Source organism: Neovison vison, chromosome 11, assembly GCF_020171115.1.
Source record: "Neovison vison isolate M4711 chromosome 11, ASM_NN_V1, whole genome shotgun sequence".
Classification (NCBI taxonomy): domain Eukaryota; kingdom Metazoa; phylum Chordata; class Mammalia; order Carnivora; family Mustelidae; genus Neogale; species Neogale vison.
The window spans coordinates 7,986,641-8,130,819 of NC_058101.1; the positions used below are offsets into that span (position 1 = coordinate 7,986,641).

The following is a 144,179-nucleotide window of genomic DNA, read 5'->3' on the forward strand; positions in this document are numbered from 1 at the left end:
CTGATTTGACTGCCTTTTAATTTTTTTTTTTTTTGTTGTCTGATTGCTGATGCTAAGACTTCTAGTATTACGTTGAATAACAGTGATGATAGTGGACATCCCTGCCATGTTCCTGACCTTAGGGGAAAATTATCAGTTTTTCTCCAGTAAGAATGATATTTGCAGTGATATTTTTCATCTATGATATTTTTCATAGATGGCTTTGGTGATATTGAGGTACATACCCCTAAAGTTTGAAGAGTTTTGATCAAGAAAGGCTGCTATACTTTGTCAAATGTTTTTTTCTGCATCTTTTGAGAGTATCATATGGTTCTTGTTCTTTCTTTTATTAATGTATCATATCACATTGATTGACTTATGGATGTTGAACCAAGCTTGTAGCCCAGGAATAAATCCCACTTGGTCATGGTGAATAATCCTTTTAATGTACTGTTGAATCCCATTGGCTGGTATTTTGGTGAGAATTTTCACATGTGTTCATCAAGGATATTGGTCTGTAATTCTCCTTTTTGGTGGGGTCTTTGTCTGGTTTTGGGATCAAGGTAATGTTGGCCTCAGAAAATAAGTTTGGAAGTCTTCCTTCCATTTCTGTTTTTTGGAACAGTTTGAGGAAAATAAGTATTAGTTCTTCTTTAACTGGTTGAATTCCCCTGAGAAGCGATCTGGCCCTGCGCTCTTGTTTGTTGAGAGATTTTTGATGTGTGCTTCAATCTCCTTACTTACTCTCCTTACTGGTCTGTTCATGTTTTCTATTTCTTCCTGGTTCAGTTTTGGTAGTTTATGTGTCTTTAGGAATGCATCGATTTCTTCCAGATTGTCAAATTTGCTGGTGTATATTTGCTCATAATATGTTCTTATAATTGTTTGTATTTCTTCGGTGTTTTTTGTGCATAGTGGCATTCTTATTCCTCATCACACCAAGCCATTCCCACTCCAGGGCCTTTGCATTTGCTGTTCCCTCTGTCTGAAATATCCTCTTATTTTGTCTTCTAGTTTGTATTTCATATTTTACCTCCTTAGAGATGTCTACCCTGAGCACCTTATCTAAAAAAGCCCAAACACACACCCGCACATATATGCATGCACACACTACATGTACACACTACAACCTAATTTAAATCTCTACTTCCTAGTGCTGCTTTAATTTCTTCACAGCACACAACATCATTCATGAGTGTATTAATTGCTTCAGGATCATTGTGAATCTCCCTTACTCCCCTATGAGGCAAATACTTCATCTCACTTAATGCTGTATCTACACTGACTAGAATTATGTTTCTGCACATAGAGAATGTTCAGACATATATGGGAAAATAATGAACACAAGTATTAAATATATTCTGAGATGGAGACTTTCTATGAATGCAGAAGACCTCTTTTCCAGATATATGTTCTGGGGAAATTCCACTGCAACAAGAGCATCCTCTAATTCTTCCCTCTTAAATTAGAGGCATCAAGAGGTTAATGTAGATAGAGAATGGAAGTTAGGGTTCCATCCACAAAGATTCAAAAATGAGTGAATCTCAGCCTCCCCCACCTTTTTTAAACAGAGGTTATATTCTAAATGGGTATAGATTCTTCTTCCAAAAAGTCCAAGTCCTCTGGAGCCTTCTCAGGCCCATGACAGAGACCAGACCTACCAGTCTGCTAGAATTTGTCTGGTGCCTCTGGCCAGAGTATAGCTTATTTTTCCTCCAGATCTAAAGGATGCCCTAAATCGAAGTCTGCTTTGCCTACATCTTCCTGAACCTGCCTTATGACAACTGGTCATGCACAACGTTGCTGGAAAGATCATGTGACCACGGAAGGATGAGCCTCCTTCCTGTTGCTGTTAGGGGCTGAGACATCCTAGTGCAGTCAGCAAGGGAGCCACATTTATTGAGTGACTTCTGGGTGGAGCAAAAGGGAAGAATGTTGAATTCTGTGATTTTTCCCTGTGAAGATTCACCATGTTCACAAGGAGACACTCCCATATCACAGCATCTACACTCTTGATGAGCTAGCCAAAGACCTGTGCATGCCAAGGAAATACATAAAAAAGGGGACCAGAATAAGATTGTACTAGTCTGGGTTCTTCAGAGAAACAGAACCAGTGGTATTTATTTTAAGGACTTGGCTGGCACATGAAATTGTGGAAGCCAAGAAATCTCATCGTCTGATGTCTGCAAGCTGGACAACCAGGAGATCCAGTGGTGTGGTTCCCGTCTGAGTGCAGGAGAAGACTGATGTCCCGGCTCAAAAACAGTCAAGCAGAGAGCAAATTTCTCCCCTAGCCCTTCTTTTATTCCATTTAGGCCTCCAGTGGGTTAGATGAGGTCCGCCCACAGTAGGGAGGGCAATCTGCTTTACTCAGTCTACCAATTCCAAGTAATCCCATCCAGAAATACCCACACAGACACACCCAGAAAAACATTTGACCCAGTTTCTGAGCACCCTGTGGCCCAGTGAAGTTGACCCACGAAATTCACCATGACAAAAATTGAGGTGGAGACTTATTGAGGAAGATTTTAAGGGGTTTGGAAAGAGGAGAGACTTTCCCAAAGACAAGTGATGGGAGGATTTTCTCTGTTTTTAATGTTTTTCAATTGTTTCCTACTCCTGGTTGTGTGAATTTCTTCCATGGGAAACCTTCCCTAATCCTTACTATGGCTAATAGGCCCACTCCCTGCCCAGCACTTCTTTTGTAACTTATTTATAGCTCTTCTGTATACTGCTAAGTGCACCATTTTGCTATTGCAACACTATATGGCTCCATGCACCATTTAAACTGTGAGGGTTTTGCAGTGTTTCTAGATATCACACAGTGTATGGCCCATAGCAAGTACTCAGTGGATGCCACAGAAGTGCTGGTCAACAAGTCAGTACCAGAGGTTACAGGTGTAGATATGTAGCGAGGGTAGAAAAAAGGAATGATGTCCTAGTTACTCTATCTGTTTTATGTGCCTCAGGATATGTGTCTGGGTTTGAATCAGGGCTTGGGCCTTTATCAGTGGGTTAGACGTATTACTTAACTCTCTGTGCTTCACTTTCCTCAGCTGCAGAATAGAAAGGAATCATGGTATCTGCCATTATAAGGCTGTGTGACTTCATACATGAATGAGTTAATAATATGTGAGAAGTAGTGTGTGGCTGGAAGATAGCACAAATTTAATTGATTTCAGCCACCATGGTTATTCTTGTTATTGTCACTTTTATTCTATTCATCGAACTTGACAAAAAAAACAAACAAACTATTGACTTATTTTTCTGTTCTTTAATCACAGTCTACATTCGGAGAGCAGAGTCTTACTTAATATACTATTCCCAAAGCCTTGCAATGTACCAGGCACATAGCAGGTACTTTCCTCTTGACTGTTGAATGAATTAATTAAGTCGATGTGAACATGAAGGAAGTACCGGGGAAGAGGGCAGAGGATTCTCCTGGTCTGTTTATGCTGCGAATGTGTGTTTTGCTGGAAAGCATGGGCTGGAGGAAGCAGAGCCATGCCTAGAGTGGGTTATAATATGCTCTGCAAGATAAATTGAGAGCATGGACCACATTTTGGAGAGAACTTTTGGTGGCAGCCCTGTGGGCTTTCCTTATTCCCTGTCTCTTGGCCTGCAATTTGAAGTTTAACCGACCTTCACGCACAAAATCCTAGTAATGAATTCAACTCATCTTTGAACAGAAGGTGATAAAAGTAATACTGCGCATCGGGAAAGTAGGGGAATTAATGAAGTAATTAACCTTAGTCAGCATGTTATGTGACCCTGGCCCAGGGAACAGATAACAAAACAGGGAAAAATGCCTGAGCCAAAAGACGGTTTATGATCAGTGGGAAAAGGGAAGGATATTTGAAAGCCATAGTGAAAGGGCAGCAGCAGAAAAATTTTATGGGGTTAGGGCTCAGGGATTGCCCCCACTGAAAGGTTTTGGGTGGAAATTTAGGCCAATGGTGTATGGGGCATTGCAAGGTGATTTTGATGGAGGAAAAGTAGCACTTTTTTTTCTTTTCTTCTTTCTTTCTCCTTTTTTCTCTCTCTCTGGTTTCTCATCTGTTCCTGCCTCAGCATTTTCTTTAGTTTCCACTATTGGATGCTTCTTGGAATCATCCCCTCCTCTGTGATTGCCCATCTCTGGCCCCCACACTTTAAGAGAAATAGCCTGGAGTTGATGCAATTCAGGAAAGCTCTAAAGATCCAGGGTCCTATAGAACGCTTCCTTACCCTCATGCCTCCATCAGCAGCTATGAAGGCTGTAGCCTAGGTCTCTGTTTGCTCCTGGTTGGACCCCCGCCTTCCATCCATGCTCAATACTCTTTGCCTCACCTCCCTTATCTTCCTTGGAAGCATCAGCTCTCGCCTGGAGTTCGAAGCACAGAGGCAGAACAAGCTGACTTGGAGGTGCTTTACTTTCTAACCCACCCTCCACTGTTAGATGGATTAGAACAAGCAGAATCCAATGGACATTTTCCCCTCCTTCCTATGAATATATAACCATCTATGCTGAGTATCTGTGACCCATATGACTTGGTTTGCATTGTGCAAAACATTGGGTAAATGAGTAGGTTCCTTGCCCTCATGTGGCCTGTAATGTGGTCAAGGTGGAGAGCTATGGAAACAAATGAAGCCAATACAGTGACTGTTGCTGAGATAAAACTCTCAGGATAGACTAGAGGCACAAAGGGGAGGCAGGGATACGTTTGGCCAGGGATTAGAAAGTCAAGAGAAGCTTCACAGTCGAGGTGTCATCATGAAAGATGGGAGATGTTTTCTGGGAGATAAGGGAGCACAGGCATTCGGGGCAGCCACAGGTGTTCAGCCGGGCAGCCACAGGTGTTCAGCCGGGCAGCTGCAGGTGTTCAGCCATGTGATGGGGACACTATAGATAGTGCAAGTGCTGCAATCTGTCGGAGAGCGGGGCTGGAGGAATGGGGATGGCCTGGATGGTCAGAGCCTTTCATGTTGGCTAAGAAGTCTGGACTGACCTCTGGCAACAGGGAAATCCTGAAGGGTATTCAGCAGTGTCGTAACGTGCCTACTCATTCTTTAGCCACAGTTTCATAAGATGCATGTGTTTTGAGTGTGTCACATGCCAGACACTTTTCCAGGCTTTTGCGGCACATCAATAAACCGAGTGGTCCAAGGTTTGCAGGAACTGGAGGAAATGATGCAGATTGGAGAGGGAGGTTTGGGGGAGATGGGGAGAAGGTGTCAAGGGCAGAAGGAACTCTAGTTCACTGGCCCCACTCAAGTTGGGAACAGGCCAGGCATGTGTGAAGAATCTGGGAGGCCCGAGGGGCTGGAGTTAAGTAAACTGGGAGTAGAATAGGTGGAGAGAAGGTCATGGGCTCTGCAGGACCTTTCGACCACTCTAAGGACTTAGGTTTATGTTGTCGTGAGATGAGCATCCATTAGGGAGAGAATGAGAGAGAGGGTTGGAGGAGAGAAAGAACAGGAAGGAGCGTGGGCTCACACAAGCATGAGCAAGAGCGAGCAGAAGGTGACAACTTAACATTCAAAGGGATCATTCAACTCCTGAGCTAAGCACAGACTGTGGTGTAGGGTCCATAGAGAAGCAGGAAGAACAGTAAAGAGGTTGTTGGAACAATCTAGACAAGCAATGGCAGTGGGTTGGACCAGATGGGTAACAGTGAAAGAGATGACAAGTGCTGGATTCTGGATCGATCCAGATTTTTATCATAGAATTATCAGTTTTATAGTGTAGAGGATAAAATTTTACATGGGCTTAACATGTTTTGAATGCTTATTATGTGCCAGATACCAGTCTGAACACTTCCCATGTATTGACTCATTTATTTTCCACAGCCACCCAATGAAAGAGGAGTCATTATTATTCTCCACTTTCCATATGAGGGAACCAAAGTCGAGAAATAATAGTGGGGTTGAGAAAATCAGATTATTCCAGGCACAAGAAGATAAGGGTCAGAGTTAATGCTATAGAATTGGAAATGAAGCAGGAAATCAGGCTGTGAAGTGGTGGGGGAGAGAAGATACTATTTTCCATCTTTTTATTTTATTTCTTTCTTCCTGAGCAGAACATCACATAAGTGACCATTAAGATGGTACAGACAGCTTGAATCTCTTCTCTGGACAAAAGACTTTTGGAAACATTTGCTCTTAAAGCGGTGAGAGACGCTTATTGTTTGCAGAACTATCACACTGATTCATGGGAAAAGTATTTTCGATGATAATAAAGCAGACAGTGGAAAGTAACTGCAGTGTAAATATATCTTTACACCAGGAGAGATGATAGAAATGTAAAAATTGAGAAGGTTGAGGGAAGGTTTTTGTCGTGTTTTAATTTCTTTCCCATGATGTTTTCTGCTAAGCGAATTTCTAAAGAAGGGGTCTAATTTCTTTCTTGTGCCTGGGATGATAGGCAATGACAATTTGCAAGTCTGGATTGACTCAAAATGGGTCTTATTAATGAAGCTGTCAGCATGAAGTTGGCAGAAGGAGATAGCGTGCCAGATTATGTTTTGGATTCAGTAGAAAAAGACCTTGATTCTAGCTCTAATGCTGAGATTTGCTTTATAAAACTTCCTTATGCCTTATTTATAAAACAAAGACCACAGGGACAGCAGTAGGGATGGATGCTTCCAAGGCTTTTTTAGGGTGAAAAAGATGCTAAATACATGAAAGGTACATAATGAAAAACAAAAATCTTCTACTAGGACCTTTTGAAGGGAGTGAGTTAAAGTTATTTACTCACTCAAGAGGATTTTTCTGCTGCATTTACCATCTTGACAGTTTGCCCAAAGAAAGGGATATGGTAGTTAGAAGTTATTAAGATTTACAAACGTCATTTGTCATCACAGCTGGAGACTCAGTAACAGCTCTTCAGTCTCGACTGCATTTCAAGCCTTGCCCTTCGTCTTCTCCGGGCATTGGCTATAGTAACAAAGCCTCCTTCCTTTAGATTTCTTTGCTCATGGGAATGTGGACTGTGTTTTAGTGCAATCCACGTTCCTACTGCTGCATTAAATCTCCATACTTAAAAATATACTCCAGACAGCTTAAAGATGGTGATTTGGGCTCTGTCGAAATGTAAGCTATGTAACTCACATTGAAAGGCTTGGGTAATTGGCATTACCTTGCACTTGTTGATAGGCTAAGAAAGCAGAAATTGTTTGGTTGTTATCACTGCTGAGACCAAATAGACCATGATTTGTAAGAAATACATCTCAGTATTTATTTTGGTATTTCTATGGGAGCAAGTGAGCATATAAATATTACGGGTCATAAACCAAAAGTACTGGTTTTAAATTAAATCACAATTTGAAGATAGTCTAGAATACGGGGAAGTCTTAGCCATTTATATGCTAATTAGCTTTTAAAATTATTTTTTTAAATGTCTAGTTTCATGGAGGATATAAGCAGAAATGGTTTCTTAGTGACCATCTGGTCATTTTAAGCCGTGTTTAAAATGACATGTTGTATTTGTGTTTTATGGCTAAAAAAGACTGTTTAAGGTCATCTCGTCTTGGAATCTCAGCACCTCCAGGTTAGAAGTGAGATGAGATTATTTGAATTTCCTTTTCAATGCACAGCATGAGCATTTCCAGTGCCAAGAAACTCATTATTTCCCAGAGGAATCTATTCTCTCATTAGGACTTTCGACAGATCTTCTTTCCACTGAATCCAAATTCATCTGACTGTAACCCTTGGGTCCTTGTTGCAGCCACTGGGACTGAGCAGTATGAATATAATTTATTTTCTATGTGACAACTCTTCAAATATCTATCATGCAAGCTACCTTCCCCATCTCCCTCCTTGCCTCTGTCCTCTCTGCTTAAGGCTAAACAACCGGAAAAATCTATTATTTATGAAACAGGGGCAAGAACCCTCATGAGTCTGGTTATGTTTAGCAACTTATCATCAAGGTGATATACATTTTTCCCTTTTGGGATCACTAAAATATGTTTCCTTATCTTTGGCCTTATGGAACTGATTTCACATAGATGGCTAATAGCTTGTCCTCTCCTCTCCCCGACTCCTGTGTCTTGGGATATAATTCTTATGAATCAAAACTCTTGAATTCATCAAAGGATTGGGGAATTCCTTAAAAATCTCTATATTGGCTATGGTGTTTGTTTCTTTTTGCATTTTATTTTCTTGTGGTAAGAACACACCATGAGATTTACCGTCTTAACAAAATTTCAAGCGTACAGTTTGTTATCATTGGCTGTAGGTACAATGTAGTACAACCGGTGTCTAGAACTTATTTATCATGATAACTGGAGCTTTATGCCGGTTGATTAGTAACTCCTCATTTTCCCCTCAGCATGGCCCCTGGAAATCACCATTCCCCCCAACTCAGTTCTATGAACTTGGCTATTTTAGAAACTTCCCATAAATGGAATCATGCAGTATTTGTCTTTCTATGACTGGCTTAGTTCCCTTAGCATTATGTCCTCAAGGTGTATACATGTTGTTACCTAGTACAGAAACTCACACCTGTCAGGATGGGTAGTACCTGAAAAACAAAAGACAATTATTGTTACTGAGGATGTGGAAACATTGAAACCCTTGCACACAGTCGATGGAATGGAAAATGTAGCAAGTATGGAAAATGATATGGGAGTTCCTCAGAAAACTAAAAATAAAACTACTATATGATCCTGCTTCCGAGTATTGGTCCAAAAAAATTGAAATCAGGACCTCAAAGAGATGGAGCGCTCATATCTATTTTCACTGAGTTTCTATTCACAGTAGCGGATGTGGAAAGAACCTAGATGTCCATCAACTGAAGAATGGGCAAAGAAAATGTGGTGTATTCACATATTTTTAAAAAGAAGGAAATTCTGCACTCATCTCAGATTTTGATACTTCAAATACCCTCTCTGCCTCTTATGTTCTCCAGAAAAATTCAATCACAAAGAAAATACAAACTTTTAAAAGTGCGCATGTGTTCATGGTGAGCATAGCATAACATGTAGATGTGCCGAATCACTACTTTGTACACCTGAACTAATGTAGCGTTGATACACAATTTTTAAAAAGCTTTAAAAAATGTGTGTGTGTGTGCCCGTGCACGTGTGTATGTGTGTGTGTGTGTGTGTATGTTTGGTGCACCGTTGGCACAGAGCATCTGGTCATGTTCCCATTTGTTATTTCATTATTAACATAATTAGGGGAAGTTTTCTGTGGTTGGTCCCAAGTCTTTTGTCTTTTTTTTTTTTTTAAGATTTTTAAAATTTATTTGACAGAGAGCGAGAGAGCACAAGCAGGCAGACAGAGGGAGAGGGAGCAGCAGACACCCTGCTGAGCAGGGATCCCGATGTGGGACTCGATCCCAGGACCCTGGGATGCTTAACCAACTGAGCAACCCAGGTGCCCCCCAAGTCATTTTCATATATTTCAGCCTTTCAGATTCTGTTGTCACAGGTCTTAACTGGACTTGACTATGTGACTTCCCTTCCAGTTTTTACAGACTTCTTAACTGAAATTGTTAATAATTACATAATTGGTGTCATGTTTTTTGAGAGCTTTTAACTCTTTTAAAGCATTCACTTCTCAAGCCTTATAAATGTGGCTATTTGTCCGTGATATGCCTTTGAAAGCCTGTCTTCTTTCTTTTTTTTTTTTTTTTTTGCCTGTCTTCTTTCAATTGGGGCTACATAGATGATTCTAGTCTTTCTCCATGTGGCCATAGCTAATGTTAGGGTTGCATAGTTGTTTTTCTCCTATGTTTTATTTTGTTTTAACTTTACAACCAATTTCGCCTTGTGAGTTAGAATTACATACAAAGCAACAATCCCCCCTGTCTCTTCCTCTATATTTTGAAAAGATAGAATTTTTTCGGGAAGTCAAGTGAAGAACTCATTAGATACGCTCTTGTTTCCACATGAGACCACCAGCAGGTGGCTGGAGGACCGACTTCACCCACCACTACTATCTGAGCTGTTAAGGTCATAGTCCATGATTTACTAATCTGGGTCATTGGAGCTGAAGAGTGTGCTCAGGGTTGAAAATCTGAACATATTATAGCATTGCTCCGCCACACATCAGCTAGGTGACTTGAGGCAACTTACTTCTGTGTTCAAACTAGGTGACTTGAGGCAACTTACTTCTGTGTTTTCATTTCCTTATCAGAAATGAGAATGAAAATCATGCATAACACACAGTATATTTGGTGAACACGTAGAAAGTGAGTTCCCCTAAAATGTTTAGAATAGTGCCTGGGGCACAGTCCGCATTGCTGAGTGTTCACTGTTACTATTCTTCCAGCCGAGGGATAAGGCACTTCTGCACCTTTAACTGAAAAAAAAATTTTTTTCTCCCCCACCTGTGAAGGGGACCTATGGAATAACCAGGGAAGACAGGAACATTTGTCTTGTCCAGAATGAGTGTGCCCATAGCTGGACAAAATAGACGCTCCGTGCGGCAGAACACCCTCATGTCAGATGTGTCTATCTGGGTAACCCCAGCACTTCTCACAGCATACCTGGTACCAGGTAAGCTTTCAGTATCTATTTGACAAACTGGAATATAGGGATGAGAGGAGTGAAAAGTTATTTGGGGACAATTTTGCCATTATATGGATCAGGAAAATTTTCTCTATCTATCCAATTGTTTGCAAGATATTCTCACAGTAACGTTAACTTGTATTCCTCTATCTCCCCTTTCCTTACTGTTAATGCTTTTTACCATGTTTCAGAAGCTCAGCTTTTAGGACCTGAGATTCCCACAGAGGCATAAATCTTGATCTCTTCTTCTAAAAAAACTACTTTCTTTTAATATCCCATATGAGTGATTGCTGTAATTGTACCAAATCTTGGGATAACGTAGAAGCAATCTGGAGTATCATCATCTTAGTTAATAGTAAGTATTTAACTATGTGACAGCCACCATGCTGAATGCCTTATATGAAATCTCCCATCTAAGCCTCATAGGAACCTTATAAATAGGTTCTGCTATAATTTTCAACTTAAAGATGGAAAACTTTGGGTTTGGAAAATTTAAATTATTAGCCCAAAGTCACATGGTTGATAAGGCATTGTGCTAAGATCTGAACTAAAGTTGTATCCTTTCTTAAGATTTAAATGTCAAGACTGCAGTATTCCTCACTTTAACTTTTTAATCAATTTTTTTTTGCTAATAACATTAACACATATAACACACTGTGGTCTAAAAACTCTTCTAAATTATTTTCCTCATGGAATTTATAGTGGTGGATTAAGTGTTGGTCACTTACAGTCATCTCTAGGGGCTGCTCTGTACTCCATTTGTACTATATTCTAAAGAAGGAATGTTGAGGTGAGTCAAAGATATGGGGTCCCCCCAACCTTCACAAGTGAGCCGTCATGCTAAGAGATGAAGATTTGAGACCGAGGAGCAAGGGGTCAGTGGTGTTATTTCCATCGTGGTACTATGTATTAGTTTGGAGAAGACTTGGACTTATCATAAGACCAAGATACGGTACAGAGTAAAGGAGGTGGACAGGTAAGGCCAACTTTGCCCTATATCTGGGGGAAATGGCTTTTTTCTAGGGGGAAATGGCTTAGTCTCCTTACTTCCTCTTAAAAACTCTCTGATAAAATTCAAAGGACAGTATCAGATGTGACCTAGAAAAAAGGAATGAAAGAGACAATTACGTCTATCATTCTTTAGTTTCACTATGCTCGGTTCTCAGTAAGTTCCCCAGGACAATCTGCTAACAGAGTAACGAAATGATGTATCAATTATGGCACCATTTCAGTTGACCAGGAATTTGCTAACATTTGATATATTTTCTTTTGTTTCCACACTTAAATTTTTATAGTACCTGTCTTTTTCTTGAGCACTAATCTAGAAGTTGGAAGGCATAATACATTTTCTAGACCTTTTTTTTTACAGGTTTTTCAGAAACTTTGCTTCCCCACAAAGGAAGAATTAGTCATTGAGATTATTCCTGGAAGGTCCTCTGAATTTTAGTTATCTGGATTTGGAAGATCTCAAACACAGATTCATCAAGCTTTATAGAGTCCTACGTTTTTTGCTATAGTCTATAAAGTTGGTCTAAGATTACTAAGAAGGTTAAATACTTTTCTACTGGGGCTGTCGTGGTAGGATGTCCTACCTTCGTTGCAGACCTCCCACACCCAGGCTCAGGAAGGAAAGTTGATCAAGGGCCCACAACATTCCATTGTTGGGATGTAGGGCACTATCCATAGAATGCAAGTATGTAGTTACCCGTATTATGTCCCTTATGACTTTATTTTACCTCCACAGCTTGCAAACGAAAAGGGAGGCCTGATCTTATGTTAAAAAAAAAGTCTGGAGTTCTAAACCATAGCCTCTGAGAGGCCTATTTATGTCACAAGCCATCTCCGTGTCCATAAGCAAGTCATTTAACTTACTTTAGACTTAGTGGTTGTTTTTGTTTGTTTGTTTGTTTGTTTGTTGTTGTTTTTTGTGGGGGGGGTGTAGATTTTTTTTTTTTTAATCTTTAAGGTGGGAGAAGAAACACCTTGTAGGGTCATGATGAAAATTAAATGAGAAAATACAGCAATAGATTCTTTGCATATTATCCACACAGAGGAGGCTTTATAACATCAGTCGCAGATACTCATACCATTACAAGGCTCATCTTAATCAGGTTTTACCTGAGTGAATAGCGGGCAGAGGAGAAAGGCCTGTTCTCCCCAGGTTCATCTCTACCCCAGCTAGAATGTGGGTTTGCATTTTCAGTGAAATCCTGTAGATCTTTCTGCTAATGGAGGACTGGAAGAAACTGTACCCTGCAGGCCAAAGAGAACCATAAGCAAAATGAAGAAGGGTAAGTAAAGATTGTCTCGGCCCTCCCTCCCTTGAGCTTTTACTGGGATCTTTCTCCCTTCTCGCATTCCTTTGTCACAGCAAGCTGACCTAATTTTTGAGACTAACATCCCAACCAGTACTCTTTCATGATGCTTTATGTAGCAATCAGGAATTACTTGTCCCATCTCACCTTTTGTACGAAATTAGTTCATTGAAACTAAGTGGTGATAAATGGTATTAATGCCTCAAGGTGTTAGCTTTCTCAGGGAACAACTTTGAACCTTTTATCAGCCTCTCCAGCAATTTTATTCACTGGAGAACATAATTTTAGTGAAGGAGAATTTTAGAAAACCATCTGAGTGCTCAGTTGGGGAGCCCTGAAATCACAAATCTGAGTCACTAGAGTATCTCTTGGATGAGTGCTGCCCAGACGAGAGGGTACTGAGGAGTCCATGATTTTGAGTCGGGGTGCCTGGGTGGCACCCTCCATCCAACTCTTGGTTTCCTGTGATCTCAGGGTACAGAGATCAAGCCCCGCATCAGGCTCTATGCTCAGCGGGGAGTCTGCTTCAGATTCTCTCTCTCCCTCTGCTCTCTCTCTCTCTCTCAAGTACATAAATAAATCTTTAAGTAAAATAAAATAAAATAAAATAAAATAAAATCTTCCTTAAAAATAATTTTGAGTCCAAAATGCCATGTTTTATCTAAAATATATTGTCATTGATAAGATGCACCATTATTTTAGGACAATTAAGGAGAATTCCTTTAACTAAAAAAATTTAAACTATGACCAATGCTTTCTTATTATGTGGAATTTTAATTTTACCCTAGTTTAAAGAGATATATTAGTTTTATTTAGACATGGATTCTTAGTATACGTGTTATATATATATACATAATTGTTACTATATATATATTAGATTATGTATACATAAAAAGGAACAAGTAATAAGTGAAATAAATTGATTAATATATTTCTGAGACTTTTTTTGAAGATTATATTTATTTATTTGACAGAGATCACAAGTAGGCAGAGAGGCAGGCAGAGAGAGGGGGAAGTAGGCTCCCCACTGAGTAGAGAGCCTGATGCGGGGCTCCATCCCAGAATCCTGAGATCATGACCCGAGCTGAAGGCAGAGGCTTTAACCCACTGAGCCACCCAAGTGCCCCCTGAGACTTTCTCAGTTCCAAGTCCTACTGTTCCTAATCACTCTCAACTTTGAAATCATTGGTATTTTTGTCTTTCCACACATTATTTTCCTTTCTGCCTTTAAAAGTGTTGGTGATGTCGTATTACTTAAAAGGATGTTTCCTTTGGTCTACAGGATTTTCTTCCAAGACTTCGAGACTATGCACAAGCCATAGCAACTTCCCAATAGCTGTGGCCTGACAATAGCACAGATCCAGGCGGAGGTCAATGATGGGAAGACATTAAAAAACTATGCAGTTTAGGACTGATAAATTCTAAATTCATTATGATTTTTAAGGGTAAATGTTTCCATTTTAAATATGCATTTTTTCAGTGCATGAAGTTAAATGAGAAATAATCACAGTATTTCATGCTTGTGTCTAACTTTATATTGTCAAAGCAGGGAAGCCTGGGTGGCTCAGTGGCTTAAAGCCTCTGCCTTTGGCTCAGGTCCTGATTCCAGGGTCCTGGGATCAAACCCCACATCAGGCTCTCTGCTCAGCAGGGAGCCTACTTCCCCCTCTCTCTGCCTGCCTCTCTGCCAACTTATGATCTCTCTCTACCAAATAAATAAATAAAATCTTAAGAAAAAACAAAAAATATATTGTCAAAGCATTTTCATACATGTCATCTGATTAAGATTTCAGCCTAGAACCAAGGTTAGCAAGAGTATCATTTTCTCTGATGGTAAATAACGTCTTACAAAACAACAAATCAATGTGATATGGATTCACACATGTATTCTTTCATTAAAAGAGACAATAAAAACTTTCAATATACCAGGAGCAGAAGACAAAAATGGCAGAATATTCTGCAGGCATGAAATATTTCCTGCTAAGTCACTTGTGAATATTTTATATGAGTTTTAACAGTTTATTCTTTTAAAGACTTTTTTATTTATTTGGGAAAGAGAATGAGGGAGACAATGGGTAGGGGAGAGGGTAGAGAGAGAGAGAAGCTGGCTCCCCACTGAGCACGGAGCTAGACATTACATGGGTCTCCATCCTGGGACTATGAGAAATATAAAAGCAATTCAAAGCCATCATTAAAAGAACACACACGGTTATCTCTGAAAAAACTTAAACTCCAAGGATTAGGAGGTTAGGACATAACTGAATTGTTTGTAGGAATCAGAAGAGCCACTAAATTATATTGAGATTAATAACAAATATCCTGATGTTTTACCTTAAAATGAAGGAAAAGTGAGAAATGTTCATGGTATAAGGATAGATATCACCTTCTGTACTAATCCACCCCTTGAAAACACCATTCTGCTTCCATGAAAGATCTTTTTAAAGAATTATTTCAGACGTAATCTCCTTGCCTTCCCAGTTTTGCTGCTTCTGACTTCTTACTCTCTCCTGTTACTTTCCTAAGGGGTTGGAGAAGGAGAGGGAATGAGCATCTAAAGCCTGGAAAATTCATATTCTACTTACTTTTTTATAAGCTCATTGAAGATTAATTTGTTCGACTTAAAAGATTAATTTATTTTTCTGGACTTTGGAAAACTAGAGAGTTCATTTATGTAAACCTTCAAAACAGTACTTTCTGTTTACTGGTTAATAAATATCACACCCTGGGTTATATGTCATCTTGGGCTCTACATAGAGTTGAAATAGAGAGGAGGGATGAAAAGGAGGGAGAAGCAGGTCAGAAGAGTCTAAGGGAGTATGGAGAGGCAGATAGTGCCCGAATCCCCTCAACTTTAGGCTCAGCGTTTCTCTCCCAGCAGGGCTTTTCTGGGTGCTGTTTCCTTCCATCCACTACAACTCTTAGTGTAGTGAACTCTTAGAGTGATAGTGAAGGAAACCAGTTCCTACTTTCTATGTACCTATAAATAGGTTTTAATAGTAATATGACAGCTATTTGCACTGAATAATTTCTAATATGTGAGATTTTTGCCTTAGAGAGATATATCTTTGCGAACCATAAACACTGCAAATCAGTAGCATCACATTTTATCGATGAGGACACTGGGCTCAGACAGATGAGTCATTTGTGACATGCGTCTGGTGACGCAGCCCCAATCTGAACAGAATGAACAGACTCCCAAGCCAGTTGTACATAATATTCCACCTCTGTTGTCTTACCCGGAGGAGTGGCTGGGACCAAGGAGGAAGGGGTGAAGCCATGATGGCAGGTTTATGGGGTTGGGATATCCAGGCCCTTGCCATATTAGAGCATTAAAATTATGCCACTTAGGTGTTTGCCTACATAGCTTTACACGAAGCCAACAGAAAAGCCCAGATTTTTTAAAAAAATCAGAAGTTATCTTTTTGGCGTAGATGTGAATATGGGTAAAAGAAACAATCACTATGATGAACTAAAACTCTAGGTATAATATCGTAGAGAAGATTATAGCTCAGATCATTGGATTTGTATTCAGCTGCCACTGAAAAAATATGGCAAGTCAAACAGATTGAGGCATATATATTAAACATAAAAAGGTTCCTTTGGAAAGGTGGGTGGGGGGTGGATGAAATAAGTGATAGGGTTTAAGGGTACGCTCGTCACCATGGGCCCAGGGTGGTGTATGGAAGTGTCGCATCACTCTGCCGTACGCCTGAGACTAATAGAAGCCTGTATGTTCTCGACACTGCAATAAAAATAACAAACTTAATTTAAAAAAGGATCCCTGAGAGACTGAAGAAGAAGGTATAATAAAACAGAGAAGGGGGGAAAAACCAAACCCAAAAATAATAATCCCCTCCTCCCAGAAAAACTAGTGTAAAATGAAATCACCCAAATACAGCTTTCAGAAAGTGATTCTTCACTGGTTTTCCTTACAGACGAGCTCAGGGACTTCAAGTGGAATATTTCAAAGCTCTCTACATACATCGTGCTTTTAATTTTTAATAATCTACAATGCAAAATATTATCATTATTCCAAAATATTATTTTTAAAACTTTAAAAAAAGATTTTATTTATTTATTTGACAGAGAGATCACAAGTAGGCAGAGAGGCAGGCAGAGAGAGGAGGAAGCAGGCTTTCCATGGAGCAGAGAGCCTGATGCGGGGCTTGATCCCAGGACCCTGAGACCGTGACCTGAGCTGAAGGGAGAGGCTTTAACCCACTGAGCCACTCCAGTGCCCCAAAATATTATGTTTTAAAGAGCTTTCACCCTTCCTGTCTCTTTTCATTCATTCACTCTTAGGGAATTAGAGAATGTTAATGACCACTAGGAAGTCTTCCTGTGCTACTGAGTGCCTTAAAGCAACAGGTTGGAGAATGCAAGCTGACCTAGAATGAATACATTCTGAAATTTTCTTTTCTGCCACATGCGTGTCTGCTTATGTGTTGTGTCCCAGAAATAACCACAAGCTTGTATTGTCCTGTCCAGAGGCGGGGAGGTGTGTTCCAGCTGGAGGCCGCTTTCTGTGGGAGGAGATGCATGTTGCAAAGACCTTCCAAAGGAATCCACTCAAGCTTCATACCAGATTAGGGAGGGCTGGTTTTACCTGCCTAAAGCTGGCACACGGAACACGCCCTCAAGAGATCCCTTGTCTGGGGACAGTGGAGATGCCAGTCCTCCCTTGTGACTTTGATGCAGTTTTGACCCACTCTTTCCTTAGTAACAGCTCGGCTTAAAATCTAAAGCCTTGAGACACACCCCAGTTCCCTGAATGAGGCCACAGAAAGGTCAGATTCTCCCAAAGTTTGTAGTTGGATCAAAGATTTACCTTCCTCCATGAGTGAATGAATTGAGAGAGAGTGAGGGAGATGAGGAAGAGGAGGAGGAAGAAGAAAGGAAAAAAGGGAGAAGGGGTAGGTAGAAAGGAAGGAAGGGTAAAGGAAGTGGCTTGACCTTGAGATTCCAGTGCCAGGAAATTGGGAAGCCATATTCTCCAGAATACATATTTTATTTCTGGCATTAAATAAAGCCCTTAGGAAAGGCTATTAATTTAATCTCTATATTAAATTACACTCGTTCCTACTCTAGTGGCCTGAAAAAGTTAATTTACCATTTGAATGGCATGAACGATGAACACTTACATCACGTCCGGGCACTTTACGATACCCAACAAACATTTAGACTTATTTATTTATTTATTTATTGTCTAAGTGTGCTTCATTTTTTATTAGTATCTATGGAAATAGAAGACAGTGATGTTCTGCTGCGGAGAGCAGGACAGCTCCTTGATAGGGTACCATCTCAGAGAGAAAGATGCTTTAGCATGGGGCACTGGAGGGAGGAGAGAATATGGGAAAAGAAAAGGGAGAGGAAGGGAGATGGTGTCCAATCCCTGGCCTTCTCTGCACCTGCCCTTTTTATTTGGAATGTAGTAACCTTCTATCCCACAACCTTCGATTTCTCTAACCCCCCTGCCTACCATATCAATGTTTTATGAGCTGTCACGTGAGGGCTAGAACAGGATTCGGGAAATTAACAGCTGATTTTTATTCTCCTGGATGTATCAGTTGCCTGGGGCACTAAAATAATATGAATTGGTTTTGAAATGAAATGTCACTTGTGGAAGAAAAGTGCATCATAATTTGCTTAATTTAAACAATGGGGAGGAAGGGACAGACATTTGAACTGCATTTCATATGTTAATGAATGTTTATTGGACTTTGGGATACTATATAAACAGAAGTGTGGACTGCGGGGCGGGGCGTGATCACATAGTGATCTTGCAAGAGGAATATGGACCAGCATGAAAACAGGTGGTCCATATTCTAAATAACTAAATAACCTTTAGTTATTTTAGAGGCAGATCTATTAATTACATAAGGTAACATTGGGTGTTGCTTCTCATCTTTGAAAGCTGTGAGGGTGCCCTTGTGTTCCAGAAAATGCTTGGTGCAGAGCCCTTGGATCCCCCCTCTCCATGAAGAGGGGGTGAGATGAAGGAGGGAGAGTGCTTGGCAAGCCACAGGCAAAACGCATTCTCCTTATTTTTATAGAAACAATGAAGTACATGAATTTTTGAAATAAAGGAGAATGCAATGAATCAAGGAGTAAATGGATACATAAGAAAACAAATGAAATTGCTAACGTAGCTCTTGGGGAGCTAAACTCCCAGATATGCAACAAATGATGTAGGTAAAGGAAAGGCTTGTAAATTGTCAAAGCCCTAAGGTTAATCACACTGAATGCTGGCTCCGGTCCCTCGGAGACACCAACAGTTGGTTGAAATAAGGGAAGCTAGAATTCAGGGCACGCGTGGGGCTTGAGGCTCCCCCAGAGCCTTGCAGGAGCTTAGAGGAGCTTAGAGCCCGAAGCACCGCCCGCAGGCCCGGCCCCTAACCGCCCTCGCGGGTCTTCCCTCCGCTACCGAAGTACCTGGCTCGGTCCCCAAAGGGGAGGGAGGCGGAGAGTCAGGTGCGACCCAGCAGGGGGAGCGGGTGAGCGGGCCCGAGGGCAGCTCGAGCACGGCCTTGAGAGTGGGTGTGGGTGTGGGGCAGCTTGGGTGGGAGCAGCGTGGAGGCTACCCCGACCGAGTCCCGCGCCCCGAGGCTGGGGTGTGTGCAGGAAGAGCGAGCATAAATAGAGGCTCCCTCCGCCCGGGCTGCACTCCCGAGCCGCCCGCGCCCCGGGTGTTGCCTGCCCAGGCCCGGGTGCCCGGCCGAGAAGTAGTTTCGTTTCCGGCTGGCCGGAGAGAGTAGTTTCCAGGCCCGCCCTCGGGCGCCCGCGGCCGGGGACGGGGCGCAGGACGAGGGGGACTCGTCCAGGGGCTGCCCGGCCCCGCAGCGTGGGGTTGATGGACCGGGCCGCCCCGGGCAGCGGCGCCGGCTCCCTGCCACTGCTCCTGGCCCTCGCCCTGGGTAAGTGGCGCGCCGGACGCCGGAGCCCCCGCAGGGAAGTGGGCGGCGGAGTGGCAGGGAGCGCGAGCCTGCTCCGCGCGCACGTCTGGGCCCCCAGGGCGCGCTGGGCGCTGTCGCGGCCCAGGCGGAGCTCTCTGACCCCTGGGCGGGCGCGACGTGCAGGTTTCGGCTCTTGGCACCTAGGGCTGCACCTGCTGGGGCTGCCCGAGGGCGGGCGGGATGCCGCGGCCCGGCTGCGGGCGCAGGTGCCCGCGAGTGAGGGGGTGGCAGGGGAGCCTGGACGGAGAAGGATCGCTGGGGGAGGCAGAAGGGAGGGAACCGGTGGCTGAAGATGGGGCCCGGGACGGCGGAGAGCAATTGGCGGGCGTGTGGGGGCCTTGGGTGTGCGAGAGAAGGGGGGCGACTCTTAGAGGGGCAGGAAGGCCCCTTGTCAGGACAGTGGGGAGGAGCCGGAGGGGAGTGGAAGACAGCTCCTGCGACCTCAGTCCCGGGCTGCTGAGAGGGAAAGGGAAATGGCCTGTTTTACGGAGCGCGCTATCTAAGCAATGCGGAGATGTTTTACTTGGAACTTCTTCTTTCCTATTTTAGGATGACATGAGGGAGAGAAAAGTTTCCTTCACTGAGAAAAAGTACACTTGGGCTGTTCGGTTCGGGAGCTCTGGGTGCGGCCCGGCCCGAGGGCGGGGTGGGGGGCTGGAGGAGCAGGACCCCTGGACCCGCTAGAGGCTCGCCGCGCTTCCTCGGAGGCGGTGTTGAGCGCGCGGGACCGCAGGTGCCGGGACAGTTCTTGCCGCTGGATGTGGGAAGGGACCAAGGAAGGCATGCAGGTGGGCACATCCTACCACATCAAGACATCCCTTCTACATCATGATCATTTTGAGGCAGGGAGGGGGAGGGGGAAGCAATATTTTGTAGAATTAGCTGGGCTGAGGGTAGGGGCACCTGGGCTTGAGGGATTGATGTGGGAGCAGGGGGATCTCCACAGCTTTAAGTGTCTCCATGATATCACCTCTACCTTCAAGCCTGGGAACGACTGGATTTCTCCCGTGGTGGGGAAAGAGGTGAAAACTCTGTGGACACTTTCATCTGGCTTTGGGCCTTGCAGTAGGAGAGGTGGCTAAAATGTGTCATGACCGTGGTTGGAAGTGGATCTGACTTCCAGTTGGAAGTAGGCCATGGTTATAGAGAAGGGACTGATTGAAGGAACCCAGCAGAGAAAGAAGGGAGTGACAACTAATAGGGGCATCACGTGGAGTCTGAAAAAGAGCCATGAGTAGAGAGCGTTAGGTCCAGAGACAGTGCTGATGCTCTGGGCTGCATTACTGGGAGGAAGCAGCCGTTTTCTTCCTCCACCTTGTCTGGACTTTCCAACGAAGTATTGATTGAAAATCTGCTCTAGTCAGCAAGATGTTAGAGCATATGGGGATAGGGCTGGGAAGAGGGCTCAAGAGATTCCTAGACATGAGGCCTGCCTGAAGGATGTTATGCTGAGGTCCCCCCTGGGTGGCTCAGTTGGTTAAGCCTCTGCCTTTGGCTCAGGTCATGATCTCGGGGGTCCTGAGGTCAGGATCCCTGTGTCAGGATCCCTGCTCAGCGGGGAGTCTGCTTCTGCCTCTCCCCTCCACTCCTGCTCTATCTCTCTCGCCCAAAGGAATAACATCTTTCAAAAAAAAAAAAAAAAAGAAAGAAAGAAAAGAAAAAGATGTTATTCTGAATTTGGGAATGCAAGACTAACCAATATGAAACAGTAAGAGCAACATTCATAAAAGCAGACAGAGAAGAACTAGCTCACCAGGGAGAATGGAGCAGCGGGAGAAGTTGCATGAAGAACATAGTGGGTGCCTTGATGCTTGGGTAGGATTTGAAATAGGCAGGAGAGGCCAGAGATACAGGGTGCAGTGTGGGGTGAGGGACGGAGCTGGGGGCCAGAGGACCTGGTTGTCTCAGATATAATCCATGGACTAAGAATAATTAAGGCCTAGATAAGGGCACTGTGGCAGCAGAAATGTCGTGGTAGAAGTGATGATTCCAGGTTAATAGATATCCTTTCCCATTTACTATCACGTAATGCTTTATGTTTTTCTCAAACCTTGTCACGAGGCAGAAAGGAAAAGACAAGACAAAACTCCATCCCAGTTCCGTGGCACACTCAGGGTAACCTGATTGGGCAACTGCCATGTTGAATGTTTGGCTTAGGGAACTGAATTCAGTCTCCCGATCCCCTAAGAGCCCCACTGCCAGCAAAGTCCCAAAGGATGTAATCTGTTGGCATCAGTGGTCCCATAAAGTGGTTCTATTTCTCTCACACAAGCTTGACTTTTCAGTCTCATTCCTAAGTTAAATCACATCTTAAATGTTAGTTACTTTTTGAAGAAAATGTAAGCAATGTACTGTGTGATGCACTAATGTGTGCGTGTGTGTGTGTTTGTGTGTGTGGCAGGGGAGGGGTTCAGTGGGAGAAGGGAGTGCCTTGGGATGAGGCATGGAGCAGACATGAGACCTGGTTCCAGCTCTGCCGTTCTGTGACTGAGATGTCCAATTTCTGAACACTGTTTCTCTCATTTGTAAAACGAGGGAGCTGCTTTAGTGAGCCCAAGGCTCTCAGCAACTTGACATTGTACTCATCTTTAACTAACATTTCCACTGGGAAGTTCAACAGAAATTTTTGAGCGCTTTGTAACTTTCATTTACTTTGTAATGGGATCTTTGTTTCATGCAGAATTTATCATAATAGAGAGAATCATGGATGCTTATTTCTTTGAGAAATATGGTAACGACGCAATAACTTTGGGGCCCCTGGGTGGCTCAGGTGGTTAGGCATCCAACTCTGGATTTCAGCTCAGGTCATGATCTCATTGTTGTGAGATCTAGCCCAGCTTCCTGTTCTGGGCTCTGCAGGGAATCTGCTTGAGATTTTCTCTCCCTTGCCCTCTGCCCCTCTCCCAGGTCCTGCACACTTGCCTGTTCTCTCTCTCTCTCTCTCTCTTTAGGGGCGCCTGGGTGGCTCAGTCAGCTAAGCATCTGCCGTCGGCTCAGGTCATGATCCTGGGGTCTTGGATCCAGCCCAGCATCAGGTTCTCTGCTCAGCAGGGAGTCTGCTTCTCCCTCTGCCTCTGCCTCTACACTCTGCTCCTGCTCTCTCTAATGAATAAATAAAGTCTTAAACAAATAAAATAAGCAAATAAATCTCTAAAAAAGGCAATAATTTTGCTTAAAGTATCTTTTTTTTCCTGTCTCAAAGAAATCAGATTATCTTTTTAGATTCTGTATTAAATTTCTCCCTCTCACCCAGTGGCAATAAAAAACTAAAATGGAAATCATAACCAGTGAAAAAGGTAAAAAAGTGCTACCTTTTAAGAAATGAGTGAGTTTTAAGACTAAAAATATATTCCCCTCCTCATTAAAATTGAAAACATTAATATTTGTAGGTCGGTTTAAGTTCTGCCTGAGAATATGAGTGTGATCATACTATGGATCCAGCTTCCAAGTCACCAAGCAGGTGGGTGACAGCAAGTAAAATTCCCATTGTACAAATGAAGTCACTGAAACCCCAAAAGCTGAACAATTTTAGGCTTTGCCTCTCCAGTTATACTTCTGGCTTAGAAGAGCATTAGGAGTGTTTTTTCCTTCTTCAAAAACCCAGATTTTCTACTTAAGCAGCTGTTACAAATTGATTTTTGCTTTTTCTCCATTCTCAGTCATTGTGTGGAAATTCCCAAATAATCCTGGAAGATCCTACCACTTGCAAGCATGCCTTGTTACACCCAGCTGAAGGTGCCCCTGCGGATGCTTTGGGCTGCCCATGTCTGTGCTGAAGTCAAAGGCCCTGAGGACAGACAGTCCCCATGTCTGTCTCAGGGTCTCTGCAGACACTGCTCACCCCAGTGTCTGGGTGCCCATGAGTCCTCAGAGAGCCCAGTGCAAGAAACTCATTTTGGTTTTTCCCACCCTTTTATTGTAGTCGGCTCATGCTGGGACAAAGACATGAATGTCATGAGGAGGACAGTCGGGGGGACAGTCAGTGGGACAGGCAACACGCTCTACTTTTAATCAGCTCTATGAACAATGGACCATACTTGTAAACTCTCCATTAGGATTAGCAACTTCCAGGAGGGTCCAGACAAGCCAGGGTCCAGGCTGCATGCAGTTAAGCCTACGCCATGATCTTGAAACCCTTCCAAAATGACCATGACGGATCCCTGGATCCACAAAGAATCTGTGGGTGGGTGGGGGGAGCAGTCGGGGTCAGGAGGGCACCAAAGTAAAATCTAAGAAGAAAGCGATCTGATTAAAATGGGTATGCTTTGTAATGCTATTATTAGCTAGTCTTCCCAGACATATTTTTATCTTAAGGAAGGAAATTTTGTAGCTTAAATGAATCTCTAATTGTTAAATTTAAAGAAATGAGAGGTTTTTTTTTTTAATGTTTGGAGAGGGTGTATTTAATCTTAATTCAGTTCACTTAGGCAATAACCTACTTTAATTATCAGTGAGGTAAATTCCAATAGCCACGGAGTACTTTTCTTCATTCTTTACTTTTTTTTGAGGATATGTAGTGTGTTATTTACTTGACTGCGAGAGAAAAGGCATGGATTCCAAAATGGTGATGAAAAGTGTAACCTAACTATAACAATGTTTGTGTTCAGCCTTTTTTTCGTTTAAAAGTGCCTGAGTTGATAGTATAACAGGATGAGTTATTAATTTAATATTTCCCTCACTGCAAAGGCTTGGATTTATTCATTCATTTAACCTTATTTAGTTTTTTGGCTGGGGGATGCACAAAGAGTGCCTGGCACATAGTAGGACCTCAAAAGCTATTAGTTAATTGACTGACTGAATGTAAATTTTTGACAGTATCCAGTCATTAAAAAAACAGCAGATTGGATAAAGAAAACAGTTCTGTTTCTTGCTGGCAAAACATGCACACAATTCAGAGATGTAGAGAGATCTGCTTCTTCATCTTTTTTCACTTGGGACTTGCTTCCAGTAATGCTAGAGATCCTTTCATCAAAGGACTCGTTTTGCAAGTAGTAAGTTTACTTCTGTTTCTTATGTTCTGTATGGGGGATTTGGAGTGCTCCTTGTCTCTCAGTGTTTGCTTCAAGGGCACATCTCCTCAGTCAGAATAGGGGCTTTAAAATAAATGTTTAATTTATTTAAAAGGTGCAGGAAGGGCATTCTCCAACAGGTTGTTAAAAAATGACCTTTGAATTCTGTAAAGTGTGAGGTAATTTGCTGACTTGTTTGGTTATAAGTTTTTCTTTCTCTTTGTTTTTTTTTAGCCATTCTTCTTTCTTTTTTTTTTAAATTTAAATGCAATTAACTAAATATAAATGTATTATTAGTTTCAGAGATAGAGGCCAGTGATTCATCAGTCTTATATAATACTCAGTGCTCATTACATCACATGCCCTCCTTAATGATGATTATAACTTTTTCTATTACACATGTTTCATTAGCTGGGAGTAACCAAGTTGCTTTGTTCATGGTTTCTATTCAGTATTAAATGGAACCAAACCTATGGTGGATGCTATAGAAGTTGAGACAGGTTGGCTATCGAGGCTGACTACAGTCTGACATGTTAATGTTGAGGAATCCCTAACTAATCTAACATTATATGTAAATATTTCATAGTCATCGATGGTCTGGATTTCTTGACGGTTAAACTGAAGCACGTGATGCACAGACCCATGTCCCCCTGCCCTGTGGTGAGTCACATGGTCCAGGTCTTTCCAGAGCAGGAGAAGACAGCTTCCTTCTGCCTCTTACTCCAGGAAGCCTAGTACAACTACCAAAAAATTGTCATCATTATTCAGGGCTGAATGAGGCAGTTGTAGGAGATGGAAACTTGACTTTTTCATGACCACCTCCCCATCAGGATGTCATTCTGAGTTTCTGAAACTTGATTGGTCCCATCTCCTAGGGTGACAAGATATTGCTGATGACACAAGCAGATGCCTGCTTGACATTTCCTATGGAATCTCAACATAACCTTTACATTTGGGGGACCTTTACAGTTGAAAAAAGCATTTTAATATCATCTTCTCATTAATCTTTACACCCCAAATCATAAGAGAGCAGTTCTGTCATATGCATGCCAGGCACTGTTCTAAGAACCGGATAACTCATTGTATCCATATAACACTATCCATAGAACACTCAGGTTACACATTATTATCATTCCCACTTATTAGGAGGATATGAAACACAAAGGCATTAAATAACTTGTCTAAGGTTCTGGCTTTGTGAGCATGAGCTCTGAAGATGAGGCCATAAAGCCTTGAACATAGTAGATAAATACTTCTTGAATGAGGTAGACAAGAGGAGATGGGTCACTAATGTGCAGTGCAATGACATATCATGGCACTGAAGAGTGACCCACTTCTTCTGACTTATTGAAAAAGCACTGAAGTTCATCCTAGCTATTCCTACCAGCTTTGCTTTCCCCGATGCTGACCTATATATCTGTGGCATCCTCAGCTCTGGATATGCTGTAGGTTCTTGGATTCCTGGTTCTTCATCCCAGCCAGGAAACCTGCTTTCTTATATCCTAGGCACAGGCTATCCCAACCAATAGTGAACAGTTGGTGAGATGATGTTCTTGACTGATGATGGCTAAGCAGCATATCCTGAAGCGGTATGATGCTGTGGTCAAGAGTGTAGACTCTGAGCTAGGCTATGTCTATTCATGACCTCTTGGTGCTGTGACTTACTAACTCCTTGATGGTGGGCAAATCTCTTAACCCCCTTTGGCCTCAGTCTCTTCATCTACAAAAGCCCATAGAGGGGCACCTGGGTGGCTCAGTGGGTTGGGCTGCTGCCTTCGGCTCGGGTCATGCTCTCAGGGTCCTGGGATCGAGTCCCGCATCGGGCTCTCTGCTCAGCAGGGAGCTGCTTCCCTCTCTCTCTCTCTGCCTGCCTCTCAGTCTACTTGTGATTTCTCTCTGTCAAATAAATAAATAAAATCTTAAAAAAAATAAAAGCCCATAGAAATAGAACCAAGGCTATTGTATGGACTAGCTTAGTTACAGCACAAAGCACTTAAAATGTTCCTGGAACATGGTAAGTTCTGGATAAACATGAGCTATTATAATAGATAACAGGAAAGTACAGAAGAAATCACTAATTATAATCAGCATATTTTTAAAACTGTGGATATTTTGTTTCTGGGTACTTTCTTCTTATAACCAGGGTCTATCAATTGAGAGAAAAACTTTCTCTTGCCTTTATTTCTCAAATTCCTGCTCCCATTAGTTGTGAAAGAGGAAATAGATACAAATTCTCAAAAGAGTTCTATTTGACTGGTTTTGTTAGAAAGGAACAAATGTAAAAAATAACTCTGCAAAAGCAAAATGCATATCTGCTTTCTAAAAACGTCTCTATAGATTTTTCCTCATCTGCCAATTTTGATCCTACTTTTATGCAGTGAAAAGCTCTATAGCATTTGCCTGGCATTGACACCCAAGACCAACATCTTAAAGTTGGACCAGACACAAAAGTCAGCTTTCACTAGCAGAGAAAAATAAAATATTTAGGTTATAATTTTAATGTTCTAGGTAATCTCATCATAATGGGGTTATCTCATTTATTTGAGTTAAATAAATAATTATCTTAATTAAAAAGAAATAAATCTGTCACTGTGGAAAAATGAATGATAACATACTGTCAAAATTTGTTTCTAAAAATCAGAAAAATGGAAAAATAAACAAATTGTTTCTTATGACAAAATAATTTTTTTTCAGATTATAAAGAGTAGACAGCCATGCATAAAGGTTGTTGTTTCACAATATTGTAGCATATCGAGAAAGTTATTTAATCATCGAATACTGTAGCATCAAGAAAGTTATTTAATCTCCTCGTGCTGAGTCATTTCATCTAGAGAATGGTATCAATGATAATAATGCCTATCTTTTGTGACACGGGATTGTTTTGAGGATAAAATGAGATAATTCAGGAAGAGATTTTAGCAGAATAATTGGCTAATAAATGTTCAATGTGTTATTAATATTCTCACCTTCATAACTATGTAGATAATTAAAACTATTTCATAGGTATTGACTAAAAAGGTGAAACAGAATGTTTGCATTCCTTACCCCAGTTGGAGTGTTGGTGTTTTTGTGCTTTGAGCAAAGGAAATTGCTGTAATATTCACCACTGGAAGCAAACGGAAAAAAGCAGGAATTTGCTCCCTCATAACCATGCTTTCAATAAACCTTTAACTGCTTCATTAGAATATAAGTTCCATGATGGCAGAAATTTTTGCCTGATTTATTTACAGCTGTATTCCCAGGGCCTAGAACAGTGCTCTACATGATAAGTGCTCACTAAATATTTGTCCAATAAATGAATCTCAGTGCATGTAGCATAGGCATCCTCCTAGACCAGTAGCTTCTCATGGTCAGTCACAAAGATCATGATGTAAACTTTGCATACAGGCACACACACACACACACACACACATACACACACAGCTTCCATAGTCAAATCAAAGAACCCTCATGTTTCCCAATAACTCTTTATATTCCATCTTTAATGTCTGAATTTGTAAAAAAAAAAAAATCACTTATTTTAGGCAGTTCTTCACTTAGATGGTAGCTATGCCTGGTTTTACTGAGTAGGTTGACTTGAGAGAATGAGATTTGTTCATGAAATTTTGGTATTGACTGCCACCACCAGCAAAACATGAACTTATCCAAACACAAGACTCCTTCTCCCATGGCATAGTGTTGGGGGTGGGCTGTTGGTAAGTAGTCTTTATTTCTAAAACAAATAACAATAAGGAAGACATATCTAAAATTGTTTGCTATTTTACAGTTCGTCTAATACTATTATGAAGTGTGTCTAATACTGTGTTTAGCATTAAGGAGAATTGTCTTAAGTATGTCATTGCCTTTCCAAAAAGAATTTGCATTATATTGGGCAAAATGTTTATCAGAAATGAAACATTGTATAGTAATTGAATACCTAACAGTTTAAATTACATAGTAAAAACTAAGTATGACCTCAGAAGGAGAAGTTATGGGCTGGAGTGATTGGGGAAAAAAAAATCAGGGAAATAAGGACTTGAGTTAGTTTTTCTAACTAACAATGGAGAAAACAATGGGAGAAAGATTAGAAGGTGGACAAGTTAATAATGACTTTTCCTTTGTGTGTGTGTCAGAGAGTGAGCAGACCCACATGCCTAGAACAAAGAGTTAATTTTGTGTGGTATCGAGGGGAATACTGACTGGGTCAGGACCTGGTTTCCAGAATGAGAACATTAGTCAGGATCCTGAATTCTTGATGCAATGCCATCTTCTCAGGATTTCCTAGGAATTAGAGCCAGGACATTTTCTAATTTAGATAAATCCATGCATTTAGTTATAGGTAAAGACTTTACTTTAAAATGTTATATGGTCTACCTGTGGAGTTGTTCGATTACTAGGGAAATATCCAGATTCCATTTTACTGTGTGCCCTGTAGCTTGGTGAAGAGCTGGCCTCACCTTTGCTTAGGGCTGACCTTGCTTAAAGCTGACCCCAGTGGTTTGCTTCATGGCTTCTAACCATGTGCTGTAGGCTTCCCAAGGCTGGGGGTGGCTCATAATCATGAGGTAGCTCCAGGCCGTTTAGAGCACCAATTGCATTTCGAGAAAGAGACTAATCCAAGAGGACTAATTCAAGAGAATTAACTCCTGACCACAGAGAAAAACAGAAGGGAACAAATTTAATGAGCTTTATTTTCAGTGACTCCCCCTTCTCCCCCACCAGCCCCTTCCAATGACAGTTCCATTCGTTAACCTCGAAGACGTCATTTTATTCCTAACTCATGTCAGAAGGCCTCCTTCTTGGGAGTGTAATAATAATGGATAATGGCAGCTATTGTAGCATTTTCAATAGGGGATGAATACAGGGGACGCAGTGGCTTGTTTTGTTTTGTTTTGTTTTCTTTAGAGAGAGCAAGGGGTGGGAGAGTGGAAGCATAGAGGAAGGAGAGAAAGTCTTAAGCAGGCTCCATACCCAGCACAGAACCTGACAGGGGCTCCATCTCACAACCCTGAGATCATGACCTGAGCCAAAATCAAGAGTCCAACACTTAACTGACTGAGACATCCTGGTGCCCCAAGGAGAGCAGTGGTTTTTAAGATAGGATTTCACGTGCAGATGAGGACAGACAAATGAAAGCAAGTAAAAAGAAAGCTGCTGTTCTAGGCTAGGAAGTAGCCTAGAAGGTTTGGACCAGGCCATAAAGAGAAAAGAATAAATCCAATAAATGCTTCTAAGTGAGATTTTTTGGGGATCTAAAACCAAGTCATGTGTAGGTAAGAAGGGGGAAAGAGGAATTAAAGCTGTCTCCAAGACTGTTAACCTGAGAGAGAAAAAGAATTTATGCTGGGGCGCCTGGGTGGCTCAGTGGGTTAAGCCGCTGCCTTCGGCTCAGGTCATGATCTCAGGGTCCTGGGATCGAGTCCCGCATTGGGCTCTCTGCTTAGCAGGGAGCCTGCTTCCCTCTTTCTCTCTCTGCCTGCCTCTCTGTCTACTTGTGATTTCTCTCTGTCAAATAAATAAATAAAATCTTTAAAAAAAAATAAATAAAATAAAAAAAAGAAAAAAAAAGAAAAAAAGAATTTATGCTGCCGTATGTAAAATAAAGCTGCTTTTTTTTTTTCTTTTGGCTGTAATATAAAATGCTTTTGAGATATCCAAATGTCTTTTGAGCATTTGGAAATATGGAGGTTGACTTCAACTTGGACAGTGGACCCCAAATCTGATTGCTATCCCAAGAAATGTAAAAAGTACAAATTATCAGGCCTCTCCCCAGACCTACTGAAGTCTGGTTGAGATGTCCCCATCAATCTAAATTTTTAAAGGCCTTCCAAGAGAAAAAGCCAATTTTCCTTTCAGAGCAATTGCAAATAATATATGTTGATATTCCCCCATATAAAGGTCCTTTTGGGTGTAGGCTGGTTCCAAAGGAAAAAGAAAATGGTAACTTTACAGTTTAAAAATCTGAAAAACAATCTGAGGGGTTTGAAGTGTCGGGGGGGTGGGAGGTTGGGGTACCAGGTGGTGGGTATTATGGAGGGCACGGCTTGCATGGAGCACTGGGTGTGGTGAAAAAAAAAATGAATACTGTTTTTCTGAAAATAAATAAATTGGAAAAAAAAATAAATTTGAGACGTTAAAAAAAAAAAAATCTGGCACACCCTACCTTAACGAAGTGGCCAAGGTCAAAGTCACCAATGATGTCATGTAGATGTCATGCATCCCCCCTGTAGTGTGATGAGGGGAACACTTCCCTTCTGTAGAGTTTGCTCCTAAAACCCATAAACCCAGTCCAAACATTATAAAAATAGCAGACAAACCCAAAATTGAAGGACATTCTATAAGACACCTGACCAGTACACTTCAAATTTGTCAATGATATCATTAAAAAAACAAACAACAACAACAACAAAAACAAAAAATGTCAACACAGAAAGACTGAGAACCCATCACAGACCAGAGGAGACTAGAAATCCTGACCCAGAGAAAGCACTTTAATGGGAATTTGTGGAGTTAGAATAAAATCTTGAGTTTAAGTCAACAGTAATGTGCCAATATTGATTCTTTGTTTTGATCATGCCACGGTAATGTACAATGGTGGCATTAGAGGAAAGAAAAGAGGGTGAGGAGGGTATAGGAATGCTCTGTATTTTGCAGCTGTTCTATAAATCTAAAATTATCACAAAATAAAAAGTTTAGCACAAAAAAAGCCCAACAGGAGGTCCTAATGGCTAGTCTGTTTGGACAATCACCTGGTTAGAAAATAGGGCTGAAAATAGAAAGTAGTCATTTAGCTGATTGTAATTTCAGAATCTACCACAGTGCCTAGTGATAAATTCTAAGTAAATATTTATTTAAATGCTCAGACCATGGGTGTTTTGTGACATAAAATGGCATTATGGAAAAGAATACAAAGGCAAAATCATAGGGATAGAAAGTAGGACGGTGGTTGCCAGGAGGTGGGAGAGGAGGGAATGAGGAGATACTGTTTAGTGGGTATAGTGTTTCAGTTTTTCAAAATGGAAAGTTCTAGAGCTGGATGGTGGTGATGATTGTACAATGGTATGAATATGCTTAATACCACTGAATGGGGCATTTAAAGATAGTGAAGATGGGAAATTTTGTGTCATGAGTGTTTTACCACAACAAAAACATTTGGAAAAAAAAAAAAGAAATCTGAGAGTAGACTATTGGTGGCACCCAAGTATGTGGTGTGGGGGTTGGAAAAAGAGCTGGAAGAGTTGAGTAAAGAGGGAAGGACGAGTCAGGAAGCTGAGAATGGGGGTGGATTTTAGGTGGAAGATTTGGGAAGGGCAACCATATCAAATACTGCTGAAGGAGGGGGCTGAGGCTCAGGAAGAGGCCACTGGTGGGTGAATTACAGGAAATCAATGGTGTTCTTAAAAAGCCAGTGATAAGACATTGGTGGTAACTGAAGAAGACACACACACACACACACACACACACGACTGAGAGGATAGAAGTTGGAGTGGTGGGTAGAAAAGAGAAGATTTTGGTTTATAAGAGTCAACTTCAAATCATTGAAAACCCATTTTGTCTCAAAATAGATTTCCTCTGTATAGTTCAGAGGGCACAACTTGGACTGATGAACTAAAATTCCAGGAAGGCCACTCTCACCTTAATTTTCTCCCAGGTGGAACGTTGAAAAATATGGGATCAGCGGCTTGGGATGTGGTGAGCTTTCCATGCCTAGACAAGTTTATGGTCTGGTGGCGCTTATGGAAGTTGTGTAAGGTGATTCTTGAGTTAGATAGGAGGTGTGCCAAATGACCATCAAGGGTTCTTGCGTCTCTACAAACACAGCATGATGTCACTGCCATTTGGGAATGCTTTGGAGTTTGGAAGAACAGGGTTTCAAAGTAAGCCACTGTCAACTGACTTCTCTGGAAAGAAAATAGGCAGGACCCTTGAGAACTTGTCAACCAATGGTAAAAAATTTTGAAAAGTAATTGAGGTTTTTTCTTCTTAAACTGTATTCAGTGACCTTGTCTTCTCATAAATGAGATATCAAGGTTAACATCACCAATGATGTCATGTGGATATTACATATTCCTCACATGATGTGATAAGAGGATATCTTGGGATTTAGTACTAATCCCATGCCCCGAGCTCAGGTTTGGCTTTTTATTTTACCATTTATTAGGATAATAACTTATCAGTGAGGATTCAATTATGAATTGGAAAAAAAACCTGGCATAACTATAATTGATAAATGATATTGACAAAGGCTTCAAATGTGATTTTTGGTTATTTCAGGAGACATATTTTCAACATTGCCATCCTTTGATAGAAAGATTCTATGAGAAAATTCTCTGATCACTTTTAGATACATGACAATTGTCCTGAAATTGAGGGCAAGAAGAGTGACTGAATATGTGATTTAGATGTGAGATGAAACTATACCCAAAAATAAGCTACACTTCCCGTTCGCCTTTGCAGGAGCCTGCCAAAGGAAATGCATCCTCTTCTCTCTTAGTGATTTCTACCCAACAGTATTCACAACTGTTAAATACTTCTTAAGTGGTTTTCTAGACTAGTCAGATTCTTTACTGGGAATCTGTCTTTTGGATGTGGCAAACAGACACTTCAAGCTTCAGCTGGAAATATGTGGTGTGACCATGTCTCCATGTGTCTTACTTTCATAGGTCACACAGGAAAATCAATTGAATCATTTTACAGTCACACCAGACACTTCAAGAAGGCCCTTGTTCTTAATACCCTGCATAATTCTTCACTGCAGCTGGGCAGCTTGACTCAGTATCTTCAAAACACATTAGGCTCATTTCTGTGTCAACGCCTTTGACCCAGCTTTGTTCCCAACCTCTGTGAAAGTTTTCCCTGTGGTTTTTCCAGCTCAACACATTGCTTCTTTTTGGGATTCCAATAGTCTCCATTTTCTATATACCTGACATTTAAAATATACTACCTTGTCTATCTATCTTTCTTTCTTTTTTTTTCTCTCTCTCTCCTTCCTTCTTCTGCCTGCCTTCCTTCATTCCCTTCTTCCTTCCTTCCTTTCTTTCTTTCTTTCTTTCTTTCTTTCTTTCTTTCCCCCCCTTTCTTTCTACTTCTGCTCTCTGCAAATCATTTTGTTGATAAAGATAATAATGGATTAATGTTAAGTTGGATTGGCTTTCCCTAGCTCATTTTAAGAGCCTAAATTCTGGGGCTTTTTCAGGTTGGGTAAGCATCTACTCTTAAATTCTATGTTCTTTCCCTTACCATTATTAAAGATTGATGACTGTTACCTCATGGGTCAGAGACTGTGTTATCACTAAATCCAGAGGCCAACTCCACACTCTCTCCTCATTTTGCAATCGGATAATCCTCCCTGATAACAAATTGTTCTTTTGGTTGGTTCCTTTCTCCTCCTGTCTATGAACTATTATGGAAATTCAGTGAGCCCAGAGCTTTTCATTTAAAGTATTGTAATGTCTGACTATCTGGAATGGTCTTATCATAAAGGAATGGGAATTAGAGAGTCAATTGACAACTGATGATTTCTAAGAAACTAGCTCTAGGTTATTATGGGATTCCCATTCAATTTAGTCATTGTTGTTACAGAATTAATAATGGTCATAGTGAGAAAAAAAAGAGGTTGATTTACTGGCAAAGACATTATTGCAGTGTTGACAATTTTCAGATATATGAAGTAGTTTATGTATCACAGGTGTCTAAAATACTTACCTCTTGGGCTTTAAAAATTTAAGATTGTGGAGTACTTTTTTTTTTCAAGATTTTTTTTTTTTTTATTTGTCAGAGAAAGAGAGAGACAGAGGGTACAGGCAGGCAGAGTGTTAGGCAGAGGCAGAGAGAGAAGCAGGCTCCCCTCTGAGCAAGGAGCCCCATGCAGGAGGATCCCAGGACCCTGGGATCATGACCAGAGCCAAAGGCAGAGGCTTAATCGACTAAGCTACCCAGGTGTCCCTGGAGTACTTTTTTTTTTTTTTAAGATTTTATTTATTCATTTGACAGACAGAGATCACAAGTAGGCAGAGAGGCAGGCAGAGAGAGAGAGGGAGGAGGAAGCAGGCTCCCCGAGGAGCAGAGAGCACGATGCGGGGCTCAATCCCAGGACCCTGGGATCATAACCTGAGCCGAAGGCAGAGGTTTTAACCCACTGAGCCACCCAGACGCCCCCCTGGAGTACTTTTATAAGTTAAAAAAGTGTTATCCATCATTCTTAGCTTTTCTTAAACACCAAGATACTGTTTCTACCTTTTGGGATAAAATTTTACATGTGGAGAGGAAAGAGTTCATATGTTACTTTCCTGATTTTGAATGAACATAAACTATGAAGACCCCCTTATTTTTTTCTGTCCTGACTCTACTTCCTTTCCTAGTCCTGAAAATCCAGAAGCCTATCTTAAGTTTGACAGTATGGGCAGTTTTTCAGATGATATGATTTGAGAGACCTTTGAAGAGTCCCTCCTTCTCTTAGAACATGGTTGTCCATGAGATGTCCTGATGCCTCAAATGTTCCTTGGGCCAGCGCACAAACAATATACCCCTCTGAAGAGCCCTTTGACTATTTCCTTTGTCTTTGCCCAGCTCCCTACCTATAGTGAGTTGCCCCTTGTTTTGGACATGGAAAACACCATGTCCAGGGCACGAGTTCTGGCCTCTCATTCAGCAAAGGGCCAGAGGTTGAGGCAATTATCACCCCTTACTTGGAATTTTGTCTAGGAAATGGGTGATGAAAGTGATTGCGGCAGATGTATTTCTCCTTCATTCTTTCTTCCACGAACTACTTTATATAGCTCCTGTATGAGTGGACATGTGGTCCAAGCAAAGTTTGGTGTCTCTTTGTGGCGTACTTTGGAGCTGCATCTGCGAGATGGGCACATACATTGCATTGCTTTGCCTTCTTCTTTGCTTCATTTCTTTTTCTTTTTCTTTTTTCTCCTCATTCTTGTGACTCCAGAACTTGGACCTCCTAAATAAAGTGATAATCCCTTCATATATATCTCAGGTTCTGCTTTCTAGAAGACCCAGGTTGAAGCACTTGGGTTTAGAGTGTTTGAGTTATTTAATTTCTCTCCTTGCACATCTGCTTTGAAAGCAAACGCATTTGGAAAGGAAATTATATTTAAAAGTTATCTTCTATTTGGGGGAATGTCAAAGAAGTACAAAGAGACTGGTTTATAGGAAGGCAAAACAGCCATGCAAAAAAGATGGAAAAGGAGTTAACAAGAATAGATGGAAGAGAATGCTAATGTCAAACTTCACCTCTTTTAGCTTTTGTCTCATTCAATCACAAGCCCACAATGATAAACATCATTCCAATCCCCAATATTTTTTTCAACTGCATGTTTTTTCTTCTTTTCTTTTTCTTTTTTCTTTCTTTCTTCTTTTTTTTTTTTTTTGAGAGAGAGTACGAGGGAGAGAGAGAGTGAACATGAGCAGTGGGGGAGGGTCAGAAGGCACCCGAGAGAATCTTAAGCACCCTCTCAGCTGACTGAAGGCTTGATCTCATTACCCTGAGATGACGACCTGAGCTGAAATCAAGAGCCAGATGTTTAACTGACCAAGCCACCCATGAGCCCCTCCAACTGCATGTTAGATGTAATCTCTTTTCAGACTTAGAAAATGCTCTCTGTATAGTATGTATACTCAGGGTTCTGTTTCTCTTCTTGACAATGGAGATACAATGAAAAAAATCCCTCAGATCCTTATAGTTTTAATATTCCAAATGTTGATTAGAATTTTTAGACCTTTTTTTAACTTAATTTTTCTAAAATTAGAGCTATGATTTACAATCCCCTTGGTTGTCAGACAGCACCATCCAAGATCTGACTTGGTCTACTGTGTTTGTATCACTGAATCATTTAACCAACCCACTGAATCAGTAGCCCTGGCAGACATACTCAGTATGCTGAGTCACTGGCAGAACTGTCCTGAGAATACAAAGAACCATACAAGATGCCATATTTCTGTTCATCAGCTGAGGCACATTCACTTCCAATGTCTTTTAAAAACTCTGGAGAGAAGCAGCCTATAGAAAGGCCAACATGTTGTTTTGCCTCACTAAGTACATACATATAAGCACACTGTAGGAATGTGGTGTGTATATGTATATGTATATGCATATGTATATGTATACATATTTAGCTTTCATATTTTGTTTCATAGCCATATTTTACATATGGATCAAATCACAGCATATATGTAGAAATTTTTCAGTATCCATTTAGGGGAATGATAATCTACTGTTTTACCAGAGGAATTAGAATCTTTTTTTGCTTCAGCTCTTTCATAGCTGCTATTGAGTTGAGGACCTACCCTGTGCCAGGCATTACCAAGGTTAATAATTCAGACCTTATTTTTTCTCTTTTTTAAAGCATATAGCTAGATCTACCATGTTTTTACTCAGTATGGGCCTCGGTTTACAGATGGGAACCCTTATGTTCAATGTTGAGTCACTTAATCATAATCGCAAAACTGATGATTAGAATGTACAACCAGGATTCAAATCTGGTGCCATCTGACTCCCAGTTTATCTTTTTCCCATTAGTCGACACTGCTTTCTTCTAGATAAACAGAATTTTAGGGATTTGACTATGAGATATTCTCCCAATTTCTGCTTATATTCATAGATTAATAAATTCTCCTTTGATTTAGAGTTGGATTTTCTAACGGGGCATGGGGTGTGGTTCAAATCCTAAAATGAGGTTGGTACAATATCATAAGAAATCCCTGGATTTGGTAGATACAAATAGAAGCTAAGATATCGAAGATTCCTAAGTCATCAGAATACAGATGAATGGCTATTTTTTTGATAATGTTATATTTATTTTTAAAATAAAAAATGCCCTTGGCTGTAAAAATGGAAAATTCAGCTCAGAGATGAGGCAAATACAACATACATAACTGTTTAAGTTGGTCACATTTGATCTTTTAAATAGTTGACCCAGCTGGTGTACAACTTACCTCAGCATTTAGCAGTTAACTATGAGACAGTGGGTCATGCTCCTTGTCAGACTGGGTCTCTTTCAATGCTCATATTGTTCCCAATGACTTCATTCTCCATGCTGACTGACAGGGATAATGCTTTTAATAAATTCTGTAATTTTTTAATTTGAACATCTCATAAATGGAACTTTGACTCATGAAAGTAGAATTGGATTTCTTTTCATTTTTGTCTTTAGTTTTATGAGTACGGTTGATATTTAAAAACTAGCACCAGAAATATAGACTCAATTTCTCATCACTTAGCAGACACAACTAATCTAACATTATTTTGTTTTTATTGCTTTAATCATCTCTCAGAAATTATGCAGGTCACATGAAATAGGTTGAATGAAAGAATAAGAAAACAAAAAGATTATGAAATATTTTACTGATCGGTGAAACCTAATACAATTTTTAAAGGGAACTCTAAAAAGTCTAAAATCATTTTTTTAAGTAAAAAACAAAAGTGAAGCAAAACAGAGCTACAATGAAAAATAATAATACAATACAATACAATACAATACAATGAAAAATAATCCCATCATTACACTGCTTTCCAGTAGCACTAGAGATGTAAGAGTTTCCTTTTATTAAAAACAGACCAAAACCTCAGTATTTAATCAGACAGCCAAAAATGGCTGATGTGCTCCGGGGCTGCATTACCAGAAATACAGCGCCTACAGTGTGGGGGCCGAGAGCCCCATTCTATTCCGTCTTTGCCAGAACCATGCGAAAAGGCATGTTGGTTTGACCTTACATTTAGGGGACCATGGCAAGGATTATGAGGGTCTTGATGATGACAGGTAAAATGTGGTTGAAGGAACCAGGATGCTCAGCCCAAAGAAGAGGAATCCTTTCAGAAAGCCTTGATATCTGGCTTCAAATAATGAAAATCTGTCATGGGAAAGAGAGATTAGACTTATTCCAGGTGATCCCAGTGAGTGGAGTAAAGTTATGGGAAGGCAAAAAACCAGCTTAATGTAAAGCATCACTTACAGAGCCTTAGAAATAAATGCTCAATAATCTTTTTGAATGAAATGGCTGCAATTGAAAGAATGGATGGAAGGTCTCACTGAAATGGAACGGCTTGGAGGAGAGAGAAGACTGTGCTGAAATTAGAAGGCAAGGTTGAGGAGCTTTTCCAGAAGATGATTTCAGGAAGTTGAGAATTGGTTGGTAGGATATTTTAATTCCTCGAAGGTTTTTCCTAATTCTGAAATTTCATAAAATTGTGACTCTTCTGAATGAAAATCTTATTGTTTTCCACACCTAGATACCATATTTTCTTTCATTTTCTCTCAACTATAATCCATACGTTCTCTGATGAAGATAATGATCATTTTAATAGCATGTTTTTGAATAAATTATTTTACTATATTATTTCATTTGATTTTCATGAACCAGATTATGGAATGGGCAGGAAACTTGTGATTCTAAGTTTTCTTAAGGAAAAAGTTCAGGATAGATTGTTAATTAACTCAAGGTCACACAGTGAATTAATGACTGAGTTCGGTGATCTTTCCACAAGATAACCTTTCCCAAAGAAATTTTTTAAGAAGTCAAAATTTAAGGCTTTGAGGCTGTTTAATTGATTTATAATAAAGCAGCACATTCAAAATGAAAGCTATATTTTGGACAAAAAATATTAAAACAGGTTGGAGAGAATTGCAGTGGTTCTCAACCAGATCAGTTTTCCTCTCAGGGATATTTGGCAATGGTGGGAGATATTTTCAACTGTGGCAACTCAGAACTAGGGGGAGAGGTGGGGGTAGGATGTTACCAGCATTTGGAGGGTAAAAGCCAGGGTTAATCATTATTCTATGATGCACAGCTTCCCTAAACATGAAATTATCCAGCCCAAATGTCAGTAGTATAAAAGTTGAGAAACCTTTGGGTGTTTTGCATTCAGTTTAAGCCAGATTCCTTTGAACAATGACATGAGATGTATAGAATGTAAAATACCTTTAAGCCCTTATTTTCTAATGACCTTTCATTTACTGAAAATGAAGTGATATTTGCAAAGTTACTAACTTTGACTACAAAGGATCAAAAACTGCAGAAGAAGCCCTGCCTTTCAGACTATGATTTGTAACCTTTTCTGCCTCTACTGGTAGCCCATCTTTGCCTCTTTCCTATACCTTTGGCTTCTTTTGATCAATTTTCTCTCATATTAAAAACAAAAACAAGGCCCTCCTTTTTTTTTTTTAAGATCTGTTCACTAGTCTTTCCCTTCCCTTTGCAGTTGGACATCTTTGAAAAGTAATCTGAGGTCATTTGCATACTTCCCATGCCACTAATATTTCTCCCTAATGTTTATCTTCTGGTGTCCCATATGTCTGTGATTGGAACCACAATCCACTCAGCCGTTCCAGCTCCAAACTCTGGAGTCATCCTAGACTTCTTTTTTCTCACTTCCCACTCTGTCCCACTAGCCACCAAGTCTTATAAATTTTACTTTGTGGATATCTCTCGTGTTCATTTCTTCTTCCCCATACCCAGTGCCACCCCCTTGGTTTACATGTGTTTGAATAAACTATACTGGTATTCAAGTAACCTTTTCAAACAAACAAACACACACACACACACAACAAACCAAATGAAAAGATTATGTTGTTTCTCACTTAAAGCATTTCAATGACCCTAAACTGGGTGCCTAAAAGAATCCAGAGTAATTAAGATGGTCATATTTATTTTTGCCCCAGCCTCCTCTCCATCACAATCCCTACTCACCCTCCAGACAAGCTAGACAAGTTGTATTACTTCCACTGTGTCCTTTTACAAGCTGCCCCTTTTGTTTAGAATGCCTTGGCTAATTACAACTTTATTTACCATTTTCTTAAAAAATAATTTTATTTTTTTGCAGAAACGTCTGTTCATGTCCTCTGCCCATTTCTTGATTGGATTATTTGTTCTTTGGGTATTGAGTTTGCTAAGTTCTTTATAGATTTTGGACACTAGTCCTTTATCTGATATGTCGTTTGCAAATATCTTCTCCCATTCTGTCAGTTGTCTTTTGATTTTGTTAACTGTTTCCTTTGCTGTGCAAAAGCTTTTGATCTTGATGAAATCCCAAAAGTTCATTTTTGCCTTTGCTTCCCTTGCCTTTGGCGATGTTCCTAGGAAGATGTTGCTGTGGCTGAGGTCGAAGAGGTTGCTGCCTGTGTTCTCCTCAAGGATTTTGATGGATTCCTTTCTCACATTGAGGTCCTTAATCCATTTTGAGTCTATTTTTGTGTGTGGTGTAAGGAAATGGTCCAATTTCATTTTTCTGCACGTGGCTGTCCAATTTTCCCAACACCATTTATTAAAGAGGCTGTCTTTTTTCCATAGGACATTCTTTCCTGCTTTGTCAAAGATTAGTTGACCATAGAGTTGAGGGTCTATTTCTGGGCTCTCTATTCTGTTCCATTGATCTATGTGTCTGTTTTTGTGCCAGTACCATGCTGTCTTGATGATGACAGCTTTGTAATAAAGCTTGAAGTCCGGAATTGTGATGCCACCAACTTTGGCTTTCTTTTTCAATATCCCTTTGGCTATTCGAGGTCTTTTCTGGTTCCATATAAATTTTAGAATTATTTGTTCCATTTCTTTGAAAAAGATGGATGGTACTTTGATAGGAATTGCATTAAATGTGTAGATTGCTTTAGGTAGCATAGACATTTTCACAATATTTATTCTTCCAATCCAGGAGCATGGAACATTTTTCCATTTCTTTGTGTCTTCCTCAATTTCTTTCATGAGTACTTTATAGTTTTCTGAGTATAGATTCTTAGCCTCTTTGGTTAGGTTTATTCCTAGGTATCTTATGGTTTGGGGTGCAATTGTAAATGGGATTGACTCCTTAATTTCTCTTTCTTCTATCTTGTTGTTGGTGTAGAGAAATGCAACTGATTTCTGTGCATTGATCTTATATCCTGACACTTTACTGAATTCCTGTACAAGTTCTAGCAGTTTTGGAGTGGAGTCTTTTGGGTTTTCCACATAGAGTATCATATCATCTGCGAAGAGTGATAATTTGACTTCTTCTTTGCCGATTTGGATGCAAAGAAGACATCCAGATGGCCAACAGACACATGAAAAAGTGCTCCATATCACTTGGCATCAGGGAAATACAAATCAAAACCACAATGAGATATCACCTCACACCAGTCAGAATGGCTAAAATCAACAAGTCAGGAAATGACAGATGCTGGCGAGGATGCGGAGAAAGGGGAACCCTCCTACACTGTTGGTGGGAATGCAAGCTGGTCCAACCACTCTGGAAAACAGCATGGAGGTTCCTCAAAATGTTGAAAATAGAACTGCCCTATGACCCAGCAATTGCATTACTGGGAATTTACCTAAAGATACAAACATAGTGATCCAAAGGGGCACGTGCACCCGAATGTTTATAGCAGCAATGTCCACAATAGCCAAACTATGGAAAGAACCTAGATATCCATCAACAGATGAATGGATCAAGAAGATGTGGTATATATACACAATGGAATACTATGCAGCCATCAAAAGAAATGAAATCTTGCCATTTGCGACAACATGGATGGAACTAGAGCGTATCATGCTTAGCGAAATAAGTCAAGCGGAGAAAGACAAATATCATATGATCTCCCTAATATGAGGAAGTGGTGATGCAACATGGGGGCTTAAGTGGGTAGGAGAAGAATCCATGAAACAAGATGGGATAGGGAGGGAGACAAACCATAAGTGACTCTTAATCTCACGAAACAAACTGTGGGTTGCTGGGGGGAGGGGGGTTGGGAGAAGGGAGGTAGGGTTATGGACATTGGGGAGGGTATGTGCTTTTGGGTAAATTGGAAGGGGAGGTGAACCATGAGAGACTATGGACTCTGAAAAACAATCTGAGGGGTTTGAAGTGGCAGGGGGGGGTGGAAGGTTGGGGTACCAGGTGGTGGGTATTATAGAGGGCACAGCTTGCATGGAGCACTGGGTGTGGTGAAAAAATAATGAATACTGTTTTTCTGAAAATAAATAAATTGGAAAAAAATTAATTTTATTTTTGATAAAGTAATAAATAGACATAGATTTTTAAAAATCCAATAGTGCTAAAAGGATTATAACAACAAATAGCAGATCTTGGCACCATGATTTCCCTCCTCTCCACCTCTTAGAAGCAACCACTTCTGAATATTTTAAGTGTTTCTTCCGTATTTATGTATTTATCTCCATCTTGCTAAATACCTTGCTTGTAATGCTATTTATTGACTTGTCAAGTTTAGATTTTACCTACTGAGTTCCTCTACCCTCATAATTTCAGTATATTGCTATAGGGGTGATAGTCTAAACATTTAAGAACTGGCACAGCATAGATACTGATTCATCACCGCAGTTTCCCCACATGGTGTATGTGGACTAATTACTGGCCCTGATTTTTTTTTATCATTTTTGATATAATAATTTCAATTATCAGTATTTGCATTATTATCATCATATAAATATTACCTACTGCAGAAACAAATTACATCAATGATTATGCTACCTTGTCTACACAATTTTTATCTTCTAGAAGTCACTAACTGATGTGTTAAAAAATCATTTCTTCCTCATTAAAAACTCCCCACAATCCTCATCTTCTCTTTCAAGTCTTTGCAGCTAAGTAGAGTTGACTCTCCATCCTGTGTCACCTCTGCTGTTGTCTTTACTACACTACACCTTAAAGATCTGTGTGTCTACCTTCCTTACCAGAATGTGAGCTCCTTAAGGTCAGTGATAGTATCTGTTATCTTTGAGCCTTCGGTGTCTTCTATCATGGTACTCAATAATATTTGTTGAATTATGGATGGAACAGGAATGCCTTTCCTCTGTGAAGCAGCCTTCAGTATTGAGTAAATGGTTTTTTAAGCATTTCTGCGATTCCCGAGTTGCTCCGTACATATCACAACTTGAAATTCCTGTCAGGGTCTAGGCAGGTCAAGTAAATGAGCGCAGCAAGCCTGATGGTCTGGGACATTAAAGGGGTCACATGCTGCTTAGTTGTGCCCAGTTGTTGCCAGGAAGCTGTTTCACACCGTGTTGCCAGAATTTCTGCTTTTCCAGTGGAAGCAGAAATATCCAGGTTTAATATGAGCTGTCATGATTCAATTGTTTAAAACCATGCAGATCAAGAAAATGGTTCTTCAGGCTGGATTTGGTTCACGGCCACCAGGTTTTGACTATAACCTGACATTTGTGGGTGGGGAGAAGAGCACGTGCTACCCTAGTGCCTTGGTTTGCCTGAGAGAGCCTCCTCCCTAAGGTTCCCATCCGGGACGCTCCCAGTGGCATCCCTTCACCAGCTAATGCCGGCATGTGGAGTGATTCATAGCGGAACAGAGTCTGGGCACAGGCACCAGCCAGCCAGCATGCTAGAAGGCCCTGCGCAGGGGTTCAGGGCAATCAGAGCTCCCTCTGTGACCTGGAAGTGGAAAATGATGGGTTAGATGATAAGTGATAGAAAGGAGTGTGAGTGGACTTAAAATTGTATACTAGATGTCAAGCCACATGCCTTTTTGTGTTACCTAATTTTATTTCCACAATATCCTCTTGAAGGATATATTGTCATCCCCAGTTTGTGGATATGGAATCTCTGTAAGATTTAGAGTGTTTTGTAAAATTCCCACTGTTAGAGTAACTCCAGAATTAAGTCCTCCTGATTCTGCCCATGGAGAAAGCTCATGTATGAAAATTTAAAAATGAGGGCGCCTGGGTGGCTCAGTGGGTTAAGCTGCTGCCTTTGGCTCAGGTCATGATCTCAGGATCCTGGGATCGAGTCCCACATCGGGCTCTCTGCTCAGCAGGGAGCCTGCTTCCTCCTCTCTCTCTCTGCCTGCCTCTCTGCCTACTTGTGATCTCTCTCTGTCAAATAAATAAATAAAATCTTTAAAAAAAAATTTAAAAATGAATTAAACCTATTTTATAATAATAAAGAAATTGATTGATATTTTCCACTAGAAAGAGATACTAAGATTTTTTTTAATCTGAAAGTTGTTTTGTTCTTTGATAGACTGATCTGTTCATTTTTTCAACATTTGTGTTCTGTGTTAGTTACCAGGATTACAAAGATGAGTAAATATATAATCAGCATGCTTGGAAAGCCCAAAATGATTATATGTTTCTGGTTTATTATAAGTGTGAAAGGAGAGTGGCAGGTGCTGGGATAAAAGGTACAAAAAATCTAGAAATTTGGTGGCCAAATTGTGTGTGTGTATTTTTTTTGAACCAAAATACTGATATATATATATTTTTAAGATTTTTATTTATTTATTTATTTGACAGAGATCACAAATAGGCAGAGAGGCAGGCAAAGAGAGAGGAGGAAGCAGGCTCTATGCTGAACAGAGATCCCGATGTGGGGCTCGATCCCAGGATCCTGAGATCGTGACCAAAGCCGAAGGCAGAGGCTTAACCCACTGAACCACCCAGGTGCCCCTGATACTTGTTTTTTTTTTTTTTTTTAATTCTTACTTATTCTTTAAATTTCTTTCCAGTGTTCCAGAATTCATTGTTTATGTACCACACCCAATGCTCCATGCAATACGTGCCCTCCTTAACACCCACCATCAGATTCACCACCCGCCCAAAACCCTCAGATTGTTTTTCAGAGTCCATATTCTCTCATGGTTCATCTCCCCCTCCAATTTCCCCCAACTCCCTTCTCCTCTCTGTCTCCCCATGTCCTCCGTGTTACTCCTTATGTTCCAGAAGTAGGTGAAACCATATGATAATTGACTCTCTCTGCTTGACTTATTTCACTCAGCATAATCTCTTCCAGTCCCGTCCATGTTGCTACAAAAGTTGGGGATTCGTCCTTTCTGATGGAGGCATAATACTCCATAGTATATATGGACTATATATTCTTTATTCATTCCTCTGTTGAAGAACCAAGAACCAAGCATCTTGGTTCTTTCCACAGTTTGGCAACTGTGGCCATTGCTGCTATGAACACTGGGGTACAGATGGCTCTTCATTTCACTACCTCTGTATCTTTGGGGTAAATTTCAATTGGGAAGACATTCCCTTTTTTATTGTTGCAACAAATAAAATATGCTACTAGAAAATTAGAAAGTGCAAATAAGGAAAATTAAGATAAGATTCTCCTAACCAATGTGAACAACTCTCTATCTGCTTACTTACCTAACTTTTTGATTATCTATCTATATGGGCCTATTTTATACTATTATCACACACTGATGCAGACAAACACACAAATCCCACTACATTATTATTCGATAGTCTCTCTCTCTCAGGAATATATCAAAATGTTCTATTACTGTTTGAATTATGCTTGAATAGCATTTTACTGCATGAAAATAGTTCCATGTATTTAGTCAACTCTATCTTTATAAATACTTAGGGAATTTCCAAGTTTTTAGAACCCGTGTCATGTAGAGAATTTTTCAGTTACATCTTTTTATGTATCTTGGATTATTTCCTTCTCAATAATTACTAGAAATGAAATAATTGCATATTTTTTTGGTATTTCTGCTTTTAGCACATACAGTACTAATTTGTCTTCCAGTAAAGAAGTGCTAGTTTACCCAATATCAGTGGATTTGAGTTTCTATTTCTATTTAGTGTTTCCAATGTTAATTACCACCTTTTAAAATTTTTTTGAACCTTTTCTAATTAGATAGCTAGCAAAGAGTCTCCATATTGAAAGATTCTTTTTGAAAACTCTTTGGCCTTTGAACTTGCCAGATACTATTGTCTTCAGACGCAACAGTCTCACTTCGTGTTACGGCTAATTGGTTAGCTGATTGCCTGTCTTACTAGCTTCGGAGCCCTTTGAGGGTAGAGTCTGTCCTGTCCACCTGTGTTTTTATGGATGCTCATGGATGTTTGCTGAACTGAGCTGAATTATAGAACATGCATAGTTTAGAAACCATTGGCTAGGTGGATAAATATCAATATACCCGGTGGGCAAGTTATCCGATTCCTGCCAGGTACATAATAATGAGTAATTTAAGTGAGTATTGATTACATGCCAACAATGTGTTGTTTTGTATACTTACCTGATTGAATCCTCACAGTAATGCTCTGAAGAGGAGATAATAATTATCTCCATTTTGCCAATGAGGAAATTGAGAGGTTATGAAATTGGCACAAGGTACATGACTGTAAAGTGGCAAAAACAGGTCATGAACTCAGGTCTAGCTAACTCCCAAGACATCTCATCTCTCCACATCTGCCCTCCCTTACCTTCTCCTGCCCTCTCCAACTTCTTATTATGTGGCCAGTCTTGTCACACCTTTAAGTGTCTCTCAGCATCTTGTACCCTTCGCCCCTTGTTGGATTATTTTAAACTAAATCTTGGATACATTAATTTCATTAATAAGTATTTAATTTTATATCTTTCAGACATATGGGCTCTGTTTTTTATCCTGAACCACAATATGATTATCACCCTTAAAATTATCTGTAGTAATTCCTTAATATTATCCAATGTCTAGTCAGGGTCAAATTTCTCAGATTAGCTCATTAGTGACTTTTTACAGTTGATTTTCTTGAATCAGGTCCACACAAGAACTACCCATGGTATTTTAAACTGTTCTAACCACCACACAGTATTCCTCTCTCCACCATCCTTTCCATGAGGTTTGTCCTTCTCAGCAACAGGAGTACCCAGCTGAGGGAAGGTGCAATTTTCAAATAGTTTCCACAAATTGAATATCTAGTTCACATATCTCAAGAAGGAAGTATGAACAATAGTTAATACCTGAGAAACATCGAATCTGTATGGAATGGTACATGTCCTCCATTCTCCCTGGAGATTTATCCGTGTATCTGTGCAGCAGCTGAGAACCCTTTCTATTCCTCTGCTTCTGTGATGTCTCCATCATAAACTATGGCCAAGTCTCTTCACTCAAGATGCATAGTTACATGTAAGTGATGTTGGCTTGAAAATTCTGTCCTTGTCCTTGAGGGTGAAAAAATTAGACTTGCTGGTCTGTGTACCCACTCCCATGCCAGGCCCCTTGCTGTGGGAGAATGCCTTGGAAATGAAAGTCACAGGCTTGTTATTTTCATAAATGGGTCATGACTTTGGTAGAGTACTTTGCATTAAGGAAATTTTCAACTTTTCATGTTTGTTTTGGTTCTGTTTTGAACTTGAAGGTCTAGTGATCCTCCACTGTGTTGTGGCAGATGGGAATTCAACCAGGAGTCCTGAAAAGGATGGCCTTCTCTGTCAAGATCCTGGGGAAAACTGCGCAGGTAATGCTTAACAAGTGATACATTTGTATTTTATCAGCCTCATGTGCTATCTTGGAAAGCTGATTTCCTTAATTTTAATTTTTAATACTCATGTAATCATAAAACTATGTAGTTTTTTGAACACATACGAATGTCCCAGGCTCTCTGCCAAGTGCTGTATGTATAGTAATGCCTTCGTTCCTCACAAGGGTCCACTGAGCTGGACATTATTTTTGACTTTATTTCAAAGTGAAGCCCAAAAAGATTAAGTAACTTGCCAAAAGTCACAGAGCTGTTAAATTGCAAATCTGGGATTCACACTCAGGTCTTTCTGATTCCAGGGTTTCCATTTTTAATAATTATACTATTTTAGGTGTCACATGTGTGTCCTCCAGACTCTAGCATGGAATATCTTGGAATAGATTCATAAAAAGTTGGCATATTCTGTTCAGATTATTTTTTTTCTATTTCACAACTTAAAAGAAGGGGAAAAGGCAATGACTTTTACATATTTTTTACCTTAGAGATGCTTGATTCAGTATTCTCAAAGCCATTAGTCCAAAGAAGAATGAGCCTTGATAAGAGATCAAATAATAAATATTTTAGGTTTTGTGGGCCATGCAGCCTTTTTACAGCTACTCAGCTTGGCCATTGTATTGTGAAATCAGCCATGGACACACTGCAAATGAGCAACTTTAGATCTATTTTAATAAAACTTTATTTAGAGAAATAAGCTGTGGGCCAGATTTGGCCATTGGACCACAGTTTCATGACCCCTAGTCTGTCCTTTTTATAGACTGAATGGTCTGGTCTTCTGGGGTTGTTTCTGTTTTAAAATAAAACAAAGGCCAATTCTAAAAGTAGGTTGGAGAGAGCCTCCTGTATTCCCTGAAAACTTTTTGGAGCTGGGAGGGTAGTGATTTGTTAAGTGCTCCTTTCCTAGCATCCTGGAGAAGTCGTAACTGAGCCAGGAACATACTGAGCAAGTTGTCCTGTTGTGAGTCATCAGTTCCAACCCAATCTTCCTCTTTCTTTCTCCATACTAGTAGGTGGTCTGGAAAGTGCCCACCTGTGGAATCCATTGGTGTCTTAGGTCATGCTTGTGTGGGTCTTGTCACTCATGTAGAGAGAAGACCAAGGCCAATTTCATCTTCAGTTGAGTTTTAAATAGCTTCAGTGATGGCATTTTCACATTTCTTTTGGGAGATTATTCTGTCATCCAGTGACTGAGAGTATTAAAAAACCTGCCTCATCATTATCTTAAATGTGTTGCCTATTTTCTTTTTAATTTTAGTAAGAATATTTGAATATGAGATCTACACTTTCAACAAAATTTGAAGTATAGAGTATAAGATTGTTAACTATAGGCAGGATGTTGTACAGTATATCTCTTGAAATTATTCATCTTGCATAACCCAAACTTTGTACCCATTAAACAGTGACTCCTCATTCCCCCACCCCCACAACCCCCAGCCCCTGGAAACCACCATTCTGCTCTCAGCTTCTGTGGATTTGGCTATTTAAATACCTTTTATAAGTAGAATTATGTGTTTGTTTTCTATAACTGGCTTACTTACCTTAGCATAATGCTCCCAATGTCCATCTGTGTTGTTGCAGATGGCAAGAATTTCTGCTTTTTTAAGGCGGAATAATATTCCACTGTTTGCATAAACCACATTCATTCATATTTTGATGGATATTTAGGTTATTTCCACATCTTGGCTTTTGTGTATAGTGCTGCAATAAACATGGGAGTATGAGTATGTCTTTGAGATTCTTATTTCAATATTTTTGGTTAAATACCCAGAGGTTGGAATGCTGGATCATATGGTAGTTCTGTTTATCAGTATTTTTTTTTTCTCTCAGAAAACTCTGTAGTATTTCCCATAGCAGCTATAGGTTGCCTTTTCGGTCTATTAATTGTTTCTTTGCCGTGCAGAAGATTGTTGGCTTGTTTAAAGTCACACAGTAAGTGGGGTAGTCTACCACAAATGTGGAGAGATCGGGTCTAGAATGTATAATTGTTATTCACCTTGCTAAACTGCTGGAATCACGTGGGAAGATCACAATGCTGAATATGTGAAGAAGATTCTGGAAAATAATCCTTGAAAGTAAAGCCCGAAAGGGAAAAACTGTTCTTGAAAAGGAATTAATGTGGAGCAGGAGCATAGTGTCTTTATTGTCTGTGTGACCTTGGGCAAGTCACTTAAGCTTTGAGACACTCGTTTGCAACCTGGAAAATTAAGAAATGAATCAGATGATCTTTAGGAGTTGTTCTCGTTTCTAAATGATTTTATAATTTTATTTTCAAATAGCCCCAATCTCTAAACATTTCATTTTTATTTTGTCCTTTTCTGTCTTAAGGAAGGAAAATATTCATTCCTACCAATGCTTCTGTGTACCAGCAATGCAGCAGACCCTTTTCTAGGTATCCTAGATGCAATTAGGAACAACATGGTCAAGGATGAGGTTGTAGAGGTAATGGGGAAAGAGAAGTAAAGGGTAATGTCATGAAGAGCCTTGCTGGGGATTATAAAACCTTCAGCTCTGAGTTTTAATAACATCATTCAGTGTCTGTGTGCAGATGAGCGGGGACAGACAGAAGCAGGGAGACTAGTTAGAAATTGTTGCCATGGAGACTACTTCTGGTCTAGAGATAAATGTCACGCTTAGACCAACGGAGTAGAGATGGAAGGAAAAGTGAATATATTTTAAGTACAACCAATGGAATTTTCTGACGAATTGAATGTAGAGTAAAAGAGAAAGACATCGAAGTGACTCTAAGATATGTGGCCTGAATCATAGAAAGAAAGTAGGTTTCATTTACTAAGATGAGGAAAGACCAGATATGAGGGGGGAAATCAGGTGTTCCATTTGGGTAGTGTCAATTTCAAATGTCAGTTAGACAACCAAGTGGAGATGTTCGTTGTGCTGTTGGACACTGCAAGAAGACATCTGGGATGGAAACATAAATTTGGGATTGTTACCATAAAGGCATTCAAAGCCAGGAAATGCTCAGAAAGGGAGTGTAAAGAGAAGAGATGAGAAAGCACTGAGTCCCAAAGCATTGTAAAATTTAGATTCTGGGGGATACGGGAAAGAACCAGCAAAGGAGACCAAGCAAAGGAGGCTCTATATACACTGGAATCCCATAACACGCACTCTCAAAAAACAAAAGAAATACAAGTTTTCTTCCTGTCCAGTTTTCTTTATGTGTCCCCCTGCTGAATAATTTTAAATGTACAAATACACTCACACACCAACACTAAGTTATTTTTTTCTTCCTTTAAAGGGATAGAATGAGAAAGGGCAGCTCTAAGTAAAGGCCCTCTCCTGTAAGCTAAGAAATCCTTGGCCTAACCCTCCGGGTTAAAAGACATGCCGATCTGTTCTGATTAACCCGCTTCAAAAGCATATTCTAGTAACACTGGAAGGTTAACAAATACATCTGTGAGACCTTTTTTTCTTTACCTGGAGTCACCAACTCTTGCATTTCTGTGGAAAACAGCATTGGATGTAACACAAATAGGAGTTCTCAGATAAGAGAGAATTTCAAATTTTGCATTTCTTCAAGGGCAGTATGAATTTATATTCCCCTGTCTCCAGGAGATAGTTGGCAAGATAAGAAGGAAAATTAACTTAGAAAATATAAAACTTTCTTCCTCACCTCCCTGCTTAAGAAGGTTGTAAAGGGAGGAAACCCCTATTGGGAAGTGGCCAGAAAGTCAAGGACTAGAAGATTAAAGTCTTAGCCTCTACTTCATAGACTAGGAAGATATGCCTCTGCAAACTTAAACTTCTCTGTCCACTAGCTGCTCCTTTTTTAAGGTCGAATATCTATTGGGGTGGGGGAAGAAAAATTTATAGGTTTTTTTTTTACTCCCTCTCTCATTGTTAACACTGATGGGAATTTCATCTCAAAATTTAGGCCTGCCTTTTAAATCTCTCGCACAGAGATTTAACTGCGTATTTACCTAGGGCATTAGAGATACTATGCGGTTATCACACTGTAATGAGAATTACATAAAATATATTACCCTTGAAGCTGATTTTAGAAAAGCTGATGATATTGATATAATTTATGAAATCATTAAATAGATTTATAATGAACACACCTGGAAGAACTAAGTGAACGTTTTATGAAAAGTAAAGCTAATATATCAGTTCTGAGGAGTTTTAAACATAAAGCATCCCAAGGCCTGATTGGGTTTGAGAATAAGAATCATCTCTAAGAAGGATCAGGGAACTGTGTTGTTTAATCAAAGCATCCATCAAAATGAGAAAAATTCCATCCCTAAACTACATCACTTGATTGTGTGCGCTCTTCCTCCACTGAAGTCTGACCCAAGACGAATCTATCACATCTCATCTAAATGTTCATATGACCCAAGGAAGGCAACCACTTCTTGTCTGTCTGCCCATATGATGGAAACAAAGACGTTCTTACGTAGAATTAGATATCGTCATACACCTACCTGCAAGAACCCTCATAGTTTACCTAATTGGCTTTAGAGTCTTTGGAACTTGGCATCCCAAGAAGAGACCGAGGTATGTTACCTGCGGCGCCCAGCCACTTTAGAGTTTGTGCTGACATTTTTCAGTGTGTGGGACTGACCGACTTACTCCCATAGAATGTTTTGATGTTGGAAATGTGGGTTGGAAAAGAGTAAGGTGGGAGGGAAAAAAGATCAATTAGTTTCCACCACCTCCAGTGTGAGGGGAGTTTTCACATTAGGTTTTCAAGACCAGGTCATTTGCTTCTCAACAAAGAAACACAATATATGGGACGAATTATTCTTTTGTCATAGGATTAACTTCTTGATAAACATCTCTGCAGTGGAAGGGTAGGCCTTGCCATCCCTTGCTCAATGTCATCAAGTCTCAAGATAGGCAGAAAATGTTAGATTTCACAGTTGTTCAATTTTCAGATAACGTGACCTTGATGAGTAACAGATGAAGGCACCTGGATTTGAGGGGGGCATATAACCCTTTAGAAAGGGTTATGTTGATAAGCCTTCTCATTTCCATCAGAAAGAAACGATGATCCCATCTGTTTGAGGAGGTGGGCAGAGGGCCGCGCCGTATGTGCGATGTAGTTTTCTCCAGTTTTTAAAGTTCCATAGAGAAATCACTGGACGTTTTCTGCTTGGTGGCATGGAAGGTCTTTTAAATCCGAATAATGCTGGGATATTTAAGATCGTGTTTATTTGGCAAAGGAGAGAGCTCTGTGAATAATTCAGACAGGGCCTGGCAACCATTTCCCTGGCCTGGGTCTGTGCTGCTTGGATGGGCCAAGGCCGGTCAGGTCACTGCACCCAGCAGCTGCTGGTCAAGGCACTTTTTGGTATCTTGCTGTGTAGGGGGTTTATTAAAAGGCTGGCTATATTTAAAGGAGCATAACAACTAGAGGAAGTAGGAAAGCTCAGGAAACAGAGCCACATAGCTTAGCTTATTTTTTTTTTCATTATTTTTTTTCCAATTTATTTATTTTCAGAAAAACAGTATTCATTATTTTTTCACCAGACCCAGTGCTCCATGCAAGCCGTGCCCTCTATAATACCCACCACCGGGTACCCCACCCTCCCACCCCCCCCCCCGCCACTTCAAACCCCTCAGACTGTTTTTCAGAGTCCATAGTCTCTCATGGTTCACCTCCCCTTCCAATTTACCCAAATTCCCTACTCCTCTCTAACGCCCCTTGTCCTCCATGCTATTTGTTATGCTCCACAAATAAGTGAAACCATATGATAATTGACTCTCTCTGCTTGACTTATTTCACTCAGCATAATCTCTTCCAGTCCCGTCCATGTTGCTACAAAAGTTGGGGATTCATCCTTTCTGATGGAGGCATAATACTCCATAGTGTATATGGACCACTGGTTGAAAACATAGCTTAGCTTAATGTCAGGTTTGCGTTGCAAAGAAGGAAGGATCTTTCTGGACCATAGCAGATCTATCACTAAGCCTTACAGCTTCTTAAATCCATCTCCTAGACCTCCATGCCCCTGCTGCAGGCCCACGTCATGTGTTTGCATGGCTCAGGCAGTGGTTTTCTCCTTGATCTCAGCCTCTTCCTACTTGAATCCAATCTTCAGCTTCCTACTAATACACTGATACAATGCTAAACTCAAAGAGCATAGTTCTTACATATACCATTTTTTTTTAATTTAATCCATAAGAACCTTCTTCAGCTCTCCCCTGTCTTGTATTTGAAGTGTAAACACCTCAGCCTACTGACGTTTGAGGTCTCTAACTTCCATTCACAGCTGTCCTCAGCTGTTCCCCACAGGGTCCCCTACATCTCCATTAAATCTGCCTCCTTCCTGCTGCCGGATCAGGCTTGCGTATTCCTGACTCTGAGCTTTTGTTTCCAACATTCTCCACAAGTACACAGCTTGCTTACCTCCTCCTAAAAAAGCAATCCATATTTTCCAGAACTTTCTCTTTTATTAGATAAACGCTCTTTGTAATGATACAAGTTCTCTTAGTATTGCCAAGATTTTCAAGATTCTAGATTCAATTCAGTTACAGAGGACTTGATGGTCTGGGGTCCTCTGCTAGGAAGTTCTGCATGAGTTCTTATTCGAGATCCACAACAGCCCTTCACGGTAGATGGTATCATCTTCAGTGTCCAGGTGGGGAAACTGAGGCTCAAACAGCTTCGTAAGCTTACCCAGAGACGAGATAGGCTTTACTCTTTTGATGTTTTCTAGGGCTTACTACAGGGCTCTGGAAATAGAAATTACGAATGGAAGTTGCCTGATAAGTTTATTTGCCAAAACATACAGATCTTTGTTTTTGAGACACTTTGCAGTTATTTCTGGAAGAAATTTCAGTAAGAATCCCATTGACTGGCATGCGTGGGAGCAAATGTCTGGCATGCACAAGCTGTCAGCATAGCTGGTAACCAAGTCACCAACCAAAACCAGGTCAGCCGGTTCCTCAGCAACGTTCTGCCACCCCCTGAAACTTTGTGACCTGGCATCACAGGAATTCGCTGGTTATAGATCATTCAAAGTTCTTGGCTATTCCTCTTCCTGGTTTCCCTGGGCAATTATATGTACTCATTTTTATCATATTAATTAAGAAGTTTTAGGAGTCGTTACTATGAATGTCATCGGGATGCCAGGTGCCACACCAAACCTTGTGTGAAATGACCTTCTGAAGTGAACATCGGGGTCTTTCTGGCTCCGCAGGTGTCCGAGTCCTGTGTGCTGCTGGTCACACCATGACTGTGGAAACGTCCAACCCTGGGTCAGAGCTGGCTTGTTGGCTGTAGTCTCTGGGTGTGGGCACGCGTCTGGTGTGGATCAGCTCATGGGCCACAAGTCACTATCTCTGTACTGTTTCTCTTGTAATCCTTATCTATTAAAATCTTCTACATGCAAGCAAGGGAGTAACTGTTACATATTACTGTCCCAGTTTAAAAAATTAGGCAAGGAAAACTCTAAAAGGTAAGACAAGGAATATGGAGCAGGATCAAATCCTGCAAATGAAGCTTCCAGTATTTTCCTTTTTCTTCAGAGCAAGAGAAATCATTCAGGGGTTAAATGAGGGAGAATCTCTCATTCAGGCAAGTGTGACTTCTGGGTGCATCAGGCTGAGAGCACATGACAGCTACCTACTGAACAGCTGGCTTGGCTGAGTGCCAGAGTCGGGTGGTCAAGGACTTTGGGGCAAGACCCACTGCATCTGGGTCTCGCTTCTGCCACTTAACTTGCGTGTGATCTTGGAAGGTGACTTAGCCTTCATGTGTTGTTCTTTGTTCATTTGTTAATGTGAGATTAGGATGATGCTTACCTCACAAGGCTGTTATAAGCATTAAATTAACATATATATTATATAATTTATATTGTTATATGCATTGTTAACATATATATATTATTATATTATACTTACCAAGCTGGATACTGGTTATATATATATATATATTAATTAAAATTTATATGTAAATATATAATTAATTAATATATATAATATATAATATATTAATATACATAGCTGGTTATATATATATATATATATAACCAGTATCCAGCTTGGTAAGTGTTATGTGCATGTTTAAGAAAAAAAAAAAAAAAGGAAAGGAAAGTGAAGGAAAGGAAAGGGAAGGGAAGGGAAGGGAAGGGTGGAGAGGGGAGAGGAGAGGAGAGAGGAGATTAAAAAAAACAAAAAGGTCATTTTTTTTTTAATGGAAAAAAAAATGTCTCTGATAGCCTTAACAGAAAGAGTAGCCTTCTCTCATTGCGACTATGCTTTACCCTTTAAGCAACGCCAAGGTTTCTGAGAGCTAGGCTGGACCTAAATCTTAATTTTTTTTTCCAATTTATTTATTTTCAGAAAAACAGTATTCATTATTTTTTCACCACACCCAGTGCTCCATGCAAGCCGTGCCCTCTCTAATACCCACCACCGGGTACCCCAACCTCCCCCCACCCCCGCCACTTCAAACCCCTCAGATTGTTTTTCAGAGTCCATAGTCTCTCATGGTTCACCTCCCCTTCCAATTTACCCAAATTCCCTACTCCTCTCTAACACCCCTTGTCCTCCATGCTATTTGTTATGCTGCACAAATAAGTGAAACCATAGGATCATTGACTCTCTCTGCTTGACTGATTTCACTCAGCATAATCTCTTCCAGTCCCGTCCATGTTGCTACAAAAGTTGGGTATTCGTCCTTTCTAAATCTTAATTAAAATATGCAACATTCCCACCAAGATCCCCAAGACCCTATCTCTAGAGCTATCTGGGGACCACAAAAGTGTGGCTTGTATCCCAGTGTGGAGAGAAGGAGAACCCAGAAGTCGGAGTCCGTTCAACAGGAAACCTCCGCACAGAGGGGACGGGGTTCTCGACACAGAGGTGTCCGGGGAGCCAGTGGACTGACGGCGCCTTTTCTCACTTGGCAGCTACCACGGCGCAGGCGAAGCGGAGGGGCCACTTCGCGCGCTGCCCCAAGCAGTACAAGCACTACTGCATCAAAGGGCGATGTCGCTTCGTGGTGGCCGAGCAGACGCCGTCGTGCGTGTAAGTGGGGCGCACCTGCCGCAGGGGCGGGCGGAGGCTGCGCCACGGCGCGGGCCGGGGCGTGCGGGGACAGGGAGGCCGAGCCCCCAAGCCTAGGTCGGGTCCCCTTTCCCCGTCCTGGCCGCCCCCCCCCAACCCCTGCCACGTGCTTTGGGCCCCTTTGGGCGGCTCCTCAGGGAGAGACTGGGGACACTTTCCTCCTGAGCCGAGCCCGGATGGGCTCCCGTCCGCGTCCAAGCAGAGCCTCTGTCCAGCCTGAGCGCTGTAGCCTCCGTCCCTCTCCCAGGCGGTCGGCTGGAAGCGAATTCTTCTGGCCTGGGCGAGGCAGTTGGTAGTCAACGTCAATACGGAGGATTTTCTGCCGGACGAAGAGCTGCTCTCGTAGGCGTCCATTCGGTGCCGGGCCAGGAGCCTGTTGGGAAGCGGAGATTGGCAAAGCTGATCCTTAGGAAGCGGCTGGGAGGACACTGCTCCCCCCACCTCGTAGGAGACTGAGGCCAAGTTTGATTTTATTCAGGCACAAACCACTTTTTTGGAAAAAAAAAATATTTTCTTCTAAAGAGATGTCCCTCTCAGTGTCTTTTGAGACCTCTCCTGATGGATGAGCAACGTGATTATTTAAGCATAATATTGATGTGTATGTTTTTTTTTTTAAAGATTTTATTTATTTATTTGAGAGAGAGAGACAGTGAGAGAGAGCATGAGCGAGGAGAAGGTCAGAGAGCGAAGCAGACTCCCCATGGAGCTGGGAGCCTGATGTGGGACTCGATCCCGGGACTCCAGGATCACGCCCTGAGCCAAAGGCAGTGGTCCAACCAACTGCGCCACCCAGGCGTCCCTGATGTGTATGTTTTTATGTGGATTTCCTACAGTGTACTTTTTTTTCCCCCATAACTGTCTCAGAACAGAGATTCCAAACCCTAACTTAGTGAAACATGTAAGGGTCATGGACGCCATCAAAATTTAATTAAAATTAAATTTAATTAAAAAATAAATACACTGGTTGATACTGACAGGGGAATAAGAATTACTAATGTAAGGAAATTTTAAAAAATGTGTGTGTTTGTGTGTGTGTTGGGAAAGAAGAGAGCTGCTTTCTTTCTTTCTTTTTTTTTTAATTTTCTCTAATTGCTCACTGGCTTAAGAGACTATATTGAGTTTTAAAAAATATTTATTTTTATTTTTTATTTTATTTCTTTTAGAGAGAGAGGGTATGCATGCTCACACAAGCATGGCTCTTGATGGGGGGGAGGGCAGAGTTGAGAATCTTAAGCAGGCTCCACACCTAGTGCAGAACCCTACCCGGGGCTCAATCTCAAAACCCTGAGATCGCGACCTAAGCCATAATCAAGAGTTGGACACTTAAACGACTGAGCCATCTAGGTGTCCCAAGTTTTAAAAATATTAATGCTCTTTAACCCACTACATTTTTCCAACTTATTCCTAGGTCTGCAAATTTATTGTTCTTGAAAACCACAATGTGTAATCTTCCTGCCCAAGATCAAAACACAGATCATATCCTTCAGTGTGAGGTTAAAACTCATTTCCATGGCCTCTGCAAGCTCTTCTGATCCTGGCTCACCTTCCTGGCCATATCTCTCACTGTATGCCCAAATGTTCCTCTGAAATCCTACATTCCTTTTCATGCTTTATCACACAAGCTCCCACAGTCCAGAGAGCTTATCATTACTGATGTTTCAGGTGTAACTCTGACATCAGCTCCTCCCGGACCCCAGCTTTGGCATTGAGTTTCCTTTCTCAGACACATAGGTCTGTTAGATGTCCTTTCCCTGAGATCCAGTCACCCTCCTATGAAAACTCTTTTCCTCTGGAGCATGGCTGTTGGTTTCTTTGAGAGTCCCTTCTGAGTCTGTGAGCACCTAAAGGTGGGTCTTGTGGCTTATTCATTTTTTGTGTTCCAGGGACAAGCACAGCGCCAGAATTTAATAGGTGTTCAAGAAATGACCAGTGAATAAGTAAATAAGTCCCTCTAGCATGGTCCATCCAAAGTTATGCTGTCAAAACTAAGAACAACTTCCTCTGGGCCAAGAACAGCTTCTTAGTGGTAAAAAGCTATAGAATCAATGGGAAGCTGAAGAACATAGGAGTCAGAACATGGATTTTTGGAGTCAGACCTAAGTTAAGATTTTTGTCTGCACCAATTATAAGCACTGTTAATAGTGGGTCTGTTACCTTTCCTGGGCTCAGTTTATCTACTACAAAAGGAGGTAGTAATATTGCCCTCTCAGGTGTTGAAAATAAAGCAATCTGTTAAAAAAAAATCCTTATTATAGTACCCAGCACAGAGTAGACGTTCCATAAATTGTACCATTGAGATGAGTGGGACATATTTGATGTGACTTGACCTTTTGAGTGACTTGACATAGCATAGATTTAGACAAAACCCTCTTGCCATGGGGGACTCTGCTATCCTGAAAAACCAGAGGTACCTCCTTTTGCTTGGAATTACAGGAATTGTGGACTCTTGTTTTTACATTAAAAAAAAAATGGTCTGTTTCCAATAACTCAAATCCCTTGATTCTTCTCAGTATTTTCTTAGAATGGGGATGATTTGTTTCCAGACACATACTTTTTATTTATTTATGCAGCACAGTTCATTTAAGCAGGGTTGCATGTGCTTGGGGCAGAAACTCAAGAGTCAAACTTCTTGAGTTTGATTCCCAGCCCCACTCACATAATTTCTCTATATCTCTGTTATTAATAAATGGCAGCTATCTCAAAAGATGTTATAAGGATCAACTGATGTAATAGTTAACAAGTCTTACAATAGTGTCTGCTGATCATTTCAGAACAGTGATCTTCAGTGTGGTTTGCCAGAATCCTGAAGGGTTATGGGCATCTTTAAAAATTATTTTACATTTTATAAGATGCTTATTAAATAAAAACTCATGTATTCAGTTATTCAGCATTTAATAAACATCTACTAGGATCTGGCCCTCCTGATTCTCTTCCACTAAAATGTCCATTAGCTGATATGTTACTGGTTTGCCAAGAAGGGAACTAGCATAAGAGCCACTATATAACTTGGCTATGGACATGTTTGACCTTCTTGCATGACCTTATCAGGTTATAGCTTGCAGGTAGTACTGCTTACTGAGAAATTCAATTAAAGCTTGGTTAAGCCACTGAACCCAGAACTTATCATTAGAAAAACATTCTGAAAGAGCAGCAAGTAATTTCTGTGTATTTTATGGGCAAGTTATTGTTTAAAAATGCCATATTCAGTAAATTTGTTAGAGAAACAAGCTAATTGGAAGAGACTATATTTGTAAGATCTTAATTATGACCTTAAAAAAAAAAACTCTTTAAAAAATATCCTTCTCACCATGCAATTAAATGTGATTTTCCCCTCCAGTTCCTTTCCTATTGTAAGAGACTTTTGATATTTCAGATATTTCTCAGCTCTCTTCCTGTGATTTTGACCTTGTGACAAATATGCCTGGCTATCTTGCAGGAAGCAATTTTCCCTCATACATCCTTGGGGTCCTTTTGCAATAGATGCCATTAGATATCTTTTCTCTTTTGCTTACATTGAGCCTCACCTTTCAATTGATGGCCGTGGCTGAGCTAGTTTTTGCTGTAGTTGTTTCAAGCATTATATCAGTTATAATGTTGGCGTTAAAGGATCTCCTTACTTGTGCAAGATAGGCTTTGTGGGAATTAACTACCTTGCTCCTATCAAACATAACCTATAGAATGGCCTGGCAAATAGATCCTTTGTTTAAAAGATAAAAACAGAACAAAATAAACAAAGCCAAGAAAACCAACCTAGGTTACAGAGAAATCTGTTTAAGAAGCAGAATTTCATCTTTTTGAGGTTTATATGATTGTATATGCCACCACCATCCCTTTTGTTTTGAATGAGTCTGAAAGGTTGAATTTGCATTGTTAATGCTAAGGGACTAAATTTCACAACATATATTTTCAGTTGGGAATTGTCCTCCAACAAACTTCTTATGCACATTTGAAGCATCTAACATGATTCAGAGAATACTTTAGACAGTCCCCAAATCACTGAGCCTTTAGCTTCTTGAGCGTTGCTCAGACAAGTCTTGGGTTGGTCAAAGGGAAACTGCTCTATTGGGGTATATCCTAAGTCTATGTTGATAAAGAGTTGACAGACTGAGGAAAGTGAACATCCCCCTAGGAGATTTGTTGCTGTCTGGTCACTGCACTTTATGACAACCACAGAGAAAGGGGCCACTTACAGGACAGTGGAGGACATGGCATCCCTCGAGCATCAGATAAAGGAGCTGGAGAGGATAAGACTCACTGTGTTTTGGAAGGATGTGGTTGGAGAGGTGATGAATAAAGGAGCCTCACCTCATCTGTGGCCACGTTGAGTAGCAGCATCAGAACTGATGGGTGGAAGTTAGAGAGAGAGAGAAAGGAATCCTGTTGAATCACATTTATTGAGCCTTCTACGTGTTAGGCATTGGTCTATGAAATTTCACATCCATTACCATGTTGGATCATATTAAATAGTGTAATTTTTAAATAATTTACAAGAGAACTGGGACATGTTGAGGGCCCTACAATGGAATGGGAAGTCCTGGGGATTTTGAATTCCTTGTCATAGTATTATTTAACTGCTTGGGAAGGCTACGAAGGGAATTTTACCATCCCCTCTCTTTCAAGCTCGGAATCTAAATCTTTAAACTAAGTTTTGGTAATTGCTGTCATCTCTGTTTATTTATATTAGCCATATTGTTAATGTTCAAGTGATGACAGGTTTTCAGCCAAGCAAAGAAAGTGAAATTACTTGTGAACACAGCAGGATACAGCTTAATTTGAAAAAAAAAAAATTAAAGGAACTGCACCTTTTATTAATTCCAGTTAATGACAACAATATTAGTTTCTTCAAATAAAAAATGGTAGAGATTCTTCAAAGTCTTGCACTGTTTACCTTGTTGTGTTGTTTTTCCAGCTGCGATGAAGGCTACACTGGGGCGAGATGTGAGAGAGTTGACTTGTTTTACCTCAAAGGAGATAGAGGGCAGATTTTGGTGATTTGTTTGATAGCAGTTATGGTCATTTTTATCATTTTGGTGGTCGGTGTCTGCGCATGCTGTCAGTAAGTATTTTTTAAATTTACTTTTAAGTAAATCTGAGAAATTGTATGTTGCTGTGTCTTCTTCTTTCCTTCCTTCTTTCTTCTTTCCATTTTGCTATGATTTAAATAAATCACATTTTGAGGTTTGCCATTATTTTTGTTGAAGTATCTACTTATGATAAAACACACAATGCATAGTTTTTATCATTTTACTGAGCATAAGTATTTTAATTATAAATAAAGTGTGTTTAAATTTCTTGATTGAAAAAAAAAAAAGGTGGACCAAAAGTGTGAAGGTGATCAAAGGTATATACTTCTGGTTGTAAGATAAATGAGTCCCTGGGATGTCAGTATGGTATAGCAACTGTAGTTAACAAACATACATTTGTGTATGTAAGGCAGACATTCAACAGACTGAGCTACCCAGGAACTCCTTCTTAACATATTTAATCTGGCATTTTATTTTCTGTAAAACAGGATGATTAAACCAGATAATCTGTATGATTCCTTTTAGCTATAAAATGGAAAGTTATTTAAAAAATTTCTTTTACTTGCCTGATGGAAAAAGGAATTTTTATAACACCAGTTTTGGGGCAGAGCTGAGAAATGGCCTCTTTTAGCACATCGATTTGGAATTATGCTTTAAGAAACTGGATTGCAGTCCAGAGTATCTAACACTTTTTTTTCTTAATGTATCGGTAAGTGTAATTGACATATCCAGAGGCCACTCTCACTCTCTTGGTTTTCTTATGTCTCTTTCCAATTTGTACTATTTCTTACTCATGCACTAAATAGTGCTTATTAGTAAAATAACTGGTCCCAGAAATTTTGCTTGTGCTAACCAAGCTTCATCAACAACTAGGTACCATAGTGTTTCTATTTAGGTAACTCTACTCTATTCACATGTTGGCCAACTGTGACTATCATTTGGGCCTGGAGAGAGATAGGTTGAGAGAGAACCTAACATATTTAAGAAAAAAAGGAACCTACAAATTTTTAGCCATCTTAGAAATAAGATCATAGGCCCTCTTGATGGTTGATTATATGTTCCCATGAACTAACAGGCTTGTGCTAATGTCTGACGCTTTGTTTTCCAAGTCCTCTTCGGAAGCGTCGTAAAAGAAGGAAGAAGGAAGAAGAAATGGAAACTCTGGGTAAAGATATAACTCCAATAAATGAAGATACTCAAGAGACTAGTATTGCTTAATGGTAAGTGTGGTGAGTTTTGTAGATGGGGTGCTCTTCAGGTAACTGTTACCTGGTGAAATGGGGCTTAATTTGTCTAATAAATCAATGATTGGAATTTGATTGTGCTTAGAAACAGCTAAAAGTAAATTGATTTTTTTTCATAGAATCTGAAGCTGAATAAAAGACCTTCTCATGTCTCTCTTTTGCATGTTACCATATTGAGAGGCATGTGGAATGAGGACTTTCCTACACTTTTTCTGGTGTTCTGAGATCATCCTCTTTTCTAATTCTGCATGGTTGTGGCACTTAGTTTATACTTTTTCTTCCTCATTTTTGGGTGTGAGGAAGAGGCATTTTAGTTTAATAATCTCACATTAAAAGCTAATAACCATGTTTTTTTAAAATTAAATTAATTTATTTTCAGCACAACAGTATTCGTTATAATAATAACCACATTTACTGAGCATTTATGCTATGCCAGACACTGTTCTAAGCTCTTTAAATGTTACATCAATTAGGATCCCACCTGGATCCAAGAAGGAGATTTTGTTGAGGGACTGGAAGGGCAGGGTTGGGGAAACCACAGGAACTTCAAGACTCCTGGAATTTTAACACTGGCAGGAGGCTGCTCCCTCCCATGCCTGGAAGGGCTGGGGAAGGTTACTTTGGCACTCAGAGGCTGGCCACCAGAGGGCCTATACTCAGATGTAGGAGCTACATCTGAGGATGGAAGTAGCCACTGCTGGAACCAAAACAAGGAAGAGGAGGAAAGGCAGAAAAAACACCCCCAACTTTCTCACCTCCTGCCTTTAGGTCTCCATAAAGTACCTCCCATTAGCCAAACCCAAGCAGCACCCAGGTGGAGGCATGGGAGCCCTTGGGATGTGTCAGGCCCCTCCCCTTGGAGTGCAGAGTTGGGGAGGGAGGTGGGCAGAGAAAGGCTCCTAGGGTACAAAAGGCAGAGGGTTAATACCATTGGTGAGCTGGGATAGTTTGGCTGTGATAGAGGCAAATCCAATCTGACTGATTTAAAATGAAGGACACGTTTTGGCTCACATGAACTGGCAGTCCAGAGGGAAGATAGTCTGCACACTTGGATGTGTGCAAGAGGCTCTCACACCAGGAAATATTATTTCTCTTTTTCTGCTCACATATCAAAGAGTTGGCTTCATCCTTGGCTAGTTCCTCTTAAGTCATAGTGGTAGCACTGAGCCACGTGCTTCCTTGATCACCTCCAGCAAGAGAGAGCAGTGACTCTCCATAGCTCAGGTAGCAGTAGAAAGAATCTCTTTTCCCAGAAACACCCAGCAGATGCATGGGGTACAGCAACTGCTTGTCGAGAAATCATAATGTTCTCTTAGCTTATTACAGGATGACAGTAACCATTAATGAACTGAAGACAAAAATGCTGGCTCTAGATTTTTCTTTTTTAATTTCTATAGTACATTTCTCTTAACCAGCTTGCTGTCTTTTCCCTTATTCCTGCAGGCTATGAAGTTACCTCCAGGCTGGTGACAAGCTTCAAGATGCCTTGCTCATTAGAAAATGGACAGAATGTGTCTCAGGAAAAGAGCCAGGAGAAATGAATTTTAAATGATGTATTTACTTTTTGTCTGTAATGTTAATCTGTGTTTTTTACTATTTTTATAATAATAAGTAATTTTATTATTGTTCATAATTGGGGAAAAGCACTCAGTTAAGAAATTTTAATAAACGTCCACTTAAAGATTTGTTACCAGTATTACCAGTCAAACAAAAAAGGAGAGTGAGAAGGAGTTTAGATTTTAGGAACTGCATTAAAAATAAAGCTGCCATTTATCCAGCACATCCTGTGGACCAAGAGTTTAAAGTATATCATTTCCTTTAATCCTTTTAAGAACCTATGAATATCTCCTATGAACCTCATTTCCCATATATGGGAAAAGACACAAAGAAGTTAAATAATGCAACCCAGATTTACAGAGGTAGGAATTGGTGGAGCTGAAATTGGAACCAAGAGTTACCCAGCTTCAGTTTGGGCTCTTAACTATGATTTTTGTTGATCAGAGTGGGTACAACCCAACTGACTGATATAACCCAAGACTTTATACTACATTATGTTTTGCCATGATACTGAGATGCTGGGGATATTTCCTGGAGAAACTCAGGTTGGCGAGTCCTGGCTGTATATGTTAATATTACCATCATGTTTTCTGCAGCACTGACTTCTTTTATATTCCTTTGCTCCTTTATAAATTCTCTGCGGCATGAATAAATTCTTACATTAGTAAAGCAAACAGATTTGCCCCCAAAGCTAGGATAATGAATAAAGATGGAAAGTAAATGCTTGAGCATCTTTAAGCCCAGGTAAGTGTTCACGCTAACTAAGGGATAAATTATAGCACTGGAAGAAGAGGTTGTTTATTCCTGGGCAATGGTCAGTGACACCACAGCAGAGCCCAGGCACACACTGTCTGTGACCATAGCCTCATTTTTGTTCTTCCAAAAGACAGTACCTTTGATTGCTCTCAAGTGACTGTTGATGCAATGAAATCATGACCGTGAGCATCTGTTACTTGGGACCATCTTGCCAAATGTTCCTTCAACTCCATAATATATTTAATAAAGACTCTTAAAACTGAAAAAGCTAAATCTATATTTAGCCAGTATTCCACAGAATATGAAAATGTCTACACTGACTGGGTGGGTGATTTATGAAAACCGATGGAAGGTGTCCCCCACTTGCTGTACTTACGCTGTTGTGAAGCTAGCTAAGCAGGTTTTATTCCAGAATACTAACAGATTTTACTCTGCAGTATAGACTTCATATACAAAGTGAAGAGGAGAATTCAGACTGAAGATGAAGTTGGATGTCACTTTCTAGCACATATCCTGTTTTGAGTGAGAATGAGGTTATCTTCACAGAAATAGCTCAAATACATAAAGCGCTAAGCCAAACAACTAGTTATCTTCTAAATCTGTTTTTCCTTCTGACTTAATAACCATCCTTGAAACAGGACTATATCCATCGGATTCCTGCTGCATATGCTTTGTTTCCAAAAGTCGTCTTCTGGGTTAATCCATGCCCTTGCTTTTTCTCAGTGTACTTTGATACCAAAGTGCTTGAAACAAACAGTTGTTACAGCATTTAAAAACAAAACAAAATGCTGAAAACGTTTCTCCTTCCCTGAACTTATGTTGGTTGACCAGTGGAATCTCTCAAACCAAGTCAGGCTTGGGAATTTTGTTTTGATCCTAAAATGTAAATGGCGTCTCTTAAAATTTGGTAGGTCTGATATCAAGAAAAAACTTCAAAGATTTTCATATCTTTTAAAAATGTATTTTATAATTGTTTTGTATATTCTAAATGATGTTGTTTATGTAAACTGTCAACATTATCATATAATAAAGTAAATTTATTTTTAAAACAAAGTGAGCATATTTATTTGGAAGTTTTTTTATCACTACCATGAATTATTAAGAGAAAGAAATTTTCAGATTATTGTTTTAAAAATTTTTATATTTTATAGAGATTATAATTCATGCATTTGAAATAATCTATTTTGGTTATAGGTTTTTCTTAGAAACTAATGAATTTGGAAGTGTGGTGGACACCTGTAGGATTGTCTGCACAGCTGGGGAGGGTATGTGCTATGGTGAGTGCTATGAAGTGTGTAAGCCTGACAACTCACAGACCTGTACCCCTGCAGCAAATAATATATTTTATGTTAATAAAAAAATTAAAAATTAAAAATAAAATTTTAATTTTAATTTTAATAAATTAAAAATAAAAAAATTTAAAAAAAAAGACTGTCCAACAGCATGGCCGTATTTTTGAACCCCCACCTATAGCTGCATTTGGTTGGTCTAAGGGGCGTACTTCATGAAGTCGGGTGAATTGGAATCATTCCCAAGGGGACTGTGAACCTGAACAGAAGTTAATCTTTCTGGGTTCTTAGGACATAAAAATGTGGATTTTGAAGCTATTGTGGCCATGTTTTGCTTCACGTGTCCCAGAAAAGCAAAAGAAGCTTGTCAGAGGAGAACAGAGACAAGACTCAAGTTTTCTGACAGTCTGAGTTCCCGTTATGTGTAATTCTAGAATTAGCTTCATTCTATTCCTGTCTGTGGGCTCTATGAGACATATTATCATTACATTAAATACTTCATCTGGCTTAAGCTAGTTCTATTCAGATTTTCTGGAACCTGGAACAAAGGTCCTGACCAACTCTGGTGCATCACGAGATTGTGGAGAAGTTTCTTCTCTCTCTCTCTTTTAAGATTTTATTTATTTGAGAAAGAGAGAGAGAGAGAGAGCATAAGCAGGGAACAGGAAGGCGGAGGGGCAGAGGGATAGGCGGAGGCAGGCTCCCCACTAAGGAGGGAGCCTGATGTGGGGCTCGATCCCAGGACCCTGGCCGATGCTCAACAGACTGAGCCATCCAGGTATCCTTGGAGTTTTTAAAGTCAGATATGACATCCTCTATGAAACAGAATGTCAAGTTATGTTTTTCAAATAGTGTCTACCATTGTAGGAGAGGAACACTTCTATCAACTGTATTCTATCTTCACCATATGGCCATTCTAAAGGATGGTTGCAGGGAACATGGAATTCAGCAAGCATTGTCTGCATACCTACTGTTCTAGGCACCGTGCCACCCACCATGACAAATGCTAGGCAGGAATGAGACATGGCCCCAAGGAAGCTTGCAGTTTGGTGGGAAAAGCAACTACTCACTGATCATTTCAGTTCAATTTCTTGCTCTGGGAGAGGTTGCAGGTAAATAAGATACGAGAAGAGGATGACTAAATCAGCTTAGAAGGCATTGCAGAAGGCTCCTGAAGGATATTACATCTGAACTGATGACTGTTCCTGAGAAATAAAGGTCTATACCCCTGGGGCAGGCTGGATAGTTCTTGGATCCTTGTTAAATTCTATAGAATTTCTTGGGAAGCTCTAGCAGTGGAGGAACAGGGACTGAGAGAAAATAACAAATCAATGCTCTCTGCTTCATTCCAGAATGCTCTGGGCATGATACGATCAAGTACGTGAACATATGAGCTGACAGGTGAGATGTTCCTGGTTCCAATGATATTATATTATTAAGTGAATGGGATCTCCTTCCTGAAGTGGATTATGTGGGTCTCTCACATTTCCCACTTCATATCATTGCCTATGGAGTAGGCAAGCTACACAGAGAATGGGGTAAAATGGGTAAAATGCTCTGGGTCACATTATCTTGCTATTTGGACAAGGCTCTGGTTAGTGCAAAATTTTGTGAAGGAAGTCCAGGACACATTTCAGTGTCATGGATTTAAAACCAAGCTGATGCCTGAGGAGGAGTCAAGATGGCGGAGAAGTAGCAGGCTGAGGCTACCTCAGCTAGCAGGAGATCAGCTAGAGAGCTTATCTAAAGATTGCAAACACCTGCAAATCCATCGGCAGATCGAAGAGAAGAAGAACAGCAATTCTAGAAACAGAAAAACAACCACTTTCTGAAAGGTAGGACTGGCGGAGAAGTGAATCCAAAGCGACGGGAAGATAGACCGCAGGGGGAGGGGCCGGCTCCCGGCAAGCGGCGGAGCAGCGGAGCACAAAATCAGGACTTTTAAAAGTCTGTTCCGCTGAGGGACATCGCTCCGGAGGCTAAACCGGGGCGAAGCCCACACGGGGTCGGCGTGACCTCAGGTCCCGTGGGGTCACAGAAGGATCGGGGGTGTCTGAGTGTCGCAGAGCTTGCGGATATTGGAACGGGAAAGCCGGCTGCAGAGACAGAGCCAACAGTAACTCGCAGCTCGGAGTTGCCTTGAACTGGTCGCAAGCTCGGTGAGCTCGGAGCGTGGCGGGAGGTTAGGCAGACGCGAGTTACTAGGAGCTATTCGCTGAGGGCGCACAGGGGAGCGGGGCCCCGGAGTCTCGGCTCCTCCGGGCCGGAGACCAGGAGGCCGCCATTTGTGTTCCCGTCCTCCGGAACTCTACGGAAAGCGCTCAGGGAACAAAAGCTCCTGAAAGCAAAGCCGAGCAGATCACTCAGCCCGGCCCCTGGTAAGGGCGGTGTAATTCCGCCTGGGGCAAAGACACTTGAGAATCACTACAACAGGCCCCTCCCCCAGAAGATCAACAAGAAATCCAGGCAAGACCAAGTTCACCTACCAAGGAGTGCAGTTTCAATACCAAGAAGAGAGCAGCAGAATTCCAGAGGAGGAGAAAACAAACCACAGAACTCATGGCTTTCTGCCTGTGATTTTTTAGTCTTGCAGTCAATTTAATTTTTTTCTTTTTCATTTTTTTTTTCACTTCTTCTGCTAAAAATTTTTATAACTTTTACCCTTTTCTTTTTTAACGTTTTTTACTAGATTATCTAATATATATATATATTTTTCTTTTTTATACTTTTCTTCATTCATTTTCTTTTTTTTAATTCTTTTTTTTCTTTCTTTCTTTTTGAACCTCTTTTTATCCCCAAATCAGAAGAGATCCTAATCTCTTCAATCATTTTTTTTCTTAATTCTTTTTTAAATTCTTGATTGAATTTTTAATTCAATCTCTTTTTTTTAATTCTTTTTTTATTTTTTTTCTTTCTTTCTTTCTTTTTGAACCTCTTTTTATCCCCAAATCAGAAGAGATCCCAATCAGAAGAGATTGGGAGATCCCAATCAAAGGAGATCCCAATCAGAGGAGATCCCTCACCCAATCGTGAGGGAGGAGAAATCCCCCCTCACGATTTGGGATCTCTTCTGATTTGGTTAAAGCATATTTTCCTGGGATTGTTGCCACCCTTTTAGTATTTTACTTGCTCCTTCATATACTCTTAGCTGGACAAAATGACAAGGCGGAAAAATTCACAACAAAAAAAAGAACAAGAGGCAGTACCAAAGGCTAGGGACCTAATCAATACAGACATTGGTAATATGTCAGATCTAGAGTTCAAAATGACAGTTCTCAAGGTTATAGCCGGGCTTGAAAAAGGCATGGAAGATATTAGAGAAACCCTCTCCAGAGATATAAAAGCCCTTTCTGGAGAAATAAAAGAACTAAAATCCAACCAAGTTGAAATCAAAAAAGCTATTAATGAAGTTCAATCAAAAATGGAGGCTCTCACTGCTAGGATAAATGAGGCAGAAGAAAGAATTAGCGATATAGAAGACCAAATGACAGAGAATAAAGAAGCTGAGCAAAAGAGGGACAAACAGCTACTGGACCATGAGGAGAGAATTCGAGAGATAAGTGACACCATAAGACGAAACAACATTAGAATAATTGGGATTCCAGAAGAAGAAGAAAGAGAGAGGGGAGCAGAAGGTATACTGGAGAGAATTATTGGGGAGAATTTCCCCAATATGGCAAAGGGAACGAGCATCAAAATTCAGGAGGTTCAGAGAACGCCCCTCAAAATCAATAAGAATAGGCCCACACCCCGTCACCTAATAGTAAAATTTACAAGCCTTAGTGACAAAGAGAAAATCCTGAAAGCAGCCCGGGAAAAGAAGTCTGTAACATACAATGGTAAAAGTATTCGATTGGCAGCTGACTTATCCACAGAGACCTGGCAGGCCAGAAAGAGCTGGCATGACATTTTCAGAGCACTAAACGAGAAAAGCATGCACCCAAGAATACTATATCCAGCTAGGCTATCATTGAAAATAGAAGGAGAGATTAAAAGCTTCCAGGACAAACAAAAACTGAAAGAATTTGCAAACACCAAACCAGCTCTACAGGAAATACTGAAAGGGGTCCTCTAAGCAAAGAGAGAGCCTACAAGTGGTAGATCAGAAAGGAACAGAGACAATATACAGTAACAGTCACCTTACAGGCAATACAATGGCACTAAAATCATATCTCTCAATAGTTACCCTGAATGTTAATGGGCTAAATGCCCCAATCAAAAGACACAGGGTATCAGAATGGATAAAAAAACAAAACCCATCTATATGTTGCCTCCAAGAAACCCATTTTAAACCCGAAGACACCTCCAGACTTAAAGTGAGGGGGTGGAAAAGAATTTACCATGCTAATGGACATCAGAAAAAAGCAGGAGTGGCAATCCTTATATCAGATCACTTAGATTTTAAGCCAAAGACTATAATAAGAGATGAGGAAGGACACTATATCATACTCAAAGGGTCTGTCCAACAAGAAGATCTAACAATTTTAAATATCTATGCCCCCAATGTGGGAGCAGCCAACTATATAAACCAATTAATAACAAAATCAAAGAAACACATCAACAATAATACAATAATAGTAGGGGACTTTAACACTCCCCTCACTGAAATGGACAGATCATCCAAGCAAAAGATCAACAGGGAAATAAAGGCCTTAAATGATACACTAGATGAGATGGACATCACAGATATATTCAGAACATTTCATCCCAAAGCAACAGAATACACATTCTTCTCTAGTGCACATGGAACATTCTCCAGAATAGATCACATCCTCGGTCCTAAATCAGGACTCAACCAGTATCAAAAGATTGGAATCATTCCCTGCATATTTTCAGACCACAATGCTCTGAAGCTAGAACTCAACCACAAGAGGAAGTTTGGAAAGAACCCAAATACATGGAGACTAAACAGCATCCTTCTAAAGAATGAATGGGTCAACCGGGAAATTAAAGAAGAATTGAAAAAAATCATGGAAACAAATGATAATGAAAATACAACGGTTCAAAATCTGTGGGACACAACAAAGGCAGTCCTGAGAGGAAAATATATAGCGGTACAAGCTTTTCTCAAGAAACAAGAAAGGTCTCAGGTACACAACCTAACCCTACACCTAAAGGAGCTGGAGAAAGAACAAGAAAGAAACCCTAAGCCCAGCAGGAGAAGAGAAATCATAAAGATCAGAGCAGAAATCAATGAAATAGAAACCAAAAAAACAATAGAACAAATCAACCAAACTAGGAGCTGGTTCTTTGAAAGAATTAATAAAATTGATAAACCCTTGGCCAGACTTATCAAAAAGAAAAGAGAAAGGACCCAAATAAATAAAATCATGAATGAAAGAGGAGAGATCACAACTAACACCAAAGAAATACAAACTATTATAAGAACATACTATGAGCAACTCTACGCCAACAAATTTGACAATCTGGAAGAAATGGATGCATTCCTAGAAACATATAAACTACCAAAATTGAACCAGGAAGAAATAGAAAGCCTGAACAGACCCATAACCAGTAAGGAGATTGAAACAGTCATTAAAAATCTCCAAACAAACAAAAGCCCAGGGCCAGATGGCTTCCCAGGGGAATTCTACCAAACATTTAAAGAAGAACTAATTCCTATTCTCCTGAAACTGTTCCAAAAAATAGAAATGGAAGGAAAACTCCCAAACTCATTTTATGAGGCCAGCATCACCTTGATCCCAAAACCAGACAAGGATCCCATCAAAAAAGAGAGCTATAGACCAATATCCTTGATGAACACAGATGCAAAAATTCTCACCAAAGTACTAGCCAATAGGATTCAACAGTACATTAAAAGGATTATTCACCACGACCAAGTGGGATTTATCCCAGGGCTGCAAGGTTGGTTCAACATCCGAAAATCAGTCAATGTGATACAACACATCAATAAAAGAAAGAACAAGAACCATATGATACTCTCAATAGATGCTGAAAAAGCATTTGACAAAGTACAGCATCCCTTCCTGATCAAAACCCTTCAAAGTGTAGGGATAGAGGGCACATACCTCAATATCATCAAAGCCATCTATGAAAAACCAACTGCAAATATCATTCTCAATGGAGAAAAACTGAAAGCCTTTCCACTAAGATCAGGAACACGGCAGGGATGTCCATTATCACCACTACTATTCAACATAGTACTAGAAGTCCTAGCCTCAGCAATCAGACAACAAAAGGAAATTAAAGGCATCCAAATTGGCAAAGAAGAAGTCAAATTATCACTCTTCGCAGATGATATGATACTCTATGTTGAAAACCCAAAAGACTCCACTCCAAAACTGCTAGAACTTATACAGGAATTCAGTAAAGTGTCAGGATATAAGATCAATGCACAGAAATCAGTTGCATTACTCTACACCAACAACAAGACAGAAGAAAGAGAAATTAAGGAGTCCATCCCATTTACAATTGCACCCCAAACCATAAGATACCTAGGAATAAACCTAACCAAAGAGGCACAGAATCTATACTCAGAAAACTATAAAGTACTCATGAAAGAAATTGAGGAAGACACAAAGAAATGGAAAAATGTTCCATGCTCCTGGATTGGAAGAATAAATATTGTGAAAATGTCTATGCTACCTAAAGCAATCTACACATTTAATGCAATTCCTATCAAAGTACCATCCATCTTTTTCAAAGAAATGGAACAAATAATTCTAAAATTTATATGGAACCAGAAAAGACCTCGAATAGCCAAAGGGATATTGACAAAGAAAGCCAAAGTTGGTGGCATCACAATTCCAGACTTCAAGCTTTATTACAAAGCTGTCATCATCAAGACAGCATGGTACTGGCACAAAAACAGACACATAGACCAATGGAACAGAATAGAGAGCCCAGAAATAGACCCTCAACTCTATGGTCAACTAATCTTCGACAAAGCAGGAAAGAATGTCCAATGGAAAAAAGACAGCCTCTTCAATAAATGGTGTTGGGAAAATTGGACAGCCACGTGCAGAAAAATGAAATTGGACCATTTCCTTACACCACACACAAAAATAGATTCAAAATGGATTAAGGACCTCAATGTGAGAAAGGAATCCATCAAAATCCTTGAGGAGAACACAGGCAGCAACCTCTTCGACCTCAGCCGCAGCAACATCTTCCTAGGAACATCGCCAAAGGCAAGGGAAGCAAGGGCAAAAATGAACTTTTGGGATTTCATCAAAATCAAAAGCTTTTGCACAGCAAAGGAAACAGTTAACAAAACCAAAAGACAACTGACAGAATGGGAGAAGATATTTGCAAATGACATATCAGATAAAGGACTAGTGTCCAAAATCTATAAAGAACTTAACAAACTCAACACCCAAAGAACAAATAATCCAATCAAGAAATGGGCAGAGGACATGAACAGACATTTCTGCAAAGAAGACATCCAGATGGCCAACAGACACATGAAAAAGTGCTCCATATCACTCGGCATCAGGGAAATACAAATCAAAACCACAATGAGATATCACCTCACACCAGTCAGAATGGCTAAAATCAACAAGTCAGGAAATGACAGATGCTGGCGAGGATGCGGAGAAAGGGGAACCCTCCTACACTGTTGGTGGGAATGCAAGCTGGTGCAACCCCTCTGGAAAACAGCATGGAGGTTCCTCAAAATGTTGAAAATAGAACTGCCCTATGACCCAGCAATTGCACTACTGGGAATTTACCCTAAAGATACAAACATACTGATCCAAAGGGGCACGTGCACCCGAATGTTTATAGCAGCAATATCCACAATAGCCAAACTATGGAAAGAACCTAGATGTCCATCAACAGATGAATGGATCAAGAAGATGTGGTATATATACACAATGGAATACTATGCAGCCATCAAAAGAAACGAAATCTTGCCATTTGCGACAACATGGATGGAACTAGAGCGTATCATGCTTAGCGAAATAAGTCAAGCGGAGAAAGACAACTATCATATGATCTCCCTGATATGAGGAAATGGTGATGCAACATGGGGGCTTAAGTGGGTAGGAGAAGAATCCATGAAACAAGATGGGATAGGGAGGGAGACAAACCATAAGTGACTCTTAATCTCACGAAACAAACTGTGGGTTGCTGGGGGGAGGGGGGTTGGGAGAAGGGGGGTAGGGTTATGGACATTGGGGAGGGTATGTGCTTTGGGGTAAATTGGAAGAGGAGATGAACCATGAGAGACTATGGACTCTGAAAAACAATCTGAGGGGTTTGAAGTGGTGGGGGGGTGGGAGGTTGGGGTACCAGGTGGTGGGTATTATAGAGGGCACATCTTGCATGGAGCACTGGGTGTGGTGAAAAAATAATGAATACTGTTTTTCTGAAAATAAATAAATTGGAAAAAAAAAAAAAAAAAAAAAAAACCAAGCTGATGCCTCAATGAGACCTTCATTTGAGTATATTCTGCATATATTTTGCTATGAGAGCCTAAACACATTGGGGCAGTGCTGTCATTTATTCAATCATATAAAAAATGGGCAGAAGATATGAACAGACACTTCTCCAATGAAGACATACAAATGGCTATCAGGCACACGAAAAAATGTTCATCATCACTAGCCATCAGGGATATTCAAATTAAAACCACACTGAGATACCACCTTACACCAGTTAGAATGGCCAAAATTAACAAGACAGGAAACAACATGTGTTGGAGAGGATGGGGAGAAAGGGGAACCCTCCTACACTGTTGGTGGGAATGCAAGTTGGTGCAGTCACTTTGGAAAACAGTGTGGAGATTCCTCAAGAAATTAAAAATAGAGCTTCCCTATGACCCTTCAATTGCACTACTGGGTATTTACCCCCAAAATACAGATGTAGTGAAAAGAAGGGCCATATGTACCCCAATGTTTATAGCAGCAATGGCCACGGTCGCCAAACTGTGGAAAGAACCAAGATGCCCTTCAACGGACGAATGGATAAAGAAGATGTGGTCCATATACACTATGGAGTATTATGCCTTCATCAGAAAGGATGAATACCCAACTTTTGTAGCAACATGGACAGGACTGGAAGAGATTATGCTGAGTGAAATAAATCAAGCAGAGAGAGTCAATTATCATATGGTTTCACTTATTTGTCATTCATTCAAAAATATTTAGTAAGTGCCTACTAAGTACCAAGTGTCTTAGTGTTGGGCTTACATCAGTGAAGAATATGGTTAAAAACGATCTGTGATCTCATGAAGCTTATATTCCAGTGAGTATAATCTTTCACAGCATGGAGTTTAAAGCAAGGCATACCCAAGAAGTTATGATATCCAGAGGATGTTACCATTAATTAGAATTGTAATCTATGCCACAGGCTTGGAGCATAAAACGCAAGAGGAGGACTCACAGAAGAACTCATTCTTTGGAAGGATTAGCAGATTTCCCTTGATCTCCAAATAATTTACCTATTTTAGTAGTGACTATTAAGAGCAAAAAAGTATAACCATGTTTCTTTGGTATAAAAATCTTGGTTTATGCTTTTTTTTTTTTTGTCGTGGTTAATGAATAAGGTGCTACATCTGGGCATCTGTTCTTCTTCAAAGAATCATCTATGCTTCAGATAATCTTTCTGAAAAAGAACCTGTTCCCATGTGATCATCTTTGGCAAGCTGAGCGTTAATGCCGAACATAACGTGCAAGTACTTTATTCTTGCCTGTTTGCTAACGTTACTAAGTCCTGAGAATGTGTATCTTATAATAACATCTAGTTGGCACTTCTGTAAACCAATTCTCCCCCAGGGCCTTTTAGCTATTGGTGTTTGAAGTCGTCTGAAATTCTGTATTAGGAAACTAAATAAACTGTATAACTTCAAAAACTATGTCAGCAATTATTTTGGGGAGCTAAATTAGGAGGAATGTTTCTGCTATTGGAAATTTCAGCGTGGATCTCCAGGTATGTTTAGTCAACAGTTCCTGTCAGAAATTGTATTATAAAAACAATGGTAACCAGACATTTTTTAAAGACTTCCTCCGTGTTTTACTTCGTTTTCTCAAGCTTAAGTTACACAAAAGTAAATGTGCAACAGAGGTACATCAAGAGCAGTCTTTTTTTTTCTTCTCCTTTGGTCTATTTAAAAGAAGTCAAACAAACAAAATTCTTCACAAACACAGATCTCCTTAATATCACTCACTGCAGCAAGTGTAATTATTTTTGTAAGATGTGTGCAGAATAATAAAATATTCCAAAACTCTATGAGCTAAGCTGGGGCTGACGATTTTTCATGTGCTGGGTTTTAGTAATAAGTGAGAAAGAACCTTTCTTTGACTTACCCTGTAAAATGATTTTTGAAATACTGAAATGTGTAAACTAATTTTGATAAACTTGTTTCTAGCATTATTCTTTTTTAACACCTAAAAACATTTGTTTACTTAATGAACCAGAACTATCAATTCTTAAAAAAAAATCATGTACACAGTGTTTTTTTGTTTGTTGGTTGGTTTTGTTATTTTACTCTTTTTTTTTTTAAAGATTTTATTTATTTGACAGACAGAGATTACATGTTGGCAGAGAGGCATGCAGGGGTGTAGGGGGAAAGCAGGCTCCCTGCTGAGCAGAGAGCCTGATGCAGGGCTCCATCCCAGGACCCTGAGATCATGACCTGAGCGGAAGGCAGAGGCTTTAAGCCACTGAGCCACCCAGGTGCCCATGTTTTGTTTATTTTATTCTTAAAGAGAATCTAGTCTTGGGTATTGGATCTCTACCCCTCTGCTTCCTAACTCTGAACTTCAAAATATCTGAACTCTTAACCAAACCAATGCTCCTGATCATTCTCTCAACAGCACAGAGATGGGGGAAACTTGCTTCCGAACTGTTAAAATGCACAGGTTTCAAACACAAGGTCTTCGTTCAGACAAACCTGGGCCTCACTCTTCGGTATTTCACATATAGTGAGGCCTTTGCCAGTTGCTTCACCCTATGAACGTTCTTATCAGTACAAAGAAAATAAAGAATAAATAGAGTGGGCTGTAAGGATCCGATGAGGCAACACATGCAAAATACTTAGCTCAGCACCTAGAATATTTTAAACATTCTCTGGGTCCAGGTCCACTTAATGTTAGTTATTATTACTATGAACAATAATAGTAGTGACTATGGTGATGATGTTCTCAAAATACTGTTACAGAAGACAAGGAAGACTTTTTCTGAAGTTAAGTCACTGCCTTGATACACTGAAGTCTTCTATATTTTTCAGGATTCACAATCCCTCTGGAAAGGTGTATCTTTCTACTCTTGTCTGAATGAGCCATGAGTCCTTAGGGTGAAGAATTCCAACTCAGGGACTGGCCCTATGAAACTGCCTTCTCTCCCTAGATTCTTTCTCTCTCCCTCCTTGAAAGTACCCAATGAGAAAAATTAAAGAAGAATTATTACAATGCTGGTGAAAATACTTCAAGGTCTAATACTTTTAAATGGTGCTGAGATAAGTCCGTTATTTTTGGAGATGGAGTTGGACTTCATTCCTCACATACTGCCATCACTGGAAGTTGTAAAAGTAACTTGGGTCGGGGACTGGGTGTAGCCTCTCAAGACTGCTGTTCACAGTGTGTTTGCACAGTAATAATTATTATACCCATTTCCTTGATGATAAACCTAAGGCTCAGGAAGCTAGAGTTTCCTGCCAAATCATACTACTGGTAAATCCTTGTTACCTACCTCTTAACCTTGGTATCTCAGATCTTGAAAGAAAAGTACAATGAGGGGTTTGAAGTGGCGGGGGGGGGAGGTTGGGGTACCAGGTGGTGGGTATTATAGAGGGCACAGCTTGCATGGAGCACTGGGTGTGGTGAAAAAATAATGAATACTGTTTTTCTGAAAATAAATAAATTGGATAAATTTGAAAAAAAAAAAAAGAAAAGTACAATGAAATTACCTATTTCAAATGGAAAGAGACAGAAACGTGTTGTTCTAGACTCTACCCACTGGCTAAATAAATGATTACTAAGACTATGGTTGACAAATCTTTGAAACATTTTAAAAAGTAAACAACCGAACCGGAAGACAAATGAGAAGATTCTGTAGCAACTAGCTGATTTGTTTTTTATTTGTTTGTTTTTAAAATTCAGACTTTCAGCCAAGTTTACCAGCCTTAGTTATTTTTCCTTAAGTTAAAATATCTGAAACTGGAGAAAAGGACTTTGAGTAAACACATGTAGATTGAGCGATATAGCATGCACACAAACTTAACATAGGCATATCATGATCTTAGTGGAGAGTATTTAATTTGGTGGGGCCAAAATAATCTTTCAAACCACAAAAGATATGAAGAGATAAACAGCCTGGGAAGTATATGGCTGTTTCTAAAGCTTTTATAATTAGTAAAGTTTATACAAACTGATGTAAATTTAAGATTTCTTTTTGATAACTAAAATTAATTCCACATTGCCTAAGTCTCTTGAATTCAATGGAACTTCATCAGTTTAAACCTCACCAACCCAAAATTTGGGACAATTCAGGCATGGGCTAGGCAGATGTTTACCTTCATGAGAACTAAGAAATAGCATTTTGTAGAAACCATAGAGGAGGTTTCAGTGTTATAAGCTTTTCCAGTACATTGAACATTATACTTATACAACAGCATCTTGTATTTTTTTTAAAGATTTTTTTCTTTAATTTATTTGACAGATCACAAGTAGGCAGAGAGGCAAGTAGAGAGAGAGAGAGAGGAGGAGGAGACAGGCTCCCCGCTGAGCAGAGAGCCTGATGCAGGACTCAATCCCAAGACCCTGAGATCATGACCTGAGCTGAAGGCAGAGGCTTTAACCACTGAGCCACCCAGGCACCCCAGCATCTTGTATTTTTTTTCTGGTAATATCATCACCTCCTGTGACATCAGTTATGTGTTTAAGATCAAACTCATCATTTTTGTAAACTAACCTTCAGATCCTAATTCAATTAATTAAATATTACCAAAAGCTGATGATGGGCACACACACAGAACAAAAGACAGCATATTTTTCAAGTAGGAGAAAAGACTTACACACAAGTAGCTATAAGAAAAATCAGAATAAATTCGTTTATTCGGAATAGTCAACATTGACTATATGCATAGCATAGTGACAAGTGCTCAGGGTAAAGGGTGAATGGACTAGACTTAGTCCATGTCCCCATGAATTTTGTTCTCTAGTAAAGAGGATGAGAATTTTACATGTACAAAGAATATCTTTGTAGTTTGTACTAGGGATTATAGTGGTTAGGGAAGACTCCGGAAAGATGACCTATATCTCAGCCTGCAAGGTTGAGTGGGATATGGTAGCAAGTATAGGCAAGAAGACATTTCTAAAGGAAAGTTCAAACTGAGACCAAGCTAACCCTTTTCTGGTGGGTCACTGTCTGTATGGAGATGCTCCGAGTAAGCTCAGCAGCCCACCTTGAAGAGGTGGCTGGCCAGCCTGTGACCAGGAGAGTGGGACACTTGCCTACTTTGCCTGAAAGCAAATGTGTACTATATTGCAGACCCATTCCATCACTGAAGAGATTTTGGCAATTGTCCTCAGACTGTTCAAGCTAAGAACTGGTAGGGAGGAAGTTGGCCTCATTCAGGGCCATCCCAGGACTTCAGAGGTTTTCCAGTACTTAAGGGCTTCTTTTCTACTTCCCCTGGATTCTGTTCCTCCTTGATCAGATCTCAGTCTCCTCAGGTCCTTCTGGAGTCTCACAAGCTTAGACATAAAATGTCTGTGTTTTTTCATAAGAAAGGATGGGCTTTGTCTCAGGGTTGGCTGGCTTCTTTCCTACCCTCTCCTTAGGGAAGGTGGAGAAAGAGGGAGGATTTCCCATATTTCCTTACTAAGTATCTAAATAAACAAACCTTGCCACTAAAAGAATTTGTTCTCTATCATGCCCCTCCCAAAGAAATGAGTTCCTTTTAATATGAAATTTTTACGCTATTTTTGAAAATGAACAACTTGGCATTGTTATGCTAGACAAGCCCTTCTGTCTTCCACAGGTATTACTCAAGTTACATCACAAAGCTTTCTTTCTTTAATAAAGAGAGCACTTTTTGGTGATCTCAGGGTGGTGAGATTGAGCCCAGAATCAGGATCTGTACTCAGCAAGGGGTCTGCTTAAGATTCTCTCTCCCTCTGCCCATCCCCCTCTACTTTGCATGCATATGCATACACACTCTCTCTTTCTCTCAAATAAATAAATAAATCTTTTTTTAAAAAAAAAGCACCTTAGGGGAAATGAGAGGGAGGTCTTGTGTTTAACTCACTGCAGATGAGGTCTATGCCCCAGGAAGGAGAAGAGCTGGATGTCCTTTATGGGTCAGAGAGCTATAGATTGGATGGAAATTCAGTAAGTGAGAGAGTTGAGCAAAGAATTCCACTTGAGGAGAACAACCGTTATGACAAGATCCCATAGGTTTGTGAGTGGGGGCGCATTTGGAGAAGGCTGTATGGGACAATGTTGAGGTATAAGTGAAAGACAAACTTGAATTTCAGGTAACCAAAAAAATAACATTTTTGTTTAAGGATTTCCAAACATGCTATCAATGTGGGCATTTTGTATTTACTTGCTAAGTCTGACAACCCTAGTGTGGGAGAGTGGAGCATGGGGTGTTGAGGGGAGTACACCTAAAGAGGAGGCTGTCGGGTAGGGACAGTACAAGATAATACTGCACCTTCCATGACATGCTAAGAATTCGTGAACTTTACTGGACAGGAAGGATAACACATTCTGGGCAAGCAAGTGACAAGGTAAGATATGTCATTTAGGAAGATGATTCTGCAGGCATTGTCAAGGGTACACTGGAAAGTTGAGAACTGAAGGACAGGAGAAATGACAGGAGCTGGATTGGGGAGGTGTAAATATTAAGGTTGTGATATACTGAGGGCTTTTTGGTAAGAGAATCAACATGATCTCATGATCTTTGAATTGGGGGATGTGCGAGTAGGAAGAGGCAGAGGACTGAGAGCTCCACAACAATGATGGGGTGGCTCTTGATGTGACTAGTTGAAATCTGGATCGAGGAGAAGGAGCGGGCAGGGGTGGAGGCTTGGGGGAAAGCAGTTGAGATGGCAGCTTCAGTTTAAAAAAAAAAAAATAGATTGAGGACTCTGGGAACATCTTTGTAGAGGAGCTAGCAAATAAAGTAGACCCGAAGTTCAAAGCAAGTCCAGGTCAAGACAAAGACGAGCCTGAAGCAGGAGAAAACCATCAAGAAATAATAGGTTCAGGAAGTATCATCCAAGAGTGCTGGAGACGAACTGAAGAGGACAGATGCTGGGGTCATGAAGAGAATCCTGCTTGTTGATGTACAGTAGCTTGGGGTGCAGTAATAACATAAACAAGGGAATGGAGAGATCTACTTGGCATTAGATCTGGCCTTAGAAGCAGTTGGGGAACAATGAGAGAGAGAGAGGAGACAGGGGTGCCTTTGATTCTGTGAGCAAGGGAGATTGGGCTGTGGAAATGCCCCGCTCACGATTGCAAGGGCAAAGTGAGACCAGTGCTGAGGTTAGGGAGAGAAGACAGGCTCTGCCGTGCATTCACTGAGTTTCAGATTGTTTACCGGACATCTCAGCTAAGGTGTCTTGCTAGTGGGTGCAATATATAAATTATACACAAGGGTTGAACTTACAGATTTTGCCAAGATGTAAAATCACAAGTGATTGGTATTTCTGAAGCTATGAATGTGGAGTGGAAGTCTTAGCTCTCCAATGTGTTGTGAAATCCTTGAAAAGAAATGCAAATTTGAGTGTTTTAGTAGAAAAAAATGCTACTCACGCTCCAGATTGGCTGTGTAGGAAAAAAAAATCCAATAAATTAATTTGGTTCATTACTAGTTTTTCTCTCCTGAATGCTTATATGCTAGTAAGTGAGAAAACAAACTAATTAAATGTCCAATCTGGTTTAAATTTAGCCCAGATGAGTAAGGTAAGGAGCTCCATCCAGAAATTTCCTGGGCCCCTCAGAATACAAAGCTCAGGCTCTCAGAGACCCTCTATCTCCTCCTGTTTCTCTCACTTAGGTGGTGGGCAAGTGGTGAGGAACAGGACTTCAGCCTCATGTGGGTCCTTGGATTGTTTTGGAAGGTTGCCCATGTTGTCTGGGGGGCATCCTCCTGTCCTGTGTGTTCTGCTGGTCTCAGAGGCTGAACTCTGAGGCAGGTGACCAGAGATTGGGGGAGAACAAAGAAAGTGCATAGTAAAGAAACCCAAGGGGAAAGAGAGAGGGAATAATCAGGAGTGGGTGACCAGTGGCAGCGTTTGCCACTGGGATAAAGCTAAGAAAAAGTCATGTTTCAAGCAGTCAGAGCAACGATCTCTACTCTACACGATATAGGAAGTTGCCTTTCCAACCCACATGCAGGGAACCCATTCAGAGTAACGTTTGTAAGAGTCAGCTCTTAGTAGATGACTGAGGGTCTTCGCCCAACTGTACACTCAACACAGCGATCGGACTCAAATAAAGAATCTAGGAACATGAGCTGGGTTCAGGTATTAGTGGTCATGGAGGCCATTGTGGGGTAAGGTGGTGAACATGATTGCTGATTCCAGAAGAGGCTTTGTAAAGGCTAAGATGCTTTATCGATACTTGGCTGCAAGCCCAGCTTGGGGCATCAGATAAGTCCAGGCAATGGGGTATGTAAGTTTAGTACAGGCTTCTTGTTACAGAAGCCTCTGAGGTAACTGGTTGACATGGCACCTCTCTGCATGATTAGATGATATCAAATGATATGAGATGGGGTGATCCTTGTGGCGTCTGGAAAGAAAAAATGAAGAGCAAGAATTGGTCAGCCTTTATCTGGCTGGCCCTGCCCGAGGTGGGGCTTGCAAGGTATTCTACCTGTGTGTGCTGGATTTTTCTGCTGTAGTCTCGGCTTTCCCACCTCCTTTTCTATACTCTCCTCTGCATTGCAGGCCAGAGACCTGGGATCCTGTTTTCCAAGAGCCCTCTCCTCTTACAGTCCCGGACGAGACTCTTCCGACCCGCACAAGATTTGCAAGGTGCAAGAAAAGAAAAGCTGCCTTTCTCTCTTGGCGGTTGTAAGCCAATGTCTGGCTAGATGACAGATATAAGCTTTGCCTAGTTTTTCAGGTGTATTCTTGGGAATCACATGCTTCTAGTCATAGCTTTCCTGACCTCTGACTCCCCAGCTCTTCCGATGGCTGTGTAGGCCTCTAATTCCCTACAGTGAAACTCTCTGTGTGAAACCCCGGGGGAGGTTCTATTTCTCTGATGGAGCCAAAGAAAGAGCTTCAACTTCCTTTTGCTTTAATTATGAATACTAATAATAATTTAAATTATTACTATTACTTCCCAGATACATTGATTCCAAGAAGGGGATACCTGAGCACCTTAGGTCCAACTCACCTAAAAGCAGACTTTGACAGGAGAGCTTGGGAGCACCTGTCTATTTGGGAACTAGCTTCAGGATACACAGGTGCAGAGGTGAGGCAGCTGAGGCAGGAATTGAGAGAAGCTCCAGAAGGGCATGTCAGTGAGGGAATTATTGCTGTAGACACCTGAGCTTAACCCTACTTGTGTCCATTTGAAGAACGCCATAGAATGCCCCTCAGAAGGGTTCCACCAGGATTTGGGTCAAGATGGAATCTCTTATCCACAGTCAGTGGTCCTCCACTGACAGAGGGTCCCCTCTGGAAATGGCATTACATCCTCTGTACTTTTGGGCAGAAAAGTAGAGAAACCCTCCCTTAGGATAGAGAAAGCCCTCAGGCCAAGAAGCAGAGATTTGGAAGCTCCAAGGAAGGGGAAGGTAGTGTACTAAATCCGTGGCCCGGCTGTCCAGTGGCCGTGGCCTTGTCAGCACCTGGCTTCCCTGTTAAGTCATCCAGCCTCTCTCTTCTGCTTTGCTGCAGCGACAGGAGCAGAAATCCGAATGCAGAAAGATGAGAGAGGTGTGGATGTTGGCAAAATGCCCAGGGAGTATGAAGGTAAGCATGAAACTGGCCAGAGTGGACCTGGCACCTCGGTGGCTCAGTCAGGTTAAGCGTTTGCCTTCGGCTCAGGTCATGATCCCAGGATCCTGGGATCAAGTCCCACATGGGACTTTCTGCTCAGCAGGGAGCCTGCCTCTCCCCTTGCCACTTCCTGTTTCTCACCCCCCCCCCCAGCTCGTGCTTTCTCTCTCTCTCAAATAAATAAAAAAAATAATAATAATAATAAAGAATTGAACTGGTATTATTAGAGGAAGTCCACACACCATGCTTGTGTTTATTCCCTTCCTCCTTCCCTTCCCCACCCCTCTCATCTCTCTCCCTCCTCTTCCTCCTCCTCTTCTTATAACTGATTTGATTTTAGTTTAATTCATCTTTCATATAATCTACCACAAAGTTTTAAGAAATGTATTCAAGTCATTTTTAAAGAATTTAGCCTGAGAGTTCCCACAAAATAAAACCAGATACATTCTCCTAAAAGACCTCTCTCCAGATTGCCTTCCCCAACCCCTGGGCTGAGCAAAAGCAATCACCTGCCTTCAGCGAATACACACAGAATTGCCCAATAAATATGAGTTGTCATGGAAACCGAGCCAAAAGAGAATAGAAAGATGAGGCTGAATATTAAGGATTTGTTTGGCCTCAGTGACTTTTTCTCCTCCAGATCTGAAATTGTTCGATCTACGAAAACATAAACCACACAGGTCCCTGTCCGAGATAGACTAAATGAATACTAAAGGCATCCCTAACAAGTTCCTGAGATTTTAGTGTCTTCCACCAGCTACTCCTATACCTCTTTGCCCCCTTTCTGGCAAATGACCTCTGGTGGCTGCACGTTTTGGCGGGAGTGGCGTGACCGACAGGCCAGGGGATTTGGAATCAGACAGACCTGGGGTGTGCGCGTCCCCTCTGGGCACTGGTGTTTTCCCAGCAGCATTTCGACCCTGGAGACTCATATTCCATAGGGCGATTGTGACAACTTATTTTTTGACTAGAAAAGCTCTCGTCTGTCTTTAAGAGGTGAAGAGGGGGTCAAAGTGTTTTTCCTCCACGCATCTTACTGCTCGGATTCAAATCTGAGACTGTATTTTCTGTTAATAAGGATACTTTCATTAGTGCTATAGTTAAAAGATTCCGACACAAGTCATTCAGAGGGACAAGAATTCCCACCTATTTCTTCACAGCTCAGACACTTGTCAGGAAATGCATCTTTATGGATTTGGAAAGAACCAAGGGACATTATTACTAATAGTCATATTATTATGTCAAGGGTTCTTCCTTGAGATTCCAAAAAGGCAATTTTTTGCTCAGGCTTGGGGAGGCCTCATGGAGTGAGGTTAAAATCAAAAATTGTGTGCTTGAGTTTGTTTGTGGAATTGGTTAGCTAAGTAAACCTCGGCCTGTACTTACATTTTTTTGAGTTTCAATTTCTCTAAAAGCCATAAAATAATTTCTTAAATGCCTCATTGGGCTGCTGTGAGATTTCTTTATTCCTAATAGAAGCTAACATTCATGTAGCTTAGTACATGTACCATATTATGTACCAAGAATTGTGTCATGCTTCACATAAGAACTCATGGGATCCTCCAACAACCCTACAGGCAGGTACATAGTAGTATCATGATAAGCAAGCAGAAGGACAGGAAGGGAAGGTCTTGTCCAAGGTCACACAGCTAGTTAAGTGGCCAAGCCAGGATTCAAACTTGGGAAGTGTGGCTCTGGGCTGTTGCAGTCACCAGAAAATATTTATTAAGCACTTACTAATGTCCTAGATACTGGGCTAAGCACTTTATAAATAAAGTGCTCATTGCTCATTCGAAGTCTATGACACAGGCACTACTACTGTCCCCAATGGGCAGAGAAGGAAGTAGATACAGAGCTTAAGCCCAGTGGAATTGCCCAAAGCCCTACTATTCCCAGGGAGAAACGTTCCTTCCCCTCATAATAGTCTCCTTCTACCACTTACCTTCTCTTTTCTCTAAGTCTCAATATCAGTGTTGCTTCTTCTGGTCGTCTTCCCTGAGGCCCCTCTAGGCTGAGCTTTCTTGTATATAGACTTGTAATAAGCTGTGTGTTAACCTTTGTAGTGGTGACCATAATCTTGTTCAGGTGTCTTTATGTCGCTATTTGACACAAAGTTTCTATCTCTCCCACCAGAAAGGACAGGGGCTGCCTCTATGTCTGGCTGGAATGGCATTCCTAGCACCTTGTACACACTTGGTCTGCACCAAATATTTAATAAATTAATCCATCCCTAACTTCCTTGGGTCGATGTTGATAAACATCAGTGCATGAAATGGACAAAGAGAAGAATGAAATGGCCAAATGAAGTGATGAAAGCAATGTTGTCCATTCAGTCCTTCACCAGGCGCCTACTGTGCACCGTATCTGAGCGAAGGAAAATGATCTGAGATTCCATTAGGGGATTGTAATCGCAACTTAAAAATCAGCTTTCTAAGGCATTTGCTATACTTGAGAGCTCTAACTAAAAGGCTCAGTGATTAAGAAGGAACTCAATAAAATCGGAATAAAGTATTATCTGGGCAGTAATTTCACAGTAAATTTGGTTTAATAAAAATTTCACATGAATCATTTTTTAATTGACACTCAAACACTGTGAACTCTTTGGAAGACAAATGTCAAGGGAATAAATGTTATGCATAGCTAATTTTAACTGCACTTACAATATGGTGTCTAATATAAAGGACGTACTTTTATCTGCTTTTTTTCAACTTATTATCCTTTCCTGCTTTTTAGGTTGAGGAGGTATTATTGTTGTTCAGAAGCTTCTTTCTTGCCTTCTAATATTAAATTCTTACTTTGTTCCTACTGAAGGAGCTCTTTAAGAATAAGGCAAAAATTAATTAATTAAACTATTCTTAAAATGTCTCTGCATTTAGAGTCTGATTCATTTAAGTCACTTTTTAAAATAAACTTTATTTCTTAGAACAAAACAGATTCATAAGGAAATTGCAAAAATAGTCCAGAGAATTCTCATGCACTCACACTCAGTTTCTTTTATTATTAACGTCTTATGTTAGCATGGTATAGTTGTTAAAATTAATGAACCAATATTAAAATGTTCTTACTAACCAAAGACCATACTTTATTCAGATTTCCTTAGTTTTTGCCAAGTTCCCATCCAGGATACCACACTATATTTTGTCCTCACAGTTTCTTAGGCTCCTCTTGTTTGGGACAGTTTTTCAGCCTCTCCTTGTTGTTGACCTGGAATACTTCAAGGAGTATTTTGTGAAATGTCCCTCTGTTGGGATTTGTCCATTGTTTTTCTCATGATTAGACTGTGATTGTGGGTTATTAGGAGGACAACCACGGAAGTATACTGACATTTTTATTATATCATGTCAAGGATACATACTATCAACCTGAATTATCAGTCTTGATGTTGACCTTGATCATCTGGCCTAGGTAGTGTTTGTTAGCTTTCTCCACAGTAAAGGGACTCTTTTTTTTTTTTTCTCCTACCTTTTTCATGATGTATTTTCAGAAGGAAGTTACTATGTGTATTCCGCACATAAAGACTGGGAAATTGTGCTCCATCAACTAGAGGGTAGAATGTCAAATTGTTTGAAATTCTTCTGCATGGGAGATTTTTTTCTCCTTTCTTTCTCTTCCTTCCCTCCTTCTTTCCTTTTACCATTTATTTATGTTAGTATGGATTCATGAATATTTATTTTATGCTTTGTGTTCTAGTCCAATGCTAATTATTTATTGCTTATATTGTCTCCACTCTGGCCATGGGAGCTCTTTCAGTTGACACTTGTGTCCCTTTAACATATTTCCATCATTGTGGGGTCTTTTGTCTGTTCTGAAGTTTTTGGAAGACAAATTTTGGTACATTGTGTTTCTGTCCCCATCCCTCTTTGCCTCCCTCCCTCTCTTTTCCACTCCCTTCTCTTTTTTTTTTTTTTTAAAGATTTTATTTATTTATTTGACAGAGAGAGATACAAGTAGGCAGAGAGGCAGGCAGAGAGAGAGGAAGGGAAGCAGGCTCCCTGCTGAGCAGAGAGCGCGATGCGGGACTCGATCCCAGGACCCTGAGACCATGACCTGAGCCGAAGGCAGCGGCTTAACCCACTGAGCCACCCAGGCGCCCCACTCCCTTCTCTTTTTTTATTTCTTTATTCATTATGATCTGAAAACAGGAAAGAATATATGATCTCAAATTTTGCTATTTGAAGGTAAATTAATTCTCCTTGGAGCCTAGCTAGCCAGTGGTTCTCAAATGTTAGTGTGGAAAAAAATAAACTGGAGAGCTTGTTAAAATGGCCAGGCAACAGTTTGATTTTTTTAGGCAAAGGAAGTTGTAGGTTAGGATTCTGCCTGTTAACAGGTACCCCCAGGAGATAATAATGGAGTTCTTTGAGGGTTTTGCTTTGAAAAGCAGTGAGCCTGAGGGCAGATAGCTATTCTGATACATGCTTTTTTTTTTTTTTTTCCTGGTGGCTTGTCATACTATTTGGACATATATTTGTTTGTGATAAAAGGGGTATACTTAGTTTTTTGTTTTTTTTTTTTTTAAAGACTTTATTTATTTATTTGAGAGGAGTGAATAAAAGAAAGAGAGAGCACAAACCAGGGAAGAGGCAGGGGGAGAGGAAGAAGTAGACTTCACTGAGCAAGGAGCCAGATGTGCGGCTTGATCCCAGGACCCTGGAATCATGACCTGACACGAAAGGAAGAAGCTTAACAAACTGAGTCACCCAGACATCCCACAGAATACTTAGCTATTTGAACTAGGAAGGAGTTTCAGGTCCTTCTCTATTCACACTTGTGACTTATTTGATGATCTGCTGAAGGCCATTTCATAAATGGAGTGCTCAGATCTGCAGAGTTGGCTTGCTCCTGTAAGCTGGAAAAGAGATGGCGTCTCAAGAGGCGTTATTTCCTGTCATGGCCACATACCAGAGGGCTGTGTGTATGTGTGTGTGTGTGTGTGTGTGTGTGAGAGAGAGAGAGAGAGAGAGAAAGAGAGAGAAGAGGTTGTTAAATAGAATTTGGAAGCAGATCTTCTCTGTATCTATATTTGTAGGTCTATGTATGTATACATATCTATTTCTTTTCTTTTTTTTTTTCTTTTTTTTTGACAAAGAGAGCAAGATCACAAGTAGGCAGAGAGGCAGGCAGAGAGAGAGGGGGAAGCAGGCTCTCTGCTGAGCAGGGATGCGGGGCTTGATCCTAGAACCCTGAGACCATGACCCGAGCTGAAAGCAGAGGCTTAAACCCCTGAGCCATCCAGGAGCCCCTACATATCTATTTCTACCTCTTCTATATATCTCCATCTCTACAGAGAGATCTATATAAAGATATAGGGAATAGGTACAGAAATATTTATTTTGCATGTTTAAATATAATTATACACTTATGTTTATGGATAATAATTATATTACCATTAATCTATTTAGTAGTAAGTATATTAAATATCAACATGTGTTTCTCCTCTTGGGATCGATCCATATCAGTAGATCTATCTATCCCTCTATCGTCTATCTAGCTAGATAGCCCAGGAAGAGAAAAAAATAAGTCAAACAGATGGGAATGTCCCTCTTCAGAATGTGACATATAAGAAGGTGGGCAAAAATCTGTATTTTCATGATGTGGTGATGTGATTAACTCATAGATGTTTTCTACAATGAGAGGTGGGCCAGCGGCCAATGGTCAAGAAATAATTCTTGAGACATTTTCCATGCAAAAAGTGTTTTTATTAAAGCGCAGGGACAGGACCCCTGGGCAGGAAAATCTGCATGCACTGGGACTGTGAAGAGCATGGGTTGTAACTTCTAAACTGGTTGGGGTGGGAAAGGCTAGAGATAAAGGACGTTTCCAAAAGGAGTTTTGTATGTTAAAGAAGACTAATAGGATCCTGGAGGTCTGGCTATTGTCAAAGAAGGTTGCTAGCAAAGCATTCAAGTTAAGGCAGCTGTGAGTTCTTTAAGGAATGCCCTACTCTGCCTGTCTCTAATATTTGTCTATGGGCTGTGAGCCATTAGGAATGTAATTTTGTCTATGTTTCTTTGGCCTTTGTTCTCCTCTTCACCTGGGTCTTCTCTGCCTCCTGGCCTCTCTGGGTTGTTTGGTCTTTGTGGTGAAGAACAGAGAGAATGTGAGGCAGAAGAAGGAGGGTGGGATGGGGTGAAGCCATGGAAGGAATTTTCCAGGGAGCTTGGGTAAGAGAGGCCCAGCAGAGAGAACAGCGGACAGATGCGGCTCTGAGAAAAGGTGCGCTAAGAAACAAGGTCGGGGCGCCTGGGTGGCTCAGTGGGTTAAGCCTCTGCCTTTGGCTCAGATCATGATTCTGGGGTCCTGGGATTGAGCCCCTGAGCAGGGAGCCTGCCTCCCCCCGTCTCTCTCTTCCTACTTGTGATCTCTGTCTGTTAAATAAATTAATAAATCTTTTAAAAAGAAAGAGAGAAGGAAACAAACAAAGAAAGAAAGAAACAAAGGAAGAAAGAAACATGGTTCAGTATTCCCTCCCCATGATTTGTGAAATCCAATTACTTCAAAACTCCTTTTTATTTCTGAATGCTGTTTTGGACGGGCAATGCTACTTGGTGACTGACTTACAAGATCAATGGCTCAATAAGCATCCAACTAGTTTAACTCTGTGAGGAGAACCCAAGGGCCTGCTGGGGAGGTATGAAGGGCAGCTTTGGACTTGATTGTTTGGCTCCTGGTAGTACTTCCAGGGGCACAGATGAGAGACCCGTGGGGGTGAGGCCTGTCTCTGTGCCTGCCACAGAGAGGCTCAACAGACATCTTTTTGGAATGAATGGGCATTGAACAAACAGAAGAATTTGTGTATGTAGGGATTTGGTTTAGGTCACTGATTCCTATTTAGTGAAGGGCATTAAACTAGGGAATAGTTTCCTGCATAAGTCCGGGGAGAATGTGTCCTAAGTTACTTGAGAAGGAGAAAGTAGTAAAATATGTAAGAGGTTTGGAATTGAGAAAAAAATATTAAATTACGCGGGGAAAATAGAGGTGTTGATCATGGGAACGGGTTTCTTGCAATTCACCTCTTATCGCTTGTATATTCTGAATAGAAAAAAAGGAGGGAAGGAACGGCACGCGTGTGAGGTCATTGATTTCATCTGTAAAAAGGAAATAATACTGTTTGTCCGGCAATGTTGTCATGAAGACTTGAAGTGATGGATGTTGATGTAAAGAATTGATAGGCCCAGGCATCGTAAAATATAAAAACAACACATTTTATTGTTATAGCTACCATTAGAGCTGCGATTAACCAGTCCCATTTTTCAATTCTTCAGCAGATAATACCACCCGAGATCTTACTTCTTTCTAGCAAAGTTTTATCTGGGTTGGTGTACCCACTAGATAAATTTTGTAGGATGGAGACTCCAGGCTGCCCTGAAGGCACATGCTCAGAGCCCTCCAGACTCCTCCGAGTACAGCCCAGAAAACACAGAGCTGCTCTGAGGCCACATTCACAGCTGTGGGAACCGAGTGCCGGAGGCAGTCATGATGTACTAGCTCACAAACCCAGTTCTTTCCTCAAGCATCTGAGTCAGGGAATTGGTTTTTCTCAGAGCAGGGTGAAAAAACATTGTTATATGATCGGGATTTCTCTGATCCCCAGAAAAATGCTTAACTTTTTTTCTTTTTTTCTTTTTTTCCTCACTCTGCTTCACTGTTTCCCTTCTCACCCTGCCCTACTTCCTTTAGCAATTAGTTTTGGAAAGAAATCACTCACATGATGAAAATGATCTAGAAACTCAGATTCAAAAAAAAAAAAATTTCTAGCCAACATGGGTATGTGTGATTCACAGTTGATTTAAACCTACAGAAATTTGTTTGCACAAATTAATACCAACTTTTAATAAACAGACTTTACTGCTCAGTGCTAAAAATATTCTAGTCAGGCTTTAGTTGAAAAGAAAGACATGATAGGAATCTGTCCCCATGGCAACAGGGCTTTTAAGGGTAGTTTATGCTACAACAGTGATCTGTGTCAGCTTTTGAAGACGTTTGGGGTTTGTTTTTCGTGACTACCTTGGTGAGAGGGAAAGGCATAGAAAGCAGGAGAAGCTGAATATGTAGATTTTGAATTATGAGCTGGGGGAGTCTTAACTTCATTCTATTCGGAGGGGAACTTAAAAGGTGCTCATGATGATAAAACTGAGAGTCTTTAGAAAGGTAAATTACCTCTTCCAAAGGTAAGCCGCCAAACCTTGTGGACTTGTCTCTGCCCGAACCACATGCAAGGGCTTGATAAGACTAAGAAGGGTTTGTAGTTATTTAGAATTCATCTGGAGTCTAAACAAGTTTCTTGGGGCCATCTCACCAGTCAAATGGAGAGTGAGAATTGGTCTCAGGTAAAAAGACGTTGCTGTATAAATGGCAGGTTTTATTAGAAAGTGTGTTTCAGGGCTGGTTCACTCCATTTCACCATGATGGAGACCTCCATAAGCCATCCTGTAAGGTATGCTTCGCGGCCCCAGTGAGTCTCTAGAGGAGACATGCAAAGTCATCTCCTGTGGCCAGGTTCATCTTCAAATGACCGTTGGACCAGGTCTGGGACTCAGACCACACCATACTTTGATGGCAGGTAAACACCAAGGCAAGAAAACCAGAGCTCAGTCTTCTGTTTTAGAGTAGAGACACAAATTGAATGTAACTCAAGGCATCCCTTTATTCCTATTATTTTCCGATTTTTTTTCCAATTTATTTATTTTCAGAAAAACAGTATTCATTATTTTTTCACCACACCCAGTGCTCCATGCAAGCCGTGCCCTCTATAATACCCACCACCTGGCACCCCAACCTCCCACCCCCCTGCCACTTCAAACCCCTCAGATTGTTTTTCAGAGTCCATAGTCTCTCATGGTTCACCTCCCCATCCAATTTACCCAAATTCAAGGGGACTATCTCTTATTGTTGAAAATCCCAAGATGTACAAAAATGTGTAAGGGAAACATCCATTATCACCAGCCAGAGGTGATGTCAAGCTGATCTGGACATTTTCCAGATGCACCAGAGACAGACTTTTAGAAGGGAAATGTATCTTGAAAAGTCGGGTTGCCAGCCCCTGGGTTTATAGATGAGGACTGTATTCAAGGGGGCTAGCCAGGGCTCAGCTCATCCAGCTGAGCGCACCCACACTCACAGACTGTTCATCCAGGATGTTCTGCCCAGCACCACGCTGCCTCTCATGTTCAATTATTTTATCTTCTAAGTGTTTCAGGGAGAACATTAAACCTTCCAATCCTCAAGATTTCCCATCCATTAAAACTTCCAATCCTCGAGAAAACAGTAGCTTTGCAGAAAGCAAACTTCTATTCGGAGTTATGGTCAAAGCCTGAGCTGTCTAACCGAGATCACCTAAATGCATTTTATAGCTTGGACAGAGTCTTTATAAAAAAGTTAATGGTGAAGCCGGACAAAAACAAAACAAAAAACCAAAAACCAAAAAAACAAAAACCAAAAAAAAAAAAAAAAAAAACAACACTTATTCACCTACAAAGTACAGGTATTTTTTCTCCAGCTGTGTACTTGATTTCCTGAATTTGGTATTCGAGAGGGAGGGTGATGGAACTGCAGTTAAATAATAAAATAGCCTTTGATCCCCATTACTCGGGGAGATGCCACAGAGCGGTCCTGAGGAATTAGGGACCCACAAATCCAGTAATTTTTTTTTTAATTCCAAAGGCTTCATTCTTCACTATATCATATATAATAAAAAACACTCACTGTGCATATTATAAATTATTTGGGGCTGTAACATTCATAAAAGGTCTTTTATGAAGTTGAGTGCTGTTAAGGATGCATGGCTCTAGATGTAAACTTTGCCGTTGTTTATATGAGTTGAGCTGGCATATGCATTCATTTCCTATAGCTGCCATGACACATCGGACAGCGTAAAACAACAGAAATGCATTCTTTCATAATTGTTGAGGACTGATGTCCAAAATCTGTTTCACTGGGTAAAGATCAAGGTGTTGGCAGGGTCGAGCTCCCTTTGGAGACTCTAGAGAAGAATCCTTTCCTTGCCTCTTTCTGCTACTGTAGGCTGCCAACACTCTTTGGCTTGTGGCCATGTCACCATTTTCATTCTCTTCTTGGGTGTGTAATCTCCTTCTGTTTCTCTTTAATAAGGACACTAGTGAAGACAGTTAAGTCCTGCCCAGATAAGCCAGGACTACCTCATCTCCAAATCTTTAACTTAATTCTATCTGCCAAGATCCTTTCTCTAGATAAGGTAACATTTAAAGGCTTCCAGAGATTCTGAAGTCTTTGTGGTCACCATTCACCCCACTCCAACACAATATTATATTTTGTAGCTCTTTAGCTAAGCTTGTTAGCAATTTTGATTTAGTAAGATGTTTATGTTTGTGAGTTGGTATCATTGTAAATTTTCTAGTCTCAAACCTTTTTGGGGTCCCTCCAGAGGCTTCTAGCTTTGGGCACCTTGCTCATACTGGATAAAAGTCCAGGAGAGAGACTTTCCCCCTGTCTACAGCCAAGCTGGTTGATAGAAATCCTCTCTTAGTCACTGTAACTGGAGCACATATTTTTCTAAGAGACATTTTGTTAGGAAGCAACGGCAAAAGAAGAGACAACATTCTACAGGGTCCTTGGGTGTCACATTTCTGTAACAACAAATAAGAGAAATACAGAGAGTAGTAAAGCACCTGATGTCACCTAAAATCAAGGCAGAGAAGCACTATACTTTAAATCCCAAACTTAGAACAACTGGCTGCATTTGTTAACTCTTGAGAACTTACGTGTGCTTAGGTACTCTGATGGGTCCTTTTCCAGAATTAGTTCTAGTATTTACAGCACCTCTTCAAATGAGATATATGCCTTGCTTTACAGAAGAGGAAAATCAGGTGTAGAGAGGCTAAGTCATTTGCCAAAAGTTATCGAGGAAGTAGGTAGCAGAGTGAGAATATGAACCCCGGTCTTTGTAGCTACAGAATTCCATTTCTTTTCTGTGCATTGTGCAGCAGTGTTTCTGAAACTAGAAAGAGAATGCCTAAAATCTATGACAAAAAAGTAAAAGAAAAAAGTAGCCCGAAGGACAATGGGACTAGAGCTAGGATATAGACTCAACCTCTGTCACTCCAAATCAGTCTCTGTTTCTCTCCTGGATGGTGAAAACAATAGTTGACATTATTACTTATACTAGCAGTGTGTGTGTGTGTGTGTGTGTGTGTGTGTGTATTTGCCGTTTGGTAAACTGTATATAACTGTTTCCATTGCATGGGTTTTAGTCTTTGCAAATAAACTTTTTTGTGTGTTCTTTTGTACTTAAGTGTCTTGAATTAAATAAAACAAAACAAAAAAAAATCCTCAAACTTCCTCAGATAGTGTTAATATCCAAAATGATAGAATCAGCTAATATTAAGAGTCATTAGCACGGTGCCTAGAGCAGAGGGAACCAGGAAATTCATGTCCCACACAGAATCTTTCCCACATGTTGTGGCTCCATTCAATAGTTCTACTTCTGTGTTTATTATTGTCAATTGGTATCATATATTCAGTATTCCTTTAATATTTGCAACTTCAATTTATATTTACTTTAAAAGGCAACTCTATCACATAATTGGGAAATCAGTATCACCCACTAGGAATATGAACGCAATGGGAAGGAAACTATTTCTGAATTTTAGTTGTAGGGTCGCCTAAGAAGCATGTACCTGGCTTGCTGTGTTATTGTCAGAAGGGAAGATTAGAAAATACTACATTATGTAGTATTGTGTGTTAAATTTAAGAAACAAAACAAATGAGCAAAATAAAAAGAGAGTGAGACAAACCAAGTAACAGACTCTTAACTCTAGAGAACAAACTGATGGTCACCAGAGGGGAGGTGGCTGCAGGGCTGGGGGAAATAGGTGATGAGATTAAGGTGAAAAAAAATCATGGTGAAAAAAAATTTTTTTAAAAGAGAAAAGAAAAAAAAAGGCAAGATTAGGAAGGGTTAGAGAGCTGGTAAGTCACGCTGGCCTTAATCTCCGACATCCTCCTTGACAAAACTGGAGGACCGAATGAGACCTGAGAAGGAGATAACTCTCACCTCTCGGAGATTCAGTGTGATTATGAGCGTGTATGTGAGCTGCCAGAACACATCTTACTACCCGCAGGTCTCTGCTCCCTTCTTGTGGTCTCAGGCCTGAAACTGAGGTTTTATGCCACCTGCTGCTTTGACATCTGAAACTGGAGGACCTTGAATGGTCTACCCACAAGCTTCTCTCCTTTGCTTTACCTTGTGGATAAAGTCCCCTGCCCAAACAACCTTCCTTATCACGGTCACCAGGCACAGTGTCTGCTCATCCCTCAATCTCAGATTCTAGATCCTTGACTGTCTATAAGATATAACCAGCCAATTGCATCCTTCCATAGGAGCCCAGGGTCACCGCACACTCTTGCTACTGCAAAGCCTGCCTTTCACAATCTCCACTTGTCCATTCTGTTCCAGAGTGAAAGCCACCAGAATGGCATGGAGTGTCCTCCTCCCCCAGGCTGTGGGTATAGGCCTGAAAACCTGCTGGGCGCTCATCGATCCAGTGTCAGGTGTCTTGTGTTTGACCATCCTGATGATCCCTGGGAGGAACTCCTTTCCTCACCAGTGGAGTAAAGAGGTGACCAAAACACCCTTCACTTTGGGAACTATTATCACCCTATAGAATGGTATCTAAGTGTATTATCTTCTTATTTATAGGAGCCCATTCTTTCTTTAAAGAATCATCAGACCATCATAGAACAGACATGCTGCAGGTGTCTCTCACATAGTAAGTCCTTGAAATGAGGGAAATAGTCTTTTTTCTCCTTTAGAGGCTTCCTTTAACCTTATGAAGAGGACAGTGGGCTTGATTGACAGATAATTGGTAAGCTCTTACATACAAGGGCAGATATGGGGACATTTTTACATTAAATTCTCTTTCCTGATGGTCCTTCCAAGGCAACTTTCATTTCTATTATCACACTGCTTAGCATTCAAAGATGCTTATTTTCCAAAGATGACAGATGAAATGCTAAAAGTTGTATAATGTGGTGGTTAGGAACACAGAGTCTAGAAGCTCAGGAAACAGACTACCTAGGCTCAAATGCTTACCACTTATTTGCTGAGTAAGCTTAGGTAAGTGTCTGAAACTCTCTGAGCCCCGGTTTCCTTACTAAAAGAATTCTCCTCGGCGGGTAGCAATACATCTTAAGTGAGTTACATATAAAGAATTTTGAGTAGTAACTGAAATACAGGAAGTATTTTAAAAAAAAAATGTTAGCTATTATTATTAAAGAAGAAGCAACCCTCTTTACTTTTAATACCAGGGCCCAAAAAGAAATCATCCATGGGGTCCCTGGGTGGCTTAGTCAGTTAAGCATCTGACTCTTGATCTCAGCTCAGATCTCCATCTCTTGGTTGTGTGTTTAAGTCCCACATTGGGCTCCACGCTGGGTGGGGAGCCTACTTAAAAGTCATCTGGGTAGTAAGACTCTAAGGAACAAGGACACCGGACATACATGTTTAGTTGGAACTATGGACATAGGGTACCATCCAAAACTGAAGAACTCTTCAGGTGAGGCTTATATTAGCATGAGGCCTCTGGGTTCTCAGTGAGGGAAGAAAAAACATGAAACAGGCAGGAAAGAGGGGTGAGAATAAGTTTCACTGTTCTTATTTTGGGGAAGGATGGCTTACCATTCCATATTTTCGGTGCTTAAGGGTTGTACCCAAACCAAAGAGTTTGTTGGCACTTTGAGAAGTTGGCAGGACACTGTGCTTCTTTCCTTCCTAAAGCACTACTGTGTCCTCCCTTGCTTTCTAGTTCCTCCTGTACATATCTTTTTCTACAGTTTTTATGCTATTTGGGGGCAAGAATTAAACTTTTTTTTATCTTTTTTATTCCCCACTGAGCATAACACAGTGGCACAAAGAATGCAGATGATTGAATATAGGTCAAATGTATTGCTTTGGATTATAAGTAGGGGCACAAATTGAACTTATGTCATGAAGAAACTCTAAAATACAGTGGCTCAAATAAAGTGAGGCTTATTTTTCTGTCCTATAACACCACAGAAGCAGGTCGCTTTGCTCCATGATATCATTCAAGGCACCAAAATCCCTTATCTTGCAGCTTTACAACCCCCTCAGAATTTGTCTTCACCTGCATGGTCAAAGTTGTCTAAATCCAAAGGAAGAAGAAAAGAGTAGTAGAGGGTATGCAGCTTCCTTTGAGGAACAACTTCCATTCCTACTCCATTTGCCAACCCTTGGAAGCATGACCCTACCTAGATGGGAGAAGCAGTCTGTAGATGGACAGTCATTTACTCAGCTAATAAGAATGAAAAGGGAGAAGGAAATGATATTGGGAGACAATTAGTAGGCTCTGGATGTTTTGTTAGTTCTAGAATATTTACTCAACACCTGCTCTGTGTGCTTGAGTGCTTCTTAGGAATGGGATTTAGATGGGGAGGGAGAGGATAAGAATCTTCCCTCCAGCTCCTCCTGTCAGCGGGTTGTTTGGCACACCTAGCCCACTGAACTAGGCTGTCTGTGACTGACACCTCATTTTCCTAGGAAATCACAGGACTTCGGGAGTTTTTTTGGTCTGAGGCCAAGTAGCCTGTGTCAACTATAGTTGGAAGGCATTTTTCCCCCCCTGGGGAGAAAATGTAAAGGGAATTGAGAGTTATGCCTACATGTAAAGCATGGTATGTTCTTTTAAAATTAAATGTGCATATTTTAGTTTCTGATACGGTTCTTCCAAATATAGAAAACATTTCAAGATTCTTTGAGAGCAATCCTAGCTTGGAATGTGAATGTCAACTTGAGAAATCATTTACAGCCCCAATAGACAGACACATAAAAGCAAACGAGGGTTTCTAAATTGGGAGTTTTCCATTTTTGAGTCACAAAAACTTTTCAAATTAAACGATATTGAAGCATTAATCAAGTGATGAAACTTTTCCTGGTGTGAATGGTCAAAATCAATGGCAATAACCAATAGTCTACATTTGTAGAAAATCCATGACAGTTAGGATAGACAGTTGGAGGTTTTAGGGTTGCAATAACTGCTCTTTCCTTTTCTTTCATGTTTCTTATGTGGGTCAAGACAATTCAAATGTAATTCAGCCTACCTAGATGTTGCCATGAGGACTTTATTTTCTCTTAGCTTCTTTTTTTTTTTTTCTTTAAGATTTCATTATTTGACGGAGAGAGATCACAAGTAGACAGAGAATCAGGCAGAGAAAGGGGGAGGCGGGCTCCCTGCTGAGCAGAGAGCCCGATGCGGGGCTTGATCCCAGGACCCTGGGATCATGGCCTGAGCCAAAGGCAGAGGCTTAACCCACTGAGTTACCCAGGCGCCCCTTCTCTTAGCTTCTTAATCACACTTGGGAATAATTGCTCTAACATAATCTTCATGTGGAAATGTAATTATTGAGTTAGGAGAATAGGAAAGAACTGATTTCAGAAGTAACGTTCTCATAAAATGTTACCCTATTAAGAAAAAACCCGGTAATACATTCCCCACCCATCCACCTACCATAGCACTATAAACCAACTTTAAAAAATACTCCCAAGAAGCCTAGGGGCATGCTTCTACAGAATCTCTTCTGTTTGAGTTAGATAGAGTGTGGGGTACTTAAACCGGAGTACTTTCGCTCACTCCGATACGGCTCCTCCATGAATGTGCTGCAAGTACGGCATCACGGTATATGACGACTACTTATGTGTTAACTTGAGTGGGCCATGAGGTGCCTACATTCAGCATTGTTTCTGAGTGTGTCTGTGAGGGTGTTTTCAGATGAGATTTAACGTTTGAACTGGTGGATTCAGTCAAGTAGCTTGTCTTCTCTACTATCTGTAGGTGGGCATCGTCTCCTCCGCTGAGGGCCTGAACACAACAAGACAGGGAGGAAAGAAGAATTTTCCTCTTTTTTTCCTGACTGGCGACTTGAGAGGGGAAATCTCATCTCATCTTCTCTTGCGCTTGGGCTGGGATTTGGATCATCAGTTCCCTTGGTTGTCAGGCCTTCGGATTCAGACTGAAATAGCTCCTGGCTTTCCTGGGTCTTTAGTTTTAGATGGCAGATTGTGGGTATTCTTTACCTCCGTAACTGTGTGATCCATTTCCTTATAACAAGTGTCTCATCGTCCATCCATCCATCTCTCTGTCTATCATCTATCTATCCTGTTACTCTTGAGAACCCTGACCAATACAAGCAGATTAGGTTCACGAACTCTGAAGTCTACCACTGAGATCATGGGGTGCCGATAGGAAGCTGTTCCCCTTGGTAAGCACTCCTGTATTTCCACGAAGCAATCTTTCCCCTCTGAGGGCAGCCTTTGATGGACAACAGTGAAAGATCTGCTTGTCCAAATCTTGGGATGGATGCTTCACATTACTGAAGTTTTAACTCTTCTTGAAACCTCCTGAGATTACCTTTATGAAAAGTCACTCCAGGTTACACTCAATTACTCTCTGTCATCACATTTAATTGTGCCCCCTCTCTCTGTTCCCACTAGACCATGAACTTCGTAATAACAAGACCAAATCTATAGGTCACATCTATATCTCCTGTGCCTGGAACAGTGCCTGGCACTTATTAGGTATACTGTAACTGTCAGCTGAATAAATGAATGATCCTTCACTATGATTTATACTTTGATTTAGACCTCATTACATCTGCAAAATAGAAAGCATAATTTTCATAAATACTAAATCTACTCCTCAGGAGGTTCTGGTAATTAAGCAGAGGCTCAGAGAGTTTAGTTAATATTCTCAAGTCACATAAGTTTGTGGAGGATTTGTGGAGCTGGAGTCACAGCCGCATCATCCCTAGCCAGGGGCCTGTTCTCTTTCAGTTCCTCCAAATGGCCTCCCAATATGATGAGAACCCAGTAGTGTAAGGTACGTGAAATTGCCTTGTAAAATACAGAGGATTATGAGGTAGTAATATTCATAATTTTTTGAGTACACTTTATTTTCAGTGGTGGGAATAGTTATTAAATAACAAAGTATTTTCAGCCTCTGAGTAGAATTCAGATGCTGTCAAGGTGCTCATTAGAAAGAATTATATTGACAGACTGTCTTTCCACAGCAATGCAACTTAGAGAAAAGCACAAGAGTAAAGAATGAAATTTAGGCTATATATTTTTCTGATAATGATTTGAAAATATATATATTTTGTATTTGGAAATCATCACAAATCTTTAGAAAAGTTGCAAGGAAAATGCTTGTAGGAAAAAAAGAGAACTTTTCCCCTTGAACCATTTAGAGGGAATTTCCAAACTGATTTCCCAGCATCCCCAAATATGTTAGTGTGTAGTTCCGACAAACAAGGATATTTCCCATATAACCACAATACGACTATTGAAATGAGGCACTGATAGCCATACATTGTTTCCATCTAATTCTCAGATCCCATTCCACTTTGTAATGTCCCCCAGAGCAAAATGATTTGATAATCTATATTTGTATTTCTTTTTGCATTTGTCAAATGTCCTAGAAAAGCAGCCATTGTCCAATTAAGTTACAAATAATCACTACTTTCCATAGAAAATTAATTTTGACCTCTTTGCCACTTTATATAGTTCCTTAAATACATGGAATCATATCTAGTTTTTTTAATATTCTTTAATTAATTCCTTATTATATTTTTACTGTTTTCACAAACTGAAAGAGTCCATACTCACTAGGCGCTTATCCGTTTGGAACTCATGTGAGAACCTTCTTCAGATTATCTTTAAACTGAAGTTTCTTTCTTCTCTTCAGAACACTTCTGCTGGGGCACCTGGCTCAGTCAGTTAAGCATCTGCCTTTGGCTCGGGTCATGATCTCAGGGTCCTGGGATTCAGCTCTGCGTCAGGCTCCCGTCTCAGTGAGGAGTCTACTTCTCCTTCTGCCTTTCTGCCCTGCTTACGTGCACTCTCTCTCTCAAATAAAAAAATAAATCTTTAAAAAAGGAAAAAAAAAATAAAAAGAACATTTCTGCTAATGCTGCAGACTAATCCCATCTGGGGCTTCTCACTTGAGAGCAAACAGAGGACTCCAGGCCCCACCCCTTATGCCCTCACCTGCCCATCTCCCCAGCTGGTCCCATGCCCTGCCAGCAGTGTTTTAAGCAAACAGTATTTCACTGAACTGTGAGGAAGTCTTAGAACAGTCAGGCTATCCAGGTGGGTAAACTGCAGGAATGCAGCCCTGTCACTTAGTACGACGCACAGGAGCTTAACACACTCCCACCCACTCGACCCAAGTAAACAATCTCACCGGGGAAAAAAGTATTAGTTGTGTTTTTCTCATGAGGTAGATAATGTCTAGTAGTTGAAACTTATTTAGAAAGTTTGGAAAAGAAAAACAAGTAGATAGATAGATGAAACTCTTCACTAAACATAACCTTATGAATGGAAATGCATTCTGTCTATAACCTGTTTTAGTTTTCCACTTACTAATGTTATTAACTATTCCCTGGATTATTGATATTTTATACAACTGAATTTCCCAAAGTTTATGCTAGTAAACCTAGTGCATTGAGATGGACAGTGAAATGTACTCTTGTGGTTAAATTTAGTATAAGCCATATGTTATACATTCTTATATGAACAAAGCAGTTTAATCTGATTTAACTTGTTTCCCAAACCCTTTGACCACAGGAATTTTTAAAAATTAAAATATATTAGCATACTTTGATAAATAACCTTTCTACAACATGTGCTTTATGGCTGTAGAGCATTTCAATACATTATACCAGTTATGAATTAACTCGGATCCAAATGGCAGAAAATTCAATCAAATTAGTTTCACCAAGTGACAGTTTATTTTTCTCATATAATGAGAAGAATCGATTTGGAGCAGCAGCTTAATAATATCATAGGGGTTTCCCCTCTCACCCCATTTCATCCTTCTTGCATTTCATCTTCATGTTGTAAAAGGGCTGCTACAGCTCCAGGCATTGTACATGTAGTCTAAGCAAGAAGAAAAAAGAAGGCATCAGCAAAAAGAAAGAAGGGCTAAAGAAACTGGCAGCCAAGTCTCTTCCCTGGGGAAAACAAACAAACAAACAAACAAACAAAAAAACTAATCACATGTCATAGGTGTCTCACAATTACTTCCACTTACACCTCACTGACCATCTCTGGGTTGCTTGGTTACCCCAAGCTGCAAGCAAGTCTGAGAAAGTGGGTATGCCAGCTTTCCAGCCTCAGTGGTATAGGTCAAGAGGAAGGGCATGGTGAAAAGTCTTCAGCTAGATAGTTCAAAATATTTTCCCTTTTCTTTGGCTAACTAACATCCACAAAGGGCCTCCTTCCTCATCAGTGAACACACTCTCCGCGAGAGAGTACCACAGAGTCTCGTCCAATTACCACATCTGGCCTAAAGTTCAGGACCCTTGTGTGATATGCTGTCCTCTCCCTCAGACCTGAATGTAGGTCATGCTCTGGTGGCTCATAACTGAAATGATACATTATACATCTTCAACATACACAATTACCATGATGGAAAAAGAACTTTCATATAGAAAGATAGGATAGCTGCAAATGAAGATCCATCTCTGGTTCATAGAAAATACCAAATCTTACTGATGAATAATTGCAAAGACTGTCTGACCAAGAAGGGACTATATTTCTTAATGAGCTGAACTTGCAGGTTTTAGCTCTTCCCCAGTAAGGATTTTCATTATTCATTATCTTCCATTAACACAGGAAAGATGCCCTTCCTGGAGTCTCTGAACGTCTTTTTCAGCTTGGTCCTGGTGATACACATTTCGTGCCCCTGATATGGCTTTACCCGTTAAACACTCACAGGCCTTGTTAGCCAAGCCTGGCATCCTCTTGCCTCCACCACCGCTTAAACATTCAGCAGCCCTCTTGGTTAATTTAACGTGGGTAAAACTACAGACAAAGAGCTTGTTCCTTGTGGTAGACCTCTGTGGTCTGCCCATCCTCCTCTTTCTGAGATGATAGACATTTGCCTGAGGACAATGGAGAACACAGTCTCTCCTGGTGTGCTTGGTGTCTCCCATGCATCTCTGCAGATTCACTCCGTCTTCTCCTCTCTCTCTCTCTCTCTTTTAAACATTTTATTTATTCATTTGAGAGAGAGTGTATGTGTGTGTGCATGTGGGTGCGTATGAGTGTATGGGGGTGGGCAGAGGGAGAGGGAGAAGCAGACTCCCTTCTTAGTAGGGAGCCTGACATGGGGATCAAACTCAAGACCTGGAGATCATGACCTGAGCCTAAGGCAGACGGCAGATGCTTAGCCATGAGAGCCACCCAGGTGCCTCTGTCTTCTCAGCTCTTAAATGGGTAATTATGTCCCTTGCCCAAGGTCCCGCTCCTCCTCTTCACCTCATATCTGTCCCACATGCTGGACACCCTTTGGCTAAAATATCCCATTACTTTTTCTACAAATTTTATTCTCTGCTTTCATGTCATGCACAGGTCCAAGCTGAATCATAATAGCAGTGGCAATCGGTATATGAGGCCGGCTGGAGTCCCTGGGCCCACAGAAAATGACTTTAGTTTTTTCTCCCACCGCTTCCCTCAAACATTCTGATTTCTGACCTCCCTTCCATACTTAGATGATATTTTAGGAACTCTCACATATTTTCACATGGTTTCAATTCTTGAAAAGCAGCCATTTTGAGGAACTCTGACTTTGGGCCTTAAAAAATGCAATACAATCACAATTTCAACCTCATAAGCAATTAAGAACATCCTTCCTCCCCCTAGTAATTAAGTATTGACCTTTGGTTCTGGGATTTCTGTGGAAAGGGAGACATGGTCTGTTTTCTCATTCTTTATTTCCTATACAACTTCCTGCTTCCGTCTTCTTCAGGGTTAGCACAAGGAAGGGGATGTTACAAGATGAACATAGTCATATCTGCCTGTAGTTGCAGAGATAGGATTGTTGGTACTTTCTGTGGCTCCCTTATGCAGGCAATGGATACCCAGATGACTAGGATGACACTCCAGTTTAAGCCCCTGGCCCCCTAGAATTCCTCACAAGTTCCACTATTGGGAATTTAAAATGGGTACATGTTATAGCAGCTCATGCTTGACTGTTTTCTGTGTCATCATTTGACCCATAGGAAATTCATGCACCCTACATCACTAAATGGTGAGAAGGTAACTTGCCCAATGGCTGATCCTTTAAAATACCAGGTCTCTTCTCCTCTAAGACACCAGCATTTCTTCTGCCTTTCAACATTCGCCATGTGGAAAACAGGCCCTGTAATCTTATAATCCTTAAATTCAAGGGGATTTATGCCACCCCCACACTCCCCATCAACTATGTTGGGATGTTTTCTCCATTCTCATAGAAGCTCCACACTTGCATTTCTGTAGTTTGGTGACTAGCAGTGAGGGGCCCTTCTTCCCCCTCTGATAACCATCCTAGAAGTCTTCCCTTAAGTGTCTTAGGCAGAGAGATGAGGACCCTCACTTTACCTCCATGAATTCCTGTTTCTGCAGCCCTCCATTTGAAGGCTGAGTTTGTTCTAATAAAGCTGAGATAGGGTGATAGTCTCAGTTCTGGGTTTGCACTCTTTGAATAACCTTCATGGAAGTTGTAAAGAGTGGATCTCCTCCAGGAACAGAGGAACTTATCACTAGTGTCCTTAGCTGCAAGGATTTAGCAAAAAAATTCCCAGATGCCTGAGTAAGTATCCTTGAACACCCAACTAACACTCATTGAATGCCTACAATAAGCTAGCCATTTCTCTAAGATACTACCTGGGCTCATTCATTTACTTCCCAAGGCTTATGAAGTAGGTACTACTATGATTCTGTTGTGCAGATGATAGCATAGAGGCTTAGTGAAAGTTCTCACTCAAAGTTCCTCGGTGAACCAGTGTCTAAGCTGAAAGTCTAAGATCAGCTGACTGACCAGAGTCAGGACTATTAGTGGCTGTGTTGTTTTGATCTTGGTCTTGGTCGTGGTCTACTAAAGCTCTCCAAATCTACTCAGGTTTCTCTCTAAGCTCAAGGAATGTTTCTCCTACTCAAATTCCATTAAAAAAAAAAACCTGGGGAAATGGTTCTTCTAGATCATGGGTTGGCAAACTATGCAGCTTGTATTTGTAAGGGAGGTTTAATTGGAACAGAGCCTCATTCATTGTAGGTTATGGCTGCTTTCACCCCACTGCTGCAGTGTTGGGGAATGCCACAGAGGCTGTAGGGCCTGCAAAGCCAAAACTATGGCCATCTGGCTCTTTCCAGGAAAAACTGTGCTGACCTCAGCTCTGAATGATTCAGGAAATTTACTCCAACTCTACAGGTCACACCACCTGTTGCATCCCTTCAGGTGGTGTAGCTCTCAGCTCCCTGGGGTCTTTGCTACTCCTCATGGTCATTATGGATATTAATTGCACAAAGCCAAAACTGCTCATTTGATGTGAACAATGATCATCAGTCTTTTAGCAGAGCTCGAGGCTAAGAGTTGGGTGTTATTGAATATATGAAATTGCCCATTGACCACTTTGACCTACAAAAACAACAATTCTGTCTGTTTTCTTTTTTTTTTTAAGATTTTATTTTTAAGTAATCTCTACACCCAACACAGGATGTGAACTTACAACCTAGAGATCAAGAGCTGCACACTGCACTGACTGAGCCAGCCAGGTGCTCCAATTCCATATTTTTTTAACCAAAATATTAAACAGTTTTTAAGTGAAATAGACTTGAGGCTCAAATTTTGCCTCCAGATTTCTGACTCTGGAAGATTCATAACTCTCCCAAATCCCTATCTCTTCACTGTGAAATGGAGGATAGTGGCATCTCCCTCTCAGAGCTGATATGAGAATTACATGTATTCCACAAAGCACTCAGCACAGTTTCTGCTGGAAGTAAGTTCTTAATAATTGATAGCTATTTTTGTTACTCTTCTCATTATCATTAGCAGTGAGGTACAGACAAGAGGATACTCTTCAAGAGACATTCTGCGGCCTGGACTCAGTGTGGGCAGTCTACCCGGCTCTGTGTAAGCAGGTTTCCCTGGGAGTCTCCTTGCTACCTATCCTTCTAGATAGATCCTACCTCTTCCTCCTGTCTGAAGTTCACATTTTTTCCCTAAAATACAAGGTATTCAAAAACAGTTTTATAATGTATGGATTAGGTCATGATATCTCACCCAAACTGACATCCTTCGATTCCATCTTTCACAGAAGAGGGTTGGGGGTCTCTTTTCCATAAATGTCTCCCTCCCATCCCTGCCATTCAACCAAAGACTGGAGTTAAAGTCAGTTGTCAGTTGTCCCTCAGTTTATTCACACCCATGAGCAAGAACAACCCCTTCCATTTTGGGGAGCTTGTGTTCTTGGTCAAACCTGAAATGGATATGTTCTGGCTAGCGTGGTGATAGTGGACACAGTGGAGGAAAAGGGTGACTTCTAGGTAGACCAAGGTGAAGGGGATCCAGAAATTAGAATTCTTCTGTTAGCTAAACACAACAGAAGTCAAGCATGTTCATTTAAAAACAGTACGCTTTGAAATATTTGGAGAGAAAACTATGTGATTTAGCAAAACACTTCTAACATTTTGAGGGTATGGAAGTTGATCCTTCGTGGTTCTTTGTAAGAAGAATAGCCTGAATGGAAGTGCTGGGGGCTGGCAGCCCCCAGAGGAGGAAGGAGTGTCGGCAGCACCAGGGAAGAAGACTGGAGCTAATGAAGCATAGGTTTCAGGGCACCTCATTTGCATGGGTACAGTATGAGATGCTGTATAGAATTCTGTATTCATAATTCTGTAATGCTTGTCCTAAAAAGGGCCCCCAGGAATGTACAGGCTTCAAGTCTCCTACAGTTTATTTCTCCCCAGGAAATAGTAAGAAACAAAGGGAATAGAGAATGAGGAGAGGGAAGGAGGGAGGGAGGGAGGGAAAGGGGAAGAATTATTGTTCTCGCAGCAGGAATGAAGGAGAAAATTTTAAGCACCAGGGGGATAATGTGAATTTTAGGCTGACTGCCTTGCTTCACTGAGATGCGGATTCCTTCTGTACTCACACTTTTGGTGGCACTTTAGGGACTTCAAGAAGCAAAGAAATGTCTAGTTATGGATTGACTTGGTGAGGGAAAGGGTCAGTGTAGACAAGAGATGGGATTTGGGGAGTATCAAGAATTCAGCAATAGATGGACACAAAAAGTGGCTAGAAAAGCCTTAAGTCCCCTTCTACCTCAGAACTTCGGAGAAATTGAATATTCCACTGAATCTTGCCTGGGGGATCTGAGTTCATTTATATCTTAAAGAGAGAAGAAGATTACTCTTGGAGATGGAGTACTTTGCAGCCACCTGCATGCCTGACACTTGGGATGTGTCTTTAAATACAATATAGGAGAAATGATTAGGAAGAGCAGCAGAAATGATTAGGAGACTAAGGTAAAAACTATGGCTGGATTGGCTAAGCCAACGTCAATGGACATTCATGGTGATAGTCTCTTAGACTGGGGAGGTAATTAGCCCTGGTAGATGGGAATTAACAGAAGATAAGCTGAGTATGAAAAATGAGAAGAATTCAGGCAGGAAACAAAGAGCCCCTAATGTTATCTTAAAAAGAAACCAATGTTTCAAAGAAAGCTTTAGAATTCACCCTGACACCCCCCATCCAAGTTCACCCCCCTGCAGAATTAATTTTGCCTTCTGTTCTTCCATTAGATTAGGTACAAATGCCTTTTACTGCAAATTGCTTACATGTCAATCCTCTGCTCTTGAGCAGGAAAGCAGAGTACGGACAGTTATGGAAAGAGAACCTTGCGTTCTCTTTCCATAAGAGCATTTGATGCACATGGCCAGGATGGATGACTAGTGCTTTGTCAAATGCCAGTCTTTGGAGCTCCTGGATCTTCTGTTTCTAGGGAGACTCTTCTAATGTTTCTTACTCTCTGGTAGGTGGGGGCCTAAAGCAGCAGTTGTTTCACCTGGTTGACTGAGAGCTTCGGATGTAAAATGCTTCTGAAATTGGTCACACATTTTCTTCTATTTTTGATAAAGAGGTGCTAGAGAGATTCCTTTTAAAATGCTCATATTTCACTGGCATTTGGAGATTTCTGACTAAAAGGCATTATTTAAGTTGTTGGTGAAATCTTTTCCCTGTAGAAAATCTTTGGGCTGATTTCCAAACCTCCTTCCCGTCCTCCTGGCTGCAGGAGTTCTGCTTCTCTGGTCAGACATTTCCCTAAAGGGGCTGCAGTTTGGCCAGCATTCTTCTGAGGACAGAGACGGATGAGGTGTGTGGGTTTGTTGATGTTCCTTTGGTATTTTTAGTCCACGGTTAGCAGAAGTAGAGACAGCAGTAGGTTGGCTTTTATTGAATATGAAATTTCACATCTTTCCTGTGAAAGTCCCTTTCTTCAGGAAAATCCATTTTAACTGGTTGCCCCCGCTGCCCCTGGCCCTGCTGCTGGGATGGCTGCCAGCATCTGGGCTTGGGTTACTAGGAACCTCCTGACTCCTTTAAAGGTTTGCTGAAGAGTCCGTCATAAAAGTAGGCCTTAAAGACTATTATTATAAATAATAGAGTTAAATATGTTTCTAAAGGATGTGATTTTTGTCCATCTTAGGAAATGCCTGCTACAGGACTTCCCTGGTCGGCTCAGAACACAGTGTAGAAAGAACACTTAATTTCGAACATCTGAGTTTATCCTCACTCTCATCCAACTAACATATGGCTGCAAAATTGGTTTAGAGTTTCCTCGCTTAAAATAAAACGTGGGTATGATTCGATGGTGCACATCTCGACTCTGCGGCTAAATGAAGAAAAAGTTATATGTGTATATGTGAGTAAGTGTGCTCTTGTGTATATACGCATGCACACACATATAACATTTGTATGTATGCTATCTGGCATATATATGTGTTTATCTCTAGTTCCATTCAGACATCTATGGGGTTTTCCATTCCCCACATTCCCACTGTTCATTTAAGCAAGAAGGGTCCCATTCATTGTTTTATTTCACGTCATGTGCCACTGAAAACGGGTGGTGGGGTTCCTTCATTCAGAGCAGTCTGGTTAAGCTTTATTTAGCAAAGCCCTGGGGTAGGAGAATGTCCCACTGGATGGTTCATGGGCATTATGTAGGCAACTGACCAGAGGAGGCCCATACCCCAGGGTAAGGAGACAAGAGCTCACGTGACCTTCTCTTCTGAAAGACCTATGAAAAGACCTTCTGAAAGATCTATGGGTGTTTGGTCTCCACTGGCCTCACTGACCTGAGCTACCAGCAGAGCAGGCTCCAGGAGTGGTCTCTGCTATTCCCCATTTCCCTCACCAGCCCCCAAAGTCAACTGACATTTTCTCTCTAGAGGATAGGTCCAGAGAGGGGAAGAAAACAGAGTGGAATTGTTCTTTCCCTATTCTTTTCCTCATTCTTTGGATATGGATGCAATCTCAAGGTTTCCTTAAGACTTTCCCCTCTGATAACCAAAAGACTGTTTGAGAATAAAACCATACACACCCTCCCCTTAACAATCCAACCCTTTATACCTCTTTTCATTTTTGCTCCAATAATATTACTTTTATTTTAGGCTTTGTGAATGCCTCTAAGACAGTAATGGAAAGGCACATACATGGAAATGAGAGAAGGAAAAGCACAAGAATTAACATATACTAGGTGATAAACACATTTAAATATATGTTGATCTTAAAATCCAGAGATTATTTCAATAAAATGAGCTTCGGAAAAAAAATTAGCTTCTTAAAAAATTGCTGACTCCTGGCAATATGACGGATTAGATTCTCCGAACAACCCTCTTGCTGGAAACAACACTGGATAAAATAAAAGCTAATCATTAAAAAAGTATTGCTGAGCCAGCAAACTAGTAAGAAATGTGGAGTCTGAGGCCTGGCTTAAAGATGTATCCTCCAAGGTGGATTTCTCTTTACTCCAAATACCTACCGAACATAAGCTTCACAAAGGCAAAAAGTTTGTCTGTTTTCACTGCTCATTCTTTCCTACTAGAAGAGAGCACAGGTGATAGTAGGCAAGTTGTAGGCAATCAAAATATTTATGGAATCAATGAGTAAAGAAATCCCCAGAAGAGCCAGATTTCTCTTGGAGTGGAAGTCTACAGACAAGCAGAGAGAAGGCTAGAATGATCCCCCTAGTTTAGGATTGGAGCTGGTACTCGAGTTTACATTCATATTGACACAAACGGATACACAGAGATATCTATAGATAAACTCATGCACATGGATTAGTATACACACACATATTGTCACAATCTTAAGAGTCGAGAAGGCCTTGGAGCGATAACACTGCACCAACAATGAGCAGACTCCGTATCTAGGTGGTAACAATGAGCAGACTCTGCATCTAGGTGGTAATTTTTTATACCATCTCCAATAAATAGGAGATCTTGAACAAATGATTGACCCTACTGCTGGGGGAGAAAGTACATAAGATGACTCTTGTCATCTTGTAGTACCAGAGAGTAAGGAAGCGCTAAAACAACAACATTAACAAGAAAACCCCACAACGATGGGAGTCTGTCAAAGGGAAGCAGGAGTCTACTGGAAGAGCTCCCCATGTTCAAAGTTGGAATAATTCAATCCAAAAAACAAAGTTGTATTGGATTATAAAGCAAAGTATAAAAAATGCATTCATTAGTCCAGGCTGATATAAGTAAACACATGAATGAGTTAATAAAGAAATGGGAGACATGAGGCAAAAAATACCAGGGGGAAGGATTTCAAATAAATCATGCAGATACTCCGCCCTCATGGAGGTGGTAGGCACTCCTTAATTATGGGCTATGCTAGTGACTTCATTTCAAAGAGTACAGTATGGAAAGTGGGGGGAGAAACCACTGCACAGTGGAGAAGCCTGACAAGTATTACCTCAGCCAGGTAAGGAAGGTTATCATGATGAGGGATAAGTAATGTTGATACACGAGATGGAATGTGATGCGAACGGTATTTTATCTTTGCGGTCTTCTTCACCCAACCCATAACTCCAGGCTAACCATGAGAGAAACACAAGATAAACACCAGTGGAGGGATGTTCTACAGAATACCTGACCAGTCCCCTTTAAGACTGTCATGTCACCCAAAGCAAGGAAATGTGAGAGAAACTGTGACAATCCTGAGGAGCCTAAGGACACGAGATGACACGATGTAATGTGGTTTGTGGGTGGGACATTAGAACAGTCAAAGGACACTAGTAAAAAGGAAAGAAGTGCGAATGACCTCCGGACTCTAGTTAATATAGTAATACACCAGTGTTGGCTCCCAAACTGTGATAAATGTATCAGAGTAGTGCAAGATGTTAGCAGTAGGGGAGAAAAGGTGCAAGATGCATGGGAATGCTCTCTATTCTCTTCGAAAATCTCCTGTGTATCTAATACTATAAAATAAAACCCTTATTTTAAAAGAGACCAAAGAAAAGTAATTTTTAATGGGCAAAATGAAACTGTAGTGTCTATGTATGTGCATTTAGAGATACAACTATTTTAAAAACAAGAAAAAGAGGGTTACAATAAAACTCAGGACAGTGGTAGCTTTTTAAGGGAGGGAAGGGTCTGTGATTGCAAAGCGGCATTTATGAAGTAGCTTTATGAAGCAGGTACTGAGTGTTCCTCAATTTTGAACAGAAAGTAGAGAAAAGACCACAAAACTAGTGTGTGGAGGCATTGTGTTTCAGACATGGATAGATTGACTTGGGAGCCTGACCTCTTGGCTGAGGCCTTATCTGGTCTGAAGCTCTGTGTCATAGATTGGAGAAATTTAAAAATAAAATTAAGATATAGTTTACCCTCTATTTTTTTCTTAATGACAAATACACCTCAGGAAATTATTTGCTAGTTGGTTGCAGAAGATTTTTGTTTTTAGAGTTACTAATGAGCAGTGATAAGGACTGTTGAATTTGTCGAGAAGGCCAGAAAGAAAAGAAAACAACAAATGAGACTAAAAATGGGGGAGAAAAGATATTGGTGGAAATCCTGGAAATCCTCAAAGATTAGAGATGGGTGCATTTCTTTTTGGGGGTACTTAGGTTGCTTCTGTCTTTTGGTTATTGCATATAACATGGCTGTACATGTGGGCACACGGATATTGTTTGGGATCCTACATTCAGACCTCCTGGTATATACCCAGAAGAGGAATTTCAGGATCATAAGATAATTCAATTTTTAACTTTTTGAGGAACTTCCATATTATCTTCTATAATGGCCACACTATTTTACAATTTCATCTTGGGCCCACAGTGCACAAGGCTTTCAATTCCTCCACATCCTTGCCAAAAGCATCATTTCATCTGCTTTCTGGTCATTTGTCAATCTTATTTGGAGAAATATCTATTCAAGTCCTTCATCCACGTTTTAATCTGGCTGCTTCTTTTTCTGTTATCGAGTTGCAGGAGTTCTTTTTTTTTTTTAAGAATTTATTTATTTGACAGAGAGTGAGAGAAAGAGAGAGAGCACAAGCAGGGGGAGCAGCAGAGAGAGGGGAGAAGCAGGCTCCCCACTCAGCAAGAACCCCTTGCGGGACTCGATCCCAGGACCCTGAGATCATGACCTGAGCTGAAGGCAGAGGCTTAACCCACTAAGACACCCAGGTGCCCCAAGTTGTAGGAGTTCTTTATGTATTTTGGATACTAACCCCTTATCAAATTGATTTGCAAATATTTTCTTCCATCCTGTGAGTTCTCTTCTCTCTTGTTGATAATATCCCTGCCCAACTGATTCTTGACATAGGTACAAAAGTCCATGGAGGAAGGATAACCATTTCAATAAATAATATTGGAACAATTCAACATTTATAGGCCAAAAAAAAAGTACCTTAATTTATGTCTCACATCTTATACAAAAATTAACTCAATCATAGGCTTAAATGTTAAACATAAAACTATAAAATGTTTAGAAAAAAGTAAGAGAAAATCTTTGGCATCTAGGGCTTAGGTAATGAGTTATTAGACTTGATGCCAAAAACATAGTTCATCAAATGTAAAACTGATAAATTTTACCTCATCAAAATTGAAAACTTTTTCTCTGTAAAGACTCTATTAAGAGAATGAAACACAACTGTACCCTGAGAGAAAAGATTTGTAAGCCATATATCTGACAAAGGACTATTGTCTAGGATATAAAACTCAAATTCAATTTTAATTTTTTTTTTAAGAATTTATTTATTTATTTGACAGAGAGAGATCACAAGTAGATAGAAAGGCAGGCAGAGAGTGAGAGAGAGGGGAGCAGTCTCCCTGCTGAGCAGAGAGCCCGACGCGGGACTCAATCCCAGGACCCTGAGATCATGACCTGAGCCGAAGGCAGCGGCTTAACCCACTGAGCCACCCAGGCGCCCCAAAACTCAAATTCAATAATTAAAAAAAACCCAATCTGATTAGGAATTGGGTTGAAGATATGAAGCGACATTTTACTGAAGGGGATAAGAGCAGGCAATCACGTTTAAAGATGTTCAACACTATTTGCCATCAGTTAATTGCAAAATTAAACCACAAAGCAATGTCTTTACCCACCTATCAGAACAGTTAAAATAAAAACTAGTGACAGTATCAGATGGCTGGCAAGGACGTAGAGAAACTGGACCACCTGCGCTTTGCTAGTGGGGTACAGAATGGAATGAGAATGGAAGCTGGTACAACCACTTGAGAAAACAGTGGGGGGGGGGTAGTTCCTTAAAAAGCTAAACACATACCTACCATACAACCCAGAAGTTGCACTCCTGGATATTTATGCCAAAGTGATAATAACTTGTGCTCACACAAAATCTGCACAACGATGTTTACTGCAGCTTTATTTCAACAGCCCCAAACTGGAAACCATCTAGATGCCCTTCACTAGGTAAATGGTCTAGCCCTGTCAGGGAATACGACTCAGCAACAAAGAGGAACAAACTGGTCTGCATAACAGTCTGGATGATTCTCCAGATGATTATGCTGAATGGAAAAAAAAAAAAAAAACACCCAATTCCAAAAGACTACATACTGTATGATTCCATTTATACAATCAAATTCTTGAAATGACAACATTCTAGAAATGTAGAAAGATTAGGGGTTTCCAGAGAGTGGGTGGGGACCGGAGGACAAGGCTTGTGGTTCTGAAAGGGCAAAATCAAGTATCTCTGTGGTGAAAATGTTCTGTATTCTTACTGCAGCAATCTTAATAATCTGGTTGTGATATTATCCTGTCGTTTTATAAGATGTTACCACTGATGGAAACTGAGTAAGGTGTACAGAGAATTTCTCTGTATTATTTCATGTCAATTTATAATTATCTCAAAATAAAAAGTTTAATTAAGGGGTGCCTGGGTGGCTCAGTGGGTTAAAGCCTCTGCCTTTGGTTCAGGTCATGATCCCAGGGTCCTGGGATCGAGCCCCACATTGGGCTCTCTGCCTGCCTCTCTGCCTACTTGTGATCTCTGTCCATCAAGTAAATAAATAAAGTCTTTAAAAAAAAGTTTAATTAAAAAAGTAAAGCAGCTAGTGAAAATAGAGGATGGCTTACTTTATTTTTTTCAAAGACTTATTTATTAATTTGAGAGAGAGTGTGAGGAGGGGGAGGGTCAGAAGGAGAGGGAGAGAGAGAGAGAATCCCAAGCAGATTCCTCGATGAACACAGAGCTGGATGTGGGGCTCTTATGACCCTGAGATCATCCCTGAGCCAAAACAAAGAGTCGGAGCCACCTGGGCACCCCAAAGATTAAAAAGCTTACTTTTTAATGTCTTAAGTTTGCCAGCAATAAGAAGACGAATTGCAAACGCATCTGGTGACTTTGGTATTGAGATGCGATGTTAACATTGATCTCAGATGGAATGTTTCACATCGTAAAACCTACTTGAAGTGCACAGATTTAAGTCATTGCGAGCTCTCTTATCGCTCAACTTTAGACTCATGAGTAAGGTAGATCCAAACGCCCTCTAGGGAGTGAAATACAGACGGGAAATGGTCCCAAAGCTAGGCAGCATGTCTCCTACCATGCAGAGCTTGGACTTGACCACAAGAGGGCACGACGATTCTAGCTATTCCATGGGCAAAAGGGAACAGGTGCAGAGAGGACCTTTAAACAAACAAAATGTGTGGCCTGGCTGTTAGTCCCCATCCTTCCCTCACATTTATTTTAGTAGTGGGATGATGGTGTTTTTGTCACCCAACCCCCTGTCTAGAAATTTTCTTTAGGGCGCCACTCAGAAAACGATGAAATGGATCCTCCACTGGGAGGTGCAGAGCACAAATGTTCAGCCTATGCCTGGAAAGCTGAAAGGGACTCTGGACAGAGCTTGACTTCCTCCCACCAGAAATTCACAGGAGGAAAGAGGTGGGCTGCTGGATGCCGTGGGGCTGAGGAAAGAGGTACTAGTGACCAACCCACCTAGGAAAGCACTCATTTGCCTTAGTCAAGGGAAGTGCAAGAAGTTTTTTAAAGACTGTCTCCTGAAAGAGAGCTTCCTGCCCCAGAATCTGAAGTCCTCAGCCAAGTGAGATCTCTCCATCTCCTTACCTCCCCCGCCTTTCTCTGTTTGATCCATGGTGTCAAGCAAAAGAGTAGCTAGAACCAGGTTTGTATTGGGGAATGGAAGAACATTTAAAACTAAATTCTGAATTTTGACTATAGTGTGGATTTGGACACATTATGTTCTGAATTAAGACTGTTTTTATGAATAAAATTGATCTGAAATCTTATCTAAGAATAACAGGAAAAATATGGATTCACCTTAACCTGACCACTGCCCCAAACAGAATTCCTGATTTCCCCCCATGCCTACCAAACTTGCTGCTCCTCTGCTCTCCCTCATCTCAACAAATGGTACCGCCGCAATTTGGTTTCTCTGGATGAACCCCTGGAAATTCCTCTTGATTCCCTGTTTTCCTCATCCTTCACCCAGCAGATCTAAGAAAGTAGCTGCTTAGCTCTGCCTTCAAGACGCATCCATATCTACCTGTTCTCCAGCCTGCTGGGCTCTGCACCCATCATTAATCCCTCACATGACCTCCTCCCTGAGCTCCTTGTGGGTTTATAGTCTACTCCCCCAACAGTCAGACGGGTTTTAAAATAGAGATTGAATTGTACTATCCTTAACACCAAAGCTGTAATATCACAGTAACATTCAAATTTCTACTGGGCCTCCAAGACTTTCTAGGATTTGAGCTCTGCCAGAATCACTGATCGTGTTTCATTTCCACCTGTCATGACCCTCAGGCACTCACCAAAATCACTATCATTTTAGGGCTTTTATGCCTGCCTTTCCCCAACCTCTTTTCATGGTGTGATTCTTAAATCATTCAAAACATAATTCAATTTTATGTTCAAATATCATTTCCTCAGAGGAGATTTTATTGCCAGTCCATCTAAAAAAAATATATATATATATATATATATATATACTACCTCCCCAGTTACTGGTTCTCCTTTTACATTGCTTTATTTTTCTTCTTAATAGCTATTATATGACATCTTATTACTTGTGTTGGTACACTATCCGTCCGTATGAGAACGGGGAGCACGACTGTTTTATTCTCCGAGCACCTGCAACAATCCTGATTCTTAGTAAGCATCCATTTTTAAAAACATCTACTTATTAGTTAACCAACTAACTCTTAACTAAGTAAATATATAGTAAATAATGACAAGAGCATTGGATTTGGATTGTGGATTCCTGATTTCATTTTTCCACCAATTATTTGTGTGAGTTTTGGCAAATAACTTTTACTTCCTATCCTTCTCTTTCTTCACTTCAAGGTGATCTTTAAGCTAACCCCATGCCTTGAAATTCCATGATACTTCATTGTGTTTTGTCAGCCATTTCTGACATAGGATAGTACTTCTGTTTCTTTGCATTTATATGCAGACATCATAAATTAACAAATTTACATATCTCTTCCGATACATTTAGGTAACTGCAGACTTTTCTTCTATCCCTTGCTCTCTTTCTTCTTCTTTATTATTTTTTAAAGATTTTATTTATTTATTTGACACAGAGAGAGAGATCATAAGTAGGCAGAGCAGCAGGCAGAGAGAGAGGGAAGCAGGCTCCCCGCTGAGCAGAGAGCCCGATGCGGGACTCGATCCCAGGACCCTGAGATCATGACCTGAGCTGAAGGCAGAGGCTTAACCCATTGACCCACCCAGGCGCCCCCCACGCTCTTTCTTTTTTCACTAAAATTGTACCAGTCACCCTCTACATGCCTAGTATAGTGCCACGCCCTTGTGAGACAAAGATAAATCAGACATTTGCCCTGCTTGCCAGAATCTCATAAGCTGAAAAGGAAGGCAAAACTATAAACAAATGAATTAAAATTTAGATTCAAAGTGCATCAATAGAAATTTGCTCAATATACAAGGGCGAGTCACTCTATCTAGAAGAGCGGTGATTGAGGGGGGAGATTTTATGACGTATCTTTTCAGAATGCTGCACTCCTGGAGGAAAGACAACTGTAGTAGATGTGGACTGACATCAATAAAAATCAGTGCTGAGTCATCAGGCCACTGGCCCATGGATTAGGAAGTCCTTGATGATATTTATCATTGTCATTTGCGTGGAAGAGAGTGTGCAAGACCAGGATGCCGTGCACTGAAGGATGACCAGAGGCGGTGGAAGAGGAGATCTGTTGTGTCAGCTTCTCCTTTGAAAGTTTGAGAAGGTGAGGAAATAACTAGGTCAGGAAAAGGAGACAAAGAGTAACTTGAGGATTCAGGAAGCCTCGGCAGTGCTGAGGAACGAGCCAGAAGAGCCTGAAGGGCTGGAATTAATTATGGTGGTGAAGCTGTGTGAGAGCTTCTGCCTCTTCATAAGGAAGCTGCAAAGCAATGAGACCCAGACGGCAGCTCAGTCAAAGGAGGGACTGCACCTTCCTCTGGGACAAAGAGGAAGAGGGAGAGATGACGGTCAGACGCGGGGGCGTTTGTAGAGCACGGTTAGGAGGCAAGGGCATTCTTGACAACCTGTATTTCCTGAGTGAAGTTAAGGGCATGTGCTAAGCTGAAAGGAGCAAAGACCGTGTAGGAGAGTTGAGGCTGTGTACCACTGGGACCTTCTCTAAACAGAATGGCATAGCTGAGGTCTGTTGGCTGACTGAGGCCTGGCAGTTTACAATGACGCTGTCAACTTAATGGGTTCCTTATTTTTGATGATTCCTGCCTTCATCATGGGCTGTTAGTAAGCACTAAATTGTGCTTGGGTTTACTCTTATGTCCAAGGCTAATTACTGTTAATACTATTTTGCTGTTTTAACCTCTTACTAAGAAACCATAATAAACAATGATGCTGAGAACAGAAGGCTCAGCACAAAGTCTAATGGCGAAGTCATGGGGGCACGTTAGTCAGCTGAAGCACTTCATCTGTCGGTAAACAAGAGCCCGTATCTGTATTGGTTAGTTTCACTTTAATGAAATATACAGGCATGTGTATTCATTCATTCATTCACCCATTCATTCATTCAGTCAGTCATCAACTATTCTATGCCATCTCTCTGGCAGCCAAAGAGGATTGAACAATAGATAGCCCTTCCGAAATACAAATGAAAACCACAGTGAGATGCCATCTCACACCAGTCAGAATGGCTAAAATTAACAAGTCAGAAAATGATAGATGCTGGTGAGGATGCGGAGAAAGGGGAAGCCTCCTGTACTGTTGGTGGGAATGCAGGCTGGTGCAGCCACTCTGGAAAACAGCATGGAGGTTCCTCAGAAAGTTAAAAATAGAGTTACCCTATGACCCAGCAATTGCATTACTGGTATTTACCCTAAAGATACAAACGTAGTGATCCGAAGGGGCATGTGCACCTGAATGTTTATAGCAGCAATGTCCACAATTGCCAAACTATGGAAAGAACCCAGATGTCCATCAACAGATGAATGGATAAAGAAGATGTGGTGTATATACACAATGGAATACTATGCAGCCATCAAAAGAAATGAAATCTTGCCATTTGCGACGATGTGGATGCAACTGGAGGATATTATGCTTAGCGAAATAAGTCAGTCGGAGAAAGACAACTATCATATGATTTCCCTGATATGAGGAAGTGGAGATGCAACGTGGGGGGTTTGGGGAGTAGGAAAAGAATAAATGAAAAAAGATGGGATGTGGAGGGAGACAAACCATAAGAGACTCTTAATCTCATAAAATAAACTGAGGGTTGCTGAGGGGATTGGGGTAGGGAGAGCGTGGTGGGGGTTATGGACATTGGGGAGGGTATGTGCTATGGTGAGTGCTGTGAAGTGTGTAAACCTGGCGATTCACAGACCTGTACTCCTGGGGCTAATAATACATTATATGTTAATTTAAAAAATAAAAAATAAATTATATATAAAAAAGAAAAGCCCTCCCACTTTGGTGGGACCCAGAGATTTATCCACTGTACATAGACTGATTCTAATGTCAAAATCAAATATTACCACTGTATAACGGAACCCACGTGGAATAGTTCTGTTTTATTTTTTTAGGGTTTTGTGGTATGTTGGGTACAGCTGCCCAATTACAATCACTGAGACTACATTTCACAAATTACTAAACTGCATTTAGCCTCCTAGAAGTGAACAATAAATGTGAAAAAGTAGCCTCTTGTATACTGCTTTATTCTGTACTTCTGCCCTCAGCCTTCGAATTCCCATTGTGCCCAAGCCTGCCATTTATCTGAGTCATTTCCCCACGGAGCTCCTGGAGCGCTCTGCCAATAGGAAAGAAATGTTGGTAGCTTCTCGAGCTGCTTGCCTTTGGCCTCTGGGGGGCACTGCTGCCCTTTCTTGCCCATTGGTGTCTGCAAATTATTCAGCTGAAATAAAAGGTAATTCATATATGATAATAAAAGAAACCTTGTGAGAAATTTCAATTTTATTACGTTCCTAGGGATCTGAGGCAATATTTTTGCCTATTGCTTTTTTATCTTTAATTATTACAATAGTTCTTTTGCATCATACTTCTTTATCTTTCAGCCATTGAGGTTGAAGAGAGGTTGTGTGGATCATCTCCAAAGGACATTTCTAGGTCTCTTCTTCCCATTTTCCTTCCTTCTGCTCTTCCTCCTTCCATCGCTCTCCTCTCCCTACCTCTTTCCTCCCTTCCCCCCCCTCCCTTCTTTTATTCATTTATTCTACAAATATTTACACTTATTCTGTGCTAGACTCTTTGTTAGGGTCTGAGGATGGAAGGTGGAATAAGAAACCAACCGCCTTTGCCCTCAGAGACCTTACAGTCCAGAGACTGGCACTATAAGCAATTGCTGTACTCCCCTGTGTTTGAGACTCTGTTAGCCGTGGACACAGGACACTGCGGGAAAACAGCATGGAACAGCATGGGGACCGGGGAGCGCTTCCTTTAACTTGATCCATACAGGTTGAACCGAAGTTAAGCTTGCGACGTTGGATGGAGAGAAGGGAAAGATCATGACTCCAAACTTAGAGCTTTCAGTTTAGATCCTTGGTAGAGAGGAAATTAATTAAAGAATTATAATAAGCGGGGGTGCCTGGGTGGTTCAGTCAGTTAAGCATTTGTCTTTGGCTAGGGTCATGATCCCAGCGTCCTGGGATAGAGTCCCCACTTCAGGCTTTCTGCTCAGAGGGGAGCCTGCTTCTCCCGCTCCCTCTGTTACTCCCCCGGCTTGTTCTCTCTCTCCCTCTCTGACAAACAAATGGATTTTTTAAAAAAAAGAATTACAATAAGCTTACTGTAACATCTACTGAAAGGAATCGGGAAAGAATACTTTTTTTTTTTTGGTGGTGGGTATTAAGGAGGGCACGTATTGTATAGAGTACTGGTTGTGGTGCATAAACAATGAATTCTGGAACACTGAAAAGAAATTTTAAAAATTTAAAAATTAAAAAAAAATAAAAATGGAACTAAACATGATCCTGTGATCCCAAGTCTGGGTATATATCCTAAGGAATCAAAATCAGTGTCTCAAAGAAATATTTGCACTCTTATGTTTATTACAAAATTTTATATTTTTAGTGAAATAAAGAGATTAAGAAATTTAAAAAAAAAACTTTTTTTCTGTTTTTCTCTTTGAAATGCCAACTTCCTTTCCCATCTACCAATTCATATCTGAGTTGAGAATTATGGGACTACTATGCAGCACATTTCCTTATGAGTTAATCTGGGATGAGAGATGTGAGACTTAATTTTTTCCACCCTACTGTAGTTCACTGTTTCTGATACTGCATGATCTGTTTGAAAGATGAATGTAAGGCCCAGACAGAAGCTTAATCCATAATTCTCCTGATCAATAAAAAGAAATATGAACTTACCTTTACGTTACACACTTAAATTACTGCTGTGGACAAAACTTTATTTTTACCTTCATGAAGTAACTTCTCAACTCAGCTCATACATCAGAATATCTCAAGATGTCTCTAAAAAAGAAAAAGCAGATGGCCCTGCCATTTCGCCAGGAATTTCTGATTTAGTGCAACTATGATTGTACCTAGATATCACTACTTTAAAACAACAACAACAATAACAACAACAACAGTACTGAAAAATAATCCCCTAATGATTTTGACGTTAAGCCAGTGTTGAGACCAAAATTTGACTAATAGTCAAGTAGTAACTTGTCGTGGGAGACTTTTAACATGTGGAATCACACCAATTTGGCTCTGAATTCTGCGTCTGTCACATACTAACTGTCTGACCTTGGCCAAGTGTTGAAACCTCTCTGGGATTCAGATTCCTCCTCATCTGTGAAAGGGGTTCGTTGTCCACCAGGCTTGTAACACAGGTGGGATTTGGGAAGCATCCTTTCTCGGCTGAGCTAGGGAAACACCCAAAACACTAATAACCTTACACATTTCTCAGCTCCTCCTGAGGACTAGGCGATGCTGAAGATGAGGGGTCAGGGGACTCTGACACTCAGCTTCTATCAGTGGGCATGCATGTTTTGAAATAAGATTTGAATGTATTATTAGCTCCAGGGGTATATTATATGTTTATATAAAACACACACACACACACACACACACACACACACACACTTGAAATAAGATTTGAGGAACACTTATTTTGGACGAGGTTTATTTGTCCTTTTTTTTTTTTTTCCCCTTAAATATCCCTAAATCTCAGTCTCCTATGATACTTCATAGCTTAGTCTCCATCCACTCTCTCTATCCTAACAGGCTCCTCAGTGATCAGCCTGGCTTTATTCTCTCACTTTGGTCCACACAATCACAGGTTCCCTGTTTAACCTCTCCTCCATGAGCCCACCTGCGCTCCTTAGCCAGGAAAATAAAGCTCTTAAGAGTAACTTACCTCTGGGGTGCCTGGGTGGCTCAGTGGGTTAAAGCCTCTGCCTTCGGCTCGGGTCATGGTCCCAGAGTCCTGGGATAGAGCCCCGCATCGGGCTCTCTGCTCAGTGGGAAACTTGCTTCCTCCTCTCTCTCTCTGTCTGCCTCTCTGCCTACTTGTAATCTCTGCCTGTCAAATAAATAAATAAAATCTTAAAAAAAAAGTGTAACTTACTTCTTCATCTTTATCTTGCACCATCTCTCCATTGGGCAAGGACTATAATGAAACATTAATGGTTCAAACAAAATCTCTTATCTTGATACCTTTTACAAAGGACATCCCTCAGCCTAGGAAACGCTTCTCCCCTTTCTGTCTGATGAAAGACAAAATGTTTCATCTATCATTATAGAGTGCTTAATTTGGGTGGGCCACTTTGAATACATTTCGTTTATTTCTCAGATCCCCCTAAAGTGTTATGTATTGTTACTTCCATTTCACCATAAAGGAAACTGAGGCTCTAGGAATTTAAGGTTTTATGGGAACATCCTCCCCTCACCTCCCAGACTCTTTGTTCATTCTCTTATAACTGCCTTTTTAGTATGGAAAGGGAAGGGAAGAAAGGAAAGAAGGAAGGTAAGAAGGGAGGGAGAGAAGGAGGTAGAAAAAGAAGGATGGAAGGAAGGAATAAGTAGTAGGTTTGAATGCATACAAGTAGGAACATGGACTTCATCGTTGTATTTTCCTAATGCAGTGCAGTGCCGGACTTGTAGCAGTTACAATGTATAAGTCAAACGAGTAAATGGATGTATGACATCTTTGTTTCTAGATGCTACACTTTTTAAAAAAGTGAATAACATCCATTCTTTCACATCAAGGTCTATGATCAATATCTAAGTAATTTCAAATTCAGTCCATCCATCCTCTCCAACAACTGAAAAGGGAGTATATTGAATTTTCATTTAGTCTGTACAACTACTGGGACAATCCTGCTTTTGTTATTAGAGCAACATACCCACCCATCATACCCCCCACCCCCGCCATGATCCGTTCCCACTTCTACACTCTACCCTCAATGACGACAGCCTAGATATGAAACAAACAAAATAGAACCCAAGAACAACATGGGGGAAAAATCCATTAGCAGAATTTCATCTCCAACAAAAAGGTGGTTTTGCTTTTATAAAAGGAACCACCATTTACAGGAAGCACAATCCGTTCTCAAAGACTGTCCCCTGTTAAATGTTGCCTTATGCTAAGAGTTAATTTTGTTTCTTTCCAAACAAACCTGGAGACCGACCGCTTTGTGTTTAGAAGCCATGGAAATGTTACAGGGAATCGAACTGTGTATCAGAGCTCATCAAAGTCCTGTGATTTGCTAAAGAAACAGTCCTTGCTTAAAAAAACACAGCAAGTGCTTCAAACAAATGGGTGTACCTATAACAGGAAGGTTCGCAATTCACATATCTCGGTTTTGCCATGATAAAACACTCGTTAAAGCACTCAAGCTCTTTAAAAAAACTACAGTTGCCAGGTCAGATGAGGTTTATCTGAAGGGTCATTAAATGTGAGAGTATCCACCTCCCCTTCTAGAACAATTCTTGGGAAAACAGCTATAAAAATAAAAGAGAGAGAGAGGTCAGAGTCACGGAGGCAGGACTTGGAGGGGTACAGTTCTGGACTCTTTCCCTGGACACAGTGCGGGTACAGGTACAGGCAGAATTATCTCCGAAAGAAGTTAAGTAGCCTCTGCAGTCAAAGAGGTATCACATGAAAACAACGCTTTCATTTCTTCAGGAAGCCCTTTTGCTAAAATAAGAGGCCATCTAGGAGCTCAACATTTACTTCTTGTTGGTTGGAACTTCTCAGCAACAAGACAGTGTCTCATTGTCCAAGAACTACCTCCTAAAAAAGAGCAGTGGCAGAAAAGTAGCAACAGGAGCTTGGTTTCGTGAGCCGAGAACTTAACCTGCCCAAGTCATGAATTAAAACTAGCTGTGCTGTACTTGCTTTCATAATAAGGTGTTTTTTTCTATTCAAATGTTATTTTATGAAATACCAAGATGTACAGTGAGTGTATAAAGAGTTCCTGACTGTCTAAGAAAAAACCTTAAGTTTTTAGTTTTCCTAAGAACCAGACAGAAAAATGGTAAAAACAAAACAAAACAAAAACAAAACCCAAACCCCAAAAACAAAAGAATGTTTGAAAAAAATATTCCACTTTAGTAACAATAAGCTGAGTGCAATGTAAAAGAATGTTGGGATACAATTAGCAAGGATTATAAGAAGCGAGATCAGTGAGCGTGGGCCATGGGGCCGTGAAACAGGCAGTCTCACACGTAGGTGACATAAGAAGGGACATTAGAAGGAGCTTTTTCAACCAGGCTTTGGCAGTCCTGAATCTCTAAGATGTCCTAACCTTGGAAAAGCTAATGCCACTTCTGAGAATCTATTTTAGGGGAATGATTAAAAAACAAAACAAAACAAACAAGCAAACAAAACCTTTGTATACAAACTTGCTTATTGCAGCATAATTTAAACCGTTATTAACTTGAAAGGGGCTAGAGATCTGACAGTAAAGGAGTAGTTGAGGAAACAGGATGCATCAGTGATAATGACATTTACAAAGGTTTTTGTTGTTGCTATGGGAAACGTTAATAATATAATTTTATTTAATGCATCCTATCAACTAAGTAAAAGTCCTCCTCCTGGGCGCCTCAGTGGGTTAAGCCTCTGCTTTCGGCTCAGGTCATGATCTCAGGTTGCTGGGATCGAGTGCTCTCCGCTCAGCGGGGAGCCCGCACTCCCGCTCCCTGCCTGCCTCTCTGCCTACTTGTGATCTCTCTCTGTCAAATAAATAAATAAAATCTTTAAAAAAATAAAAATCCTCTTCCTTCTCTTAACATTACTAATAAAAGCCAAAGTGTATCTAGCCCTTGGTATGTGTTAAGCACTCTTCTAAATTCTTTAAGGCATTAAGTTACTTAATTTTTACAACAACTTGGTAAGGTAAGTGCTGTTACTATCCCCACTTTACAGATAAGAAGACTGGAGCATAAGGAGATCCCGTAACTTGGCCTACGCAGCACAGCTAGAAAGTGGCAAGCCTTCATTTTTGTTTTGTTTTAAGATTTATTGAGATATAATTCATATATCACAAAATTCACTCTTTTAAAGTGATAATTTATAAAATGAAGCTCCACAGACACTGGTTACAAGAAGTATCTTCGAAGTAAGAGGGATGAGAGAGTAGAATTTTCTGGAATCTGGGCAACTTCCTTGCACATAGTGCATGAAGCCAAGGCAGTGTGTCCTTTTCTCTCCTTCCACGGTGTCTAGGGTCTAGCAGAGTGCTCAGCCCATAGAGGACATATTTTTTGGTGTGTGAGTGAATAAACAAGTACCCGGTGACCTGGAGAATGATCCTCAGGGCCAACAATACCCAGCTGGCTAAGCCTGGGTTTCCTGATTCCATGCTGTCCCTCTGCCCTTTGGCCAAGGCTGAGTGTCTTGTTCCCGAACTACCCACCTGGTTCAGACCCACTGCCTTGTCTGATTACCTGTGCGCCGTGACTCAGGCTGACTGTCAACAGGGTTCTTGCTTGCCAGTTCCATTTGAAGAGAACCCAACCCTTCCTATGTCGACCGTGTGCCTTGCTCACTCACCTCTAGCTTGGCCATCTCAGGGTGGTTCCTGCCTTGTTCCTGCTATTGCCAGCAGGCCTATCCCCAGCAAAGAAATTCTCCTGGCCTGGCTCAGTGTCATCCCATGAATGTCCCCCTACTCATCCTTCCTAGTTCCATTTCTACTTCATGGCACTGGAGTGAGGGATTAGGCAAATACAGAAGCTCTAGGACCCTCACTCCTGAAAAGTACTTCTCTCTTCTGTTTATAAAACAAGAAAAGACTCAGCACATGGTTTGGGTTTTGTCTGAAGTAAGAATTCTGCTATAAACAAAAAAGTTACAATGATCACTAGTCTACCCTTTTTTAGAAGAAAACCTATGGAGCTATCTCCTGTGACTCCAAACTTATCCTCTCACTTCATCTAGTAGGCCTTTTTTTTTTTTTTTAAACCATCTAAGTGGACATTTCTAGTTGAGTACCTCATTGTTAAGCTCAATGGCGACAAAACCAAATCTGTCATTTTTCTCACTCCATCTTTCTTTCCCACTTGCGTGCACCAGCTGAAGCCACTATGACATAGCTCCTTAGTCATTCTTGACTCCTCCCTGCCTCCGCGTTCTTGACTTTATCCAGATAGTAGTCGCAAACACTTTTTTTTTTTAAATTTTTTTCTTTTGAAATGCCTTTGACATTGACTCCTGGTTTTTAATTCACATCCAAGATTCACTACTTCACCATATATGACTAAAGGCGTTTCTCTGTCGAACCCAGTGGCTGTGGAATTTTTTTCTCTTATCTTTTTCTTTCATAGCCTTGCTAGAATAACTAGTAAAGACTATTTTTATGTGATCCACCTCAACACGTCTCAACGTCCTTTGTCTTAAAGTATCAACTTATATGGCCTCTCTTTTTCAAATTTCTCCACTATCATATCCCAGCCTACTAATTCAAAGCAATTGGTTTCTAACTCTTCAAATATGTCCTGGACTTTAGACAGCCTCATTGACCTGTGCATATACTATGACCACACCTGTCTCTGAGGTTTTGCTCTACTTTCTTCGTCTAGAATGTCCTCTCCAGTTTCTGTTTTCCTTCTCCCACCAAGCCAAATCCCTCCCATTTTACAAAATTTTCCTTTTCAAGAAAAACATATCTAACTTAGTCATCACTAATCAGACACTGACTGTCTATATAGCAAATTCTGTGGTTTCTAACTATATCTGTTATACTAGATATTAACTAGTCACGCTCTTCAACTTTTTTTGTTTTTCCCTATGTCAATTGTCCTTCTTTCCTGAGGAAAAAATGTAATTCCTTTTGTGGCCAGAAAGTATGCTACGTAATCCTCTGGTGTTTCCTGTTATTTGAGTGCACAACGATTGCTTTTGCTTGAGTGACTGGGGGGGAGAGAAGATTTAATCCAACAAAGAGAATTCACGTAATACCCTCCTGAGGAACTTTGTCATTTCCTTCGCATGTGACATTTGATCTAGAGATTGGGGTGATCTTGGGGTCAACCATTTTTGTTTTGTGTCGTTAATGGTATTCAGTTGAGATGTTTCACTTCTAACAGCATCTCTTCAGACATTGGTATCAGAGTATTTCTAATTGTGCTCTTGGTGTGTCTGCTGATAATCTGTTGGCTCACAAGGGTCACATTTAGAGAAAGATGGCTGCCAATTGCTTCTCCTATGACTGTGATTTTAGAGGTCATATCAGCATACTCTGGGGTTTGGATTCAGACTCTGCACAGGCATCTTTGATTATCTCCAAAGCTAATGCTCTCCTCCTTCCAGGTTTTCTCCTCTCCATCTGCTGGGAACACCTCCTTTCATTTTCTTAACTCCTGTTTCTTGGCAAGATTACATCTGCACCTTCCTCAGAGCATCATTCTCTTCTTCCAGTGAGCCACGTGGAACCCCAGGTATGCATCTGGTATGTTCTCTGAACCCTGGGTGTATGCCCCGCCCCATAGCACTTACCAGGTGACAATGTCATTGTTTGACAGCTTGACTGAATCTCTGCTCGATTATAAACTGAAGGAGGCCAAGAAGTCAGCTTTTCTCTCAGAACATTGTACCTTCACTCCTTGTGTATGGAATGAATGTAAACCATATAGCAATAAGTCTTTGCAATCTAAGAGAATTGACTGGTTACCTCCCTTATGTTAGATGTTTTCATAATTAATACTTGATAGAATTTTCCTATTTTATATATATATATATATATATATATATATATAGTTAGTCATACATCTATTTTCAATCATATATATGATAAGAAATTCCAGGAAGCATGTTTAAGTATGTCTCTCTATAACTCTCAATGCATTCCCTTGTTATTACTCATGCACTGTATGTCATTGAAATGGTACTATAATGTTTTATGTAATCTAACTGACTTTATGCACATATCTATATATGAACACAGTCCCATCTTAAAAAAAAAAAAAAGCTTGGAATCATTTGAAATAACTTAAGCATTCAATCTCTGCGGTCTTTTAAGGCTGCTTGTATTTCTTCCAGTGCCTATATTTCCAAGGAGATAGGTTTATTTCTTTTTATTTGGATTCTGTAAACAGCAGCAGTTATGAACTTTACACTTTGTGATTATTGACAGAACTCTTAGTAAAACAGTTATACAGGGTATTTGAGGGACAATAAGCATGTGGAATCTGGTCATTGGATCTCCAGTAAAGATAATTACTATTAAGTTGGGTTACTTTTACTGAAGGGAAGATTTCTTTTAAAAAGTGCTTTCTAAGCCAACTTATGATTTGCCTGCTGGGAAGCTGTGTCCTAGAACAAATGGAGTAATCAGTTATTTACATTTTCTACATCAACTAAATATCCTTAGGGGTGCAGGGGTTGTGGTACAATCTTACTCAGGTTTTGTCATAACAGTCATCATACCTGGGAAACCCATTATACATCATGAGAACTCAAGACTGGGCTAGAATTTCTGGGAAGTTAGGATGGGGTGGGGTCGCTGGAAATCAAACACATGTATTACAGATTAATTCATTCCCTTTACACAAATACTGCATGTGGGAGAATGAGTCATATTCAGATTAGACCCCAAAATGGCACTCACGGGCATTCTCCAGGGTCAGCAGAGAATTTCTAGAACTGTGCAGAGAGTTTGCTGCAAGGTGTTTCCATGGGTATTGCCCCCAGACCACCTGGATTTGAAAACTAACGGTCTTTCTCTTACCTGAGTGAGGCATGTATAGAAGGGATCGTCAGTGACTGACATTTCCTGCTGTGCCATCACTTCTGAGACTGGTGTTTCATCGCCTCTGTTGCTTATTTGTCTTATCCTGTAGCAAGTGAAAATGCAGTCTTGTTTGACTAGGAGTTGGTGACAGAGCCCACTTCCTCCTTGACCGTCAAAAATGCATTCCTTTGAAGAGAAAGACTCCAGTAACCTCTCATGGTTATGATGATTCTGTGAGGAGATGAATGAGGTCGTCAGTAGTCACACGTCAGCAGATGTTCTGCTGAGACCCAAAGGATTGTGGCAGTGAGCTAAATATAATGACATTATTCTATTGCCTCTGGCTCCATCCGTTTGCTGGGACAGAAAGTACAGTTGTTACAAATAGTGCCGTGGCCTTCAGAGCAGCCCTTCAGAAGCTTGGGGCCCTGGAGGTAAAATGGGTCCCTTAAAGAACAACCCATTAGTCACAGTACTCACATCAGTACTCTAGCCCTCAACTCGTCTGCGGCTTTTTCTATTTTAACACATTTAAAGATGTCAGGAGAGTTCACTCACCCCATCAACCCCTGTATAAACAAGCAAACAACAACAACAAAAAACTAAACAACAACAAAAAACACTCTTGAAGTTTTAAGTAAAACTTTCCAATTTGGCAGAGGTGCTAAAGTAATTTTCACCAATTACTTGGTATGACAATTATTCCCATAATTCTGGAGAAATGGCAATGGATAGACCGAATCTGAGCTTGAAGAGCAGTGGGCTCAGAGCCCTGGCCTCTGGTGCCTTGCCACTGGAAAATGTCACTAAGCTATCTAGACCTCTATGATTTTTGTCGTGGACATTTCTGAGGAGCTTTTAATGTGTGTGGTACGGTTCTAAGTACTTTACACTATGACGCCATCAGGTGAGTAATGTCTCTATCTTCACTTTAAGAATGGGGAAAATGAAGCGTGGAGAGGTGGAAAGTTACCTGAGGGGATCGAGGAGGCAGAACCAGGATCCTGACCCAAACTGGCATGACAGCCAATGCTGCTGACCACCATGCGATGCGCCGTGGCAACCACTGTCTCCCACCCCATCCATACACACAATGGAAGAAATCCCCGTGAAGAGTCCATTTATTTCTTTCTCTTATGCTCGGTGTCTAATCAGGTCTTCGATTAGGAGAAGCTTAGATAGCTTAGATTCAAAAATAACAAAGAGTAAGAAAGGGTTTTCCAAAGCTTTTCCTGAGAGCTAAATCTTCAACAAGATTACTGACTTACAAAGTTTTAAATTTTTAAAGATTTATTGATTTATTTGAGAGAGACAGAGTGTGAGCAAGTTGGGGGAGGGACAGAGGGAGAGAAAGAGAGAGAGAGTCTCAAGCAGACTCCCTGCTTAGCACCAAGCCCGACTCCTGGCTCCATCCTAGGACCCAGACAGAGATCATGACCTGAGCTGAAATCAGGAGCCAGCCCCTTAACCGACTGAGCTACCCAGGCGTCCCAACAAAGTTTTAACTTGGCGTGGGTCCCCAACAGGTTCATAAAATCTTCCAAAATATTGAGGAGACTTATTGGCTGCGTTCTACCCTGTTCTTTTGTCCAGTGCTGAGCTGATGTTCCTGAAGCCTTAATGCCCCTGATCAGCGATTCTTTTTATGCTCCCTTCAGATCTGCGGGGTTAAACCCTTGTACCCATACACCATGACATTATTTGGGGAATTTTATTTTATTTTTTAAGGACTTTATTTGTTTATTTGAGAGAGAGAGAGAAAGCATGAGCAGGGGGAGGGGCAGATGGAGAAGCAGGTCCCTTGCCCCACAGTGAGCATGAGACAGGACCCTGGGATCATCACCCAAGCCAAAGGCAGCTAACCAACTGACGGAACCCCCACCCCTACTTGGGGAATTTTAAATTACCAATTGTAAATTAACTTAAAAGAAACAAGTAGTGTGTGTTCTGCTAAAAATTGCATTCTGGTTGAACTTAAAAATCTTTTTCTTATCAGTAACCAAACTGTGTCCTTGATGTTTAAATTAGTTCTTTTAAGGGATGCCTGGGTGGCTCAGTTGGTTGAGCATCTGACTCTTGATCTCTTGATTTTAGCTCAGGTCATGATCTCAGCATCCTAGGATGGAGCCAGGACCAGCTCTGTGCTCAGTGGGGCATCTGCTTCTCTCCCCTTCCCTCTCCCTCTGCCCTGCCTCCCTGCTCATGCATGCACAAGCACACACTCTCTCTCTAAAATAAATAAGTATAGCTTAAAAAAGGTAGTTCTTTTAAGACCATGCATTCTTTGGTGACCAAACATGGGGTTGAAAAGTTTGATTCATTCGATTTATCTATAATCAAAGTGTCAGAATGTTAAGTTTAGCTGTATTCTAGATAATGATGGAGAACATCAGGGGAAAGTGTATTTCCAGTAGGGGGATTCAAAATGAAAGCCAAATTCTCTCTCTCTTTCTACTGCTTGTGAGTCTGAGTGCCTGTTTCTGAGAAAGTAAAGAAGGGATGACTTTCAGAAATAAATGTCATTAAAAACGTGATTAATTACTAATTCTTCCAAAAGTTTCTTGTGGAAATTTTGACTTGTGGTCTATTTATCCTTTCGATAATTTCTTGGAAAATGCATTTGGGACACCTACCTCCCCTTTCACCTTACTGCTCTTTCCATTCTCTTATGACTCATAGCAGCAATTCCAGCCCTTCTTAAAAAAATTATGTGACAGCTTCTATGGAAGCATATGTGAGTCAGTCAGAAGTGAGGCAGGATGCCAAAAGGCTGATTCATTCCCCAGAACTTGGAGGAGGACAATTAGAGAATTAAAGGTCGTAACTTCAGTTGGGGCCATAATGGCTGATACAGTGGTTTGTGCAAGCAAACTTACTACCTGTGACACCACAGGAAATTCGCTATAATTTTTCATTCAAACGCCTACGCTACTCTTGTCTTAACCTGTTTGGTATGGGTACATATCAGGTAAAAAGGTGATGACCATCCCTTCTAAGATTTTCTGGACAAGTTTTTAAGTAAGGGGGGAAAAAAAGGTCATCAACTTACACTTAGAGTCTCTTTTATTTCATTTTTCTTTGGAGAGACCCAATAAGGTAACCAAGTTCCTTGGGTCAGGGTTCTAGAGTAGGCCCAGAAAATTTGGATCAAGTACAGCCAGGTATGTACTATTAAGTATGGCAATTGCTTCATACAATTGAGCTGAAAAAATGCTTCATTATGGAACTTGAAGTACCTAAGAAATAATAATAATAACCCAACATTAAAAAATGGGTACACAGAGCTCAATATAAAACTTTAATGTGCATCTTTGTGCTATTCTAATTCTAAAACTCAATAAGATGGGTCTTTATCTCATTTAAAAAAAGTTTCAAAAATCTTCAAAGTACTTTAAGGCAAAAAGAGCATAGTTTGACCCTTGGTTCATTTAGATATCATACCCACTGATTCAGAGCTCTGTTTCCTATAGTGAAGATTAATAGACCTGTCTTTGGTTTCATGGCAAGGCTGACAAAACCTTTGTCTCTACCACGTGAGTCTCCATTATGTCTGGGGTCATTTTCTCAGACATGAGTTTAAACTCACCTCTTCACCTCTCACCTTTTCCACGTCGGAATTGGGCAGGAAGTCACACAGGTCAGCCCCTACACTTCCGGCTGAGAGCTTGAGTAGGCTTTGAAGTTCCACCTGACGGGCCTTCACACGCTAAGCAACAGAGCTTAGCGGATGCATTGTGTTCAGATGGACAAATGAGAAGTTTGAAGAAAGACACCAAGAATAGCACTCCTCTCCCACTGCCTGGTGGGGGAGAGAGAGAAACCTGAGGACACAGAGGTGAAAATAACCGAGAAGGAAGCAGTGTCAGGAGCCAAAACTTACAGATTGATACTCAGAAGACCACAAAAATCAATGAACAGATAAGAAGAATGCCAACGGCAGGTGAGCATGTTTTCCTAAGTCCTTCCCTCTCTTTCTGTGTTGTGCAGCTGCTCGATTCTGTGTAAATAAAGCATGTGACAAAGTCTTGAGAGACTCCCACCTGATCAGGGGGCGGTTTGTTTTTTATTTTTAATTCTGGTGGTTAGGTTTTCTATTCCATCTGAGAAGCTACTTTTCTCGTCAGCAGGGCAGTATTTAGCACGAGGGGTCGTAAATTTCCTTGGTGGAGGTGGTACATTTACTGTTTCCTTTACCTCTTCAAGAGAACCTAAAACAGTGCCATGTTCTCAGTATGTGTCTAAAGTTGGGGTCTCTAAGCCCTTCTCTGTCCCAAAAATGGTGCCTCATTTTTCCCACCTAGTTTCCAAATAAGTTGATAAATAAGAGACAGGGAGGTCCAAAGTTCATTTTTATTCCTAATAGGAATGAGATCGGAGACATGAGCTTTAATTTAGGTTTGTTAACTAAGTGGAGTTGCTAATATTGAACTCAGATTTAGGTAGATTCACTGACCCAGCATGGCTGGTAGGGTCGGGCCACAGGATGGGGCTTGTCTAAGCAGACTTTTGCCACTGGAGGCACAGAGCAGAATTTCTGCCCTCACTCTCGTGAGGAGTATCTAGGAGCTGGGTTCCTACAAACTCAGTTATTCTTCCACATTTACCAATCAGAGAAGTCAGTCACCTTCCTAAATATGGAATGAGTAATGTTGTTGAGTGAGATGCAGAGTATTGTTGTTTGAACTCCTTTCATAGGGAGAAAATACCAGGCTTTGGAAAGAACTGTTCTCCGCTTCTGTTTGCCCTCGATGAATATAGTGAATGGCCATTCGTGGGCATATCATATGTTTATATTCGTGCATATTAGGTATGCTAGAGGATGCTTTATGCTGGAGATGCCTTAAAAGAAGTGATAGTAATAGAAGGACCAGTTTATTTGCTTTCTTATAGGGTGTTGGGATTTTGTGGCAATTCCTTTCTCTTCCAAATATACGTTTCCATAAGTATTTACATTGTAGTCCCATCACTTTCCTTCCTGTTTAAATTGTTCCAAGGGCTTCTCCGTTAGATGGAATCCATACACTTTATGATGGCCACATGGCCTAGAAGGCCTCTGCAAGGTGGCCTTTGCCTACTTTTATTTCCCATTTCCCCTTGGTTACTCTGTTCCAGAAAGTAGCATTTGGTTGTGGTTGTTAATGATTTTATATATTTGTTTTCTTAAAAATTGGCTATGCAAAGTTTATCTCTACTCACAGTATACTTGCTATTCCCTCTGCCTGGAATCTTCACATACTTGAGTCTGTCTTGTTATTTAAGATTTTGCTCAAATGTCATTTCCCTGGAAAAGTCTTCCCAGACCAGCTAGTCAAAAGTAATGACCCAGCTGCTTAATCACCTAATTATTCTACTCTGTGTTACTGCATTCAGCTGGTTTTGTTTATCATTTATTTTGTTTTTCCTATCAGAAGACCAAAAATTCCATTATCCAGTGGGTTTGTCCATCTGTTTGCTTTTGTACGTCCTGATCATGCATTCAGTAGGAGCTTATCAGTATTTGGTGAATGAGTGAATAGTTCCCCTCATTTGGCCCTACTGCAGAGCCAAAATACCGCCTTGTCTATACAGCGATTAGTTCAAAAGCCACGCCAAAGGAGAATGTCAGTTTTGGATATAGATGAAAGTGAGGATTCATTTCCTAACCAGTTTGTTGCCTGTTAACAAAAAGGAATAAAGCTTGTTCACCAGCACACCTTGACAAAGTTGAGAACAACTCCTGTAGTATAGAAAATTTTATGAGATTGTACTGGTTCAAAGATTTCAATGGCTGGAAAGAGTTTCCAGGGTCAAAAGCAATTCTCATTCAACATTTCTTGCTTTATCAAAACAGGATGCAAAAGACTGGCATGGAAACAGACCCACAGGTTTAGTTTGGATCTCAAACATTGTCTATAAAAACAAAGCATTATGTAGATTGCAAAGACCAGGTGCTCTATTGTTTAGCAATAATGACCCAGTGTAGATAATCAATTCTCAGATCTTATATTTGGGCTGCCTCTTAGGACTGGCTTTTAGAGAAATGACATAGTATCTTATCTTTGGGACTGTGGCTTGTCTTTCCACTCCCTGCTTTATCCTAATGGAAAAAGTTGAATATTTCAAACTCTAGTAAAAGAGTTGAATGTTATTTGAAACTGACTTTCGGTTTTGGAGAGTTTGCATGTTGTGCTTCTCAGTGTTCCCAAGTGGAGGAATGTGAAGTTTGCATCAACATGTGTAAGTACATTTGGACATTTCACTCCTGTGCCATCTCCCCTTCATTGCCTGGTGTTCTAGACAAATATGGACTGATATATAGTGATGGTGCTACTTCTCTTCCTCTCCTTCTTCCCAAATAATTTCTTTAAATCCCAGCAATGTGGTATAAAAACCTAGAAGGTAGGGCCTCCTCCAAAAGCTGGGACAGCTCATAGGTGGATTTAGGGCAGCTTTGGGTCTAGGGCATGAAGCTGGGAAGAGAGAAATGAAGTATTTTCTTCTTTCTTTTAATTTTACATTATATAATTTTAATTAATTGTATTTAATATATATTTATCTATATATATTTAACTCATTCACAACTCTTCAGTTTTCTAGCATAAATTGCTTTTTCAGGGATAACCTTTGTTAAATCCTAGTTTCTTATTCTCCACTTCATGTGCCTGTAATCTAGGAACTCAGATTCATTGAGACTAGTTCTTATGGATTTCTGGGGTCTGTACTGGATTCCTGGACTTAGCTCAAGGATCTAGCTGCCTCGTGTTAATATGGAGTAGTCCAGGCATGGACAAGGTGATGTCAAAAGAGAGGTATGGCAAAGGTTCATCTGGTCCCAGCCCAAATACCTCTAACTGCAGGTGCCTTAAAAAAAAAAAAAAAAAGAAAAGAAAAAAAAAAAAAAAAAGAAAGAAACAAAATCTGTAGACCTGGGTCCAAAGTAGATAAACTAAGACAAACTAAATTCAGCTTTAAACTCAGAGCACTATCCAAGGGAGGTACCTGAATAGTGCCTCCCCTTGAGCTGAAGGTGGCAAGCAGGTTCTAATGAATTCAGTCTCCTTGGGAGAGTGGTCTGCCTTTGGACATGGCTTCTTTATTCATCTCAGGGTCAATCCCTTTTAAATCCCCCTGCATAGAGACAGTTAATGGGCTCTGGGCTCAGTCCCACAAACCGCTCCCAATTTAAAATTCTACCTCCTTTTCCAGAAATTGGCAAGTAAAGAAATGTAGTTTGTGGAAATAAATTAAGATGAAGTTGTTGACCTCCGTGTTATGTCTCATCATAGGAAGAAAAGAGTTAAAAGTTTATTATCGTCTTCGGTTTAGAATTGTCAGGCACCTACTCAGTGAGGACAGGGATTTGGGCTTATTCACCATTGTTTAGAAAGATCAAAGAATATTTATTGAAAAAGTGAATCAGTGCATTGGTAGAGATTTTACTTTCTGTCGTACTTGTGGAGTTTGGAAAGTTCATTCAGCCCTGATAAAGCAACTGTCCTACTTCAGGTCTCTGGGCAGATCACAAAAGGGAAATCTATCTTCATGATCTCTGATCTGTGTGACCCTCTTCATTTGTTACTTACTAACACTTAACAATTTGAGGAACAGAATGCCTGACCGTATATCCCCACAAATTCTTGTCAGCTGGTGAGCAGAGAAGTTGCTCAACCAGGTGAAAAGACAATCCACAAGATAAGCCTTCTAACTGTTGCATCATTCAGGAAAAGAATTTACCAGAGGAATTCAGCTTTTTCTTGCACGCAATGGGTAAGTGACTGCACAGAATGAGGGACATGCTCCCGAATTTTTGCTACATTTCAAGTACTGCAGGATGGTCACGAGTTAGGGTGAGTTGGGGTCAATTCCCCTAGTACATTTTTCCATTGCAGGTCCATCAGAGGATCCATTGGTCAAATGACCTTTGACTAGGCTCAGAAACCCCATTCTCCAACTTATTTATTTTCAGAAACCCCATTCTCACCTGAAAAGGGCAGAAGGAAAAAAAAAATCACATAAACTTTGACACTAATTTCCTATGGGAATTAACACTTCTTCCATTTGTAGCCCCAAGTCTTAACACATTAAAACCTGAGGAGCCAACAGGTAATCCCAGAGGAAACAAAACACAAACTTCTTTCTGGACCCTTGGCAGGACTTGCTGCTCTACTCTTCCACTGAGTTATTAGGAGTAGCCAACCTTCTTCACACTTGAAATCGAACGATTTTTAAAGATGTGAGAGATTATGTAGACTCATCTCTAAAGAAGGGCAGGAAGGAAAGCATTCTTACTTTTATCTGTGACTGTCCTCCCATTGTTTTGTGCTAGCTTCTAGACCTATGATCACAGCAACCAAACAGTTGTCAGAGCATTTTTGGTATTCCAGGAACATTCAGGACTAAATTTGGACAAGTTAGTGTCGTGAGAAAGAAGAATTTGTGGAATGTCACAGAAGAAATTGAGAATTGTTGGTTTTATTAAAATTTAAAAATATCCCCTACTAGTGAATGAGCTTTATTTTTAATTTTTATTTAGGTTTTCTTTGGAGTCTTTAAGATTTTCCCCTTCTTACATCTTCTTATGATTTGGCACCTTACTTTAACTGATAATATTCAGGAATCCTTGTTGTGCTATGAAAGGATGTGTTGGAGGGATAAAGATAGAAATCCATGGCTAGTAATGATTCAATCGTTATTACGTACCAGGCTTATGACAACTCTGTGAGACAGGTTCTGTGTTGGTCTACAGTTTGGAATAAATATAAAAGAAACTTAGAGCCCTGATTAAAAATAAGCTTTTACTTGCTCAAAATTGAACATTAAGCCAAGAACTGCAAGTATAAACCCAGAAGAAATTATAAGTGAAAATCTTTGTAATCTTTGTAATCTTGGGCAGGCAAAGATCTCTTAGACAAAAACAAAATAAAAGAAAATGGAAACGACCATAAACAAAAACCAAAAAAATCCAAAGAAACTTAAAAACAAGAAAATTTTCACATTTTTGAAAGATGCTATTCAGAAACTAAAAAGGCAAACCACAGATTGGGAGAAAATATTTACAAAGTTAAATCTAATAAATATTCTTACAACTGAGTAAGAAGAGGATAATTTGATTTAAAAATACTTTGAACAGGGGCGCCTGGGTGGCTCAGTGGGTTAAAGCCACTGCCTTCCGCTCGGGTCATGATCCCAGGGTCCTGGGATGGAGCCCCGCATCGGGCTCTCTGCTCAGCAGGGAGCCTGCTTCCCCCACCTCTCTGTCTGCCTCTCTGCCTACTTATGGTCTCTGTCTGTCAAATAAATAAATAAAATCTTTAAAAAAATTTTTTTGAACAGACATTTATCTAAAAAAGATATACAAATGCCATGAAAGTACATAAAAAGATGCTCAACATCATTAGTCATCTGGGAAATGCAAATTAAAGCTGTGACAGGTACAATGACACACCACGAGAATGGCTAAAATCCTCAAGAGCGACAAGGCCGAGGGATGGTAAGGTTGCAGAGCAATTTTAACTCTCATGTGTGAGAAGACAGCATGATACAGTCATTTTAGAAAACAGTTGGGTAGTGTCTTACATAAACATACACTTACCACATGACCCGGCATTTTCAATTCTAGGTATTTTCCAAGAAGAATGAAAACATATGTCCACAAAAAGACATACACCTTATTCATAGCAGCAGCTTCTAAAAAGAGTAGCTCCAAACCAAATGCAATCAAAATCAACTTCTGAATGGATAAACAAATTGTATTACATCCCTACAAGGGGAGGCAACTTAACAATGAAAAGGAACAGTCTCCACCACAAACAACAGCTGAACAAATTCAGATCATTATGCTGGTTGAAAGAAACCAAGCACAGAAGACTGTGTATGTTGGATTGTACTTATATGAAATTCTGAAAAAGGCAAAACAGTAGTGACAGAAAGCAGAGCAACGTTGGGCAGGGACAGGGAGTAAGAGCAGGAGAATTTGGGGCTAATGAAATCTTTGTCTTCACTGTGGTGGTGGTTACATGACTGGATACCCTTGTCAAAACTCATTGAACTCTACACTTAAAATGGGGTACCTTTTTTTGTATATAAATTATGGCCTCGGTAAAACTGATGAAAAAATGTAAATGGGGCAGGGCTATATGAAGAGATATTAAAAAGTTGCTTTCCTTCTGCTTTTCTTGTGTGCTTTACACTTACCCCATGATTTTGGCAGCAGCAATAATAGCTTTTTTTTTTAAGATTTTATTTATTTATTTGACAGAGGGAGAGAGAGATCACAAGTAGGCAGAGAGGCAAGCAGAGGGGGGAGGGGGAAGCAGGCTCCCCGCTGAGCAGAGAACCCAATGCGGGGCTCAATCCCAGGACCCTGAGATCATGACCTGAGCCAAAGGCAGAGGCTTAACCCATTGAGCCACTCAGGTGCCCCCGCACTCCTTATTTTTTTAATAGGCTGCCATCAAGGGGAAGGCACAGATACAGCCCAGAACAGTGCTATCTATTATAGGAGCCACTATCCACATGTGGGTATTTGAATTTCAATTAATTAAAACTACATAAGATGTAAAATTCAGTTTCTGAATCACACTAGCCACATTTCAAGAGCTGATGGCCACACGTAACTAGTGTCTCCTATGCAGAACAGTGCCGTTACACATACACACTTCCATTGCCGTAAAACTGGACAGTGATAGCCTGGAGGGACACATTTCTAAATAAATTTTATAAGCAAATAACACAAACAGTAATCTGAAGCATTCTGATTTACAAAAGTCAAGCTTTTCCTAGAGAGAGTAACTCCTTTCCTGCCCCTACCAAGGTAACCAAGCATCTAAGAGCAAACTGTGAGCTTTGAGTTATCCTGGATAGAGTGTGCAGACTAGAAGGATGCGTGACGGAGGGTGTCACAATTTCCAAGAGAAAGTGTCAGCCCTTGCCCTCCAAAAAGGGATTTGGGAAGATCAATAGACCTCCAGAAGTTGTCAGCAAGAACATAGAACCTCGGGGGCGCCTGGGTGGCTCAGTGGGTTAAAGCCTCTGCCTTTGGCTCAGGTCATGATCCCAGGGTCCTGAGATCAAGCCCCGCATCTGGCTCTCCACTCTTCGGGGAGCCTGCTTCCTCCTCTCTCTCTGTCTGCCTCTCTGCCTACTTGTGGTCTCTGTCTGTCAAATAAATAAATTAAATCTTAAAAAAAAAAAAAGAACATAGAACCTTAGACAGATCAAGCATTCTTCTTGGAATGCCAGGACAATATCCAAGGTCCCTCAAGCTTAGATCATCTTGGAAAAGAAAAGAGGAGGGAAACCTTAAAGGAATAAGAGATCCTAGCCTTGGACTGGATAGCTGCTTGGAGAAGCCATGGGTTTTGAATGGAGATGATCAAGACAAAGTTGTCAGCCACAGTAGAAATAGGCCTTGTCATCTAACATAAATTTCGTTAGAGGAGAAGGAAGAAAAGACTGCTGCAGTTCATCAAATTTATCAAACTTTACCAATCAGAACATTTCATGCATTTCCTAACAGTGACTCAAAACAAGAGCTGCATGTTCTGTCCCAACCTTGTGTATTTTCACATGTGTGTAATAATTGAAAGAGAAATTTATCCCAGTCATTTTCAGGGCTATCTATTTTCTATTCTCATTTATTTTATTTCATTTGAAAACAAATATTGGTAAAGATCCCTAAATAGCTTCACGATCCATTAGTGGATCAAAATCTAGTATAAATACAAGGTAATTAGGTTTTCATTTGGAAAGAAGGAAAATGAGAATGAGTTAGCATAAACCGTATTGAGTAAGAGCCACGTCATTTAGATAATCATGTCATTGTCTGCAAGATGAGAGTCATATGTCTTTGGTTAGTAGGACATTTGGAGAAATGATTCATCATTTCTCAATCTTAATGATTTCTAATCTAGAGAAGAAAAATTAAAACAGTTTAGAGGAGAGAAAAAAAGATGGTTTACAGCTTTCTCTGAAACTCGTTATTTACAAATGAAAAGAAGGAGCTGACAGAGGGGGAAATGTACCCTTAAATTAATTAATTACTTAATTTTAATCTTCATTATTACTATTCCTTACTATGTTATGTTAGTCACCATATAGTACATCATTAGTTTTTGATGAGGTGTTTCATGAGTCATTGTTTACGTAAAACACCTAGTGTTCCCTGCAATCTGTGCCCTCCTTAATACCCAGTTTAAACCAGTGCAGACAGTGGGAAGAAGTCATCCGTGGATTTTGTTGCCCATATCCTACTATAAGCGAAAGGGAAAGGGACGTAAAACAGATGGAGCACCTACTAGTCATTGAAGGTTGAAGGAAGTATGTGGTAAGGTGGGGTGTCGCCAGAATGGGCCAAAGCAGCCATCTGCAAGAAAGACTCAAGGTCTAGTACTGGATCTGAAAACTTAATTGTGTTGGATTTCTAAAAGTTGATCAGTTACTTAAGGATACTAACCTCTAAGAAGATTATCCTATAAACCATAATGGACACACATGTGTTTCTAATGAGAAATCAAACTCCTTAGTCAGCCAGATACTCACTTTCTCTGGAGTCCCCATTCTCTGCTTCTAGGGTGATGTATTTTAGGGTGTGTTTCTGGGACCATCCATATCAGAAATCACCCACGCTTGTTAAAAATTAAAATTTCTCCTCTCAACCCTTTAGAATGGGCCTTCTCAGGGTGGGAAGGGATTTGTGTTTTTAACAACTATCCTAACTGAATTCTGATCATACAGAAATTTTTGACACCTACTGGTTCAGGTCCGTGGGGATGAATGAATTCTAGATGGAGAGTCTGGTAAATTTACCCCTTCAGAAAATATTTATTGAGTAATTAAAATGTGTCAGGTTCTGATGTAGGCATTCAAACACATGAGTGACATTATTTCACATATCATAGTTACATAATGTATTTTAATATCTGCTGGACCAATCTTAATTTCTTTTCTAAAATACTCCTAGCTAGTCCTATATACTTATTGATGGACTCTATTTTTTGGTGGATGACCATTTGGACTTTAGGGTAAAAGGGCCCTAATTTAAGTATCAGTTCCATCATAGACATGTGAGAATAAGGACGCTGAGGGAAAATAGCTCCCACTGAAGACAAGCTCATGGTTAATATTTACAAAGCACTGGAGGAAAGCTCTTGTGTGTAATAAGCAGGGTCTGTTTCTGAATCCTTTATTTCTTTTCTATTGATCTATTGCAGTGCTAGTTCCAGGTTGCTATTAGTCAATGGGTTTATGGTGTATTTTACAATATGAAAGGACAAGTCCTTTCCTATGACAATATTTTTCTTTCTTTCATTTTCCTTCCTTCCTTCCTTCCTTATTCTCATTCATTGCTTTCCTTCTGAGGAGATTTAAAGTAAGCATATTGAGTTAAGACAACTGGGTTTCTAATCTGACTTGCTTTCACTCTAGGAAAAGATAGAATCTCTACAGTATTAATTCTTTCCACCCAAACATGTGCTGTGTGTGTTTCAA

At 40.5% G+C, this 144,179-nt stretch overlaps 1 protein-coding gene across 1 annotated transcript; it reads left to right on the forward strand.

Annotated features, from left to right (window-relative positions):
* Positions 1–19,355: 19,355 nt before the first annotated feature.
* On the forward strand, positions 19,356–66,585 carry BTC (betacellulin). The gene is made up of 6 exons (XM_044224710.1): positions 19,356–19,701; positions 47,808–47,906; positions 56,795–56,912; positions 61,861–62,007; positions 63,085–63,195; positions 64,663–66,585. Exons 1-5 carry the CDS (start codon positions 19,638–19,640, stop codon positions 63,191–63,193), a joined length of 537 nt encoding a protein of 178 aa, XP_044080645.1. The 5' UTR covers positions 19,356–19,637; the 3' UTR covers positions 63,194–63,195; positions 64,663–66,585.
* The last annotated feature ends 77,594 nt before the right edge of the window (positions 66,586–144,179 follow it).

Excerpts from the sequence above, each read along its gene's own strand:
- BTC (XM_044224710.1), top strand. The coding sequence starts at position 19,638 with ATGGACCGGGCCGCCCCGGGCAGCGGCGCCGGCTCCCTGCCACTGCTC. Across the intron at positions 19,702-47,807 it reads GCTCCTGGCCCTCGCCCTGG|GTCTAGTGATCCTCCACTGT; the intron begins GTAAGTGGCGCG and ends TTGAACTTGAAG. Across the intron at positions 56,913-61,860 it reads GAGCAGACGCCGTCGTGCGT|CTGCGATGAAGGCTACACTG; the intron begins GTAAGTGGGGCG and ends TTGTTTTTCCAG.